The following is a 126,778-nucleotide window of genomic DNA, read 5'->3' on the forward strand; positions in this document are numbered from 1 at the left end:
TGCATAACTGGGAGTGGCGATCTCTACTCATGTTTGAGTTGTATGGTATTGTGTTGTGGTCAGTTACACAAGAACGCACAACTTTCTGCATTGGTTTCACTTCCTCCTACACTCAAACAACACTCACAGCCAACTGAATGGTCCAGTACCAGTAAAACATTTCCTACCAGTAGGTGGCAGACCAACCACCACCAAATGTACCCAAGCAGAATCCACTATAACACAGTCAGTATAATAATACAACAATCACTAATGTAACAAATATGACCTGACTTCAGTCCCCACACCCACAGTCCAAGCCTTTCTAACACCTCATCTTATCCACAAAACTCTACCCCAAACTCTGAAGCTTCTTGTTTTCCAAAAACACCTTAGTAATGTGAAACCAAGTTTTTATGTGGTCCTACAAAGTTACATAATCTCACACTTACCGTATACAGCACAGCAATACAGATCCGCACACTAAAACCAAGTTATGAAGAGCTGTTTCAACTCTGAACCACAACGCCCTCCCAGTGGTGGGTTGGAAGTTGTGGCCACATCACTGCCCATCTCTTCCTCCGAGCTTCCAGTTTTTCTCTTCCTTCTCGTTCAATAACCAGCAAGAGGTTCTTTCTGCTGATTCCCCCATCCTGCAAGCTGAGACCTTTGTTCTTTTACAGCCCCATCGATGGTTGTCAGCATCCTTCATATTGATTGGACAGGGGAAACCCCTTCAGCCAGCCATGATCAAGAACAGCCATGTCTATCTTCCATTCCCTCTACACTCAAGTAAGAGATCCTGGTATTTGGTGCATTTCCTTTCAAAAGCCTTGTCACACTCCATTTCCCACAGGACCATCAGTTCCATGAGGAAGATCTCCGTTGCCTCTTCAGACCACAGCACCATGTCTGGTCTCAGGGTTGTTTGGACAACCTGGGGAACTGCAGTTTTCCCTCAAGATCTACCTTCATTTCCCATGATGAGACTTTTTGTAGCAGGCTGGGTTTTTTTGTTGCTGAGGTCTGCGGCTTTTCTTTCTCCTTTAGAAATTTGATCGGTGGTGGTGTAGCATGAAGTTGGTGTTTCTTGGACTTCTCCCGTTTCAAAGTTTCAGCTAGTGTTCTGTGTACTTTGTCATGGCACCACGGATATCTCTCTTGGATGAGTGCTGTGTGCTTACACCCAGAAAGGATGTGTGCCATGGTACCCATTTCACTGCAGAGCTGATACACCAGGTCCTCTTTCAAGCCCCACATGGGCAAATATGTTGGGGTTGGGAGAGTGTCATACTTTAGCAGATCCTCCTGGATCATGGTTCTTTTGTCCCTGCTTTTTGCTTTTCCACAATGTTGGAAATGGGAGGTTCCAAGACCTTGTCTTCCTATGCAGGATGTTCTTATTTTGTCATTTAGCTTCAGCATACTTCCAGCCTGTGCAATTGCTGTATCAGCTGTCTATTGGACTTGGGCCTGGGGTTGGGGCTCACTTACAAGTATCTGGTGCTTTTTAAACCTGCATAAACCTGGAAAACAATCAAACAAATGAATCATGACCATATATTCTTTTAACATCATTATTATGCACACAAAGAAGCTCAAAAAGCCTGTAATACCACTTTAAAACAACAGCCTTAAAACAACAACAATGGCTTAACATACTCAAAGAGTACATTTCTCAGGATGTTTAGCTCATGCACAGGTTAGCCCCCACAGCCACGAGTCTTCATGTAAACACAGCCTGCACTCATAAGAACCACGTCACTCACCAAATGGATAAGTACTGTTGAATGACACCCTGAACGGATTATAGGAACCAAACACCATTCACCACGCCGCTGTCATCACTGTTCGTCGTCGAGGGTTCTTAATAATTCACTTTTCACCACCATTAGCATCGATAGCCAAATGCTACATCATCAAAATCATGACTGGAGTCTGACTGGAGTCCAAGTCATGTGACTCAAGTCGACACTTCTGTCCACTGCATTACTCATTCATAAAAATACTAACACATAGTTATGTGTTTTGTTTTAAAGCGGACCTATTATGCTATTTTTCAGTCATGTCATATAGGTCACAGAAGCCCAAAACATAGTATATAATTTGTTTGCCCCAAATTCATCTTATGTTCGGAGTTTCAGCGGTCTAAAAATTGGCTCTGAGGAGCCCTCCTCCCAACAGCCTGATTTTCACAGCCTACTTTACGGGATGCACTTGAACGCATCAGGCCACCACCACTCTCTCTCACACAGTGGGGGCACAGTCAGAGGCAGGTCTCCTCGACCGTTTCAGCTTAAGTTTCAGTTTCATTTGCAAAAATGTGGTGTAGCGAGACAAGGAGGAAAAAGACAATTTTTAAAATTTGAACATCTTAATGAGGCTACGGCAACACATACTAATATAACCAGCTATCCGGGGGGCCCCCAAAGGCTGGATCCTCTTCTGGGGGGAGAGTGGTGTTTCTCTTGTTGACGTAGACAAAGTAAGATTTCAGAATCGTGTGTTTGAGTGTATATTTCCTTAAAAGTGGAGTGCACAATTGAGGGAGGTGACTGAATTTTTCACTTCTGGGGGATCATACAGAGGCTCTGGGAGGTAATATGACTGTAGAGTCACCTTTTAAAAGTGAATTTTGCATAATATGACTCCTTTAATGCTATTATTCCCATCACTGATCACTCCTAAACTCGAAGTTGGAGACTAACAGTGGTGTGGTTCAGCACTCTCAGTTGTGGATCCAAAATGGGCCATTTAATGTGGAGTTTGCATGTTCTCTCTGTCCCTGAGTTGGTTATTCAGTTTCATCCCACACTTCAAAAACATGGATTTTAAGTTAATTTATGAAGATAAAATACCCATACATGTGATTCTGATGAACCAGCAACCTGTCCAGGACGTCACTAACCTCTGGCCAAAGTCACGCCAGATGGGCTCCTGTAACCCCGTAACAGGATGAAGTGGAAAAGACACATGGAGGGAGTATTGAAGATGGATAAACTCATAGTTGCCCACATATTTATTGGCTCGTACAACAATTTTTGAGTTGGCTGAAATCAATGGAACTGTCCTTAAAACTTTAATAGATTGATTTCTATGTGCTCTTAAAGCGATACTTCAACATTTTGGCAAATTGGCCCATCTAGGGCAATTCGGTAGTCATTTAGAACAGCATACTTACTTTTTTTGTGAAATATTAATGCAAAATTACGAGATTGAGCGTTTTTTTGCGAAGATTGCTAAAACGGAACTACTTACTAAACATGGCGTCTGGGCGTAGTGATCTCAAAAGAAAAAGTAGTTCCCAATATTTGCTTCAATGTCGTAATGCTACAATATTATTTGTTGGTGTTTCACAGCGTAGTGAATGTGCGGATTATAACGTGTCCACCAAAGTGTGTTTTGGGGTTGTTGGATTGTGTATTTGATGAGTTTGACGAGGGAAGCAACTGTACCGTCCACTTCCATTATGTCCGCCGTGAAGCTCTCCTCAGACGCACCGCTGAATAAACAACAGCTCGCCCTCACAAAAAAAGTAAGTATGCTGTTCTAAATGACTACAGAATTGCCCTAGATGGGCCAATTTGCCAAAATGTTGAAGTATCGCTTTAACCCACAGGCTGATGATGTACCAGACATGGCACATCATCAGCATCATCAGCATGTTGTTTCATCATTAACCTGCTGAAATAACTGTCACATTCATTCTACGACTAAGAAATTTGCCAGGATTGCAGTTTGTCAGAAATCATACAGAAAACTCAATTGTATGACTCAGAGACAGACTTTTTAGTTTATTCTTGTCGAGGGATGACCAAGTTTAGTTGGACAAAGGGTAGTCAATAAAACAGAAGTGCACATAGAGTAACACAGATGAGACAGAGGGGCCGTCACAGCAGCTTTCATCATGGATCTGGTTTGTGTCAGATGTCCTCCTTTCTGGGACTGGATTGGAAGCCAGAACAGCCACACTCAAAATCAAGATTTGACATAAATCTATCCTCTCAAATCAGAAACAATCACATGAATGTTACATGAAAAGTCTTTTGATTCCATGCGTTCATTTGTGTTTCATGCCTTGCAGCTCTGATTCTGATGAATCAGCAACATCTGCAATCTGCATGTCTCCACTCAGAAGTGTCTCATGCAGTCAATCATTCAACATCTACACATCTGGTTCTTTTCAAATTTCTGTGCGAAACTGGAGAGTGGGATCCTTCATTTTTGTCTTGTAGTCTTCATCAAACTCTTCATTCTGAGCCACAGTGAAGTGATTCTTCCAGTCGCCCACTTTTCCTGCAGAACCACAGAGACTCAGTCAGGTCTTTGTGTCTTGGCAAATTTCATTGCATTTGGTTTTAATCGATCATACCTTTTCTCATGAAGGGAGAAACTTTGAAATCAAAATCAGAGATTGTTGAGTAGTTAGCCATCTCATCGTTCTTCATTTTGTCAAAGTGAACTTCTCCTACGATTCTCGTCTTTTCCTCGACTGAAGGAGTCAAACCAAGAAAGGAGCAGAGTTTGTCTATTTCTCGCCCGGTGTCCTGAAAGCACATGGTTCAATATTGTCATTGCTTCACAACAAGGTACATGTTGGATGTAGGGAACCAGCCAAAACAAGGATAGAAAAACAAACAGCTGAGTTACCTCAACCATGTCTTCAAAGAACATGTAGTGCAGATTTGAATAAGTCTGTTTCTTCTTCCACCAGTTGCTCACATGATCGTACCAGGATCCAAACACCACTGACACCACAGAATAATACACTGAAGTCGTGCATAAGCAGTATGTAATATAGATGTGGTGCTTTTTGACATTAGCCTTATATTCATATTCGATACATACTCTTTCCTTGCTTGAATCTCTGAAGGTAGCTGCTCCAATCTCCAGGTTCTGGATGAGCCTTGTTCATGCGATCAAAGTGGAAATAAGACACAACATTGTCTTTTGCGTTGCGGGCAATGTAGACAATCTAGATTTAGAAAGAAAAGAAAAATACAATCAACAATGAACAAACATTCACAATGAGTGTGAAAAAACAGAAAATATCTAAAAGCAGAACAAAACTTCAACCAGATGTGGGTTGTCATACACACCACAGGATGTTCACAGAAATCAGCGTTAGTAAGTAAAAGGGATTTCAGAATGACTTGGGTCATACAATCTGGTTAATACTCTCATCTCATAATGAGGAGTTCCCCAGTTCGAGGCCTAATATGATTCTTTCTGTGAGGAGGGCCAACAAATTCAGCTGGGCGCAGTGATAATTTCGTGTGGGAGACGTGCGGCGGCTGGGGACCGGATGGTATGGTAATAATTTGTCTGAGGAAACCTTACAGGCAGGTTTCCAGCTTGTCAGTGCCATTAAAGATACAGAAAGTCACTAATGAAGCACATAATTTTGGTAACACTTTACTTGAAGCACCCGGTATAACACATTATAAGTAGTTATAAACACTCATAAATGATCACAGTGCTTTATAACCCACTATACAGCACAGGATTAGGGTTAGGGTTTGGGTTAGGGTTAGGTCCTTATGTTATAAAGCATTGTGATCATTTATGAGTGTTTATAACTATAGTTATACAGTGCTATAATGTACTTATAATGTGTTATACATGGGTGCTTCAAGTAAAGTATTACCATCATTTTTTATTTAAATGATCTTTTGTAATAATTATGGAGGATCTCTGTGTTTTTAATCCTGTCCAATTCGCCATATTAGTCCAGTCTGAATCTGAACCTCAGTGATTGGGGGTGTTTTGTAGGATTTTTTTTCCCAGTTAATTAATTACTCCCTTTTTCCCAGTTGAATTGATGGCCACACACTGTACACACTGTACTATTAACAAACTGAGTGCATGTGAAGCAGGGCAGACCGGAGGACATGGAGCAGGCAGCAGGGTGGGGGGTGAGGGGTCGGGGAGCAGCTCAACTAAAGATAGCGCCATCATTCTCTCATAATTGTTTATCTTTTTTTCTGGGACGGCTGGATTTTGATGTGTTTGCGAGGAATTATTTCAGAGGATATTGATCTGGATGAGAACCAACGGCGGTTCAGTCACTCACCCCCAGCTCTGTTGTGCAGCTGTACTCAGTGATGGACGCACAGACAGAGGTGACCAGCTGGGTTGTCTAAAAAGCTATTTCTCGTTGAAAAATAATTAAATGAATAAATAAATAAACAACAATAACCTGTATTTGAGCACTGATGTCGCATCAAGCGCAGCCATTCTCAACCTTGCATCCCGACCCAGGTGGGGCGTGAGATGATTTCTTGGATTCGCCAAATCATTTAGGAAAAACACAGATGCACATAAATAATTTTGAAATATTGTTTCTGACAGGGATTTTTTTCTTTTTTATTTGTGTGTGTGTGTGTGTGTGTGTGTGTGTGTGTGTGTGTGTGTGTGTTTCTGATCCGGTCTTTATCTGGCGACATGAACCGTGCAGCAGCAACTCAGTGACTGACTCCTAGGGACCGAGCGCGTCGTGGTTACTGGACTGAGCAGCAGGTTGCACCGTGGACGGAGAATCTGCTGCACTGCGCGCTGACAGCTTGCGCTCCACTGTGGAGATCATCCTTACATACTGTCTCTGTATGAGGGTGTACCCAAAAGTTCCCGGAATTTGACTGTAACTTTTTATTTCTGACATTTCAAAATAAAATATTTCCATCGCCTTCAAAATAATCTCCATCCGCATTAATGCAACGCTCCAGCCATGTCTCCCACTTCACGAATGTGTCGTGACACCCGCGCGTAATTGTGCCATTCTGGGCCGGCTGCGATTTTTCTGTCACCTCGTCCACATCTGCAAGCCGCTGTCCCTTCAGCTCTTTCTTCAACTTGGGGAACAAGAAAAAGTCACTCAAGGCTACATCTGGCGAATAAGGCGGATGAGAGAGGAGATTCATCTCATTCTTTGCCAGAAACTGCGTGACGCGCAGCGCCGTGTCCGCTGGCGCACTGTGGTGGTGGATCAACCGGGCTCCAGTCCGCCACTACGCGGGCCGCTTCCTCCTCACATCCTCACGGAGCCATCTTAGGACTTCCATGTAGTAGTCCTGATTTATAGTTTGACCTGGAGGGACAAACTCACTGTGGACGATACCCTGGACAGCGAAAAAGCAGCTCAACATTGTTTCCCTGCTGAGCGGACCTGACGCGCAGACATCTGGCCCTTCTTAAACCGCCCGAACCACTCATGGACCTGATTCTTCCCCAGAGCATCATCCTTGTAGGCTTGCCGCAACAAGGTGAGTGTTTCTGCTGCTGTTTTTTCCCAGCAAAAAGCAGAATTTAATGTTTGTGCGCTGCTCTGACTTCCCAGTCAAGGTCGGCATTTTGGAAAAAATCGCAGAGCGCAGCTGCACTCTGTTACTATAAATAGCGCCTGACAGGCGTCAGTGTAGCTCTCGGAGCTCAGCTTTTCACAGATATGCACGAGGCTTACCTGTAGCACATCTGACGGCCAGAAGTCTAAACTCATTATTATTAGTATTTTATGACCTAATTCCGGTTTCTTTTGGGTACCCCCTCGTACGTGATTTGCCAGCTGCAGTGGCAAACAGGAACTGTGCTTCAGAGGGTCACCAGAATGGCTGAGAAGATCAGTGGGTGTCCCCTGTCAACACTGGAAGACCTTCATGGCACCAACTGCCTCAGGACAGATAACACCATCCTGAAAGAGTCCTACCACCCAGAACACTCCCTGGCTGAGCTTTTGCCATCTGACAAACAGTACAGAACCATCAAAACCAGGGCTAAGAGACTGAAAATCAGCTTTTACTCAACTGCTGTGAGAGCCTTCAATGAAACTTTGTATGAATATGTGCGACACCTCCAAAATGTGCAATATTTTTTTACATCCATTACATACATTTCGAAACTGTCTATTTTCTATTGTGTTTGTTTCCTGTTTATATATAAGTCAAACAGTCTTTCAAGCTGTGAGATTGGGTAGAAAGCCGATCCTGAAGCTCAGGGGGAACATGACTACTTGCTTGCCAAGGCTAAAGAACAAAGTACCAGAAAGATCTCTACTAGACGATGTAAACAAAGCACTCCTAAGTATCCCGACCCACAACATCACCAAGACCAAGCAGCTAATCTACACCATGGTATCAGTTGTCCTAGAGATGCTTGGCTTCAGGATGAACAGCATGAGTAGCCAGAAGTCAGAGCCTCCATGGTAATGAAGGCTAGAGGCAAAAATCAAGGCAACACGGAATGGAGTTAGTTTCTTGGCCGAACTGAACTGAGGTGTGAAGTGAACGAAGGAACTGCCCAAAGAAATACATCAAGCTGTCAACAGCTGAGGCACTGGACACAGCTAAGCAAAGACTCACAGCCCGAGCTACCCACCTAAAGAGATACACAAGAAAAGTCGAAGCCAGGTGAATAAACACATCATTCTCCAACAATCCTGCAAAGGTATACCCTCAATGGCAGGGCAGTGGGACCACAGCAGACCTACCCAGGGTGGAGACTTGACAATACTAGAAGAGTATCCGGGAGAAAGAGGCATCACACAACACTATTGCATAGTGACTGGAAGACCTGCAAGCAGAATATTGCAATCTCCCAGAACAAGAACCAGTGGTCATCAAAACAGCAAACATCCAGAAAATAGTCACAAAAATAAAGAACTGGACAGTTCTAGGTCCGGACAGGATTCCTACCTACTGGCTGAAGAAGCTAACTGCACTCCATGAACGCCTGGCAACTCAACTGACCCAGCTGCTAAAAGAAGGGAACCACCCCCAGTGGTTGACCCAGGGTCAAACAGTCCTCATCATGAAGGACCCCCAGAAGGGAACAATACCATCCAACTACTGGACTAAAACCTGTCTCAGCACTACATGGAAGCTCCTATATGGCATCACAGCAGCTAAGATGAAGAAGGACATGGAGCAATAGAGTATTTGCAGTCACGTGACTCGGGAGTTGGCAACCGGAGGACCGCCGCCATATTGGAGTGAAAACAACCAGTGATTTGCGGTTTCATTACATACAGTAGTGCGCGTTCGCACTCTTTAACGTTGAAAATGTCGACTGATAAGGAGAGTAGGGATGTTGTTGTGTTGTCAGATCAAGTGGACAATCTTGACGTAACACACAAAGACCGGTACCGGGAGAAACTACAGATTTCAGGCTGCAGCATGACCTGTACTTAATGCCAGCCGCCTGTTCCAGCCGTGCACAACTGAGACTCAAGAACCCCGCGACCTGGAGTATGCGGACATTTAGTGCGTAGATCTGCTAACTTACATGTCGGTGTTAAACTCCAGGCCAAAATGGACTTGTTCATGACGGAAGTCATTTAACCCGGACCCTGTACCGGATCCAACAGCCGTCTGCTCCACTTCAACGAGTGTAAAAAGTGACTAAAATGCTGTGATGATTTCTTTCAATTGTGTCTCAAACAAAAAGCCTTAATCTCACTAACTGAACGCTCCACCTGCACTTTGACGACCGAGTGTTTGTTTTATAACAACTTTAAAATCCAGCGACAATTCGACACGCCCCCCTCACTCGTACCTCCAGACACAAAACGCTACACAACGTAAGATCCGTTTGCTCCACCGCAACATATTGGATATCATATGAAACTAGAAAATCTACACTTTAAGATGACACCAAGCAGAATATTCTCTGAGCCGACCAGCTCCCGTCAGCGGCAAAACAAACCAAAAACCGATCATCACATCTCACAGCCAGCACCTCAGATCGCATGTTTCTCACACATTCTTTGCCAAATCTCAAAGCTAATCACACCAAACACAAAATATTTTATGTCCTTACCATTTTGTGGTCATTTTCCATCTATTCACGTTCTCCTCTGGCCAAAATTAGCCGCATAATCCTCTAGAATAGTGAAAGAGCGTCATACGCCTGAATGTTTGTTTTCACTCCAACATGGTGGTGACTACCCGACGTGCATTATGAGGCCGGGTGTGTGACGTCAGCTGCAAATACTCTATACATGAGCAGAGCCCAGAAAGGAATTGGCGTTAACGGCAGAGGAGTAAAGCACCAGTTAGGCAGAGGTGAGAATCAAATGAGGCATATACCAAGGAGAAGCTCTGGCCCCCCTGCTGAGATCTCAACATCTGAGATCTCTGTCCAGAAGAGTGCAGTGCCAGGAACAGCTACCATCCTGCAGAGAACCCTCAAGCTCCCAGGCCTCTGGTAGAGGGCAAGAGCTTGAAGGAGATACCGCCCAGGAAGGGAGAGAACGTAGTTTTTTGTTGTTGTTTTTTTGTATGTATGCACTGTGTGGCCTGAACATTTCTTTTTCATTGCAATTGTTGCTTCTGCTTCATTTTAAAAGTGTGGACCATCTGTAAACTTAGCATGTTGTGATTTCACTGAAATATAACAAACATCAAGCATGATATCATACCCTGGATTTTTGTTCCCAAAATGACTTTGGCACGAACTGGACAGGAAGATGAGTTTTGATGAGTCGAGGGGAGGTGGGCAGCTTGTCTGCCAAATCTACTCCTGAGCAAACAAATAAAAAACCATCAACAAAACCCATTTTCTGCTAAAACACTTACTTTGATTTACTGTGATGAAAAAGAAATGTGATTTCAGCAAATTTAAAGATTTTTTATAAACACAAGCCTTGTGTAAAGTTGGACAGGCAGGTCGTCTACCTGAATGAAAGTCTGGAATAAAAACCTCCATGAAAGCCACTCTTTTATGCAATGGGATGGGTTTCTCTCTCTGACCAAAGTGAAGTAAATCAAGGGTGTTGGAAACCCACGTAGTGCCTACAGAGAGAGACAGAGAGAGAGAGAGAGAGAGAGAGAGAGAGAGAGAGAGAGAGAGAGAGAGAGAGAGAGAGAGAGACCATTTCAGGTCAATCAATCAATCCAACTTTATTTGTAGAGCGCTTTTCATATTCATGAAAAACAACTCAAAGTCCTGATTTAAAAATAGTCATAAAAACAAAAAAGAGCATAAACTGTCAGGCCGTGAGAAAGATGCAACATTTTCTACAATCCAGTATTTACCGAAATGAAAAACATTTCCTATCACACAATCAACACAAGAAACACTCTCACTTAACAGCACAAAATCCCATGTTTGACACTCAGCAGATTCACACCTTTAGAAAGCAAGACAAGGAGAGAAGATCATCTTTTCAGCTAAACATCTTTTTGAACAATCCATTATTTAGATAAGACTAAACGTAACATTCAGTGGATTCTTCAATAAAATGATCCAGCATACCTTACAGCCCATTAATCATTCAAGACACACCTGCAGCGGTGTTTTTTGCTTTATCGTTTTGACATAGAGTAACCACACCTTATTTGTACCTTTAAAGGTGCATTAAGGAGTTTTTCAGCTTTACAAATACTTATTTTCCACTATAAATATGTTACAAATATTCAATGACGTGTAGAATGTGCCCTGACATATTCATTGCAAGTACCGCTAGCAGCGCTTATCGTCACTTGAAAGCTGCAGCGCCGGTCCGGCACCAGAATTTTTTTTGGGGAGAATTTGAGAGGATGTGACATAATGCGTGCTGCCGCTGGCCTGACTTCCTTAGCTTTCGTTTTGTCCGCCATTACTCCGCCAGATGCTTAGCGAGCAACAGCTGAGCAGTATTGAGGATGGATCTTCCAGAAGCTAAGAAAAGACCGGCTTCTAGCACTGCCACGACTCCAGCACAGACTCCATCAGGCAAAAGAAACTTAAATTTTACTCAAGGGCTACCAAAAGAGATAGGAAGGAGTTCCCCGCTTCCGTTCACGTACATGGACACAAGCCACAGGCACGAGCGTTTCACTAAGCTGCCCAAGGCCTGCAGGAGCCGTTGTTTCGCATAAAACGTGCAAACTCCTTAATGCACCTTTAATCATACTTGATAGTTTCAAACCAAGCCTGAACTCTTTTGAGAACTTTAAAAAAGAAAACATATTAACCCTTATAGCTTTTGCAAAAAGTGCCCCAAGGCAGTACAACAGATTTTCTTATTGATTCCACAAAGTTATATAATCCCACACTTGTTGTATGAGATGTCATGCAGTAACTCAGGTTTCAGGACTGACCTGCTTTAGGATATGTGGCGATGAGGATATCATCCGGTCTGGCCTGAAAGTTTTGAATATTCTCCCAGTTCTCTGTGAACATGTTGATCATTGAGACTCCATGGAAATCAAACATCTCTGGTCGGGGAATTGCATCCATCTTCTTCATAGGGAAATGTCAAAGTAGAATGAAACTCAGCTCAACTTTATTTCTGAAGCACTTTAAAAACAACAACCACTGAATCAAAATGCTTCACATTAATCCATCCAATTATTTTTGGTTGCAGGACTCTACATACAGAGAGTAGCTGTGGCAATAAAAAGAGTAATATTGGTTTTTTGTTTTTTTTTGTATAATATCCACTGTAATTGAAGTTAATGTCTTTGTTGCAATACTCCCCTAGTGTGGTTGAAAAAGTTATTTTGTGTGCATTATAGCGCCACCTACTGTGTCTCTTGGTGAATGTACTTTAGTTTACATCCTGATCACTGTATTCACTACAGAGATCTGTACCATGATAAATATTGGTGAAACTAATGAGTTTTTTGGACGATTAAAGCCGTTTTGGGAGCCGGTGCCACACATGCCCCATTGGCTAACAGTATACAGATGTCTGCAGCTCAATTTTGGATCTAAATTTCTCCCGAAGCACTGTTCGGATCAGAAAAGCCTTCTGGGTGAGTATATTGTTCTACTTCGTTTTATAAACAACGTGAAAACTGTTTAAACCGAACTTATCCTTTAAGATTATTACTAAAACTGGACAGTGGAGGCTTTTCTATGGTAGCTCAGTCCATAACTTCAGGGCAGCAACACAAAAAGCTCTGTCCCCTCTGAGCTTCTGTTTTGAACCTCAGTACCTCCAGGAGCAGCTGATCAGCTGACCTCAGGCACATAGAATGAGTGTGGGTTTGAAGCAGCTCAGAGAGGTGAGACAGGGCGAGATCCATAGACATCATATACGTGTTTGTATAGATCTATGGTGAGACCATTCAAAGAATAAACAAATAAAAGAATCTTAAAATGAATTTTAAAATGGATGGGCAGCCAGTGGAGGGAAGTCAGAATAGGAGTTATCTTTCCTCTGATGTGCTCCAGTTCATAGTAGCTCTGAACCAGCTGGAGACATGCGAGTGACGACTAACTGTCTCCAAGACAAAGTACACTGCACTAATCGAGCCATGATGTGATAAAAGCATAAATTACTGTTTCAAATGGCTGACACCTTGCCAACTTTCCAAATAAAGCAATATGAAAACATCTGAAATATACAAGGATTAAGCTTTTTTTGTCATGTGAAAAGAAGAAGAAATATTGAAATCAGTTGGTGATGTAACATGTCCTGCTGGATAGTTTCTGTGAGATTCTGTGGCAATAAAAAGCTCAAAGTGTGGTCAAACTGCACATCAATGATCTATATTGTTGACAATTAAAAGTAATTTACTCTGCTGTGCATTAGAAAAAAAAACCTTTGATAAAACATTCTCAACAGTTTGTGTGGCATCAACAATTAGAAACAAGTGGCAAATTAAAACCTGTTAAGTATTTCCTAGAAAAGCAAAGTGCTCTGAGTGGAGCAATATCAAACATACCTTCTCAGTGTTCAGTCACCTTTGGACTCCTATTGATTTCCCCTTGACAGTCCTCCAATCTACTTGGTTGTAACAAACCTTAAATGCATTTTGAGAGTGTATTTCAAACTGTAACTCCTCCCTTTCTTTCCTCACTTCCCCTCCCCCTCTCTCTCTCTCTGTCAGTCCAGTAGAGCATGTTATTACGTTTGATCTGATAACTCTGATAAGTCTAAAACTGTCAAAACACTGACTTGTCAATACAGAAAAGAAGGACAGAGATCTTTAGGCACTAGTGAAAGCTGTTGAGAACATGTTGTTCTTTCATGTCATCTGCCAGCCCCTCCAGGAAGTTGTGACGCTGAAATTGCAGGAACTAAGCTCAGTCTCGAAGAATTTGGTGCAACCCTGCAATCTTGTCGAATTGTGACGATTGGACAAAATTGTTAGGTCATGCAGAATTCAAGAACATTAGTTGAAATTAATAATTGTTGAAACTGCATCCCTCGCCTGCCACCCTGCTTGCCTGGCTGCTCTGGAGCTTAGTTTTCCCCGGACTCGTCTCCCGGACTGTTTCCCCGCCTGGCTGCTAGAGTCTCTGACCCGTCCACAGCTCCTGGTGTGCGGCACCTGTCTCCCGCCTGGCTGCAAGAATCTGTGACCCGGCCCTCAGGCCCAGATCTTGGACTTGTTTAACTCACCGTCTGTTCAATAAACCTCTTTAACGTTCAACCCGTGTCTGGCACCCATCTGCACCTGAGCCTCCATCTCAGGCACCGTAACATAAATAATATTAACTGTTATCATACCACACAGTGATATCAAGGTTGAGAGCATCATTGTTGCCATCAGATTTGTCTTCTTTTATTCAAGTTCTATCCGTGCAACAAATACTTTAATCTCTTCCCCTCTTGTTTTATAACAGAGTCACTTCCAGATGAAATCTAAAAGCTCTGCCACTCCTCTCGTCCTCTTCACATTTACAACCAGTCAGATTGATGACACTGCAATCCTTCACTTACTGGAAATACGGCATTCACAGAATACTTGATAACAGTAGTGTGGTTTAGCTCCCTCAGTTATGGATTCAAGCAGGCTGTTCAATGTGGAGTTTCTATTTTCTCTCTGTGTCTGAGTTGGTGAGTCAGTTTCATTCCACACTCCAAAAATATGCATTTTAAGTTAATTTGTGAAGATAAGATACCCATACATGTGAGTTTGATGGACCAGCAACCTGTCCAGGATGTAATGTACTGTTGGCCATCATCACCTAAGATTGGCTTCTGCACTCCCATAATAGGATAAGGTGGTGTAGACACGTAAAGATGATGGATGAACTCAACGTTGCCCGCATTTTTAATGAGTCTGAAAACAGTTTTTGAGTTGTCTGAAATCCATAGTCCCTAAAAATGTGATAGATTTTATCATGCTTTTCACCCACAGCTGCAGGGCTGAGGATATACCAGCTTTAACATGCTAAGACACTTGTCACGTTCATTTTGTCACTGAGAAATTTGCCCAGAATGTAGTTTGTCAGGAATCATACAGAAAACTCAATTGCATGACTCAGAGACAGACTTTCTTTGGCAGTTTATTGTCATCCAGGGGTGAGCAAGTTTTGTTAGACAAAATACAGTCAATAAAACAGAAGTGCACAGGGAGCAATACAAACATGAATACAAGGGTCGTCACAGCAGCTTTCATCATGGATTTGGCTGGTGTTTGTGTCAGATGTCCTCATTTCTGGGACTGGATTGGAGCTCAGATCCACCACACTCAAAATGAAGATGTGGCATAAATCTATCCTGTCAAATCAGAAAGATTTGCTATAATACATGAAAAGTTTTTTGATCTCATGTGTTCATTGTTTGTTTCATGCCTTGCAAATTTGATTTGGACAAATCTGCAATCTGCATGTCTCCACTCAGGAATGCCTCATGCATTCAATCATTCAGCTTTCATCATTCAAATTTCAGTCCGAAACTGGAGAGTGGGCTCATTCATCTTTGTCTTGTAGTCTTCATCAAACTCTTCATTCTGAGCCACAGTGAAGTGATTCTTCCAGTCACCGACTTTTCCTGCAGAACCACAGAGACTCAGTCAGGTCTTTGTGCTGCTGAATTCATGTATCTAATTGAAGTTAATCATACCTTTTCTCATGAAGGGAGAAACTTTGAAATCAAAGACAGGGATTTTTGAGTAGTTAGCCATCTCGTCGTTCTTCATTTTGTCAAAGTGAACTTCTCCTACGATTCTCGTCTTTTCCTCAACTGAAGGAGTCAAACCAAGAAAGGAGCAGAGTTTGTCTATTTCTCGTCCTGTGTCCTGAAAGCACATGGTTCAGTGTTGTCATTGGTTCACAACAAGGTACATGTTGGATGTAGGGAACCAGTCAAAACAAGGATAGAAAAACAAACAGCTGAGTTACCTCAACCATGTCTTCAAAGAACATGTAGTGCAGACTTGAATAAGTCTGTTTCTTCTTCCACCAGTTGTTCACATGATCGTACCAGGATCCAAACACCACTGACACCACAGAATAATACATTGAAGTCATGCGTAAGCAGGATGTAATATCAATGTGATACTTTGTTACATTAACTTCATGTTCATATTTAAGACATACTCTTTCCTTGCTTGAATCTCTGAAGGTAGCTGCTCCAATCTCCAGGCTCTGGATGACCCTTGTTCATGCGATCAAAGTGGAAATAAGACACAACATTGTCTTTTGCATTGCGGGCAATGTAGACTATCTAGATTGAAAAAGAAAAGAAAGAAAAATGCAGTCAACAATAAACAAACATTCACAATGAATGTGAAAAGTAGAGAATGTCTAAAAACAAAACAAAAGTTCAACAGAATACGGGTTGTCATACACACAATGGGATGTTCACAGAAATCAGCATTAGAAAATAAAGGGGATTTCAGAATGACTTGGGTCGTACAATCTGCTTAGTACTCTCACCTCATCATGAGGAGTTCCCTAGTTCGAGGCCCAATATGAGTCTTTCTGTGTGGAGTTTGCATGTTTCCCTCATGTGTTATTTTGTTTCATGTGGTAGCGGGGCGTGGTTGAAACTCGGATGCAGGGTGGAGAAAGGTTGTAGAGATGGCTGCAGGGAGAGGTGTGGGGAGAGATAATTGAAATCACCTGTAGATGATTGTTGACTGTCTCTACCCATCTCTCTCCGAGTGCAAGCAGAAGCTTTAAAGGAAAGTCACTCCAGGAGGAAGCAGCAGACAGATGAACATCGGGAGACATCAGGCAGTTTATTGCAGATGTTGGGCAGATGACAAGCCGATAAGGGATTGCAGGTTTTGTGCTGTCGGGCAGACTGCAGCATTTTTGGAGGGCATAGGCTGGGGGGACGCATGGGAACACTCCAGTGGTTTTCGTTTGTCGCCCACAAACTCCAATAAAAGAGACTAAAACCTAAACAGGGATGTACTCCATCCATGCTGCTGAATCCACAGAGAGGCAGAGAGCTCTCACTTCCTTCTGCTGTTGAACGATGTGGATTTTAGTTTTCTAAGTCGTGTGTATATATTCTCTTTGATTACTTTGTATTGACCAGTATTCTGCCTCCTCCCACAGCAGTGGTACTCAAAATGTGGGGAAGGCCTTGTCTGATGGGTGCAAAGAGCCATATGGAGCTGCAACGGCATCAGCAAAAACAATCTAGTAAAAGTAATGGATTGAACTGAAACATAATTCACTACAGATATTGTGAGAATGGAGGAGTGAAGGAGGCACATCCTAACACACTTTGAGGACCTCTGATTTTGGTGAAGAGTGTTGAATTTGCAAGTGACAACACAAGTAAAGAGACACACATACATTTTAAGGACAAAGGAGACCAAAATTGCCTTACAATTTCACTTTTTCCTGAAACTGTATCATCTGTGAACTTAGCTTGTTGTGATTGTACTAAGATATAACAAACATCACACAACATCATACCCTGGATTTTTGCTCCCAAAATGACTTTGGCACAAACTGGACAGGAAGATGAGTTTTAATGAGTCGAGGGGAGGTGGGCAGCTTGTCCAAAAAATCTGTCCCTGAGTGAACAAATAAAAAAGCATCAACAAAACCCATTTTCTGGTAAAACACTTATTTTAATTTACTGTGATGAAAAAAAGAAATGTCATTTCAGAAAAGGCAAAGTTATATATATATATATATATATATATATATATATATATATATATATATATATATATATATATATATATATATATATCAGTGGTGGGCCGTCAGGGCCTGCAAGGCCTTCTCTGCTGGCCTAAAAAGTATCTGAATTACAGACTGATGTAAATTATATTTTGTCCATAAATAATTAATAAATAATTCCAAACGGTATGTTCCAGTTCCTTTCATAGTTTTCCCGTGGTTGCGCTGCTTCCAGACATGTTTTTTTCATATTAAATCATTTAACCAATCAGATTTCAGGCATCATCTGTTGCTAGGGTCAAAGAAATCTGCCTGAGGCCTTCGCAGTCCGTTCCTGATGGCGCAGTGAAGTAAAGTGAAGCGTCAATCAGACAGTTGCTTCAACCAATCAGATTTCGAGTTGGCGACTCAGCGCCTTCTAGCTAGCGTACACTAACAACAGCATATCTTCTTTTTTTTTTTTTTTTTTTTTTTTTTTTTTTCCCTTGTCCTGTTCGGTAGCTGGGGCGTTCAATATTGTATGATTGTAGCCTTTTACTATCCGAACAGATTTTAATATTAGCAGCAGGATGAGACTGAGTCTCCTCCTGCTGCTGCCTTTATTTAAAGCTGGCATCCGGCATGGCTACCGGACAGGACCGGGACGGAAACGCTCAGAGAGCAGGGACAGAAAGAGAGAAAGATAAAGAGAGGGAGAACGGGGGGGGGGGGGGGGGGGGGGGGGGGGGGGGGGCACAACCTATGTACAAAGTCACAATACAAGACAGTGTTGTCGACGCACCACACGCAACCTAGAACAATCCCAAACCCCCAATCTAGACAACACCAAAACAGAGCCGACAACCAACACAGAAAATTACAGAACCATACATACATTTTTTTTTTTTTCCCCCCCATTTTTTTCCAAACCATATTAGTGAACAGACCAGGCCACAAAAATAAAAGGAGGTGTAGGGGAGGAGGGAAATGCAAGGACACCACAAACCGTATTTTTTTTTTTTTTTTTTTTGAATATAGCTAGTCGTAACTAGTAGTAAACTCGGGGCGTGCATCAAGAGAGGTCTGCTACAGATCACCATTAGTCTAACCACCACAAGAAGACAAGGTAACCCAGTGTGTAAAGAGTGATTAAAGATCAACGTGATCATGTGAATATGATGGTGACAGTGATGGTGATAGTGATCATGCATATATGACCTCTGACCTCTGAGAAGGCCAGAAGCAGGCCAGAGAGGCCCTCAGAGCCCAGACAGCCGGCGGACATCACAGAGCCCGGATCCAAGCCGCCCCCCCAGGCAGACGCCCACGCTCCAGTCCAGAAACGGGGCAGAGGAAAGCCCCGGCCGGGGACCCCGGCAGTCCCGGGGCCCGGGCCCCGCGGAGCCATGACCGGCAGGAGCCGGTCCACCCCGGGCGCCGGACGCCCGGGGCAGGCAGGGCCGAGAGCCAAGGCCCAAGAGCCCAGGAGCCAACCCCCCACCCAGGCGAAGGGCTATGACCCACCCGGGAGAACCAGCCCACACGGGCGGCGACCCACCCCGGGCCAGTACACCCCCCAGCGCTCCGGCCACGCACCCCGAGATCCAGGGCATCACCCCCCCCCCCCCACCCCACCCCACCCCCACCCCCCCCCACCCCCACCCCCCACACCCCACCCCACCCCCACCCCCCCCCCCCCCCACCCCCCCACCCCCCCCCCCCCCCCCCACCCCCCACCCCCCCCCACCCCACCCCACCCCCCACCCACCACCCCCACCCGGAACCCACCCCCCCGCCCGTCCCCCGCCCGCCCCCCCCCTCCCACCCCCTGTCCTCTCCCGCCTCACCCCCCCCCGCCCCAACCCAACACTCATACCCACTCACTCATACTGACACACACACACGCACACACACAACCACTCATCCCTAAACCAAACGCACACACACACACACTCACATTCCAACACACTCACACCCTCTCACGCACACGCTAACAAGCACGCGCACGCACACGCACATACACACACACACGCACACACACACACACACACACACACACACAGTCCATCCTACCCCAAACACACTCACATTCCCGCGTCATCCAACTGTCACATCCTGTGGGAGACACCCCGGAAGGCAAGGGAACACCGAACCCCACATCCAGAACCCCCCGCCACCCACAACTGCCGCCCCCACCCACCCACCCCCCGCCGCAGACAGGTATGCACCCCCCTGAGCCAGCAGCCCCCCAAACCACAGCCGCTCCAAACCCCCGGCCTGTGGGGAAAACAACAGCCCCCCCCGCCCCACCCCCCACCAGAAGGAATCTGGAAACGGGGGCGCAGAAGACCCCATTGCCCTCCCTCCCCCCCCTCCGTCTCTTGAGTGTTGATGGGAGTATATGTTGTTTGCGATTAAAATTTGAGGGTCAGTAACCACACCGTGCCGCGAGTGAGGCCAAACGAGCAGTCTCATCCACCTGAACAGCCCCACCCCCGACACAGCGCGCCAAGACCCCCCGATGTGTGTGTTTGTATGTATTTGGTCGTGTTAGATGACTAAGTGCAATTAAGACTGAGAGGCGAGCCACTGAAGGGTGCAGTGATTGGGGCCACTTAGATGGCCCCCTCCACCACACCCAACTTGATAAGCCCGCCTCCCAAAGCCCTACGTGTGTGTGCATGAGAGCGGGGGGGGAGAGGGGGGTCCGGGGAGCCGCAGCACCCCCGTCACCCAGGAGCCCCCCGATGAAGGACAGGGCCAGGAGCGCCACCCCCCCCCCCCCCCAGGACCAGGGCGGACAGCGACCATGGCCAGAGAACCACCGACCCAAGAAGCACACACCCATCATGCATCAGGAGGAGTGAAGGTGAGGACAGACAGGGGGCAGCAGAAGGACCCAGACCCAGGGCCCACCGACCCCAGGCCCACCGGGGCCACCCCCCACAGGACACCGCACTCTCTCATACATAGCTCCAGTCGCCCACACATATACACACACGTACAGACATACATACATACTTACAGATACACACCCTCACACACATACATACCCCGCTCACAGATACATACCCACACACACATACATACATAGTCATACACAAACATATCCAGATACACACCCACACACTCACATACACCTACATAAATACCCACACATACAACAACATATATACATACTCACACATACACACCCACACACATATACACATACACGTACACGCACCTTCCCCAACCCCCTAACCCCCACAGCCCACCACCCCCCTATCTACACCCCCATCCACCCCACCCTGTCCCCCACCACCCACCCACCTCCCCCGCCACCCCCCACCCATCCACCCCACCCCCCTGTCCCCTGCCACCACAACCACCCACCCCGATGCCCTGGATTCCGGGGCAGCAACCAGACACCAGGGCGTGCACCGACCCAGGCCGCGGCAGCACGCCCGAGCCGACCGGCCCCCCCAGCCAGGTCGACCCCCTCACCCTCACGGAAGGAGAGAGCCCCCAGGCACCAGGGCCCAGGGCCCCCAGCCACACCCGCCCCAGGACACCCCGGCCGCCCGGACATGAACCGGCACCCGCCGACCCCGGCCCCCCGGGGCCCCCGCCCCACCGCCGCCAGACAGCCCCAACAACCGGCGGCCCCCCCACCCCCAATCCAAACCAAACACGAAGACAGCCCCCAGCGAAGCTGCCCAGATCCCGACCCCAAGACAGTGCCAACCACCTGCAGCCATCAGGCCCCCCCACCAACAACCGACCCTCAAAGTGGAGAGGCCCTCATCTTCCCCTTACATTAAGTGATGGAGCTGATCACAGGGGACCAGAGGGAACCAGATTCAGCTGATTGATCCTCTGAACAGACAGACATCATCTCCAAGCTGATATGATCTAATAGAAGATTCTTAAACTGCCCGTTACTCAGATTATTTCTGGATTTCCAATTTACAAGGATAGTTTTCTTTGCGATGCACAAGATGGTGAGAACCATGTAGACAGAGTTTATCGACATGTTAATTTCACCCAGATCACCTAAAAGGCACAGTGTGGGAGTTGCAGGGATATTGCATGTGAACCATGTTGACAGGTCTTCACACACCTGAAGCCAGAACCTCTGCACTGGTGTGCAGGACCACAAGGCATGGAGGTAGTTGTCAGTCATGTTATCATTGCAATGTGAACAGATATCAGATTGTGATAGACCCATCTGGAACATCCTTCGTCCTGTGTAATGAATTCTATGCAGAATTTTGAATTGTATTAGTTGTATATTTGAATTCTTTGTCATTTTGAAAGTATTTAAACATATTTGTGACCACGCATTTTGGTCAAAGTTGTTAGATAAGTCAGCCTCCCATTTTAAGGTTGGAAGGAAGATTTCATCTTCTACCTTTGATAATATTTTATATATCTTTGATAGCAACTTTGGGGAACTGAGGTTTAAGAATTCTTCGACCCCGAGAGGTAGCTGTCCCTGCAATTGATTAAAGGTATACTTTTTGCCTATGATAGATTTAAGTTGATGATATTCTAAAAATGCTGTGCTGCTGATTCCATATTGTGAGATGAGAGTATTGAATGATAGAAAGTTGCCATTTTCAATGATATGTTCAAGCTGGCTGATTCCTTTATTTCTCCACTGAGTGAAGTTGATCATCTTTTTGTTTTGCACGATGTCCGGGTTGTTCCAGATGGGTGTGAGTTTACACGGGATCAGAGAAGATTTGGTTAGCTTTAGAAAGTCCCACCAAGCCATTAAAGAGGAGCTGATGTTGACACTTTTAAAACACCGATGGGATTTGATGGTGGGACTGATGAATGGCAGGTCAGAGATAACTAGATCCTCACATAATGCTTGCTCTACATCCAGCCATGGCTCATCTAAATTGTTCGGTTTAAGCCATTTGGAGATATATTGCAGCTTGCTGGCTATAAAGTAATTACTGAAGTTAGGCAAGTCTAGTCCACCTCTGTCTTTAGTCTGTTGTAGCGTCTTTAAACTGATACGTGATGGTTTATTTTTCCAGAGAAATTTAGATATGTATGAGTCCAGTGATTTGAACCAGCCAGACGATGGTTTGGTTGGTATCATTGAAAATAAATAGTTAACCTTAGGTAAAGTCATCATTTTAATGGTGGCAACCCTCCCCATAAGAGATATAGGTAAGCGTCTCCACCGTAAGAGGTCATCCTCTGTTGATTTCAGTAACGGAACGTAATTTAGTTTTAAAAGTTCTGATATCCTTGGAGAAATGTTTATGCCTAAATATCTAATGTTTCCAGACTGGATTGTAGCATTGGGTATACTTTGTAAATCACAGTTTATAGGCATGGCTGTAGTCTTAGACCAGTTGATAGAATAGTCAGATATTAGTGAAAATTTGTCAATAAGTGTGATTGTCTGGGAGATAGAAGATGGAGAGTTCTGCAGGAAAAGCAATACATCATCTGCATAAAGACTTATTTTATGTTCTATCTTATTGTTAGCCAGGATCCCTCTGATGTCTTTATTTTGTCTTATAGCAGCTGCCAGAGGTTCGATAAAGATGGCAAACAGTGAGGGAGAGAGTGGACAGCCCTGTCTGGTTCCTCGCTGCAGACAGAAGCTTGGAGAAGTCTGCTCGTTAGTCTTCACACATGCAGCTGGGTTGTTATATAAGATTTTAATCCAATCTATGAAAGACGTTCCAAACCCAAATTTGGTTAATATTCCAAATAGAAATTTCCAATTTACTCGATCAAAAGCTTTTTCAGCATCTAAAGAGATAATTATGGATTCCAGATTGTGTATTGTAGCGTAATCTATTATATTAATTAATCTGCGCATGTTATTGGATGAGTGTCTACCTTTAATGAACCCTGTTTGGTCAGGATGTATTATGAGCGGGGTTACCTTTTCTATTCTTCTGGATAGGGCTTTGCTGATTATTTTGAGATCTACATTTATTAATGAAATAGGACGATAACTGGACGGAAGTGTGGGGTCTTTCCCTGGTTTAAGTATTAAAGTTATTTTGGCTAAGTTCATATTTGAGGGTACTGTTCGTTTATTTTTTATTTCCATCACCATTTTATGAAAAGTGGGAGCCAACATGGTCCAGAATTCTTTATAGAATTCTGCTGGATAGCCATCTGGACCTGGAGCTTTATTGTTGGGCATATCCTGCAGAGATTTATGGAGTTCATCCAGTGAAAGAGGAGAATCCAACACTATTCTATTTTCATCTTTCAATTTTGGAAGGTTAATATCATTAAAAAAAGTATTAATTTCCTCATCTGTTGTGTCTATTTGTGATCGGTATAATCCTTGATAGAAATCTCTAAAGATATTATTGATCTTGTCCGGGTCATGGCTGGTGTTTCCTTCTGAGTCTTTAACAGCTGAAATCGTGTTTTTCTCCTTGTTTGTTTTTAACTGATTCGCCAGGAATCTTCCAGATTTATTACTATGCTCAAAGTTCTCTAAACGGAGTCGTTGGATCAGGAATTGAGTTTTTTTATCTAGAATTTCATTCAGTTCAAGTTTAGCTTTCCTCAACAGCATATCTTCTGATTTACATTCACCAAGAGATACAGTAGGTGGCGGTATGCACCTAAGTTGTTGGTCGCCTACTGCAATTATTCCAAGGAAGAAGAAGAAGACCTGAAGAGAAATAAAACTTACGCCAGAAATACCACAGGACAAGCTCGACTTTCAGCCCTGGCTTTATGGAACTGAGTATAATCTATATGATAGAACAATTGAACTCTTTTTAAGTAAGGAAATGAGGATGGATTTTGTTTACAAATAATCTGGATTTTGGTGAGTAAAATGGTCCTCTTCTCCTAAATCATATTGCTGTTTTATTAAATTGTTAATGCTTGTATGTGCACAGATGTAGTAGGAGAATTGTGCACTTCAGCAGAGGCATTTATTCTGGCTGCACAAGTATCTATCTGCTGTGCAACAACTCTTTATATGCATATCTGCAAAATAAGATTTTTTTTTTTTATAGACATAATATAGTTACTGAGAGGTGCATTGGTTCAGGCGGATCTGTTCTGAAGGCCTTAGTGTGAAATGCACGGTCCGCCTCATATATATATATATATATATATATATATATATATGAACACAAGACTTGTGTAAAGTTGGATAGCCAGGTCGTCTACCTGAATCAAAGCCTGCAAGAGAAATCTCCATGAAAGGTACTCTCTCATAAATTGGGATGGCTTTCTCTCTCTGACCAAAGTACAGTAAATCAAGGATGTTGGAAACCCATGTAGTGCCTAGAGAGAGAGAGAGAGAGAGAGAGAGAGATCATTTCAGGTCAGGCTGTTGAAAAGATCCAGTATTTACCAAAATGAAATAATTTCCTGTCACACATTCAATTCAAGAAACAACAGTAGTATTGGACCTAACACTCTCACTTAATAATACAAAGTCCCATGTTTGACACCCAACAGATTCACATGTGAACAGAAGATCATCTCTTCAGCTCAACACATTTTTTGAACAATCTATAATTTTGATAGGCTGAATTTAAAGGTATAATACAGGATTTTGATTTCCGGGTGGATCACCTAAATAATTGGTGGGTCCGTTTGTCAATCATTCTGACGAGCTGGTTTTGTAAGGCGGTTCCACGTGCTCGCTCCCAATAAGCTTCTCCCTTTTGCGCATGCGCATTCAGAGTGTTTATGTAGCCGGTGAGCTTCTGAGGTCGTACTTACCAATGGCGAGTCTGACATAATGAAACTGAAACTGTTTCGGAAAACAAACTTTATGTATGAGCGAGGCCGATCGCAGAAACTGTAAACAGAGCCGTGCACGTCCGGGGAAGAGGAGATCGCGCTCGTACACTTCCGCGTTTCCTGGGAGAAGCAGGAGAGCCGGGCGGATGGTCTGGCGCATACGTGTTGTTCAAAAAGTGAGTAACAGACGTTTGGCTTCGTCTTTTCGAGAAAATCCTGTATTAGACCTTTAACATTCAGTCGGCTTTCCATAAAAATGATCGAGCATACCTTACAGCTTATTAATCATCCAATACATACCTGCAGTGGTGTGTTTTACTTCATCATTGAAACATAGAGGAACAACACCTTATTCTCACCTTTCACTATACCTGATAACTCACAAACCAATCCGAAACTCTACAGAGAACTATAAAAAAAGAAAATGTAATATTCTCATAGCTTTTGTAAAAAGTGTCCCAATACAGTACAACAGATTTTTTTTTTTATTATTGATCCCACAAAGTTACATAATCCCATACTTGTTGTATGAGATGTCATGCAGTGACTCAGGTTTCAGGACTGACCTGCTTTAGGATATGTGGCGATGAGGATGTCATCCGGTCTGGCCTGAAAGTTTTGAATGTTCTCCCAGTTCGCTGTGAACACTTTGATCATTGAGATTCCGTTGAAATCAAACAGCTCTGGTCGAGGAATTGCATCCATCTTCTTCAAAGAGAAATGTAAAACAAAGTGGAATGAATCTCAGCTCAACCTTTTTTCTGAAACACTTAAACAACGACCACTGAACCAAAGCGCGGCAGCTGCCTCCTCCTCTGTCGATAAGCCGGCACATCGATTGCCTGGGAAAGGGAGCCCAGTGCGGCCTACACCAGGAGCAGCTGCAGCTAACAGCAATCATACTGCTGAATGGCTGGGAGCGATACCAGTGTGCTCGTGGGAAGACCAACCGTGGTCTTCCCAAGCAACAGCTAAGCTAACACTATACCTTATTGTAACAACCAGTAAGCCAGGAGGAGAGTGCACTAACGCTGTCTCCACCAGCACCCTTAACCTTAAAGGAAGGTGGGAGTAACCAGCCAGGCTACCAGTGATGAAGTATAAACCATGTTGGCTGGTTCTGCAATCTTCAATGGCATGCAAATGCATGAGTAGAAAAGAGGAAGTGAGCCTGTGGTGACATCTGAACATATTACCTTTCTAGAGTCACCCAGGAGTCACAAGGGACATTGTTGGTATGCATACTCGAAATGCACATGCGCAAAGGGAACATTTCGTGCTTTCAGCACCGCCTTCTGGCTGTCAGCAGGGATGAAATAAAACCATCCCTCTATCCATCCATTTTTTAACCTGTTTGTCCTTTTCAGGGTCACCTGAATCTAATAATATGAGGTGTCATGAGTAAAAAAAAAACCCTGTAAAATACAATTTAAAAAAAAACAGCAATAAAACAACATGATATAGCGACAACAACAAATAATACAAGAGCATATAGTCTCAAGCTGAGCTAAAAGCCATGGATTAAAACAATGTGTCTCAAGGTTAGTTTCACAAGTGGACAATAGAGGCTCTTGTCTGACATGCTATGGTAGCTCATTTCATAAATTCAGAGCAGCAACAGAAAAGTTCTGTCCCCTCTGAGCTTCTGTTTGGACCTCGGTGCCTCCAGGAGCAGCTGATCAGCTGACCTCAGGCACCGAGCACGAGCGTAGGAGTGAAGTAGCTCAAAGAGGTGAGACGGGGCGAGACCATTCAAAGACTTAACAACAAATTAAAGAAATATAAAACGAATTGTGAAAGGAGAGGAGATTTGTCCCCTTTTATGTTTTCCAGTTACTAGTTAAGCTGCAGCGTTCTGAACCAGAGAGACTGACGGTCTCCAAGACAAAGTACAAACAAGTGCAACCAAGCACTAATCGAGCCAAGATGTGATAAGAGCATAAATCACTGTTTCAAAGGCCTGATGAGAAGAAAACGGCCTTGACCTTTGCCAACTTTCTGCGTAAAGCAATATGAAATCATCTGAAATATACAAGTACTGAAGTGATGAACTTCAGTTTTTTCATTGTGTAAAAAGAAGAGTAAATATTGAAATCAGTTAGTGATGTAAAATGTCCTGCTGGACAGTTTCTGAGTTTCTGCAGCAGCAAAAAGCTCAAAGTGTGGTCAAAATGTACATCAATGATCTATAATGTTTACAGTTACTTTGCTCTGCTGTGCATTACAAAAACCTTTGATAAAAACATTCTCAACAGTTTGTGTGGCATCAACAATTAGAAACAATTGACAGGAATTAAAACCTGTTAAGCGTTTCACAGAACAGCAAAGTGCTCTGAGTGGAGGAATATCAAACATACCTTTTTAGTGTTCAGTCACCTTTGGACTCCGATTGATTTCTCTCTGGCTTTGTGGGCTGCAGGTTTACACTGACCAAAAATATTTCCCTTTGACAGCCCTCTTCTGTTGTGACAAACAATAAAGGCATTTTGAGAGTGTGTTTCAAACTGTAACTCCTCCCTTTCTTTCCTGACCTCTCTCTCTCTAATCAAGGGAATGTAAAACCAAGTTTTTATGTGGTCCTACAATGTTGCATAATCTGACACTTATATAGCACAGCAATCTAGATCTCTACACTGTCAAACCAAGTTATGAAGAGCTTATCTCAAGTCAAGTTTTATCTTAAAGCACTTTTCAAACACAATCATAGCAACGTGCTTTACAAGTTAAAACACAAGTCAAAAACAGAAAAATGCAGAAATAAAACGATACACAAGACCTCCACCACCACCCGACTCCATGCCACCCACACACAAACCCCACACACCGAGTTCACCCACCTGCCCACTACCGACCTCCATTGCCCACATTCATCAACAGATGGAAGACAGTCCTAAAGATGGCCGGGCACTAATGAACTGGGAGGGAAAGCACCATCATCAGGGGCCAGTCATATCGAGTGGCCAAAGCCCACGTTCACTGTGGGCTCGCCACAGAGACGCCACACCAAGTCGTTACGGGTGAGTGTCAGGATAATGCATTAGACAGTTTAATTAAGTGATTATTAAATGTCTGTGATTGTTGAACTTGAAAATGTAAAGATTGTTCTACTACTCATAGTTGATTTGACCGTTACTTTCCGATGCTGAACACGCGTTAACGCAGCTAGCTTCTGCACCGTCCTCCTCTCTCCTCCGGCCTGCAGAGACGAGCCTGTGTGAGAAGAGTTCTGTGTCGGGCTGAATGGGGTTTTTGCTTTTTCTCTGTCTTTGACTAATCCTGGGGGTTTTTTTTAAAAGAGGCATGTAAACTGAAGCACGCATCCCAGCGTACGGGTCCACCCGCATGCGCACACACTCGGACCACACCATCACTTTAAGAAAAGGCAGGGAAGCTTCCCGCGGAGAGAGCCAACCCCCCTGTTTAACTTAATACTTTACCTCCTCCTCGTGTTCCTCCTCAGTTTCCTCCTTCTCTTCATCTGCTCTTTGACCCATTGAGCAGCGCAAAGGAGAGGAGCCAGTCTGACTGCTCACCCCACCTTCTCCAGGAGGACACACACATGCACACAAACACACACATACTGTGCCAAATGCTCATTAATTGAACTGGGCGATTCACGGTGATTTTTGGTGTGTTTGTCACAAGTTTATGGTTGAAGCAGCTTGTGCCATTCTCCCGCTTCCATGCCAATTTAAATAAAGCTCTTTATTCTGAAGATTAACAATAAGTTCAAATAATGTGTTCCCTCTTTTGAAACTGGACTCTGCTAATTAGCCTTGTCTTCAAGGTGGTGCCCAAAATCCAAAAATGATGAATCAGAATTTCTTTGATTCATAATTGTAATATTTTACAACTGATTTTCTGTAACGTGTCCAGTTTTCAGTGAATTAGTCATTTGTGCCATTATTGATTGATCAATAAGCCCAATAAATCAGTTAAAGATTGAATTTCTCTGTGATTTACTCATTCCAGAATAACTGATTACCTGACATTAATGAACACATAATAATTTATTCCAATGAATACTTGATTTTGGACAAATTACTTTTGCGTTTCACCTTAAACAATGTATCACCCTGTAATTGATCGTGATTAGTATCTCACAATTATCTCTAATTATTAATTAGTAAATGAGAATTTACTCCAATAAATAATTTAGTTAATTTACTCAACATGATCAATTACCTTCCATAATCCATCCTTTGGTATTTTAGCATTGATTACCAAACAAACCTCAACACAGGCTCACTCCCTATGACCTTCATGATGAACGGGTGCCTTCTGAACGGCGTCAGATCAACACGGCGAAAACCAAGAAAATGGTGGTGGATTTTAGCAGGACCAGACACACTTCACCCTCACCAGTGAACATTCAGAGCATGAACATTAAGCTTGTGGACCTTTATAAGCACTTGGGTGTTCACTTGACCAATACCAACGCACTGCATAAGAAAGATCAGAACAGAATTCATCTGTTCTGGAAACTGACGTCCTTTGCAATTAAAAAAAAAAAAGTGTTATCTTTATTTAGTCTATTATAACCACACATAGACCAATAATGGTGATGAAGTCACATAATCTACTTTAATAGTGAAGTTACTGAAAATTGCAAATGGTCCAACGTACTTTCTGAAAAATGTTTTCTCTCAATTGCAGTTTTAATTTTTTTTTTTTTTTACTTTTTGGTCACACATCGGTAGCTTATCCATTTGTTTTAAATACTGTTTTATCCAGTTCAGAGTCACAAGACACTGCTCCCAACTGATTAAAAGCAGAGTGGAGCCAATTCAGAGCAGGTTTTATTCAGGCAGACATCTCAGAAGGGAGGGTATTCCAAGCTGGAGTCAAAGTTGGAAAAAGAGTCCAAAATCTAGATGAGCCCAGAAGGAGCTGACACTCCAATCATACAAACAGATAAACAACATGTCAGACACAGATCAGGGCCTCAGATGACCCGACACAGACGGGAGAAACAGGACTAAATATATTAGGAAGGGGGAGGAGACAAGACATGATGGGTCAATTGAACAACTGAAAGAGTGACATGAGACAAACAAGCGAAACAGGGACGGACACAGACATTAATACCCCTTTCCCAAGCCGATTGTTGGCGGGTTGAACCGTGTTTCTGACCCGCTAACAATTGGCTTCTAGACTCCTTTCCCATGGCCTGCAGACCCGGGTCTAACTGCCTGCTGGCGAGCCGCGTCGCTGCGTTTTCCCGCGCTGATGGTGTCCCACGTTGATGACATCATCAGCGCGGCAGAGCAAAACGAAAGAAAACAATGCAGCGGAACACAGTCCCCGTTACGTGTGGACGAATTTCCTCTTCCCCACGGATCAAGAGAAGCTCTCTGATCTCGCTATCTTGCCAATGCTGGGTCATCTTGACAAAGGATATCTCACGCTGTGTCCAGAAACAACAACTAGCGCGCGAACTAGCCACGCTGTGTCGACGTCATCATGTAAGTTCCCGGATGTATCCCTCCCACTCAAAGCCGTTAGAAAGGCGACCCGGTAAAATCCCGGGTCGACTACAGGGTTGAAAGACCCGGGTCTAAATTCCGGTTAAATCTTTTCACACTGCCATGAGGAGCCAATTATTAGCGGGTTTAAACGGGTTTTTTGGCCAGTGGGAAAGGGGTTTAAGAATGGGAGAAATAGACAGAAAGCAGGTCAAGACGGACAACAGTCGAGGCTGGCAGACAGCGTCCTGACACACATTCACATGCACAAAAACCAGTACTTTCAAAAGGTTATTCATAAACCAGAAAAACTTTTTTTTTTTTTTTTCAGTTATAAGTTCAAACTGGAGTGCTTGGAGAAAATCAGTGTCTGAAATATGTTCCCGACTTAGGGCTGCTATTTCATTGATGGTCCCTGTGGTGTTTTATAGTGATCTCCTCTCTTTTGTGAAAGTATACTGAAATCAAAAACAGAAAGAAAATCCAATACAATAGTATATCTGAACATTGTCAGCATTTTTGCAATGATATCAAGACAAAATTGGATTCACCACAGCTAAACTCGAAGTTGGAGGCTAACAGTGGTGTGGTTTAGCTCTCTCAGTTGTGAATCCAAACAGGTCGTTTAATGTGGAGTTTCCATGTTCTCTCTATGCCTAAATTAGTGATTCAATTTCATCCCACACTCTAAAAACATACATTTTAAGTTAATTTGTGACGATAAAATACCCATATGTGAGTCTGATGGACCAGCAGCCTGTCCAGGATGTAATCTACCTTTGACCATCATCACCTAAGATTGGTTTCTGCGCCCCCGTAATTGGATAAGGTGGTGTAGACACGTAAAGATGGATGATGGATTAAGTCAACTTTGCCCATATATTTAATGACTGTTAAAACAATTTTTGAGTTGTCTGAAATCCATAGGAGTGTCCCTAAAAATGTAATAGATTCTGATGTGCTCTTCACCCACAGCTGCAAGGCTGATGGTGTACCAGCTTCAACATGCTGACACACTTGTTATGTTCATTTTATCACTGAGAAAATTACCAAGAGTGTCAGGAATCATACAGAAAACTCAATTGTGTGACTCAGAGAAAACCTTTCTTTGGCAGTTTATTCTTGTCCAAGGGTGACCAAGTTTCATGAGACAAAATGCAGGCCATAAAGCTTCACATTTATGTAATACATGAAAAGTCCTTTGATTCCATGTATTCATTTGTGTTTCATGCCTTGCAGCTCTGATTCGGACAAATAAGCAACATCTGCAATCTGCATCTCTCCAGTCAGGAGTGCCTCATGCAGTCAATCATTCAGCTTTCATCATTCAAATTTCAGTCCGAAACTGGAGAGTGGGATCCTTCATCTTTGTCTGATAGTCTTCATCAAACTCTTCATTCTGAGCCACAGTGAAGTGATTCTTCCAGTCACCGACTTTTCCTGCAGAACCACAGAGACTCAGTCAGGTCTTTGTGCTGCTGAATTTCATGTACCTTATTGTAATCAATCATACCTTTTCTCATGAAGGGAGAAACTTTGAAATCAAACACAGAGATTGTTGAGTAGTTAAGCATCTCATCATTCTTCATTTTGTCAAAATGAACTTCTCCTGTGATTCTCATCTTTTCCTCGACCGAAGGAGTCAAACCAAGAAAGGAGCAGAGTTTGTCTATTTCTCGTCCAGTGTCCTGAAAGCACATGGTTCAATGTTGTCATTGATTCATGACAAGGAACATGTTGGATGTAGGGAACCAGTCAAAACAAGGATAGAAAAACAAACAGCTGAGTTACCTCAACCATGTCTTCAAAGAACATGTAGTGGAGATTTGAATAAGTCTGTTTCTTCTTCCACCAGTTGTTCACGTGATCGTACCAGGATCCAAACACCACTGACACCACAGAATAATACATTGAAGTTGTGCGTAAGCAGTATGTAAAATTGATTTGGTGCTTTTTGATATTAGCCTTATATTCATATTCAATACATACTCTTTCCTTGCTTGAATCTCTGAAGGTAGCTGCTCCAATCTCCAGGTTCTGGATGACCCTTGTTCATGCGATCAAAGTGGAAATAAGACACAACATTGTCTTTTGCATTACGGGCAACGTAGACAATCTAGATTTAGAAAGAAAAGAAAGAAAATGCAGTCAACAACTTACAAACATTCACAATGCAGATAAAAAGTACAGAAGAAGATCTGAAAGCAGATGGTCTAAAAGGATGGTGTTGGACACCCACTGATCTTCTCAGCTGTTTTGGTGACCCTCTGGAGCTTGTTCCTGTTTGCCTCTCTGCAGCTGGCAAATGAAGTACAGAGGCAGTATGTGAGGAAGATCTCCACAGTGGAGTGGTATAAGGACTAAAACAATCTCTGACTGATGTTATTCTTCTTGAGGATTCTTATACCCCTTTCACACTGGCCAAAAAACCCATTTAAACCCGCTAATTACCCGGGTCCTCGTGGCAGTGTGAAAGTGTTCACTCGGCATTAGACCCGGGTTTTTCAACCCTGCAATCGACCTGGGTTTTTCGCTACTATCGCCTTTTAGTGGGAGGGGCGAAAGGGAGTGTGAAAGGCAGACGCGAGCCGACGCAGTAACTTACGTGATGACGTCGACGCAGCATGGCTACGTTAGCGCGCTAGTTGTTGTTTCTGGACACAGCATGAGATTTCCTTCGTCAAGATGACCCAGTATTGGCAAGATAGCGAGACCAGAGAGCTCCTCTGGATCCGTGGGGAAGAGGAGATTCATCTACAGGTAACGGGAACTGTGTTCCGCTGCATTGTTTACTTTCGCTTTGCTCCGTCGCGCTGATGATGTCATCAACGCGGGACACTATCAGCGCGGGAAGACGCAGCTACCCGGCTCGCCAGCAGGCGGTTTAGACGCGGGTCTGCATGCAGTGTGAAAGGACACAAAAGGCAATTAGCGGGTTGAAAACACGGGTCGAAAACACGGGTCGACCCGCTAGTTGCAGTGTGAAAGGGTATTAGTTAGTGGAGTCTTTTTGTGCCCTTTTTACCAGCTGTGTAGAGTTGTAATTTCAGGTCAACTTCTCCTCGTTGTGGACTCCAAGGAAGTGGAAGTCACCTTCCCTTTCTGTATGTGGTTTACCAGCTGCACAGTGGCAAACAGGAACGAGCAGAGGGTCACCAAAATGGCTGGGAAGATCAGTGAGTGTCCCCTACCAACACTGGAAGACCTTCATGGCACCGACTGCCTCAGGAGAGCTAACACCATCCTGAAGGAGTCCTACCACCCGGGACAATTCCTGGCTGAGCTTATGCCATCTGGCGAACAGTACAGAGCCATCAAAACCAGGGCTAAGAGACTGAAAAACATCTTTTATCCAACTGCTGTGAGAGCCTTGAATTAAAGTTTGTATTAATATGTGTGACGCCTCCAAATGTGCAATATTTTTTACATGCATACATGCATGCTTACATTACATACATTTCGAAACTGTCTATTTTCTATTGTGTTTGTTTCCTGTTTATATGTAAGTCAAACAGTCTTTCAAACAGTGAGATTGGGTAACAAGCCCCAATAGGAGAACTACTCAAAGGGAGAGTCACTGACCTGAAAGAGACGATCCTGAAGTCCTGGGAGAACATGACTACATGCCTGCCAAGGCTAAAGAACAAGGTACCAGAAAGATCTCTACTAGACAATGTAAACAAAGCACTCCTAAGTATCCCGACCCACAACATCACCAAGACCAAGCAGCTGATCTACACCATGGTATTAGTCGTCCTAGCGATGCTTGGCTTCAGGATGAACAGCATGAGTAGCCAGAAGTCAGAGCCTCCATGATAAAGAAGGCTAGAGGCTAAAATCAAGGCAACACAGAAAGAAGCTAGCCTCCTGGCAGAACTGAAATGAGGTGTGAAGCTAAAGAAGGAGCTACCTAAGAAATACATCAAGCTGTCAACAGCTGATTCACTGGACACTGCTAAGCAAAGACTCACAGCCCTAGCTACCCGCATGAAGAGGTATACAAGCAGGGCCGGCCCGGGCTTCAGAGGCGCCCTAGGCGAGCCCGAGACGAGCGCCCCTTGGGAGCGTGTTTTTCGAGCGGTCCCGACATTTGTTGAGCGGGGGGGGTGCGATGCCGAACAATACCGATCAGTGCCGGGCAGTGCCGAGGACGAGGAGCGCAATGCGTCGGACCGCTGCACAATGGGGCACACGGAACACAGAGCGTCGTGGCGCCCCTTGTACGACCGCGGCGCCCCCCTCGGGACGTGGCGCCCTAGGCAGCCGCCTAGTTCGCCTATGCCTAGAGCCGGCCCTGTATACAAGAGAAGTGGAAGCCAAGAGAATAAACACAACATTCTCCAGTCTTCCTGCAAAGGTATACCCTCAATGGCAGGGCAGTGGGACCACAGCAGACCTACCTGGGGTGGAGACTTAGCAATATTGAAAGAGTATCCAGGAGAAAAAGGCATCACACAACACTAATGCATAGTGACTGGAAGACCTGCAAGCAGAATCACAGCAGATATCCAGAAAATAGGAACAAAAATGAAGAACTGGACAGCTCCAGTTCCTGACAAGATTCACACTTACTGGCTGAAGAAGCTAACTGCACTCCATGAACATCTGGCAGCTTAATTGACCCAGCTGCTAAAAGAAAGAAGCTACCCACAGTGGTTGACCCAGGGTCAAACAGTCCTCATCATGAAGGACCCCCAGAAGGGAACAATACCATCCATCTACTGGCCTATAACCTGCCTCAGCACTACATGGAAGCTCCTAAATGGCATCACAGCAGCTAAGATGAACAGGCACATGGAGCAATAGCCCAGAAAGGAATTGGCAATAATGACTGAGGAGCCAAGCACCAGTCACTGGTCAACAGGGCGATTGCACAAGAGTGTGAGACCAGAGACGCCAACCTATGCACTGCCTGCATTGATTGCAAGAAAGCCCATGATTCAATGCCACACACATGGAAACTGGAATGCCTGAAACTGTACAACATCAACAGGGAACTGACAACCTTCCTGGGAAACTCAATGAGGCTATGGAAGACGGCTCTGGAAGCTAACTCAAAGCCAGTGGCGGAGGTGAGAATCAAATGAGGCATATACCAAGGAGAGGTTCTGCCCCCCTGCTGAGATCTCAACATCTGAGATCTCTGTCCAGAAGAGTGCAGTGTGAGGAACAACTGCGCAGAACCCTCAAGCTCCCAGGCCTCTGATACAGGACCAGAGCTTGAAGGAGATAACGCCCAGGAAGGGAGAGAACGTAGTTTTTTGTTGTTGTTTTTTTGTATGTATGCACTGTGTGGCCTGAACATTTCTTTTTCATTGCAATTGTTGCTTCTGCTTCATTTTAAAAGTGTGGACCATCTGTAAACTTAGCATGTTGTGATTTCACTGAAATATAACAAACATCAAGCATGATATCATACCCTGGATTTTTGTTCCCAAAATGACTTTGGCACGAACTGGACAGGAAGATGAGTTTTGATGAGTCGAGGGGAGGTGGGCAGCTTGTTCGCCAAATCTACTCCTGAGTGAACAAATAAAAAAACTATGAACAAAACCCATTTTCTGGTTAAACACTTAGGGCCAATCCCAATTCTACCTCTTACCCCTACCCCTTACCCCTACCCCTATGATATGCGCGTTCACGAGGCTTAAGGGCTATCCCAATTCTCCTTTTTGAATAGGGGTAGGGGTAAGGGGAAGGGCTATTTCACCCCTTTCAGTGAAGTCTGCATCGATGCTCCCTATTCTCTATAGGGGTAGGCGGAGTTTCACATTGGCCAGAAAAAAACAACATGGCGCCCACCACGGAGTCGCACAAATGTAAGATTGCTTTCTGTATACTATTTAAAAAGCTATAAAAAGTGTATTTGCTTCACTGAATTTATAGATAAACTAGCGTGACAGTGTCCCAGTCATGGATTAACGTTTTAGCGCTGCGCAGCACCGTTTCCAATCGTGAATTTGTAACTTATGAAGAGCACTAATCACTGAGTTAACGTCATCCTTTATCATGTTTTTAACGTAATATGTTAGACACAGGGACCCCCGATGAAACCCGACTGCTGATTCAGTTTAGAGCCGGGTTCCTCAATTAGCGGACCGCGGTCCACGACCGGACCGCGGCACACCTCGCTGCTGCCCCAGGGCAAATGTATGGAAAAAAAATAAGAAAAAAAATCTTTCTTTAAACGCTCCATGTTCCGTGTGAGCACCGTTCTGCACCGCGCCGCTCTGCGCGTGTCCAGCGCACTCCGTCGCACCGCACTGCTCGGCAGTCCTCGGTATGCCCCCGCCCCCCCCCCCCCCCCCCCCCTCCCATAGGGCGCTGAAGTCCGGACCCATGCTTGTATATAAAAAGCAAATGTGGACCTTCAAGATTTGTATTTGAGGACCCCTGGTTTAGAGGTTAAAAAGGAAGAAAAGTTTTTGAAATCAAAATACAGTGCCGAAACACATTGGGAGTAAATTATATTATTCGTCTAAGCTATAATATGTCAGTAATAAAACGTGTTTATACAAATATATCTGTATTACTTTAGGAAATTCATAAAAGAAAATGGCTTGGAAGGGGAAGTTACAGCCCAGCAAGCTTCAAAAAAGTGGGAGAACCTCAAAAAGAAATATAAGGTAAATAATAATACCATTTTTAAAAAAATAAAAGTAATTTCTAATGTAATTTCTATCATTTCTAATATCCATAATTTTTTGTTGTTATAGGAGTGCGGCGGGGCTTAAAGGGCCAAGGGGTATCCCAATTCATAGTGCTGCAAAGATAGCCCTAGCCCTCAGCCCTATTCTAAAAGGGGTAGGAGAGTGATAGGGGTAGGGCTAAGGGCTAAGGGGTAGGGGTAAGGGGTAGAATTGGGATTGGCCCTTACTGTGATGAAAAAGAAATATGATTTCAGAAAATTTAAAGATTTTTGGTATAAACACAAGCCTTGTGTAAAGTTGGACAGGCAGGTCATCTACCTGAATCAAAGTCTGTAAAAAAAGTCTCCAGGAAAGGCACTCTGTCATGCAATGGGATGGGTTTCTCTCTCTGACCAAAGTGAAGTAAATCAAGGATGTTGGAAACCCACGTGGTGCCTACAGAGAGACAGAGAGAGATAATTTCGGGTCAGGCCGTTAGAAAGATGCGAGATTTTGTACAATCTAGTATTTACCAAAATGAAAAACATTTCCTATCGCACAATCAATACAAGAAACAGCTGTAGTATTGGAGCTAACGCTCTCACTTAAAGGATAAGTTCGGTTTCAACTGTTTTCACGTTGTTTAAAGAACGAAGTAGAACAATATACTGACCCCGAATGCTTTTCTGATCCGAACAGTGCTTTGGGAGAAATTTAGATCCAAAGTCGAGCTGCAGACATCCGTATACTGTTAGCCAATGGGGCATGTGTGGCGCCGGCTCCCAAAACGGCTTTAATCATCCAAAAACTCATTAGTTTCACCAATATTTCTTCATGGTCTGCTCACGCCACTCCTCCACGACAGCCCAGTGTCGCAAAATACATGCTGTTGCGGTTTTAGAGATCTTTGAAGTGAATACGGTGATCAGGATGTAAACTGAAGTACATTCACCAAGAGACACAGTAGGTGGCGCTGTGCACCTAAGTTGTTGCTCACCACCCGCTCCAAAGAAGAAGAAGAAGATGTTTGCAGTTCAGAGATCTCCTTCTTCGCCACACATGCCCCATTGGCTAACAGTATACAGATGTCTGCAGCTCGACTTTGGATCTAAATTTCTCCCGAACCACTTATCGGATCAGAAAACCCTTCTGGGTGAGTATGTTGTTCTACTTCATTCTGTAAACAACGTGAAAACTGTTTAAACTGAACTTATCCTTTAACAGCACAAAGTCCCTTGTTTGGCACTCAATACATTCACACATGCAGAAAGCAAGACAAGGAGAGAAGATCATATCTTCAGCTAAAAATCTTTTTGAACCATCTATTATTTAGATAGATTGAATGTAACAAGCAGTGGACTCTTCATTAAAAGGATCCAGCATATCTCACAGCCCATTGATCCTCCAAGACACACCTGCAGTGGTGTGTTTTGCTTAATCATTGTGACATAGAGTAACCACACCTTATTCTCACCTTTCACCATAAAACCAAGTATGAACTCTTTGAGAACTTTAAAAAAGAAAACATATTAACTCTCATAGCTTTTGCAAAAAGTGTCTGAATACAGTACAACACATTTTCTTATTGATTCCACAAAGTTACATAATCCCACACTTGTTGTATGAGAAGTCATGCAGTGACTCAGGTTTCAGGACTGACCTGCTTTAGGATATGTGGCGATGAGGATATCATCCGGTCTGGCCTGAAAGTTTTGAATGTTCTCCCAGTTCTCTGTGAACATGTTGATCATTGAGACTCCATGGAAATCAAACAGCTCTGGTCGAGGAATTGTATCCATCTTCTTCAAAGAGAAATGTCAAACAAAGTGGAATGAAACTCAACTTTATTTATGAAGCACTTTAAAATAATGACCACTGAATCAAAGTGCTATGCATAAATCCATCCATCATGCACTAATCGAGCCACGATGTGATAAAAGCATAAATTACTGTTTCAAATGACTGACATGGAAACACGGCCTTCACCTTTGGCACCTTTCTGAATAAAGCAATATGAAAACATCTGAAATATACAAGGATTAACTTCAGCATTTTTGTCATGTGAAAACAGGAGGAAATATTGAAATCAGCCAGTGACATAAAATATCCTCCTGGATAGTTTCTGCAAGCTTCTGCAGCAACAAAAAGCTAAAAGTGTGATCAAAATGTCAAATGCTTTACTCTGCTCTGCATTACAAAAAGCTTCGATAAAACATTCTCAACAGTTTGTGTGGCGTTATCAATCAGAGACAAGTGACAGGATTTATATGCTGTTGAGTCTTTCATAGAAAAGCAAAGAGTTCTGAGTTGAGGAATATTAAACATACCTTTTCAGTGTTCAGTCTTTTTCAGACTCCTGGTGATTTCTCTCTGGCTTTTTGAGCTGCGAATTTACACAGAGCAAAAAATATTTCCCTTTGACAGTCCTCCAGTCTCTACTGTTGTGAGACACCATATGTACCTCATGAGAGTTTATTTCACTCTGTAACTCCTCCCCTTCTTTCCTCTCCTCTCTCGCTCCCTCTCAGTCAGTCAGTCTCTCGCTCTATCAGTCTGTCAGTGCAGTACAACTTTTTCATCACTGTGAAGTCTCATAATTTAGTGTCCCCTTCTCGTCCACAAAATTCTACCCAGAACTCTAAACCTTCTTGCTTTTCAATAACATTACCACAGTAATGTAAAGCCACACTCTTTACCTGGATATTAATAGTGATACATTTTTTTTGTTGTCATGACATATTCTTTCGTGTTTGTTAAAAATGTTATCTCATTACTGAACAAACTTAGTGTACTATATTGTTAATTTTTTTCAATGTAATGATCTTGTTAAGTAGAGAAAAATTAGGTTATTATGTTGCTATGAAGAGGCGGGGTCCATTCGAAAGAGTCCTGCAGGAACTGCTGCAGCCACATGTCCCTGTGTCCCTATGTGTGAGTGAGAGAAGATGAAGAACAAGACTGGATGTTGACGTCCACCGCATGTCAGGTTTTCCTGAACGGCTGGGAAAACTGCACCAAATTAGTGGCAGGTTAGATAAGTTTTCCACCCATTTTCATTTGTTATGTGACACCATCGTGATGTTATTTCAGTAAGAGTATTATTTTTATTTGTTTATATGTTCACTTAAGCTGGTGTGCTGCTGTGTGCAAAGCTCCTGTGTTTCTTCCTCGGCATTTGACCTGCAAGTGTTGCTCTAGCAAGTTTTTATATGGTCCTCAAAAGTTACATGTTCTCACACTTATACAGCAATACAGATCTCCACACACTAACACTAAAACCAAGTTATGAAGAGCTTATCTCAAGTCAAATTTTATTTTAAAGCATGTTTCAAACACAATTTTGGCACAGTGCTTTACAAGTTAAACACAAAACAAAAACAGAAATATCTAGGAATAAAATGACACACAGCCAATGTGGCCAATGAAGCAATATTAAGATTGGTGTAATGTGCTCCTTTCTGGTCCTCGTCAGTTCTCGTACTGCTGAATTCTGGAGAAGCTGAAGGCTGCTGATACTCTACTGAGGGAGACCAGAAAGTGGTGCATTACAATGATAAAAACAACTGGAAATAAAAGCATGCACCAGCACGTCCGTGCACCTCTCACCTTTGTACACATTCTTACATACCATCATGCAGCAACTGGTTTCATGACTGACCTGACCTGCTTTAGGATATGTAGCAATCAGGATATCATCTGGTCTGGCCTGAAAGTTTAGAACATTCTCCCAGTGGTCTGTGAAGTAATTGGTCATTGAGAATCCGTGGAAATCAAACCACTAATCCAGTACATGAGTCCAACTTGTGAAAAGAAAAATAGATTCAAAACATACAGAATATATGAGCGACCATTATAAGTAGGAAACAGACGGGACTGGACTAAACATTATGATCAGCTGTCAACAGAGACATCAGATTGTTTTACTGGACAGTTTCCACACCTTGATATGGAGAAAGAAACAATCCAGTTGAGAGCACATTGATCTTTTGTATCATTTGCTCACTTCACACTTTCACTCTGCATTTTAGGATAAACAAAAGACAGACAGTAAAACAGATTTCTAAAAAAAAAAAAAAAAAAAAAAAAAAAGGATATTATCTGTTATTCATATCAAATTTCAAACCATCATTGTTGGCATCAGTTCTATTTCATCCCTACTGACCACCAGAAGGTGGTGCTGAAAGCATGGAATTCTCTCTCATGGTAAATGTACAATTTATCCCTTTGACAGTTATTCCAGTCAATCCCAGCTTCTTGTAGTTGAGTTCCACCCTGGAGGTCCTCAGTGCATCACATAGGGACAGACAACCAAACACATCCTACAGGCAATTTACTTGACATACAAGTTTTTAGACCGAGGGAGAAAGCTGGAGTACCAGGAGGGAACCCATGTACACACAGGGACAGCATGCATACAACACACAGAAAGACCTCAGGCCGTATTTGAACCCAGAACCTCCTTGCTGTGAGGCAAGCAAGAGCATCAATCATTGCACCGATGCAGTCATAGGATGCGGACATGCAAGCATGAGCAATCATCTGGCAGCAGGGAGACAGACAGGAGCCTGCAGGGAGGGGGAGGAGACTACACAATAAGTTAACAGGAAGATGGAAAGTGTGAGGCAAGAGCGCTTTATTTGTACCCCCAATGTATTGTGTTGTGGAAAAAATGGAGGAAAACCCTGCAAAAAACCAATAAAGAAAATTTCTTTATATTAATACAGTATCTTCTACTGTATTTTTAAAGGGTTTTTGTTTGTTTTTTTGTTTTTTTGTTAATGAGTAATTACAAACTTTAAATAGGCAACTGACATTGTTTTGGGAGTAGCCTGTCATACGTGACTTTATTAGGTGAAATAGTTATAAGGGAAACTGCACAAAGTCACTCTTATCAAAGTTCATTGTTTAATGAGCAATAATAATAAGTATTATTATGTTCACATACTTCTATATGAAGGGCAGTCCATGATCCCAGGTACAACACAGGTATTGATGCAGCACATTTTTATCAAATCAGTATTGTCTTTATTCTAGCTTTCTGTCTCTAATATAAATCTGCCAAAACTATCCCATTGTTCACTGATTGATTACACCAGTTTGATTGTACAATCTCCCTAACATCTTCTCACATGTTGTCTTCCACATATTCAGCCTGGGGATTTGGGGATCTCTTCAACACTTCAGAATTGTCCTTCGCACAGGTTTGCCAGTTTTTAATATTCTAAAGATATGTTTGTTGAAATGAGGTACCACCGTTTTGTCCCCAAGGAGACAATCTTGGTGATCTGGGACGTTCACAGTTCAGCCATTTACCAAAACAATGTAAAACAGTTTCCCTTTTTCCCTGAATGTAAGACTGTCTCCCTGACGAACGTCACGTGACTCTATTAGACACATCGGCCTCATTGGTGCGGAGTCAATACCTTACTTTCTGACGTCTGACACTGTTACTGTCAGTTAGGAGTTTTCATCTGGTGGTTTAATTTGTTTGATGACCCAGAGTTAAAAGATGTGTTTTTCTGACACACATTATATTGTGGTTTACCTTGAATGCCATCCCTAGAGAAGAGCTTCAAAATACTGCTACATGTCCTTTGATGGTAAATAGACTGCATTTATATAGCGCTTTTCCTCTGCATTAACAGACCTCAAAGCGCTTTACACTGCAAGATCACATTCACAAACCAGTGGAGGAGGCTGGGCACTCAGTCCATCCACTGGGGGCAATTTAGGGTTCAGTGTCTTGCCCAAGGATACTTTGACATGCAGGCAGGGGGAGACAGGAATCAAACTAACAACTTCCCATTTGTAAGACGACTGCTCTCCCCACTGAACCACAGCCGCCCCACAGCAGTCAATGTGGTTGTCACGGGTGCGAGGTGGAAGGACCCAGGCACAGGCAGCAGGCAGAGTACAAAAAAGGGTCTTTTATTTCCAAAAGGAACTCAGGAGGGCTGGAAACCAGGAACTCGGGAAACTCAAAAAACACAGCAGGTTCAGGCCAGGACACACAGACACACCCACAAGGAGCCGACAAGACACACCAGGACATCAGGGCTTAATAAAGGGGGCAGGACAGGTGCAGCACATTCAGTAATTAACGAGACAGAAACCAAACAGGACAACAAGAGAAGCAGGCAGGTGACCAGGCAGGAGAACATGAGGGAAGACAAACAAAACAGGACCCAAGCGCCCCCACATGGGTGCAGGGGCACAGGGCGTGACACTGGTGTTTCAAATTAACTGGTTTCCTTGTTAACCAGTGACTGACTTCCTTTAGCATTTCCTGCTGCTGCTGCTAGTAGCAGTCAATGTTGAAATTAGACTCATAAAAGGTCTGACACAACTTTTTGTCTGGTTTTTAAAATCTACCAGCAACAAGGGATGTGAAAGAAACCCAGTCGCCAAGTAATAGGGAAACCAGTTATTCCAAAACACTGGCTCTACTCCAGTTTCCAGATACTTCTCCGCAAGTTGGCTGCTGTGTTCAGGTGACTTCAGCATGCTGTGGAAAACTGAAACCCTGAGATGTCGTCAGTCGTTCACATGAAGACAGCGGTGACAGCTCAGACTCATAATTCACACAGATGACACGTGAAGGGAGCGTGGATAATTTCCACATAAGAACGGCTCTCAGACAGCAGTGAACCAGCTCTCGTCAGTCACTTAAAAGAGTTGCTCAAATGAACGACTCATTCATTGAACGTCAGAGCGCTACCAGCTATTGCGTCCCTCATTGCGTTCCCAGAGGAGAGCCTTCAGTTGGCTGTGAGGTGCCTTCGATCCCAGTGTCGAATAACCGCTGGCCTCCTCACGAGAGCCTATGATGGCGGTGCAGGAGCGCGGTGTTTTGGGAAGTTCCTCTCTGCTTCCCTGCAAGAGGGCAGCGTCGACACGTCCGGCATAAGCTTCAGTGCTTTGCAGGCTTTTGCTCTGGAATCAAGAGAGCTTGGGCAGACAATGGCCTTGCTGGTCCAGGCATGGCGCCAGGTGTGGCTTGTGCAGTCCCCCCTGACGGACGCGTCTAGGAGGGCCCTCCGAAGTGTGGTGGAGGAACCAGAACAGCTTTTTGGTTGCTGTAGAAGTGTTGGAAAGAACGGCCCACAAGACCAGGCATCAGCTCTCAAGCCTTAACAGAAGCTGGGCCCCTCAGAATACATTTGGGGCTCCTCTGTTGTTCCATTTCATCGTTCACCATCTCGGCTTCACTCCCCTGAGGGCTGTGGTCCCCAGTGGCCTCCACAAGGACCAGCCAGGGACTTTCCCACCTCTGTCCGCCTACCATCTAGGGAACCCCGGGCTGCGGGCTCTGTCAACTGTCTCTCCAGGAAACCTAGGGGCCAGCCGTCAGGCGATTTATTTGGTTTGCCTACAGGGGGTGCCACTTCCGAGTGCTAACCTTTGGGCTCTCCCTCACACCAAGGGTTTCTACCCAAGTCGTGAAGGCTGCTCTTTCCCCCCTGCATTTACAAGGCATAAAAGTGCTGCCATACCTGGACGACTGGCTAATCTATTCGCTGCCACAGGCTCAGGGTGGTCCAAGACACTTCAGGCTTCTTGCCCATGTGGCCCAGTTAGGCCTCAGAGTCAATCTGCAGAAGTCTTGTCTGAACCCTTCTCAGAGGGTGATCTTCATTACAATGACTTTGGACGCAATGGTCATGAGGGCCCGGCTGTCCCGTCGCAGGGTAGCTGATGTCCTTCACCTCCTCATTCTCTTCTGAAGGAACAGGTCATTCCAGTAAGTCACTTTCCTCCAATTTCTCAGGGCAAGCTGAAGTCCATGACAGCTGTGGTCCCACTTGGTCTACTGTCACTGCACTTCCTGTAAAGGTGGTTGAACAGCTTCCACTTGGAGGCCAAGTAACACCATTGCCGCAAGCTAATAATCAATTAAAAATGTATTAAAATTCCCCAAGTAATAAATTACCTTTGGAAACCCAAACACAGGTAAACTGAAGAGCAGATGGGAACCAATTCAGAGCAGATTTTATTAATTCAGACAAATCAGAAGGGAGGGTAATCCAAGCCAGAGTCAAAGTTGAAAACTGAGTCCAAAATCGAGATTAGCAGACAGGCCCAGAAGGAGCTGATGCTCCAATCATTCAGATAGATAAACAACATGTCAGACACAGATCAGGGCATCAGAACAAAGATACTGGGAAGGGGGAGGAGACAAGACACGATAGATCAATTGAATAATTAAAAGTGTGACATGAGGGAAATGAGGGAAACAGGGCATTCTGTCTATGGGAGAAATAAACAAAATGCAGGGCAAGACACAGACAACAGGTGGGGCAGACAAGGAACGGACGCTCAGCCACATGCACAACAACCAGTTATTTCAAGTTATTAATTAACCTGAAAAACTTTGGCAACTTCTTTGGCAGTTTATTCTCGTCCAGAGGTGACCAAGTTTTGGTACACAAAAGCCATTTCACAAAACAGGAGTGCACATCGAGTAATACAAACAAGATAGAGGGATCGTCACAGCAGCTTGCATCATGGATCTGGCTGGTGTTTGTGCCAGATGTCCTCCTTTCTAGGATTGGATTGGAACCCTGGTCCACCACACTCAAAATCAAGATGGGACATAAATCTATCATGTCAAATCAGAAACATTCTCTCTAATGCATGATAAGTCTTTTGATTTCATGTGTTCATTTGTGTTTCATGCCTTGCAGCTCTGATTCGGACAAATCAGCAACATCTGCAATCTGCATCTCTCCACTCAGGAGTGTCTCATGCTGTCAGTCATTCAACATCTACACATCTGGTCCTTTTCATATTTCTGTGCGAAACTGGAGAGTGGGATCCTTCATCTTTGTCTTGTAGTCTTCACCAAACTCTTCATTCTGAGCCACAGTGAAGTGGTTCTTCCAGTCACCCACTTTTCCTGCAGAACCACAAAGACTCAGTCAGAGCTTTGTTGCTGCTGAATTTCATTGCATCTGGTTGTAATTATTCATACCTTTTCTCATGAAGGGAGAAATTTTGAAATCCATGACAGGGACGGTTGAGTAGTTAGTCATCTCATCCTTCTTCATTTTGTCAAAATGAACTTCTCCTGTGATTCTCGTCTTTTCCTCGACTGAAGGAGTCAAACCAAGAAAGGAGCAGAGTTTGTCTATTTCTCGTCCGGTGTCCTGAAAGCACATGGTTCAATGTTGTCATTACTTCACGACAAGGAACATGTTGGATGTAGGGAACCAGTCAAAACAAGAATAGAAAAACAAACAGCTGAGTTACCTCAACCATGTCTTCAAAGAACATGTAGTGCAGATTTGAATAAGTCTGTTTCTTCTTCCACCAGTTGCTCACATGATCGTACCAGGATCCATACAATACTAAGACCACAGAATAATACATTACAGTAGTCCATAAGCAGGATATAATATCAATGTGATGCTTTATGACATTAACTTCATGTTCATATTACATACTCTTTCCTTGCTTGAATCTCTGAAGGTAGCTGCTCCAATCTCCAGGTTCTGGCTGACTCTTGTTCATACGATCAAAGTGGAAGAAAGACACAACATTGTCTTTTGCATTGCGGGCAATGTAGACTATCTAGATTTAGAAAAAAGAAAAATACAACCAACAATAAACAATCATCATGGTGAGAGTGAAAAATAGAGAAGAAGATCTAAAGGCAGAACAAAACTTCAACCAGGTGTGTCTTACACACCTCAGGATGTTCACAGAAATTAGCATTAAAGGGATTTGAGAATGACTTTGGTCGTATAGTCTGGTTAGCAGTCTCACCTCATCAGGCGTTCCCTGGTTTAACTTCTCATAGGAGCCTTTCTGTGAGGAGTTTGCATGTTTCATGTGTGTGCAAATTTTCTACATTTTCTTTCTTCTGTTCAAAGACACACATTTTAGTCAACCAGTGTTTATGAGGTGTGTGTGACTATTTATATCACTGAGTTTCCTTTGTGATGGAGGGGAGGACAGTAGCTCAGATGGTAGAGCAGGTTGTCTCATAACTAGAAGGTTGACGGTGCGATTCCCGCTCCCGCAGGCGTAAAACTGTCAAGCTGCTTATTTAAATCATTAAATATCTTAAATCATTATTTTTGTCCACAGATTGGATTTACACCAGAATAAAAACACGTTTAGCTGTGATTAGGAAAAGTTTCATCATACGTCCGCTCTGTCCGCTCTGAAGGCACAGACTCCTCGAATTTTTATTACCGGTATTTAAATTTTTATTAAATTTTTATCAAATATTTCATTATATTTCACTGATGTTTACATCAACTAGGTTGGTGCAAATGGAAATCTGCCCTCTCGCAGCGGCAAAAAACAAACAACAAAAAACCTACATCCGAGTGCATCATCAAAAAACTGTGCAAAATTTGCACAGTTTTTTGCGGTTCATCGTGATTAAAAAAAAAAAAAAAAAGAGGCTTTTGGCCGAGTTGGTAAGCAGCTTACAGTCAAGTCGGCACCGACCAACTCGGCCACTTGAGAGCACCCCCGCGAGGCCGACTTGGCTTTGATGCCGACTTGACTGTATCCCGATGGCGGTGCCGAGTTGGCCAGGGCTGACTTGGATTGGTGCCGACCTGACTGTATCCCGTTGTGTCCTTGGGCAAGACACTTCACCCACCTTGCGTAAGTATGAAAGTAGTGGGAGAGTGAATGGTTGGTGGTGGTCGGAGGGGCCGATGGCGCAGATTGGCAGCCTCGCTTCCGTCAGCCTGCCCCAGGGCAGCTGTGGCTACAGTAGTAGCTTACCACCACCCAGTATGATGTGAATGGGTGAATGGTAGTGTAAAGTGTAAAGCACTTTGGTCTCTGCTAATGCGGATGAAAAAGTGCTGTTCTGTGAGGTATGTTTTTTTTCATGAAGAAAAGAGACAGGTTGACACATGCACTGTACGGCACTGATAAGAGTTGAGTCCACTGAGCATCGCCTGTGCATACTAACTTCCACACCAAGTGCTCAAGCTGTAAAGACTGACAGGTTACATCTCGAGGTGGATGGGCAAATCCACACCTTTACTTGAAAAGTTTACCAACTTTTGGGCAAACCATGTCAGCTCATGTCAATCCAGAGTTTATTTTTCTTTTTATATAAGCGCCATTTACCATTTACCATTTATGATGACCGTTATTCTGCCTCCTCCCATAGCAGTGGTTCCCAAAATGAAGGACAGGCCTTGTCTGATGGGTGCAAAGAGCTACGTGGGGGTGCAGCAGTAGCAGCAAAAGCAATCTGTGGATCAAGGTCACGGAGGGTTTCATCTATTTTTTATTATATTGAGACACTCATTCATTTCTCTGCATTTTTTATAACTGTAAAGGAGACTCATTAATACCCTTTCATGCAGTTGTAGATTATATCAGAAGATCTACCAGATTTCAGATGAAATGCATTTGACCAGGCCAGGAAGAGTTTTTCATATTGCCTCTGAGTCTGAAATATTCTCGTAATTATACTTTATAAAATGAATATGATCCAGAAATCCAGCACCAAACCATAAATTACTTCATGCAGCATGAGAGTGGGGGAGTGAAGGACTTAGTTCCAATGAAGCTGTGTGAAAGAGGCACATCCTAACACACTCTGAGAACCTATGGTTTAGTATGTATGAGTGTAGTGCAAGTGACAACACAAGGAAAGAGACACTGAGACATTGGAAAGAAAAAGAAGAACAAAATCACCTTGCAATTTTACTTTATCTTTAAAAAATCTGCGTCTTCTGTGAACTCAGCATGTTGTGATTGTACCAAGATATAACAAACATCACACACAACACAACATCATACCCTGCATTTTTGTTCCAAAAATGACTGTGGCACGAGCTGGACAGGAAGATGAGTTTTAATGAGTCGAGGGGAGGTGGGCAGCTTGTCCGCCCAATCTGTTCCTGAGTGAACAAACAAACAAAAATCATCAGCAAAACCCATTTTGTGGTAAAACACTTACTTTGATTTACTGTGATAAAAAAGAAATGTGATTTCCGAAAAGGTAAAGATTTTTTTTAGATATAAGCACAAGCCTTGTGTAAGGTTAGATAGGCTTTACTGTTTGAATAAAAACTGTTTATTATGTTCGTCAACCTGAACCAATGCCTGGAGAAAACACCTCCAGGAAAGGCACTCTCTCATATATAGGGATGGCTTTCTCTCTCTGACCGAAGTACAGTAAATCAAGGATGTTGGAAACCCATGTAGTGCCTACAGAGAGAGAGAGAGAGAGAGAGAGAGAGAGAGAGAGAGAGAGAGAGAGAGAGAGAGAGAGAGAGAGAGAGAGAGAGAGAGAGAGAGAGAGAGAGAGAGACCCAACAGATTCACAAATGCAGAGAGTAAGACAAGGAGAGAAGATCATCTCTTCAGCTTGACGCACATGTTTTTTTGTTCTAATTTAGACAGGTTGAATGTAACATTTAGTGGACTTGTCATTGAAATGATCTAGCATATCTGACAGCCTATTAATCATCCAACACCCACCTGCGGTGGTGGGTTTTACTTAATTGCAGAAACATAGAGGAACCACATCTTATTTTCAACTTTCACCATACTTGATAACTCAAAAACCAAGTCTGAACTCTTCAGAGAACCTTATAAAAAGAAAGTGTAATACTCTCATAGCTTTCCCAAAAAGTGTCCCAATACAGACTTTGTATTGATCCCAAACTTGTATGAGATGTCAAGAAGTAACTCAGGTTTGAGGACTGACCTGCTTTAGGATATGTGGCGATGAGGATATCATCCGGTCTGGCCTGAAAGTTTTGAATGTTCTCCCAGTTCGCTGTGAGCATTTTGATCATTGAGACTCCATGGAAATCAAACAGCTCTGGTCGAGGAATTTCATCCATCTTCTTCAAAGAGAAATGTCAAACAAAGTGGAATGAAACTCAGCTCAACTTTTTTTCTGAAGCACTTTAAAAACAACAACCACTGAATCAAAATGCTCTCCATGAAGATACACAAAAATCTAAAAACATGAGATGTAATCAGTTTACAAAAAAGTGAAATACAATTTTAAAAAACAACAACAATAAAACATAATGAAATGGCAACAACAACAACAACAAAACCGGAGCAGATCTGAGTCTCAAGCTGCAGAGTGTCAGAGTGAAGATGAGGCGGGACCATTCAAAGGCTTAACAGTAAATGTAAAAATCTTAAAAAGAATTGTAAACATGCACAGGCAGCCAGGGAAGGGAAGCCAGAACAGAATGTTCCCTCTTTCATGCTCCAGTTCGTCGTTAAGCTGCAGCGTTCTGAACCAACTAGAGACCTGTGAGAGACAACTGACTGTCTCTAATATAAAGTGCACTGCACTAATCGAGCCAAGATATGATAAAAGCATGAGTTACTATTTCAAAGGGCTGCCGTGAAAGAATGCCCTTCTCCTTTGCCAACTTTCTGGATAAAGTAATATGAAAACATTTTAAATATGCAAAGATTCACTTCAGCATTTACGTCATGTAAAAAGAAGAGTGAACACTGCCATCGGCCAGTGTTATAAAATGTCCTGCTAGACCATATTTCTAAGTTTTTACAGCAACGTACAACTCTAATTGTGGTCAAAATGCACATCAGTGGTCCATTATGTTACAATCAAAAGTGCTTTACTCTGGTACAACAACCTTTGATAAGACATTCTTAAAAGTTTGTGTAGCATCAACAATTACACATACCTTTTCAATGTTTGTCGTGGAAATTCTATTAAATGAATGCACCAGCGACGCGTTCCTTGATTCTTTTATGCCAGCTGCAGCAAGAAGAGAAGTCTTCATTGTCACCAGTTCAGTGTGAGTTCTGAAGGTCTCCAACGCAGACCAACATTTTATAACATCCATTGTGTGAACAACCCAACCCACTTCAACCCCCTGTGGCCGGGGAGGCGTCTTAGAATGCGCATAAGTGTAGAAGAATAGCACAGGAACCACAGACACTTATTAGAGATCACACCCGGTCAGGGGGAAGCACATCTGTTTAACATATAAAATGAGAAACAGAAGAGACCCCCCCCCCCCCCCCCCCCCCCCCAAACGGATTACCATCACAAATCACACACCACACAAAAATTTTCATCACATGTTCATGTTACCTTCAGACTCCTCTCTGGCTTTGTGAGCTGCAGATTGACGCTGACCAAAAAATATTTCCTCCAATCCTAAATTATCCTCCAGTGTCCTCTGTTGTATCACAGTGAGTTTGTTTCAAAATGTAACTCCACCCTCACTCTCACCCTCACCCTACCCCCATCAGACTACATTCAACTCCATTATGTACTGTTTGAATATTTTGTGAGCTAAACTTGAATTGAGGTAATATATAAATTCTAATTTTCATTTACAGATTTTGATTGAATTGTATGAAGGAGTGTCATCACAGCAGGATTTGGAAATCATGGCCCAGTATTATTGAGCTGTAGATTTTGTGAGAACATTCTGACATGTCGCCTGTTCCACTTCTGGGTGCGTTTTTCTTTTCCTCAGTATTTGTGTTGTGATCTATTTTAACAAAGTGCACACTGTTAAAAACAGCTACATGTTGATTTAATGAGAACCCTGACAATCCACCCCCATCTTCATTCACGCATTTTGTTCATCTCAGGAGCACATTTCAGCTGATGCTGTCAAACATTCACAAGAGTCACCAGTTTACCTGAAAAACATGGTTCTCAACTTTGGAAAGATTTACTGAAAAAAAAAAAACCCATACACATGCGCTAAAAACATGTATTGGTGGAATTATTCACCCTGCAAGGTAAGAGCGCCAACTGTTACACCAGACACCAGATGGTTTTATGGCTCTCATTCAGTGTAAGCATGACCATCAACCTTTGCCCATGAAGGCTCACTTGGATAACATGTTTACTATCAAAACAAGAGGGAGCACTCACATTCAAATTATACTGTTTTATGTTTTTTTTTAATTGCTCAATACAGATATTCCTTTTCTTTCAGGCTATGCTGTTAATGTTTTTGCTCGAAAGGAACCTCTGATGCTGATGGAGGAGAAAACAATCTTCAATGACACTTGACCAAAAACAGAAGGCTTAAAGGTGCTGTAGGCAGGATTTTGCTAGTCAATGCTAATTTTTCTGTGTTTTCTTTGGATTAAATGTTAGAGTATCCATTGATAATCCTTTAGGAGTGTAGCATAATTGCACTACCGCGAGGGTGCGGCGTTTCCATCTGTCTCTGTTCTGAGCTGAAAAGGAATCTCGACAGCTCCAGGTATCTTTGACCAATCAGAAGAGCCCATGAGGCTCTAACCGTGATTGGTCGAGGGGCGTTCGTTGCACGTTCTTGTGGGAGGGGCTTAACTTGCGTAAGGGCGTGATGTCAGAGAAAACACGACAGGATTGGCTGTGCTGGGTTTCAAATCGCCTTTCTCGATGGGTCAAATCGCCATCTTGCTTAGGTAACCCTAAGCAAGATGGCGGAGATGTGGAATCCTGCCTACAGCACCTTTAACAAAATGAAATTAAAAAAATAAGCTGCAGATATTTATATATAAATATAAATAAGCACATGAACAGCTGAGTACACTCAAGAATGATCGGGGTGAGGAAGCACAGACGAGGAAACACAGGCAGAGCAACAAAATATGGCAGGAATGGAGAGTTGGTCCACAAGACAGCAGTGTCAAACATACGTATGACAGGCCAGAAACAAGCCCAAAAGAGGGTTTATTATGGCCCATAGGTTTAATGTGTTTAACGCTTTAATGTGTTAAATGTCATACCCCGTACCTCTGCGGCCACATGGGGGCACTCGGGGCCTGTTTTGTGTTTGCCTGCTCCTCATGTTCTCCTGTCTAGTCACCTGCCTTGTTACCACCCTAATTTGTGACACCTTGTTGTCACGGTGCGAGGATGGAAGGACCCATGCGCAGGCAGCCAGGCAAAGTTGAGCTCATTTATTAGCAGGAACGCAGGGACTCAGGAACACAGGGCAAGCTGAGCTGAGCTGAGCTGAGGAGCAGGCAGGGACACAGAAACACGCGGACAACGCACCGACAAAGACAAGTGAGGAATGCAGGCTTTAGATAAGGTAGACACAGGTGAGGCACATTAGGGCACTAACGAGGGAGGAGACCAGGCAGGAGAACACGAGGAACAGACAAGCAGGTGAGACAGGACATGCAAAAAAAAGGAAAACAGAACCAAAACCGGCCCAGAGGACCCCCACATGGCTGTAGAGGCACAGGGCATGGCAGTGCGCCCCTCCCAATGTGCGCCTCCTCGTGCACCACGGGGCAACCATCCCGGGCGGAGGGGGAGGGGGGCACAGGCTCAGGAGCAGACGGGGAACACCGGACTCAGAACTCAGGAGCAGATGGAACAGGAACAGGGTGTGCTGCACTCCTGGCAGCCAGCACGGAACAGGAACAGGTGCTGCACTGTTAGCAGCTGGGACAGGTAGGAAACAGGCAGGATGGGTCAGGGACAGGCAGGACAGGAAACAAAAGTCTCTCAGCGGGGGTGCAAAAACTCAAAAGGGTCCTCAACTGAAAGGGCTGGACCTCCTCCCTCCCCAAGGCCATCCGGGAGAGGAGGAGCAGGGACTGGGTCACCAGGAGCTGGAGATCCGGAGGCGAGCTGCAGACAGAAGCTGCAGAGAGAAGCTCCAGGGCACGCTGAAGAGAAAGCTGCAGACGGCAAGCTCCGGGACACACTGCAGAAAACACTGCAGACTTCCAACCTGCACCGTGACATTAAAGCTTCAGATAAACCCAAACTTCAATTTTCAAACAAACACAGTTCACGGGTTCCTCATTGTTCACTGTGGATCGCATCTTTCAAAACAAGGATAATAACGTTGCACAAGTTTGAAGATCAAACGAAGAGATCAGTGATCGTCCCCTAAGTGGTGTTTTTGTCAAAGCCATGCTGTGAGTGAACACATTTCGAGCCAGAAATGGAGGACAAGTATATTTGACCGTTTTGCAAACCAACATATTGTTGAAATTGCACCTATTCTTATTTGAAATGTTCAACTTGTTCATTTGTGTAAATATATTTTTTTTTACTATTATTATTTGATTATGCAATCTAATCTATTTGTAGAAAATCAAATCAAATCAAAGCTAATTTTAAAGTTAGTCCTATACATGTTGTTAACGCCTGCCTGTTAATCAGAGTAATCATTCTCTGGTGCGGAGCTCTGGGTGGTGCTTGACTCTGAGGTACACCGATGCAGGTAACCCAATCTCACAGCAATTCCTGATATGAGTCCCATCAATTAATCTGTTGAATTGTGTCCAGGAGCACGTTTTTGTCTCAAGCGATGTCTTTTAAAACTAATACATTACAAAGGCAATCATCTGGCAGATGTTCTTGTGAATTCTCCTCATTAAATATAAAATCCATGTCGGTCATGTCAAGTGAAACATTAAATACACTTCTGTGGTTACACTGACATATGAAACAGTTTCTGCATATTTTTTTATTCAATTGATGTGGGTATGAACATTTCTTCATATGTTTAAGTGTGGGGGTGTTTAGCACTTTTTTAAGGATGTACTTTTCAGGAATTATAAACTTCACTATTATATTATCAGCGCACCTCTTTTGAGTACTGAAATTAGTCCTATGTGCATAAGTCTCAGCAGACGACAAGTCGACTTGTAAACAGCATGAGGTGTGATTGTCAAGCTGTAATTGATGCTCAAGAAGAACACATGACAGGTATTTGAGACGTTGACATTTTTTGATGTAGTATACTGTGGCAGCAGAGCGTGGCTGAGCTCAGATGCAGGGCGGAAAGAGGGGGTTTGAGCAGCCGAAGGAGAGGAGTGTATGGGGGGGATAATTGACTTCACCAGCGGATGATAATTGATCGTCTCTTCTTCCTCCTCCCCTCCCAGGAGTTAAAAGAGGGAGGAGACCCACAGAGTCAGAGTTTCATGCACGGGCAACATATACATATCATCCATCATTGTTGGTTTTTGTTTCACCATATTGTTTGAGATGAGAAAATCACCGTGGCATGATTCTATTTAAAAGCCCTGCTTTCATCCCTGTGGCATGGACTTTTCACATTTTACCAAAATTTTACCTGAAAGCCAAATATCTCTAATGTTTTTGAGTAGTGCATATGGCCTACCCATCTACTGCTCAAAAACATAAATGAAACACGAAAATAATAGACCCTGGGTCTCAATGAATGAAATATTCCCGTTGAAAATCTTCAATATATAGTGGAATATGTTGAGAACAAAAAACATCAAAATCATCCAGGTAAATCAAAAGTCCACATCATCAAAGTCTTCATCAGGCAGGAACTGCTGACACACAGGAGGCCTGGCCAGACTGGACACTGTCTTGCATCAGAAGGAACCCAGGGCCCGCTGCAGCACGACTGGCCTCACCATGGTCTGAAGATCTCATCCCGGTACCTCTGCTAGCACACCGAGGCTGTGCGGCTCTCCAGAGAAATGTCTCCCCGCACCATTACTGACCCTCCACCAAACCAGTCAAACTTGGAGGATGTCACAGGAAGAAAGTCCTCCATGCCGTCTCCAGACTCTGCCACATCTATCACGTGTTCAGTGTGAATCTGCTCTTATCTGTGAAGAGCACTGGGTGCCAACAGCAGATCTGCCAAATGCCTATTGGTCTACACCGTGCCGACAGACACTGCAACCCTTTTTTGCCAACTCTCATATTGGTCTGTGTGTTCCATTTATTTTTTTAGCAGTGTGTTAACAATTTATTGATCTAATTTGGTACCAAGTTGACACCAAAAATAGATTCATGTATACAACAATGAACATTAACATCATCATTATTAACATGTAAATTAGTGGAATAGTGTTAAAAAAAAGTAATAAATGTCATGAGGGGTCTCACAGGGGTGAAATGGACACTTGACACTGTATCACTGAAACACATAGCTCTAATCCGGTCAAGGCTAGATTATGGGAGTGTGTCATGTGGGTCAGCAGCAAAGTCTGTGCTGACAAGTTTGGATGGAGTTCAAGTGCAGGCCTTGAAGGCTTGCTTAGGAGCAGTTTAAGCATTACCAATGTGCACTGTCCAAGTTAAGACAGGTGAGATGCCACTTTACTTGCAGAGGAAGTAGGTGAGAGTAAACTATTGTGTATATCTGAGAAGATGTGGGGAGCTACAGCCAACAAAAGGAGGGATAAAGAACAGCTGGGAGAGAATGAGAATGACGAAACTCAGTTTTGGCTGGACAGGGGAGGCATCAGCAAAGGAGTTGAGAGTGAAAGAACTTGAGTTTTTCTCACTGGTGATTTGGCCAGTAGTTGCTGTGTGGATGATGGAGAGTAGAGTGGAGCTGTCAGCGGGCCTGTAGTTGGGCATAACTCAACAATAAATGACAAGGGGGCTTAGCAAAAAATTACAGTGTAAGTTCTTCAATGACTCTAACAGATATCAGCTGCTGATCCAGATCACGGAAGTATTCCAGATACCCGGATCCAGAATAGACAAAAATAGGGGGATTCCGGAGTGTCACTGTGAGGCAACACACTGAGATATGAACATGCAACAAACAGCTTTATCCCATACATTGTTTGTGTTGGGGAGAAATAAAATGTTTTTTATTATATATGGTGTTCTTATTGTTGTTGGTGACTGATCTGAGCTGTGGCAGAGGTCTGCGCTCTCTGAGTGCCAAATTCTAGTTAAGTATACTTTACAAAGTAATGTTGGAGTACACAGAGGTTAAGGGACAAGGGATGGAAATCATGTGTATGTGAGTTCCTGCACATGTGGATGTTTGAGGGAATGAAAGGGCTGATAATTTGGCAAAAAAAGTTTTGAGCAAAGGAAATATTGATGCTGTCACCAGATTAACAATATCACAGTCAAAATCTATAGTATGGATGGAAATAAAAAGTGGCAGCTGAAATGGGATAAAGAGACAAGAGAAAGACTTGTTTTGTCAAATCTTTACAGTATTCAGAATGAGGTAGGAAGTATGAGGAGTGGAGTTGGGAGAGAAGAAGAAACAATTTTCACAAGATTAAGAATTGGGCATAAGCACGCAAACAGAACAAGACACTCAGTGAAAGAGAAGAGAAAGAGAAAGAAACATCAAACAGGACTTTGTGATTTGTGCCGACAACCTGAAACAGTAGAACAGGTGTTGGTGAACTGCAGGGAATTTGGGAGCGATAGAAGAAATGTGATTGCAGGATAAAGGAGAGAAGGAATAGAAGGAGGAGGAGTGAATGAAAGATAGAACTGGGCAGAGAGGACATTTGACTAGCTTTCTAAAAGCAATGACCTTGATAGGGAAATATAAAATGATGGAGAAGAATATAAGTAGTAGAGAAAGCTGCAGCGGGGGCATCAGCAGCGTTGTATTTCTAATTGTTTTCTTTTATCTTTGTGTTTTATGTATGTTTATTGAAATATACATTTCAAAAATGTAATGTAGTTAACATGTGATGTTTTGCTGAATTGAAAATAAAAGATTTAAAAAAAAGAGCATCAGCAGCGGAAGAATAAGAGGAAGTGACGTAACAGGAAATGACAAATATACACAACAAAGATGGCGGCCCCCAGCGAGGCAACAGTGAATGATGTGCACGTGGGGAAAAAAAAGAAGGTAAATGAGAATAAATAAATATTTTTCACCCGGTAAATCAAGCAATCAATATCGCAAGTTAGAACGAGACCTGAAGTATGTCCAGACAAAATGACGATAAGTCACGTACATGTATCTGTTGTTAACACTGGAAGCTAACTTTAGCAGCGCTGATGTGAGCGAGCTGGGTTCGCTTCCACTGGTTAAACAAAAATTTCAGGTGAAAATATTTTAATATGGATCTCTTCATGCACTGTTGCTTCTCTATCCCAGCCCCCAGCTCGATACTGGCAGGAGCCACAGGCGGATGATGGAAGCAAAGACGGCGACAAGAAACACGATGAGCGTACTGAACAAACTCTGGAACAAAAAACAAAAGCTGTCAAGAGAAAGCGAAGAGGACGTGAAAAAAGAGGAAAAAAATTCATATCTGGGGTGAGATTTTGTTGGTTTGACTCAATCATTCGTTGTGTTTTGCATTCATTTGTCAATGAACTGCACTGAAACCAATTATAGTACACAATCATATTTAAGCTGTTTTCTGTGTATTTATATTGGTGTTGCACAGCAGTTTGCATTTTCTTCCTGTGCATGTGTATGTGGTTTTCTTGTCCCACGCTTTAAATTGTGTGTGTTGTTATCAAGTATTAGCTCGTGGTCTACTCACCTTCAGTGTGTGTGATGCTTCCAGCCCTCCTCTGTCATTTCATAAGTTTGAACGGAAGTTCTTGATTGTGCAGTTGTTTGAGTTGTAACTCTTAACATTAAATTGTTGTCAAACCATGTTGGATTAGATTGGTTGAAGATGAACTTACTATCCTAAAGTATTACATTTGTTCTTAAATACCTAGCATTGGTCAATATTTCAGAATTCAGTTTGTCATCACAGAGAACTGAACTTGTTTACTAATATCTACATAACTAATATCGGTCCAAGTAAAGTAGCATGTTTCAAGCAAATTCTGTTTTCTTAATTGTCGCAATTCTATTGCAGTACTTTATTACTCATCCACATGCTCATGTTCATGTCAGGGGGAGTTAGCTTCACCGGTGGTCCCCAACCTTTTGTCTCTCTCTCAAAGTAAAAAATACTGAAATAGGTAACATATGTCAAACAGTATACAGAATAAGTGAATATTGTTTAAACACTGTACTGCCATTATCTTTTTACCGTAAACTTGAAGCTCTAATTCTTTTTAAAACAAATACGTTCTCACAGAAAGCCAGTATTCTGATGGTCGAAAGGCAGCAACAACATCAAGTTACACATGACTTATATTCTAGATGAAAGTTCCAGCCTAAAATTATACCTGTGTACCATATGTAGCTAAGGGGGCTTTCATAGTGTCTGGCCTGCATCATCTTGTTAAATCGTTCTAATTAATCTTTCTCCTCTCATAGAAAACTGACCCTTTCCCTGGCCCAGCTCCTGTTCCAGTGGACAGAGTACAGAAGTTCAAGAGAAAAGATAAAATTGAAAAGGTAGGAAATGACACTCTCCTATTGAGCTGCCATCACTGGTAACTCTTCATTATTTACGTCTTTGCTCTCCCTGTTTCAGCCTCACTTCAAACAGTACAAGCTGAACGACCTCATAGTTCATTCAGAGGAAGCTTCTGAGCTCGCCCAGAAACAAGCGGCCCGGTTTGACCTTCTGCTCCCTGAGGATGCTGGGTAATTGCTTTTGGGCTGCTCTGTGTCTCAGTTGTGTGTTGAGCAGTAATATAGTATTGAAAGATGTCCCGTTAAGCCCTGTTTCTCTCCTCATCCCAGGTTTCTAGAAGGAGATGAAGGCGAGGACACATGCACAGTCTCACAGCAGGACATTGCAGAGGCTGTGGATATAACATCTGCTACAAAGGTACAGAAAAGAAACCAAAGTTTTATAATTTAATACTATCAGTTGATGAAGTACTGAAAAACCAAACAAGAAAAAGATAAAGCTTGCTATTTAATATATTGTGAATGAACTTGCTGCAGTCGTTATCAGTTCATCACCAAACTGGAAATCTGACTGATTATTGAAGACCACGGGCATAGAAAACCTCATTTCTTCAGTACAACAATAGAAGGCAAAGGAGTGCAAGGTGCCAACCCTTAGGTGCCAAATTGAACGACATAGAGGCAATGATGTGTTAAAATATTGCTCGTTTACTTTCTACTGGTTGCCTGAAGCTCTGAACAATAAACATTAACAGTCTTCAGACAGACTTGCATGAGCAGAATATGAATTTAGCCCTCTAACGAACAACTGGTAGCTGTGTTTATCATTTGATACTGAAAAGGGTAGTTTAAATGAAAAATAGTTTAAAAAAACAGGAGCAGTGTGTGACTGGGTGTTTGTTGTTCTTGAGGGGTTTTCCTTTGCAAAAGAAATGTTTTTGGTATTTTTTGTTCCAATACTTAAAACAAAATCAAAGTACAATGTGGTGTGATGTGTTAAATATGACAATATGATATTTATTATTTTTCCCCCCCCCCAGTATTTCAATCTGAAACTACCCCAGTTTGGACCATATCGAGTGGATTACAGTAAAAATGGACGGTCAGTACTCAAGTCTGTGAAACAGTAAAATATGTGTGTGACAGAATTTTCACGCCAGAGATCTTCTTCCCTCTTCTGTGACTGTGGGAATCACTAGTATGATGGGTTTTTTTTTTTTTTTATCGGACACAACTCGTTCTTTGTTTCAGGCATCTGCTCCTCGGTGGGCGGAGGGGCCACGTGGCCTGCATAGACTGGCAGTCCAAGCAGCTGATGTGCGAAATAAACGTGATGGAGTCTGTCAATGATGTGAAGTACGTTGTGTGTCTGTGCTGCACCACACCGTTCTCATTGCTGTTCATGTTTTGCCGTCATTCAAAGACTGAAGCAACATTCTGCCTCTGTGTAGGTGGCTTCATAGCGAGGCAATGTACGCAGTGGCTCAGAAGAAATGGCTGTACATCTACGACTCCAACGGAATTGAGCTTCACTGCATCCGTAAATTCAACGACGTCCTTCGTATGCAGTTCCTGCCCTACCACTTCTTGTTAGCTACAGCCGTGAGTTTTCATGTTTTTTGTTGTTTTGTTTGTTTTTAATGCCGTATCACATCGGGGCCTTTTGTATTTTCATCAGTGTTTCTTCTGCAACGTTTCATTAGATTAGCTCAGGGTCGCAGGGAAGCCATGGTTCCCCCCACACAGCTTAGCAGTCCATCACAGGGCAAACACACACACAGAAATACAACCACACACATTTACATTCACGCCCATGGAGAATGTGGAGATCCCAGTTATCCTTAAATGCAGGTTTTTTGGAAGTAATCTAAAAACTACTTGGAAGAAAAAAACAACTCCTGGTTGCACAGGGAGAATGTGCAAATTCCACACAGAAAGGCCTCCAAGCCGAGGCTTGGACTGGGGAAATAGTAGCGTGAGACTAGAGTGCTAACTTCTGCGCCACAGTGCTTCCCAAATTCACATGAATGGACTAAATACAAACTTTAGAGAACCAAATAAGAAAAAGAAAGAATTTGATATCAAGGTGATATCAGGATCAAAGCAGTTTAGAGGGAATGTTTTTGCATTGGTGGTGTTAAAAAGTTGTGACGGCTGCCTTTATACTGCAGAGCAGTTGTACATTTTTTTATTTGAACCAAATACGACGAGTGTGAACAGGCTGACCATTTCGAATATGTTTTTGCACACAGGGTAAAACCTGAAGACTGAAGGAAAACGGATTTAAAACAATACAGCAGAAGTTATATTCAGCGCTTTTAAAACTGTCTCCAGCTTTATTAACCGTATCGTTTTCTTGACGTTGTTCTCAGAGCGCCACGGGTTTTCTGCAGTACCTGGACGTGTCTGTGGGTAAGGAGGTGACGGCAATCTGCACAAAGACTGGCCGCCTTGACGTGATGTGCCAGAACCCCCACAATGCCATCATCCACCTGGGCCACCCCAACGGCACCGTGACCCTCTGGTCTCCCAACCAGAAAGAGGCGCTCGTCAAGATGCTCTGCCACCAAGGCGGCGTGCGCTCAGTCGCCGTGGACAAGACGGGCACGTGAGTCACTTCATGTCTGTGTCGAGTTTGGGGGATTTTTTTTTTTTTATTACAACCAGTAAATTGACGCTGCTGGGCGAGCCGCTCTTCCCGACTCATCGCATGACGTAGAGTCCTGGTCAATCAGTGGCCGCTGTCTGCCGACGTCACGTTTTCGGTTCGACTCGGCTCTCCTGGAAATGCAGCAGAGTGGGTTCTAAAAAAGTCCCTCAAGTGTTCCTAAAGTCTGGAATGCTCTGGCACATATAAATCATCACATCAAGCCCTCAAGCCTTTCTGAGGGCAAGTGCATGAGAGACATGCTTTATTATGAACAAAAAAAAAAAAAGTATATATTTCAATGAAATCACTGAGTGGTCCAGTGCATTACAGCTGGATTGTTGACAGGAATGTGTAAATAATCTAAGAGGCCAAAAATGTATGTTAGGTCTTTGTTTCTCACTCAGTTTTTTTTTTTTTTCAAGCTTTATGAGGACATCACCATCAGATTGGGGTGTGCTGCTGAAGCAGATACATTTCCAACACTGCTGCTCTATAGTGTCTGCACCACCATGAGGCCGCTGCGAGAAATTTCAATGCTGAACCCTCAACTCCGCCCTCTGTAAAACCAGCAGATGGCAGTAACGTCCTGTTTTCACACAAACACGTGCAAATGATTTCACCAGAGCTGAGGTCCAACTCTACCCTCAGAGGGGGGAGTATAGAAACCAAAGAACATCACTAAAGTTCAACTTTTGTTTTGGTTCTCATTACTGCAGGAAGCTTTTTCGATTCTTCCAGGCAGTCCCTCACTGTTCCTGTACAACTTTCATCACATGAGGCCACCTCACCAACCATCAAATATTCAACTTAAAGACAAACTATTTGACTTGAGTTTGTTGAAATATTAACTACCTTCTAAATGGTAAAAGTTGTGTCACTCTTTCATTTGTAACATGAAAAGAATAGGAATAAAGTCTGTCTGGTTTCACTGCAAAAAATCAGCCAGTGTTTACATCAGCGAGTGTGAGATGTACTGAAATTCATAACAGCCGCAGTCATGAATGCCGCGCAGCTCATTTATTGGCTGCATGCCATGGAAAACAGCAGCAGATGTTGAGCTGAGGGAAAAGGCCCTGCGATGTTTTCCAGATGTTTGAACAGAGGCTGTTTGTCAGTGGTACGAAGCGTGTTAGAAAAGTGTGCAGCTTTATCTCCTCCTGCCTCCTGGCACTTTTCACCCTGAAAACCTTTGAACGCATGTTCATGCTATCAGTGACTTGACTGAAACACTTGAGTAATCCAGCAAGCAGCAATCGCAGGAGGGGCTTCAGAGGGTAAAAAGTGGATTAATGTAAGAGGAAGATAAGTATATGTACTTTATTTTATGGTGTTACTGTTTACTGTTCAATTTGTGAAATGAGTGTGGGCAGTCCTGATCCTGGACAGTCCCACATGTTTCACATGTTTTCCTCTCTAAACATACTTGAATGTGCCGTCAGGAACCCTGACTGAGACATTCGTCTCGTGCTGGACTCCATACATAAAGTCCCTCTGTCGGTAATGATTGAAATGTTTCCTACAGCTCCCAATGAAATCTCCGTGGGTGTTATCGACATGTCTGACTGACTAAAAACACGGGCATGCAATTATTATGGGCATTCCAAAAATACTAAAAGCATTTCAAACATATACTCTGCATCAGTGATAAAGTGTGAAATGTTTTCTTATCTAACACTAATGGTGTCTCTTAAAGCTGTGGCTTAAAACACACAGGTCTGTATATTCTCACTATTTCTGGGATATTCACACATTTCTGAGTAAGCACTCTTCGAAGTCCAGGGGATTTTTTTTCTTTACAGTTTTAATAGCAACTTGAGAATATTAATAAACCACAAGACAGAATTTGAGGTCGCGTTATTGATTTTAATTGAGTGCCGTAATGCTGCATCATAATCCGCAAAACAATGTGGTCTTGAACTTAAAAACACACATCAAACGTGTGTGTGTGTGCGTGTGCGCGTGTGCGTGCGTGCGTGCGTGCGTGTCACTGCATAAACAGGTTCACTGATCCTCATTTCCTCTAACCCACATCAACTTCTGCTGAGAAGGCAATATGAAGATTGTGTCAAGATGATGTTTAGTTCTTTGTTTTGTTATGACTAATTTTATCAAACGTTTTATTCAGTTTTCCAACTGCAGTGGAAATTAAAACTACACATTTAAAACTTGGATGGTGGGATATTAACTCATATCAAGAAAATCTGACATATTTTGAGCTTAAATGCCATGACTGATTTCTTATTTCTTATTACAGCCACATCAATCTTTTTAATGTTTCTGGTGTCATCAGAATTACAATGCTGTCTTAGACCACTGTCACTTGTTACATGATAGTTTCTCATACATTGTAAAAAGATTTATACATTTACAATCATACGCAGCTTTGCAAAGACAAATTGTGTGATGAATTATTTCTGGGTGTTTTATTGATTTTATCCGAAATTTATTCCTCACACTTAAACTGGCTGACTTCAAAGCAGATTCATTTGGTGTAACTGTGTGACAGCAACCCAAAATTAACCTCAGTGTCTGCAGACCCAAAAGAGGGGGGGAAAAAATGTTTTCAAACCCAGAAGCATGACAACTCCACGCCACAGCACTTATTAACAGGCACCTGATGAGTCCAGGGATATTATGGGAGAGGCGTTGCAGGCATATATGCTTGTGTTCAGGTGTGTACAGGCGATGCATATGTGCATTTCCTTGGAGTTGATTGTTACCCCCTGGTTAATGTTTGACTCTGTTCTTTGTGAGTGCATAGAAGTCGTGTAATGAGTAACATACGGTTGTTTCAGCTGCCGCCTGGTAAACTTCTGTCATCTGTGGACAGGTATTTCTCTGACTGCAATTTTCTTTACAACCTGGAATATTTATCACAGGAGCTGAAAAGTCTAGAATTCAGCCTTCCTGTGAATTAATAAACTACTGTTTACTTTTATAACCAGTGTTTGTTTGATAACCATATTACATGAAGTGGGTCAACCTCTGGCCCCTGTGAAAGGGTTTTCCAGCCAAGGCTGACAACAGCATTCCGCAGTTTCTCTGCATTTCCTGGTTTTGCCACAGAAAGGTTTTCTGGGAATTGAGCTTCCTCCTCCATAACTTTAATTTTGAGGGTCTGAACAGAGATGCTGCTCATGTTTGGGGCTGTTGTCTCGTTGAAACTTTCTTTGCGACGGCATGTCCTCTTTAGCATAAATTGTTCTGTGATCCCTGGTTTGCAATAAATAGGCCCGACACCATAGTTAGAGAAACATCCCTGGATTGTGATGCTTCCGCCACCATGCCTGACTGTGTACTGTTGAGCATGAATCTGAAGTGACTGAGCACCCACACCACTGCTTTAGCAGTCACCATAGAGATTAGAACACGCCCTTCCCTGTCAAATCTAATAAACAGATTGATTTCATCAGTGGCATCCACAGATCCATTCGCCCGTCTGTTGGACTGTCTGTTCTCTGTTACGATTCTCGTGCCGCTGCAGACTTCTGTCAGGCCTCGTTCACATGAAAACATTTCACGCATCGTTTTTGCAGTCTCGTTTCAGAAAAGCGTCGCATTGACACGGCAAAGGCAGAGACACTGAAAGCCGTGTAGTTAGCATGCCAGCCCATGAGGGAGCGTCGTTTTGGTGATGAAACCACAAACAAAAAGAACAATAGAGTACCCGACATTCGTATGGACAGATATCTTCTTAATGTTAATGTTGGCATACAGCAGGTACGGGGTTCTCTCCTCTCGAGTGGAGCAGCTCTGTGTGAAGGTGGAGGCCTTGGTGACGTGGTTGAAGTCACCTGCAAGAACAGTGAAGGTGCTGGGGTGCTGGGTCAGTAGCCGGGCCTTTGTCCAGGGGACTATGTCGCAGGCGGACGAGGGATTAGCAGAGGGGAGGAACATAAACTGTCAATAGAAAAAAAACCCTTTATTAATCCCAGAATTACATTCTTTAATTGTTGCTCAGATTATCAGGTGCTGACTCATCACTGTCAGACCGTCACTGATTAAATGTTCAAAAGGCTGGATCGTCACTGGAACCTGATAAGTTGATTGACAGGTTTTCATGTAATCCGCTGCACTCCATGTCACTCGGGACACATAAACTGTTTGAAGGTATGAGTCTATGATTTACTCACCCCCATGTGCCCTAATTCATCTTGAGCAGCACAAAATCACTGAAATTGGAGGGTAGAACGGTGTACCCACCTGGTGAAATAAAGGACAGTCATAAAGTTCCCCCCTTCCTCAGCAGCATGTCCTCCTGTGTGACGTAGCTCTGTGCCTGAAAACGTCTTTTGGAAAAACTCTTAACCGTAAACTTAAGTTATTCTTGTTAAATAAGTTTCAAGACACCATTCTCTATTTTTTACATGCTGTGAGAATTCCCCATGAGTCACCGCACACACCCTGAAAAACTGCTTTCCACTTTAATTGGGGCCTCTACGCACTCCACAGCAGCAGATCGTGTTGACTGATCGGCCCAGGCGTCCTCCCGTCGTTACCCAGCATCAATGTGACACCGTTAACTAGCAGAGTAGTTTGCACACACACTCTGACTGCACCAGCACTTGAAAAACACAAACGGAGATCCCATGTTGGGTTTATCAATGAAAGGCCGGCACAAAGACCAGGATGAAGCAATCAGTGTCTCCTTTATCATAAACCATTCATGGGCAGCTCATCATCATCATCATTACCAGCCAGAGACAAAAGCACAGGTTAACTTTGAACTTGTCCAAGTCTGGAATGAAGCTAATCATTTACCTATTCTTCTGGGAAATTCTTTTTACGGTTATTTATTTCCCCGTTGATCAGTGTCGACACTGAAACTTGGCACAGATAAAGCCGCTTGTCCCGCCAGCGCTCTGCTGTGCTTCAGAACACCAGAGTCACGGACACTGCGATCGCCTGGACGTCCCGGCATAAAACAGAGAAATAATGACCCCTGGTAGGATCGTTTTCCCTGACACGGACAAAAGCAGGCGGGGAAAGCTCAACGCCGTCGCCTCTGTAGAGATCCATCCACCACAGCAGCAGCCTCCTCCGCTCTTTTTTCTTTTTCGTTGCTGAAGCTCATTACAGTCTGTTCTGGAGCACAGTTTGGAAACTTGTCAAGGACAGTTAGGTCACACAGGTCATGAAAGTCAGTGACCAAAGATATGATTCATCTTCCTGTTCTCCAGTTTCTAAGTAGCTGGTGATTGTATTCAGGAACTAATTGAAAGACCTTCATTGCAGCCTCTTTACCTTCGGAGTACGGGTTTCCATCCTAAGCAGTAGGGGTGTTTAAAAAAATCGATTCGGTGATATATCGCGATATGACGTCACGGGATTCTCGCATCGATTCAAAATACGTCCATATCGATTTTTAATTATGTATTTACCCGGCAAATATCCATTGCGGTGTCTTTTTGTGTGCTGCACTTTTACTCCTGGCCACTAGTTGGCAGCACACCACACCAAGAGCTTTGCAGAGCCTCCAGTCCGCCAGAGGAAGAACGGCATCTCGCGAGAGCTCTCCCGGGTGGTTTCTTTACACTACCGTCTCGCGGTAACTGGATCACACGACAGTCTCCCGCGGCGGAGGAAGTGGGAGATGCTCCGAGGAATATTTATAAAGCCGGGATCTGGACGCACTTTGGCTTTTACAACCAGGACGGAGGGACAGATAAGAGCCACGCCATTTGTAAAATGTGCTTTGCAAAAGTCAAATACCGCGGAAATACCACCAACCCACATGCATTTGACCAGGATGTCCCCATGCAGGACACCCTGAGGGCTCTGGACAGCGGTGAGGGACAGACTGCGTCCCCCCAGGTGTGAGAAGGAGCGTTGCCTCCTCAGCAGGTCCTTCCTCCCTGCTGCCATCAGATTCTACAGCCAGCACTGCTCCAACCAGTCCAAACACACACCACACACTGTTCTAAATGACACTCCTGTGTATTTGTCTTTTCATGTCTCTCACATTTTTCTATAATATTGTACATATGTCTGTCCTATATGTATATTTAAATACTATGTAACTCATGTCTGTTATTAATATTATAGTTTACATATGTGTTCTGTCTTAAATGTATATTTAATTTATATTTGATTTATATTTGTTAGTGTATATCTTATTTCTTTATATCTGTCTGAAACTTATATTTAAATTATGTCATTTAGTTTGTATCTGTTATTTAATTATATTTATCCTAAATTTATAGTTAATTTTTCTATGTATGGTTGGACCTTGTAAATTCTCATATTTTGCATTTCTTTTCTGTTTCTTTCTTTTCTCTGTGCTGCTTAACAGTGCAATTTCCCCCTGTGGGACAAATAAAGGAATTTCAATTCAATTCAAGGTTTTACAATGATTGCACTTTATTTTCTCAAAACATGTTACATTATTGAAGGTGTATGTAGCTTTTATTTTCATTTACTGTTTAAATGAAAAAGTAGCCTGCAACTTGTTTGCTGTTAAATATAGTTGATGGGGAACTTCTGTTGCATTTGGGATAAATAAAATGTGTTTCATACAAGTTTTCTCATGAAGTACTACTAATTTACAAATTAATTGTTCCTAAAGTATCGCAATAATTGTCATGAACATTGGTATCGGGATATATCGGGATATATCGAATCGTGACCCATGAATCGTGATACGAATCGTATCGCCAGATACTAGGCGATACACACCACTACTAAGCAGGTAGCGAGAAGGCTTGCCGAGAGAACGCCCAGTTTGCATAAACTACAGCAACGCCGTGCGGTCTGAATCATATCTCTTCTTCGTACAACGAGGGATCTAACGACTTCCCCGAGGGAAGAGATCACAAAATCCTGAACACTTGCCACGATAAACACCTCATCCAAATGTTGCAAGAGACCCACTTAAAGTCACGCACCTAACTGCCCGAATTTCATAAAAGAATTATCTGTAAGGAAACATCAGAGCAAAATCTCTTGGCTCAGACTACAGCAGGGGCGGGTTTGAAAGAGGAGGCCTCCGTTCTTCTGCTGAGCTGATCATACACACGCATGCACGTACAGGCATGTGCGTGTATAAACTTAAATGACCTTTCAGATCAGCAAATGTACTTCAGTAAAGAATCATTTTTTGTCTTTTTTCCAGCTATTGGTTTTACTCTACTTACGCCTGTACTTCTAGTTAAGAATGTGCTTTTGTCACCTGTTTATTGGTCCATTGCCTTTTCAATAGAGGAAATGCACCAGAGGCATCTCAGCAGCAGTATGTGAGCCCATCAGTGTGCACACTGCACACACACACAACACCCTCGGGATCTCCCACACAGCTTGTTCCAGCAGGAACTTGGAGAATATGGCTGAGATTGTCAAACATTTTTCAGCTGGAAGAATTTTTTTTTTTAATTTCAGTTTATTTTGGTGATTAAAATGATAGGCAAATGGACTTAATCTACTCATACACAATCTAGTTTATCGCGCTTTCTTACTGCTGCATCTTTTCAAGAAGATGATTAAAAAAAAGGACAATAGCTATTGAACAGCTGTCCAAACAGGTTGAGCAATACGTTTAATCAAACCTTTCGGTAGTTTAGACACCATCTTCTCATTCTGGTGTTAAAGGAAGCTCTTTTTTTCAAAGTAAGAAGTGAAAGTAGGGTATATTTTTATAACAGTTTCTTAATGCGTCACAAGATGTCGTGACATTTCGAAGGCCCCGGGTTTCCTCCTGATGAAAACATTTCACTGTGTATTGTTTCTGCAGCAACTACTGGAGCGTAGTTTGTGACGATCTTCGTCTGTTTTGCAGATACATGGTGACATCGGGCATGGACAAAAAGATGAAGGTCTACGACGTGCGCTCCTTCAGACCCCTCAAGTCGTACTTTCTCCCCGCTGGAGCTTCCTGTTTGTCTTTGAGTCAGAGGGGGCTTCTGTCTGCTGCCACTGCAGACATTGTTCAGGTAAGAGTCACATTCAAACTGCAGCTGTCATGATTCATCAATCAAAAAGAATCGAGCACAGAGGAAGTGGTGATCTTGACAGTTAAGAGTTGTGGTTTTCTTTAAACGGAAGTGTCTGGGTTCAATTCTTTTCTTCAGTGGAAATTACAAGAAGTTCACACATAAAGAAAAAAAGAAGCAAAGAAATGTGACACTGACTCTCGTGAAGAGTTGCTCTGCAGGTCACCAGTGGCCTTGAACCCAGGCCGGGCCGCTCTGGGTGCAGTTTGCACGTTCTCAGCATGCACTTGTGGGTTTTTTCCTCCATGAAGTCCAATTTCCTCCCACAGTCCAGAGGCAGGCATGTGGAATTGATTGATGAATCTAAACTGCCCACTGCGGCTGTCTGTCTGCCTGTCTGTCTGTGTGTGTGTGATGGACTGGAGACTTGTCCTGGGTGTAAGCTAATTTTGCTCCTCGTCCCCAGAGATCGACCCTCATGCCCCTGAACAGGATTATGAAGTACCGGACCGGTACAGAAGACGATGTAGCCAGTCTGTTCATATCTAAAGGCTCAGCTTGACACTGAATACATGAGCGACCTGTTTTGGTTTCACGGTTACATATTTTCAGATCCCTGTCACTTTTATCTAGTGCTGGGCAACGATTAAATTTCTTAATCGTGATTAATTGCATAGTTTTTCTGCGATTAATCGCGATAAGCGCATTATGCACATAAAACAATAATGAATTCCAAAGTACTCTGTAATGATCATCCTGCCCCCAGTCAGGGACAGGGACCTTGTTTTTTTGCAAGAATTTTGCAAATAGCATAATTTAACAATAATAATTTTACAATTCATCCAATATGATTTATAGTAACTTAAAACATAAAATACCAAGTCTTTACCAAGATTGCTACCCCCAACGCACGCACGCACACACACACACACACACACACACACACACACACACACACACACACACACACCAGCAAGAGCAGAGCAGGGGAAAAACGAAGTTTGTTATGAGCACACGCTTCCTCAAACTTCATTCTATTTCTGAGCTTCAGAAAGAGAAGGCAGGATAAATTCAGTCAAGCCAAATTGTGCCTTGTTAAGACAGACGGTGTGTTGAAGGGAAATTTACTTTATTTTGCGTGTTTTCAGCGCCTGAAGACTGCCCAGCGGGCCGAAACGATCAGCCGGCAAAAGACGCGATTTAAGTTTCACTTTCGTTTTTGTGATATTTAATAATAATAATGCATTGGTTTTATATAGCGCTTTTCAGGACACTCAAAGACGCTTCACATTGCATTATTCATTCACACCATACTGGGTGGTGGTAAGCTGCTACTGTAGCCACAGCTGCCCTGGGGCAGACTGATGGAAGCGAGGCTGCCAATCTGGCGCCATCGGCTCCTCTGACCACCACCAACCATTCACTCTCACAACTTTCATACTAGGCAACGTGGGTGAAGTGTCTTGCCCAAGGACACAACGACAGTTTTACGCCTGCGGGAGCGGGGATCGAACCACCAACCTTCCGGTTATAAGACGACCTGCTCTACCAACTGAGCTACTGCCGTCCCAGCCCTCATTTGCGCTCCTCATTTCAGTTTGTGCCTTATACCTGCCTTTTCCTCATGATTTTTCTGATAATTCGGCTGAGTTCATTGTGGCAGTTAATGAGGAATGGACTGCAGATGTGTGTGCGTTTTTGACGCCCAGCTGGAGCACAATGTGTGTGTGTTGAGAGGGGGGGGCGTGAGGGGCGTTAACGCCTGATGAAAATATTTGTCGGCGTTAAAGAAGCAGTGCGTTAACGCATTAATAACGCGTTAACGTGCCCAGCCCTACTTTTGTCATTTAATCACTTCTCGTTAACGGAAAACAGTGAATTTCGTTCATTAAAAGTCTGAAGTTTTGACTTCTTTGATTCCTGACTTCACTTTAATGCAGGTGTGGGGAGCTGGCAGCCTGCAGCACACATGTGGCCCGCTCTCCATGGGCTAACGTGTTGAAATTAATTAACTCTTAAACAAGTAAGGGTCCTTTTCAAACCAGATATCAACTTGAAATGCTGCAGATGAGTTTGTCATGGGGTTAAACATCAGTTTTCTTCATGTGTGAAATTAGAAGTTGAGCATAACACTGTTACGTCTGCTAATCCTTCTAAAGGTCAGGGTTGTAGCTTTAAACTTCATGTGTCATGTCTCCTGTCATGTTTGCTTCATGCTGATAACATGCCCACAGGAGATAAGATTCAATGATTCACATGACACATGTTATATTTATTGCAGCACATTGCTGTGGCAGGTTATGTCTTATCTGTAGGAGGCACTGAGACTTTTTCTGTGCAGCACACTGCCTTGGAGATCCCGGCGTTGGCTCGACTACAACTTATTACCGTCAGCTGCTTGTTATCTGAGCCTGCAGTGCAGCGCCTCTGAAGCGCTGGAGTTCAGCACTACAGATCTCAGTACAATGCCTCGCCAGCGCAGCTCTTTGTCAGTTTACTGTACTCGTAGAACTTATGTGACAGCTTACAACTTAACTTTGCGGATGTTTAAGCAATATGTCGACTCACTACGTGGTTGCAGCTGTGACTGCAGCTCCAATCTTGGCATCCTCTGCTGGGCTTTTTTTTCTTCTTCTTCTTCTTCCCCTGACTGCAATAGCACAGACATGCCTGGTAGTGCAGCTGCATCCTGCAGTGCTTTACAGCATAATACAGTATCATATTACAGCACAGCCAGTCGTAACATCGTAACACGCTGAAGCCCCTGCAGTGTGTTATCCATTCATTTCAAGCCGAAAACACTTATTTACATGGTTCATTCCTGCTTCCCTGCATGTAAATGTGTATGTAAAACGCCGTCTCTGCAGGTGTACAGGGATGTGTGGAGCACTCCAGTGACCAAACCCTACATGGCTCACCGAGCTCAGGGCGCCGTTTGGGGGCTGCACTTCTGTCCCTTCGAGGATGTCCTTGGAGTTGGGCACGGACAAGGATTTAGCAGCATGCTCATACCAGGTCAGACTCAACTTCCCTTTCCATTTCAATGAGAAAGACCCAACTTACCAGTGCTGTATGTGTAATGTGTAAATCATGTGGTCATGAAATACAATGGCGGATCTGTGTAGGACTGCATTTTAATGGCATTTGGCTTTAAAGGAAGAACTGCACCAGTGTTTCTCTGAACGAGTTCAAAACGTTCTTCCTCCATTTCCATTCAACAGGCGCGGGTGAGCCCAACTTCGACGGCCTTGATGCAAATCCGTTCCGCAGCACCAAACAGAGGCAGGAGTGGGAGGTTAAAGCCTTGCTGGAAAAGGTCCAGCCAGAACTCATCAGCCTGGACCCCACAGAGCTGGGATACGTCGACCGCGCCACCCTCGAGCAGAGACATCAGGACAGGGTTCAAGCTCTGGTCAGAGTCCAAAAAGCACCGTCTCTTTAAGTTTTATTCAGGCTGCAAATCTACACAATTAGAATTCGCAGCAGGCTGACACCAAACTTAAAAACATAATTTATTCTCTTTCAGGGTTTTGACCCGCTTGCTAAAGAAAAGTTTGTTCCAAAGTTCAAGAAAAAAGGGCGCAGCACAGCTGGTGCTGTTGAGCGACGCAAGAAGAAAGTGGCTCATGAGGACCAGCGGGTGAGCAGTGCTTTAACGTTTGATGTAGTATTACTGTTTTTTTATTTTTTATTTTTTTTTTATCAGTTTTATCTGTAAATCTTTGACTGATCCGTCTCAAATTGCCGGTCTCTCAGGATGTCATCAGGAAGACGGTGGAGGAAAAGGTGAAGATGGAACAAGCGAAAAAGGCGATGGAGAAGAAAACGGCGGCTCGAGCTGACCAGAAATCTGCTCTGGACAGATTCAAGAAGTAGAAAAGTGGACGCCTTTGTGCAGCCGAAACCAGCGGCAGCCTGTGGGAGTGACCTTTGGCCTCCACATAAAGGTCCAGTGTGGGAAAAGAACAAAACCACTACAAATACTGGATGCAGTCAGAAAACGATATCCCACATTCTGGGGGACATCAGGTCATCTAATCAATATTGAATGCAGGACGCTGCCGGACTATTGAGCGTCTGCAGCCTGAAGCTCTTCCTGCCTTAATGCTGAACTAATGTGAGCTGCCACAGTGGACGGTACCGCCTGCAGAATTTCTACTTTCACTTTAGAAAGTGCTTGGCTTTTGGACAGAAGTTCAAACTGTGTCTGATGGTTTTTGTATAAATATGTTTCAAAAATAAACGTCATGATGCCGAGAGTCTTATTTCAGACTGTTATTCCTGTAATAAACACTTGATCTTGGAGTGATGTATCTGGTAGCTTCTGCAGGTTCTTGCTACTTTCAAATGAATTATTGTGACATTATTATACAATTAAACTAACTGGCTAAACACTGAGATGGCTGTTGCTGGTAAAGGGCTTTTTTGTCGTTTTTTTTTTTTTTTTTAGTTTCTCTGGTATTTTACCTGATTGATGTATTTGGCTTTAAAATACGAGTTGAGCATAACTTGCATAAAACTAAATCTATTCCAAGTTTTCAAACATACGCCGAATGTTTATAGTCATTTTAAAGATATTTTTCTCACAAATAATAGATTATATAGTAAGGATTTTGTTAAATAGCGCGTGGGTGGTTCTTTTCAGAGATTAAATTACTTTAATGGACCTTTTGATATTAAGTTACAAGTGATAAAATAATCTACTTTAGTTAGTATGATGTGTTTAAAACTTAATGTCTATAATTTATATGACCATTCGAATGGCATGCAAGTGTGTTGAACTTCAAGAATGAGATATCCTTGCAGGAGTCATTCAAGAAGTGCACAAAAGATGGGTAAAATGAAAACGGCTAATTATATCATGACGAATGGAAAAAGAAAAAATGCTTACACGGGAGTTGTCTCTAACAAATGTATCAGTAGGGTAATTTTGAAGATCTTTATTTAGTATCAAACATGACACATGAACCAGTTCTCCAGGATGGCTCAATCTGGATGAGCCTGCATGGTGTGAAATAAAAGGACAAGGCTGCTTTGTTTTAATAAGAAAAGCTGATGTAACAACACTGAACGTCAGAACTGAGCAGTAGATGGTTGCTGTGTTTGTATTGCATTTCCAAAAGATATGAAGAAGCATGAAAGCGCGGATGAGCTGGTGAAAACATTCTCAAACCGATTCTGTCAACAGGTTTTTACAAGAGCGCACTAATCTTTTGAAAGTTCAGGTTTTATTAGACTGAAAGTGTGAATATGTCCTTTCATTTTATGCACTTCCTTGGTCATTCATGTTATGATGCTGGCTTTTTTTTAAAGCTGGAATTAAGATCAAACTGAGCTTTACGTCGTCTCTAAACAGAAATATATTGCACTCTAAGTTTCCACAGTAAACAGTACAACAGAGAAAAAAGAACCCAGATTTGTTTTGTGCATTTATATTTTACTGTCCTGTGTCAACAGATTAAAAACAACAATGTGAATAATGCAAACCTCTTGGGGGGGGGGGGGGGGGGGGCAAAAAAACAAACATGAAGAGCAAGCTGCAGCTTACCTGCATATGTGCATTTCTGTCTATTGACAAAACACTCCCTATTGAGTTTACTCTTCCCATTGTGTTTGTTCTCATGTAGTTCATTTACTTTGTTCAATTAGTAAAAGACAAGAAAACTTATTATATTGTAAAACAAAGAAGACCTGCTGCTGTCACCAGACCCATTTATTATTATCATTTGATTCGTACATGTCCTGTATTTCTTGAGTGTGAACACACTGACCTTCGCTCTGCGGACTCTGGAGGAAGGAAACAGATCTCCTGAAGTGTGTGTCACCTCGTCCTGGTGTACCAGACACTCACCTCAGTGTGCGGCGGCGCAAAGCTGCCATTCACAGATGTCTAGTTTCACTATAAATATCACTATGCTCAACATTCCCGTTGTGTTTCGCATCAGTTTCAGGTTTGTTGATTACTTTTTGTGACACCGAAATGCAGCAAAACGTGTCTCCAAGGAGAGAGAGTAAACCTCTGCTGCTGTCTCTTTACAGCTGTGCACCATGTTTTCACTGTATTACAACTTGGAAAAAAAAACAACTAAACAAAACACTTGACTCAGAAATCCTCAGGCCTCATCACACCATCGGACTCACCAGCACCGCTCTAAACTGGGTCAGATTGTGCCTCACTGACAGACTGAGAGTATGTCTCCATCAGTGGCTCCAGATCTGCCTAGTAACTAGCATGAGCCCCGTCCTTTCCAATATGTACATGCTTCCCCTTGATCACATCATCAATGAACATCACCCCTCACACCTCTACTCGCTTGTTCTACTCCAACCGGCTCCACCTCCAGGCTTTCTGCTCCCCAACTCCTGGCCTGTGTAGTGGTTACCCTGCACACCGGAGAAGCTCTCCAAACCCTGCAGAGCTCCAAGAAATCACTAAAAACTTCCCTATTTTAGGCCTATGACCTTTGATCTCTTTTCCTCCTTGTAACGGTTTTGATCAACCTTGCAGATGCCTGCTTTAATACGATTTTATCTTTCATTTTGATTTTTATGTCTCTAAGCTTTGATTTTGTAATCCTCGTATGAGAATTTGAGGTTTTGTCCAAATGTAATGTGCTTTGCAATTAAAAATGCATTATTATTGTTAATATTATGACAGTGTGATGTTGTTTTATCGTGTTGAATTAAGTCTTCCAGAAAATTTTGAACTAAATTAGTTACGGATGATCAACAATTATTTCCTACTGGAGTATATAAAGCCTGTGAATTGATACCTACGGTAAATTCATTTTGGGACATGCATTTTAGACGAACTACAGCTGAGGTACTTTGTGATAAACTGTTAAATACATGAGAGTAGCAGCCTTAAAATGTTAGACATAACATGTCCAGTGTGCGTTATTCACAAGAGCAGCTGTCTGTCCTTGGTGTATATCAGCATGCTTGTTCTACGTCTACAGTTTGTGTCGGTGTCATAAAGTGGGATGCAATAACAGTCAGGCTCAAGATTACTCCTCTAGCGCTCATTCCCTTTTCTGCAAGAAAAAAAAAATCAATTAAATAGATAAAGATGTTTTTTAAAAAAGAAAGTGAAGCTCTAAAAAAATAAAGTGACATTTCCAGTGCACATAGTGTAGCTTCACAGCCTGAAGAGCACTTGTGCTGTTCACAGTACTGAAGCGAGGCGCAGGGTCAGTCCGTCCGCTTTCACGTCATCGTCCGGCCTTCATAGTCCTTGTTCCAGGCCCAGAGCCGAGCCCAGCATCGCCCTGACTTTGCACATCCCCAGAGAAGCTCGGACGCTCAGCCAGGAGCAAGGTGGCGATGAATGCACGTCGGCCCAGTAGTGCAGCATCTCCCTGGGTGGGATGTGATGGATGGACACCATGGCCTGATAGCAGCAGCGTCCGTACGGCACGCCCGGACCGCCGGAAAACAAGGGGCAGTGCGAGGGCAGCACTCCGGCCGTCCGGGCGCACAGACCGACGAACACGTCCTCGGGAGGCAGGGGTGTGGACAGAGGTGACGCTGACGCTGCCAGGGAAATTTTCAGGAGTGCAGAGCGGGACAGGATGTAGGCCGTGCCGCTACAGTAGTCTGGAAAGATGGAGTGGGGGTAGGCCCCGGAGGGGAGGTAGTGCTTGCTGTCTGGGTCTCGGTCCGGGGCCACTCGAAGGTGCACCCGGCCGAGGTACAGGTCTCCTTGTTCATAAGGGTTGCGGCTCTTGTTCAGGAAGTGCAGCAGGGCGCTGGGGTTGAACAGGACGTCGTCATCTACCTTCGCCATGAAGTGAGCCTGCGGGCAGAAGCGGCGGGCCCAGCCCAGCAGCGACAGGGTCTTCAGGGTCAGGTTGGAGTAGGTGTCCATGAATCGTCCCTGGATCAGGTCTCCTTTCTCTCTGGCCTCCTCTATCAGGAGCTTAGCCAATCCGGGGTCCGACGGCACCCCCACCATGAAGAGGGTCATGACCCGCAGCCCTCTCACCTCCACCTCCCCGCCCCAGGTGTCCCTGACGGCTTGGCGCGCCCTCTGATTGGCAGGGGCAGAGGTCACCAGGACGATGAGGTAAGGCTTGGCGCGCTGGCACACGAGTGGGCTGGGCATGAGCAAGAACTCCTCGGGTCTGGTGGGAGGGACGCTTTGCGGAGGGATGATGCCGGCGTGCTGCTCCACCACCGTGTTCATCCTCATGGAGGTCACCCACGACTCGATGAAGTCCACAAAGAGCAGAGCCAGCAGCGCGGCGCAGACCCCCGCCGCGCAGAAGAGGGGCAGCGTGCCCAGCCGGCCCCCTCGCTTTCCGAGCCGGGTCTTCCACATCCACAGCACCCGTCCGATCATGACCCGCAACCGCTGTCACAGCTTAGACGACCGCTGACCTCCCCCCGGATGTCCCCTCTTTTGTCTCCTGTCTTCTACGAACACCCCGCTGTCATTGCGTCTTTCTGCGCGTGGTCTCACCTCTCCGCCCGCTCGTGCCGCGTCGCTCGGGGGGGGGGTGGGGAGCCAGTGGTCCGCTGCAGCAGCCGGAGGAGAGAGGATCCTCCGTGAGGATCCGGTAGTCCAGTGTTGATGCAGCTGCAGGACCGCTCGCTTTTATAAAAGTGGGAAATGCAGCTGCGCAATTGGATGGGTCGATTCCTCAGCAGCAGCCCGGAGCTGAGGCAGCGTGGAGGTCGGTCTGTCAGAGTGGGTCAGACTTTGAGACACTCCACCCCCCTGTTAGGAAGACCTGTCCACATATCTGTCTTTAAAAGACATTTTTTTTTTCGATTAAAATCCGATAGAAGTTCCGACACCTTGAAGCAAACACACTTCTCACCGAGGCTTCCTCTGCTGTGAGCATTCGCTTCGTAAATGATGTAAATTCAAATACACCCATCTACATGAAGGAACACGATCTATTTCTGAAATGCGGACCAAAAATAGCCAGTCGACTCTTATTTTTTTTCAAGAGCAAGCACTTACGTGGCGATTAAAGCTGACAAATAGGCCAATAATGGCGAAGCATCTCTCGCCTGCAAGGTTTAAAAAGGCTCATCTTGTAATCTTTGCATCGAAATCCACGTAAGATTTTGAGTCAAGTTAGAAAAAAAAGAAAGAAAGACAGAACTTAAGCTTTCAACGAAAAGAAGCAAGACATATCTGAAGAATTATCTGTTCATCGTGCATATTCTGAATACGAGGCTCTGCTTTGCGCCCATTGTCTTTCTGCACAGAGGAGCCCATCACACCTGGTGGAGCAGGGCGACCCCTGCTGGCCACTCTGTGGTAACGCTTATTTCATTTCACTGAAGAGGGGTGTAGAAGCTCTGCATGTCTTTTGATCAGTTCATAAATTGTTTCGTTTTTTTAGGTTTTCCCGTTATTTAAGGTGCAACTCTAGAGCATAACACTGTAAAAAGTGAGGTGTCCTCTTTAGAAGAAGCTGAGTGGCATTGCTGTGGACAGCATGTCTACTTGGCAGGACAGAGGTCAACTGCACATTCGGGCATGACGTGATTCTTCTCCTTTTCCACAGAGAAAGAACTGAAACGTCTCAAAATGTCATTCACAGTTGTGCTTGCTCAAGAAGAACGTTGCTCAACACGCACTTTGTGCAAATATTTCAATCTGTATACTTAAAAGTGGCCCCACAGAATAAAAACTACTGGCTTGAGGAGGATGGTGACTCAAAAATAGACATGGACGTATACAAATACACAAAGATATTTTAAGAGAATAAAGAAGACATGAGATTAAATCATTTGATGTAAATGCCCATAGTTTCAAGCATATTTTAAGCACTGAAGTGTGTGCAGTCACCTGACACACACACACACACACACACACACACACACACACACACACACACACACACACACACACACACACACACACACACCATATACTCGAGGCAAGAGGAGAAAGTTCATTCGTCGTCATTTGCACCATTAGTAATTACAATTGTTTATCTGTCTGTTGAGTAGCTACATACTTTGTCATTGTTTTTACACTATGACAACGCAATACCAAGCCATTTTTCTTTCTTCTCACAAATGATTCTGACAAAAAAAATCATAAAGACAACATGTTGCATATGATTTCATTTAAATTACTCCCTCCAAGTAATTTATATATGTATATACATATATATGTATACACACACACACACACACACACACACACACACACACATATATAAGGTTATCATATGATAAGGTTATATATATATATATATATATATATATATATATATATATATATATATATATATATATATATATATATATGTGTGTGTGTGTGTGTGTGTGTGTGTGTGTGTGTGTGTGTGTGTGTGTGTGTGTGTATAGAAGGCTATCATATGTCTTGACTCTGTATGCCTTGGGAGATGAAAGTGTATTCTTAATTTATTTCAGACATGTATACACCTTGCTGTTTTTTCCCACCATTTCACCGCTTATGGAACTTAATCAAACAAACATAAAATGTCAATTAAATTAAGTTAAATTAAGTCCATAGTCGGTCAGACATGATGACGTCAGTGCTGTCTGGCTCGCGCCGTGGGTTAGGGAAGGGGGGGGGGGGGGGGGGGGGGGTGTCGGCGCGAGGGGGAAGCGAGAGGAGGAAGGAGGGGAAAAAAAGCTGAACCATCATCACCGCGCTGTCGGTGCGGGGTCACGAACTATGACCTTTAACAGAAGAAAACCAAAACAAATATTTTATAAAATAGCTCAGCGCCCCAGACCCGCGGCCGCCGCTCGCCGGAGGTAAGTGTCAGTCCCGGGGTGAAAACAGTAGAAAGCTCTCCGGGATACCGGAGCATAAAAACACCGCAGCTAATCTCCCGGCTAGCTCGTTAGCTCGCCGCTGCGGAGCTCCCTCCCTGCCCGTCTCCGGCTCCGGCTGCTCCAGATCCGGGCATGGAGCAGATGGAGCTCCGGAGGGCAGCCTCGCTGATGCGTTAAAGTAGCTTTTAATAGGTGACACTGCTGTGGACTCGTCGGGAAGTAATCCGTGCATGGTGAAGTGACAGAGCCGGTGGGAGACGGGGGTCCAGGCTCCCCCTGCAGCTGTTTGCCTTTACTCTGCTAGCTGTGGATGAACTCGACCCTTTTACCTTTGCCATCGCGATGACAGCACTGCAGTGACATTACTACTTAATTCATGGCAGCTGCATTTTTTTACTTTCACTGTCAACTCGCAGACAGTCACATACTTTGTGGTCTGTGGAGAAAATTGGTGAATAATATTTATGATAAGTGCTGGTCTGCAGTGTTTTTGGATGACAGCCAGATCTCCATTTTGTTCTGTGTTGTGATGTGTGGAGGGACGGAGGTAATGATGGACAATGAGTCAGACCAATCAGTAAACAACCTGCAGCTGCTCTCCCCTCCCTCTGATCTGATCGCAGCACAGACTGTGCTGCAGCCACATTCATCAGTTTGCAACCAGTTTAAAGTGTGACACTCTGTTTTAACCCTGAATGACCCCAAATCTCAGCCCTAGACAGCCACAGGATTAACGTTTTTCAACACAAAAGCTTGCAAATCTACCTTTCCCAATCCTTTTCATGCAGCATTTCTCAGTTTACACCAAGCTTTCGGTAAAGTTTGAGCCACTGTTTGCTTAACAGAAAGTGTGATGAAGCACACATTTGCTGGAAAATTTATTTTAACCGGATAACGGCACATTAACAAAGTGACAGTGTTTAATCAGATTTGCTCATATTGTTACATAAATTTGTTTTTTCATCATTTTTGTAGGGTAGATGTCTTGTTTGTTCGATTAATTTGTCTCGACAAAGTCAACAAATACTGAATATGCGTTCACAAATTACATTAGGTTTTGTGCTTTACTACAGTTTCCACACATTCTCTAAGTAATATCCAAACCACAGCAAACTATAAATGTAGAACTGCTGAAATTTAAAAATGGCAGTATGGAAGGAATCAGAATAATTTCTGCACAAGTGCATTTTTTGACATTGTATTTCTGAGAGTAACCTTTGTAAATTTTAATTTAAACAAATGAAAACCTTAGAAGTGCCTCTCTGCTTGGATTCTGATATTAACTGTGTTTATGTATTCATGCAACAAGTACTTGTTCCTCTAGAGATTTATTTTTTTCTTAATCCCGGTCCTTGAATACCCCCTGCCCTGCATGTTTCTGACGTCCCCGCTCTGGTACACTTGATCCAAATGAATGTGCTCGCCATCAAGCTCTGCAGAGGCCTGATAACGTTTCACTGTGGATGCACTCTTATTACAAAATAAGGAGCTGCTGCTGCAGCTGCTGGTGATGCGGTGGTATGGGAATTGTAAGATGATTGATGCTGCTTTCAGTCGTCAGGTTTTGGGATTTATAAAGGATGTATAATTAGATTCAGAAGGCGCCAATGCTGCGCCAAACTCAGCAAGCACATAGAGAAACACTGTGGGTTCATTTCAACGTGTCTGAAACCAGAAATAAAAGCAGTGAGTCTACGAAGAAGCTGTGGTATATGTATAAAAAGTAGTACTTTTTTTTTTGGAGGGAGTGTCTCACTTTTTGTTGCCTTCTTTTTCACTTTTTTTTTTTCCATTTAGCTAATACTTATATATATTTTTTAACCTTTAATTCAGAGTTTTGTCTTAGGAGCAATCACAGGACTGAGAGAAGCATAAAACAGACTGAAGTATTTTGTGTCAGCTGTGCTCAATTTACTCCTGTTCATAGAAGAGCAGCAATAACAATGACTGAAATCCTATTTCATGCTCTGATCAGCCACAATATGTCTAACATTGCTCCCCTGTGGCAGCCAGTCCAGTGTTTTGCGTCTTCTGACACATTTCTATCACAAGCAGTGTTAACCTCTTAAAAGCTTATCATTTGATTCGAACCACATGAGAGAGCCTTTACTCCAGGCTCCAGCCAGGATATGAATAAAGGTGTGTGCTGCTGGAAAGTTTTTGTATCTGATATGTATTTAAATGCATATTAACTGTTGTGACAATCAGATTGTTTCATGAAGTGTTGGTATGAATTTTGAACTTGATGTCTGCGCCTGCTGGAAGGCAGTTTTGAAACCCTTTTTATGAAAATAGTTGCAGTTGAGCAGATAAATGACCGATCGGACAAAGCGATCAAGATGATTTGAATATTTGTCTGTTTTATTTGATTAAAAAATCACTGCAAAAGATCTTCCCTCAGTAGTCCGAGGTCGTCTATGTCAGCTTTGTCTTTTCTGAGGTCGTCACTGCTGCAATATTGTATACTTGGCAACACTGTTTGTCCTTCCTGCTGCCACCGGGATCCAATCCCAACTACCCCCTCTCAAAATAGTGCACCACTCTTGAGCCTATGCCCACAGTAATTTATTTAAAATGTATTTAAAAAAAATGTTCTAATGATAGGAATTATTTGGTTCTTAAAATGTGTGCTTTGCAAGCGGTCGCGTTTTAATGTGTTTGTATGTCGGTGTAACAGAGCATCGTCCCTGATTGACCGGCATTGTGATCAGTATAAAAATGTCTCGTGTGTTTTCGCTGCTCCTCTGCGACAGTGTTGTGGTTGATTAATGTCTCTGGCCTGTTTCCCAACAGACCTCACTAATGACCTTACATCATCATGACCACCAACCTGACTCTGCTCTCTCAGCAGAAAGCAGACCCCGAGCTCGAGGCAGAGGTGAGCTTGCAGAGGACAGTGTCATAATGCACTGCCTGCATACTTCCATAAAAACATCTTTCAAAATTGAAAATTGCATGGCGCTGCTTTATTGGGCTGTGTGGTTGCCATAGAGACATACTTTCTGCTCCCACTTGCATTTACCTAGACGTAGGCATTAGACCCACTCAAATGAAATGTATTTGTGCCTCAGACTTCTTGATCAACATGATTTGATCTTGTTTAACTGGCTTAGGTGTCGTCCTCTCCGTCAGACTCAGTGATGAGTGAGTCTCCTCAGCGCTTTCAGGTCATCTCCTCAGATTCCAGCACCACACCACAGCGAATACAGGTAACAGCGTCGCTGATGCCACTCCTTGACGATACAACAAATGACTGAGGTCTTCCCCTCTCCCGTCTTTGTGTCTTACCTCCTGCATCTCTTCCCACCCTCAGATTGTAACGGACCAGCAGACAGGTCAGAAGATCCAGATAGTGACAGCGATGAACCCGTCCAGTGCTCCCAAGCAGCAGTTCATTCTGACGACGGCTGACAGCTCCGGGGCGGGCAAGGTCATCCTGGCCTCACCTGACAGTCACAACACTAAGCAGCTCATCTTCACTGCGGCAGACAGCCTGATGCCTGGAAGGATACAGGTACAAATCTCCTCTAATAGCCACCTGTAGGTCAGCGGCTCCCAGCAGAGGGTCCCGGACCCCGTCTGAGGGTTGCAGGAGATCACAGCCTGAGGCTTCTGCCTGATCTGAAAGCTGTCAGCATTAGATTTGTACACGTTGAGGAAAACCTGGGAAAGTGTCTGTTGCTTTTAGTTTCGGGATAACCTGACAGTGTTTAGCTCCGCAGGGGGTCCGCAGCCCCGCTCAGATCTGGAAGGATCAAAGGAAACGGTGCTGGGAACCGCTGCCATAAAACATTTACTGACCGTGCTTTAGTTGAAATGTTGTCTTGTAGTTTTCGAAATTGTGTTTTGCACCCGATGTTTGGCGCTCGATTGGGATAAAACACTAAATTGTTGCGTTGTTTGACTCAATGTTCCAGATTGTCACAGATCCAGTGTCGATGGAGCGGCTGTTAGGACAGTCCGGGGACCTGAACCGACCCCAGCCGGTGGAGTACTGCGTGGTGTGCGGAGACAAAGCTTCAGGTAGCACAGCTGACGCTTCAGCCTGATGTTTCTAACAGTATGTTCAGCCTCAGCGTGTCAGTCATCTCACACACACACACACACACACACACACACACACACACACACACACACACACACACACACACGCAGTGACTCAGCCGCTCCGTGTGTGTGTGCAGGGCGTCACTATGGAGCCGTCAGCTGTGAGGGATGCAAAGGTTTCTTCAAGCGGAGTGTGAGGAAGAATCTGACCTACAGCTGCCGCAGTAAACAGGACTGCGTCATCAACAAACACCATCGCAACCGCTGCCAGTTCTGCCGCCTGAGGAAATGCCTTAAGATGGGGATGAAGACCGAGTGTGAGTTTACGTCCAAACTCAACCTGAAAATACACAAACAGACACTGTGGAGAAAATTGAGGAGGTGGAGCAAAGAAACTGGGACATGTTAGTTCAGGTCATGTTTGTGGAAGAGCTTGGAGAATTAGAATGATATGAATAATCTTTGATTTCCCTGCCCTGTGTAAGCTTCCAGTGAGACTGCTGTGATATCAAATGATCCATTTCGAGGCTGTTAAGGGATTTTGTGGATTTGAAATCCTGGTGTTAACCAGCCCTCAGTGATGAATTATTAAACCGTGGCGTTAGTGCTTTGATTCCATTAGTAGTTTTTAATTTTTGGGGGAATTTATTATCACATTGTGGTCTCCCTCTCGCTCTCTGTGGCCAACCTGAGCTCCTTCACTTACAGAGAGTGTGTTTACAATGGAAACTGTAAAAAGTGACCTATTGCCTCAGTGCAATAGGAACATTGCAGTTTATCAATACAGATAAAATGCTAATAGTGACTCTGCTGTCCGTCCTCAGCCGTACAGAGTGAAAGAAAACCCATCGATATTGTGCCCAGAGAGAAACACACCAACTGTGCTGCCTCCACCCAAAAGATCTACATCCGCAAAGACCTGAACAGTCCGCTCATCGCCACTCCAACCTTCATATCCGACACTGAGACGGACGGCTCCAGGTCAGTGGCGATCAGACCCACAGAGTTCAAGTTGTTGTTTGTTAAACGAACTTCTTTGGTGACTTTCTCTTGATACTTAGATCCAGCCTGCTGGACCAGGGGATGCTGGTCAACATCCAGCAGCCGGTCATTCAGAGCGACGGGACGTTACTGCTGGCCACCGACTCAAAGGTGAAGCTGATCCTCACTGCAGCAACCTGTCATCTCGCTTTTCTTCTTCTAGAATACCTTTAGACTCCCTGGTCTCTGTGATTTTTCTTTCCCTCATTTTGCTTCATTTATTTTTCTGAGGGCGAACAGTCAGCATGTTTCTTGTTTGTGCTCAGGTGGATTCTGGGCAGGGAGACTTGGGGACGCTCGCCAACGTGGTCACGTCGCTGGCCCACCTGAGTGATTCGCTGAAAGAAAACCTGCACAACGGCGACACCTCGGACAGCCAGCACGAGGAGCAGTCCGCCAGCGAGATAACACGGTGACTGCTCATCGCTCACGCTAACCGGCTGAAGTCCCGCCCCCAGCCGGTCCACTCACCCGTCCAGGGACTGACCCTCTCTATATGGACCGTGTTTGTTTCTCTCAGTGCCTTCGACACCCTGGCCAAAGTCTTCAACCCGCCCGAGGTGGAGGTCAGGCAGGGCCTGCTGGATAAGTCGCAGTGTGTCGGCGGAACGACGATCCAGCTGATCGGTCGAGACCAGGAGACGCCCATCATCGAAGTGGAAGGACCTCTGCTCACAGACAGCCATGTTGGCTTCAAGGTGGGCCCTGGCCGCTCCGTTGTTTGCGGTAAATCATTTGAATTGTGTTCTCAATCGTGTCTGCTTGACTGATCCAGCTGACCATGCCCAGCCCCATGCCCGAGTATCTGAATGTACACTACATCTGTGAGTCGGCGTCCAGACTGCTGTTCCTCTCCATGCACTGGGCTCGCTCCATCCCTGCCTTCTCAGCTCTCGGGTGAGGAATTAATTACACAGCACGCTCCTGTTTAGCATTAATATGTATGACTTTGCTCTTATGTATAAAACATGATTTCATTTTAATTTTTTTTTTAATATTTCTCAGTCAGGAGGCGAACACCAGCCTGGTGCGAGCCTGCTGGAACGAGCTGTTCACTCTGGGCCTGGCTCAGTGCGCTCATGTGATGAACCTGTCCACCATCCTGGCTGCCATCATCAACCACCTTCAGAGCAGCATCCAGGATGGTACGGCCCGCAGACCGCGCCGTCTTCTCACAGTAGGACCAACACATTAACAGGAGTGCAGAAATGTGGTTAATTTTTCATTTAAGATGTTTAAAAAAACAAGTAATAAACAAACTTTTATTGTCATTTAAAAAATTTGAGTGATTATCAGATTTCGTTGTGGTGAAGCATCTGGGAGAAATTTTTGATTTTACCATACGCTGGATTCCCCTGCTGTTGTCCTTGTAGGTAAATGAAGCAGAAATCAGTGTTTGGTAGAGCTGACATGTTTTATCTGTTCCTTTATGCCACTAGGTGGCAGTGTGGAGCCGCTCTAGTGTGTCTCAGTCCTGGCTTTAGAGTTCTGACTCACTGGTGCCTCTTTTTAGTTTGCTCTAACAAGCTACTTTACGTTAATGAAAAGTACATTGAAATGCCTTTTTTTAATTCGGCTGTCATCCTGGGCAATTTCATTTGTTTCACGTGGTAAAACAAAGTGTTATCACATAGATCACAGCAGCCATAATCTTCAGCCATTCAGCTGGATTATTGTAGGATATACTTATTTACATCCAGTAAAAATGTCACTTCTTGCATCTTGAACACTGAAAATATGAGTCATGGATAATGACTCAACGATCTGTGGATTTTCCTCCGTCTCAGACAAGCTATCAGGGGAACGAGTGAAGCAGGTGATGGAGCACATCTGGAAGTTTCAGGAGTTCTGTAACAGCATGACGAGGCTGGAGACGGACAGCTATGAGTACGCCTACCTGAAGGCCATCGTGCTGTTCAGCCCCGGTGAGTCCGAGAGTTTCACCTCCCAACCAGACTGAACTGAGGTGAAGTAAGTGTTGAGAATCTCCATGATGGAGCACGTCTGCTGTGTGTTTGACTGGTCAGATCATCCCGGCGTGGACACCGGAGGGCAGATCGAGAAGTTTCAAGAGAAAGCTCTGATGGAGCTGCAGGACTACGTGCAAAAAACCTACCCAGAGGACACGTACAGGTATCCTCCCCCCTCGCCACTCAGCTTCTATCCCTGCCAGTAATGTTTATTGATGTCTGAAGCTGTTTAAGTTTTGCACGTCTGTGTCTGTCAGCATAAACCCGATCCAAGTTTGGGGACTTGACTCTGTTCCACTTGTCATTGTCTCGGGGACAGATTGCACAGACTCTCATTCATGCACACATTTGCACTTATGGGCAATTCAGAGTCTTTGTGAGAAAGGTGCTACAGACTGGAGAGCTCAGTGCTGCGGTGGCTGTAAAGGAAGCGGAGAGATCCTGTATCCCGCAGCTCCTTCAGACAAGAACAACCGCTTACATCTCAGTGTGCAACCTCTTGCTACCTGTTCTGACTTGCCTGCTTTTATGTTTTAATTACTCATTTAAATTACCCCTGAATCATTTGTTTTTATAACATCTGAGCTACTTATTTATTTTTTTATGATGTAGCTGAAGTCACTACAGCGATTATTACACTGTAAGCCGCTGGACACCTTGATCAGTAAATTATTTTCTGCTCTACTTATTCAGACTCTGCGATTCATGACATTACTGACATCTTTCATTGATCATGTCTTTTGGTTGATCAATAATTTCTGGATATATATGCAATTACAAGACTAAAGTCATAAAACGACTGTAGAATAGAAACTATTGTCATCAGTTTCTAACAAAATCTTTTAAAATGTACCTTCACAAGTTAAGTCTGACTGACACATTAGCTGTTGTTGCTTTGGGGAGGCTGAGAGAGGACGGCTGTGATTTGTGCTTGAGTGGGAAGCTATGCTGGTTTTAGTTCTTGGAAGAATTAGTTGTTTGGCCTCCGTGCTTTACCTGCCGTCATGACCGCCCCCCTCATCAGCGTCGCTCTCTGAGTATCATTTTCAAAAAAGACACATTTCAGCTCGGTTTCAGAGTGGGTGTGAAACCTGCCTGCAGTAAAACCTGCTGGTAGTTTGCTGGTGAGCTGCAGTATCTGCCGACTGTGAGTGAATCAGTGAGTAAATGAGCTCAAAGGAAACTTTCATCATCCCCCAGGGTCAGCTTGTGAATAACAAACCACATTCATATAACCGAGTGAGGAACGGCTTCCGTCTTTCAGAGTTTGAATTTATACAGATCTGTCTGGTTACCTGACATAAATCTTGCTCTGAAAAACACATGAAAATCACTTTTTTTAGGATCCCTCGCATGTCTTTTTTTTTTTTGTCTTCAGACTGACTCGCATCCTGACGCGACTCCCGGCCCTCCGGCTAATGAACTCCAGCATCACGGAGGAGCTCTTCTTCACCGGCCTAATAGGAAACGTCTCCATCGACAGCATCATTCCTTACATCCTCAAGATGGAGACGGCCGAGTACAACAGCCAGGACTGTGACTCCACAGAATGACAGCCCATCGCTCAGCCCTGTCGGTTTGAAGAGTCTCCCCTTCAGGTACGCTCTCTGCCTCGCGGGGGTCGTCGGAAACCCCGCAGCAGCTCTCGTTTTCTAACACTGCATGGTGCAAAGTCATTCAGGAACACTCGGTAGATTTAGCAAAAAAAAAAAAAAACAACCAGACATTGGAATTTCAGAATGACTGAGAATGTTTAGCGGAGCCGGCGCAGCCCGTCGAGGAAAAATCCTCTGGAGCTGCAACTTCTCTCGTCTCCTTTAATATTAGTGCGGCACTTCTGCCTACATCACATCACTTCTGACCTCAGCCTTTCATACTGATTTAGCCTTATCGCACACATGCTCCCAAGCTGACAACACCATCCTTGTTTCCTTCAATGCCATTAAATAAAATACGTGGCAGGATATGAAGACGTTCTCATTTTGGAAAAAGAAGAAATGAAAAGTTTAGTGTCATTTTTTAAAATTAATTTGTGTTGCGATGTATTAAATACATCAAAAATAAAAGTTGAAATGTTATTTTCAACTTCATTTTGTGTTTAAGATGTTGATAAATTCAGGCTTTGCGACATTTCTGATGGTCATTGAAAATGAAATTAAAAAGCCTTCATTTATTTTGCACAGCTAAGTTTGATGAAGCGTTTCTGTAAAAATGACATTAAGCAGGTGAAAGTGCTAAAATCATGAATCTCTCCAGCAGTGGTGTCAAACTCATTTCAGCTGATGGGCCCCTCTTCAATACCTTCAAAATGAACGATAAAGATGTACAAGTATAGAGTTAAATTCTTTGCATTTATGTATCATTTTACAAAACTGATCCCGAACGACCTGAGATTTGATTATTAGTCACTCGTCACATCTGTGGCCCACGATCTGCTGTGAAACCAGAGCGTCCAAATAGAATATAAACCACTGATGAATCTCTGGAAATGTCTCCTTTATAACTATAGAAGTTGATCAGGTAACACCCTGTCTGGACCGCTTTCTGCCCTCAGACCATGAGTTTCACACCCCTGCTCCGAAGTGTTCAGGTATATTGACGAGCACACAGAATTTCATGAACTCGTTACAACCAGTTCCGTTTCAGCTTGAGGTGTAGCTCTGGCTCTTTAACTCGCCATCAGAATTCCTCAAGCGACATCAGCCGTTTCAGCTGACTTCACTCTCAGACGCTGTTCCGTTGTTTTGTTTTTTTTCCTTTTTGTGTGTGTTGCACTCCCAGAGCAGAGGTGGGCCCTGACAGTCGAGCCTGTTCACATGCACACGGATCAGAATCCGTTCTCTGCAGTTATCTAATTATTCAGGGGATCATGTAAACAGGGTAATTTGATATGACTTATGAGATAGCAGCATTCATCTGATGGACACACACACATTCATCACCAATACTCTGATGTCTTTCAGTGGCTCCTTTGATCAATTTGTGATCTGAACTGTAAGTGAGAAGTGTAGTGGGAAAAAAAATTATGAAGAAGACACCACAGAAATGCTGTGCAGTGGCAGAAAATGAAGATAGGCTCATAGAGTGGAGAGGAGATAAGTTTCATCTGAAATAAAATATATATAGTTTTACTGAATTTTCCAATAAAGTAAGACCAGATTTTGAAACTAACAGGTTTTAGTCTTATGCACTTACATATGAATTCTACTGAAATGTCAAGCAGGATCATTCATGTGCGTTTCTGAAGCGGATGGAAACATGTCAGATCATCACAGTAACCCGATCACTCCCGTCTTCATATTCACTCATGTGAACGGGCTCGATGTCTTCAGGCCGACGCCTTCATGAAATAAAGACATGATGGAGGATTTGGCCTTTAAATGCGTGGCAGGGCAGCGTCCCTGCAGGACCAGGAAGAGTCCACCTCTGCTCCGGTTCATCATGACCACGTTGCTAATACGACCTGTGCAATCGCCTCATCACTTTATGACAATCAGCTCTGTGTTGTCCCATCTCTCCGTCATGACCGGGGTTTTCATTTTCTCTATTTATCAACGGAAGTTCATTCTTTTGTAAAGAACCGGATCTTTGCTTTACAAGCTATGCGCGTGTGTAGCCATGCTACGGTTTTTTTTTTTTTTTTCATTATTGTTGTTTTGCTTTTGTATTCTTGTGCACATCAATCAGCTGTTGTGGCGTTCGACTGCATCCTCGCTGACTAAAACTTTGTGTTTTGTACGTTTTCCGAAAACCTTTGTTTGTTATGAACAAGTTTGCTTGTTACATACTAAGTGTACTTAAAGTACTTTTGGGCAGGTTTCCCTGACTTAAAAAAAATAATAATAAAAAGAGTTACGACTTGTTGGGAAGCCAGTCTCAAGTGCATTGATGTCTCAAAGACTGTATGGAGATATGCATCGGCTCCCCCTCGTGTAGAAAGCTTCAGAAAAAAAAAGCCTCCACAGCATCGTGAATGAAAAACGGGGATGTAAATAAGTCAACAGTGAGTTTGTCTTGTGAAATAAATGTCAAGTGTAATATTTGGGTTGAAAACCCAAACAGACTGTTTGTAAAGGCACTGGTGTGAAACGACCTTTGTACATGTAATTTCATTAAAATGAGTGCATGTTGTTTCTAAGCAGGGTTTTATAATCTCGTCGCTGTCTGCCCCACAAAGGAGCGTTGTTCTAATTTTTATAGTGCATTGCAATGCATGAAGAAGTTGCTTAAGCGCATTTTATTAAATGCTGTATGGAAAAATGTCAATTTAAATGTTGTGGCTTTAAAAAATATTTACCATGAGCAGCTCCTGCGCCAGAGGAAATCATTGTTTTTTTTTTGTTTTTGTTTTTTTTTTTATTGGTGGACTGAGTACGTTATGGTTAGAATTTTATACTGTGTAAATGTACTTTTGTTTTTCTGCTCATGTAAAATGTATTTCTTCTAACATTGAGAAGTTCTGAACAGCATTCATGTTTTACTCAAGTGGGTCACAACCTTACATTTCTACCTCACACCGATGAAGATATAAAGCAAAATGTATTATCGACTGAGCTCCTGTATCAGCATTCCAGTCTCTGAGGCCGGCTTCTCTGGAGCCGCTCATTTTAAACAAAATAAACAGTTATTCATGAAACGGGACTCCACTCGAGTTGTTCGGGTTGAAAACAGAATACGCAAAGACAGTTACACAGAAATACTAAAGTACTAAAGTAATGGCTACAATTAATGTCAATAAATTGTAATTGGGACTTTATTTTCCATTACGTTTGAATTATGTGTAATTGTATTCACACTGGTGACTGGTGTGATTCCAAGGCAGTTTAATGGTCTACACACACACCGCCACATACATACATAAACAGTGTCACAATCATTCAAAATATATCATCTGCATTTGAAAAGCGAACATGTCTTTACTTTTAACAGGCACAATTCCTTCTTCATAACTCCACTGTTTAACTTTTTATTTGCCGTTCTGTATTTTATGCCTTCATGTAAGTGGTGCCATGTTTGTAGTTCTATTAAAACTACAACTACCGTCGCTCTTCAGTGTGTCAGCGTGACGCATGACGTCATCAACACGCGTCCGCTCGGCGTGCTTGTGCGACTGTATACAGTCAGACATCAGGTGGTAAAATTGTGAATAAAAAAGCCTTCAAGATGCCGATGAAAGGACGGTTTCCCATCAGGAGGACTCTGGAGTATCTCCAGAAAGGAGATATCATCTTCAAAAACAGAGTGAAGATCATGACGGTGAACTACAACACGCACGGAGAGCTGAGCGACGGAGCAAGGTCAGACCGAAGAACCCACCATTGAACAATCTGGGAGTACACTCGCTAGAGTTAAAGAACAACGCTTGCTTTGAGGGTTTATCATATCGATAGAGATCAACCGCTACACTGATCCCGTAATGTCATGCAGGAGTCTCCTGATCCTCCATAACACTGAGAACACTGACAGTGTTTTCAGGCTTAGGCGAGTGAAGAGCTTCATCCAGTCTGTGACAGAGTCTGTAAATCTTCCGTGAATGAGTTTCATAAACACAGCTAAAGAAATTCCATGCCGACCGACTGCGCTGCGCAGTTAATGGATCCAACACGTAACAAGTCGGCTATGTATAATTCAGAAAATGCATAAGATCGATAGATTGAGCAAGTATAAATGTATGTTATTAGCAAAATGCGCAGCGTGATAGATGGATTTTTGCGCAAATAGCAGATCCCTTATTTTCGCATCGCAGTCTGTAGATGCCACAGATTAGCCCAAAGGGCACTGAACGTGTAAAGATGATATATGAAAAAGATCACGAGGATGTCATCTGAGATCCAAGTTTAAAAACAAAACTTTTTTTTTTTTAATTCATAAACTGACATTTACTTATAATGATGGATTACTGAACATGAAAAACAAAAAATCCACCATTGTGTTCAGCGTTGGTCCAATCAGAAAATCACATAAGACAGAATAAATATAAATTAAATAGATTATTATTAATATATACAAGGCTTAACAGTGACTAATAAAAGCATGGAAGAATTAAATTCACACATGAAAACCCCATTCATAAAGAAAAGTTAGTCTTATTGCCACAGAAACGGAGGATGTCCTGTGGTGCTCTGGACTCCGGTGTTGAGTCTGTTCATGGAGAGGCTGAGAGGCATCATTCAGGATGGACTTCAGTTTGGACCGGATCCTCCACTAGAACTCCTGAAACAGAGCCCATCTTCAGCCCCACCACTTCCCCGGCCTTTCTGATCTATTTGCTGAGCCTTTTGGTGTCGGCTATAACACAACACAGTACAATACAATAAAGAAAACCTGAATACTTATGATTTACTCAAATTTAACATATAACTTCCTGAAGTTTAAAAATACGTCTTTTCTTAATTTACTTTTCTAGTTCTATCAGTAAATCCACATTGTTGTTCAGATTAGCACAATTGTGTGTCTATTGGCAGAACTTATTCAGAACCCTTTATAATATACGTATGTCAGTTTACTTTACGTTGGGGTCACGAATCACAATTGTGCAAACAATACTCTACCAGAGTCTGATAAGAAATGTCAGTATAGGAAGTGTTTTAAATGCATTTGAATATTATTCCATTGAGTTCTTTCTCTCTCTCTTTCTTGCAGAAAGTTTGTGTTCTTCAATATTCCTCAGATCCAGTATAAAAACCCCTGGGTCCAAATAATGATGTTCAAAAACATGACGCCGTCACCGTTCCTGAAGTTCTACCTGGGTGTGTAGCCTCACGACGTTTTGAAAATCCTGATTTTACATAGATTGCATCAAAGTGAGGAAGGTTTTTCTTTTTCTTTTCTTTTCTTTTCCAGATGACGGGGAGCAAGTGCTGGTGGACGTCGAAGGGAAAGACCACAAGCAGATTTCACAGCATGTTCGGAAGATTTTGGGAAAATCAGGGTAAGAATTTGCTGACACACGCGCCCACTCGCTTTAGGTCTTATTGCACATTTTTAATGTAATGGCTTCTAGAATCATCAGTCACAAAGACGGGGAAAAATGTTTACAGGAATATTTAGGTGCATTTCTGAACTGAGATGCCACAAGGTGTAAAATCATCTGCTGTGACTCCAGACTAGGATCAGGTGCTTCCTGTTTGCAGTAGTTCCAGTTAATGTGGGAAATTGAAGGGACTGGACGGAGTTCAGCGAAGCCTCCACCTGTGTGTGATAACTCAGGGTGCATGTCAGGACGGACGCCGAGCCGGTCACTGTATGTGGCGACTCAGCCAGCGCTCAGAGGACAGAAATGAAATCTTTAGTTTGACATGTTTTGAGGCGAGGAAGAGAATTAAACCACAGTAAATTCCTCGTTTCATTTGTGACTACTCTGTAATTACAAGACCTGCCTTTTCATTAGTTGCCTTGATTTCAGTGTATCTGTGTGGCGGACATGATTTTGTGCTGGACTGAGTTCAGCCTGCATGAATTTTACTCTTCCCATCCTTTTTTTTTTCTTCTTCTTTTTTTTTTTTGGACATTCACACATTTTGAATTTCCTCGTCGGAAAGGCCAAACTCCCGCTGAGACCAGACGATCTGTTTGTGTGTCCGTCTCCGCAGGGAAGTGCTGCAACGGGAGGCTCAAGCCAAGATGCAGGCGTCCAACCCCGCCAACTTCGGGCCAAAGAAGTACTGTCTGAGGGAGTGTATCTGCGAGGTGGACGGCCAGGTGCCGTGTCCTGGCACCACGCCGCTGCCCAAGGAGATGACGGGCAAATACCGAGCGCAGATGGCAGCGTCGCAGGAGTGAGAATCTGCGGAGCGCAACGGACTCCTGAAGATTTGCTCCAAACGTCTTCGCAGCGTTGTGACTTTTTGTTTGGTTTTTTTTTTTATACGACGGCATGAAAGCGGCGGCGCTCCCCGGGAGCTGAAACTCTGGACCGCGTTCAATAACCCGACTTCACTGCTCGTCTTTGAGCAGAACGTGTTTAACAGAGGAACTCCCCCACCGATGGTTCAGCAGAAAACCGGAGCAGGACACTGTCATGTTAAGAATATCCAAATAAAAGCCAGATTCGCCCCGGCGGCTTTACTTTGTTTGCCACTCCAAATTATAGTAAAACCTCATTTCTTTTAACATGTTACTTCAGCTTGCAAGATGTGAACTCATTTTGAATATGACTTTCACCTCATCTCTACGGATGTGTAGCATTCTGTCTTATAATGCAGTCTGTGATCTTTGAGGAATTCACTATTTTCGAAGAGGAAAGCGTCACATTTTAGTCAAATTCATCATTTTCGGTCTGGACTGAAGGCAAAAAAACAGTTTAAACTTTTTAGATTCATCTGAAGACAGAACAGTTTCCCAGTTAAATTTTAATGAGTTTTGGCTCAGAACGCTCCGGGACTCTGCTCACTCTTCTTTGATCGCACAGTGAACGGTGCTCGGTGCTCCTCGGCCCATGCAGTGGTTCCAGAACAGAGGAACACACTTCCTGTATCGGTACGGTGGAGGTTTCCAGGTCAATTTTACATTAGAAACATATATTTCTGCTATTCTAGTCCAACCCACTGTAATCTATGAGATTTGATCCAGAAGAACAAGAAGCAACCACAATTTACTGTAGACGAGTTATTTTTTTTTTATTGGTGCTGAGATGGAATCTTCTAGAGTTTGAACGTTTTCATTTGCCGTCATGAACAGAGACAAGTGGCTGAACTGAATTCACGCACCACCAAGCATCTTAACGTTGCAGATTTGGCATTAAAAAGCTCCGGCGGGTGTCTGGAGTAGGCAGCGCGAGATCGGCAGACGAAAACCAAACAGTTTGATTCATGTTAGTGGTAATACTTGCTGGCGTTCATGTAGTGTTAGTATACCTGACAAAACAACGTCTCAAATGTTTCTTTGACCTAAAGGCTGAATAAATCTGCACAAATATGGATTATTTCTGTACACAGGTGTTGTTAACAAGTCCCTTGGTACATAGTGTTTAGTACCAGAACAGTGAAGAGCAGATTTTTACAGATAACATGCTTCACCGACAGTCCGTGGCTGATGGTAGTGACTGCAGATCAGAACATACAAATTCATATATATATAAAAGAAAAAAAAAGAAAAGAAGGTGCGGGAAGACGAGCCAGGCCACATGATCAGGATCAACCAGTGAAAGATGGGCTGCATTAAAATAAGCCATGATTCATTCTCACCTGATTAAGTTTGAATTCGGTTCGACAGGAAAATGGTTGAACTGAAGAAACGCTCCTGGAAAGAGTCACAAACTTCACTAGTGTAAGCGCTGATGTGCGTAATGTACCTTTACTTCCACTGTCCGGTGACACAAAGCTGCTAAAATATACAAGTTCTATTTAATTTCCTTCTTGCTCATTTAATTAAAATCTAAATTGGGCTCAGCCTTTATGGGTTCTGAAGATTTTGTTCTGTTCTGATAATTAACTGTAAGAATGTAATTACTGCAGATGTACAATCCTATCGTTACAGAACATGTTTTTTTTTTTTTTTTTTTATGAGGACGGTAAAAGGCTCTGGAAAAAGAAATCTGCGTGAGGTCGACCTGTTTAACTCAAACTGAGATGAACACTGGACTTTGTTCGTCAAACAGCTGCGAGACCCACGGCCTCCATAAACACGACTGCACTGGTCACGGCTCTGTTTACATCTTCATCTACACTTCTGTACAAATGAGCTTCACGTTCAGTGCTTACAAAATTGTGCATGCTGGCACAGGATCCAGCTCTCGGCGTCCCTCGACAGGATGAGTGGCTTAAAAAAAAAAAAAAAGGAGACTACGACTGCGCTCTAGTTTGTGTTTGGGTCTGAGGTGCGGCAGACCTCGCCCAGTCTGACCTCGCCGGGGTCATGGGTCGCGTAGAGTGAGCGCGCCTCTCGGGACTTGGTAAGTAGCAGGTGATCTATGGTGGGGGGGGGCCTTGTCAGTGCTCCTTCTTCTTCTTCTGCTCTTGGAGGGTGCGCTGCAGCTCCCGGAGGTTCTCCGACAGCAGCTCCACCTCGTCCAGCCGGCCGCTGAGCTTGGCGTCGAAGATGTAGGCCCTGATGTTGTCGATCTGCTGCAGCAGCAGCTCCTCCTCGATCACGTCCACGTCGGGCAGCGCCTCGTCGTCCTCGTCTCCGTCGAACGGGTTGGTGGAGGCTTCCGGGGACGTCCCGGAGGCCTCGGTGAACGGGTTACCCGTGTCGCTGTCCTCGTCTTCGAAGGGGTTGCCGGGCGCCGTCTGGGCCGGCGTGTCCTCCTCTTCGTCTTCGTCGAAGGGGTTGTACTCCTTCTTCCCGTCGGGCTCCTCCTGGTTCTCCCGCTTGATGTCCTCAAAGAAAGGATTTGATGGGTCCTCCTCGATGGGGGTGGAGTCCTCGTCTTCAAAGGGGTTCAGAGAGGTGCTGTTCTGCCCTTCGCCACCGGGGGGCGTCACATGCCCTCCTAAGCTCCTCAGCCTGGGAGGAGACTCCTCCTGGCCTTTGGGAACGGGGAAGGCCCTGACAGGCGACGGGCTCCTCCCAGCTTTGGGGGTCAGCTCCTCCTCGGCGGCGTCCTCCTCGGCCTGGACGCCTCCCGCTGAGCCGATGTCCAGAGAGCGCTCCCAGGTGACGGCGGGTTGGCCGGGGCCCCACTCCTCCCTGTCCTCCCTCTCCTCGCGCTCCCGGGCCTCCAGGCGGTCGATCTCGCCCTGCTGCAGGCTCTCCTCCCGGGCCAGCTTCTGGGAGAGCGCGATGGCCAGGCTGGTCTGCTGCTGGTCGTACTCGTCCTGCAGCTGCCGCAGGTTTTCCTCCAGCATGGCCACCTCGTCCGCCCTCCTGGCTTCCCGCGCCTGGCGGAGGAACGACTGGATGTTCTCGATCTGCTGCAGGAGGGGGTCCTCCAGCTCGCTGCGGGCGTCCGCGGAGGGCAGCCACCCGCCGGCTTTGGTCATGCGCGGCGCCCTCGGGGCCTGGGGCAGCTCCCCGTTGGTGCTGGCAGGCGGACGGTTTCTCTCCGACTCCTGCCGCCGCTTCAGAGCCTCCTGAGCCGCCTGCGGACCGGAAAACACACGGTGACAGGCTGCATGTGGGATCTGTACAGCTTTAAAGTCACTTCCTGCTTCGTCAGGACTTGTATTTCATAAACAGATCTCACCAGTCTCTCTTGTTGGAGCCTCTTCTCTTGTTCCTGCTTCCTCTTTTCCTTCAGCTCTTCATATTTGTCCTTGGTGGGTAAAGACATCAGACCGAGCAGCTTCTCCTGAAACGTCAAAGAAAAGGTGAAAATAAGAAGAAAACTGAATATGGAGAGAAAGGCATGACATTTTGCAACATCTGTGTCAGTTAGTAGGATACAGTAAACACGGCACAGCAGTTTAAACTCTCGCTCTTCTTCTGTCCGAACTCTCACCTGGACGAAGAGCGTGGCCGTGTAGCGGATCATCCTCTGCAGCTGGAGCACTTTAGGATGCGGCTGCGGATCGTCTTTCACCCCTAGCGTTAAAATCTTCTTACTGAGAACGACAACGCTCAATTTAGCCTTTCACGTTTTACTCAGGTTTCCTTTCGAAAGGCCGATTCGGGACTGAGTCGTACCTCAGAGCGTCGATTAGTTCGTAGTATTTCTGCACCTCCAGCCTCAATCCACCAGCAGTGTCAAGGTTATATGTAGTTTCTCCGGCACTGTGAAAGATGTAGAGCTTTAAACATCAAAAACGTACTGGTGGATTTGTGTTTTTTTTCCTTGAAGCTGGTCTTACTTTAGAGATTCGGCCATTCGGATGTACTCTGGAGCCTTTTCATCCACTTTCTCCATGCACATCCTGAGTCGCTGAAGAGGAAGGCAAATGAAGAGTGAGTTCACAACAGGAAGCACCAGCAGGAAGGAGGGGGTTACCAAAGCGTGGGCCGCGGCCCCCTGGTGGGCCCCAACAGTAGTGAACACCGGGCCCGAGACGTCATTTAAAGCAAATACATCAAAAGTTGGAGATGGGGGGGAAATTTGAAAACGCATCCTTCAAGAGTGCGATGGAGTTGCTCACCTCGTAGAGTTTCACAATATCCGGCACGTGATCCTTTTCTTCTAACTTCTGCTGCCTCTTCAGCAGCGTGTCCATGCAGTGGTGGCAGCAGCGGATCTTCTCGTCGTCCTTCTCCTCCAGCATGGAGGTCACGCTGCTCAGGCTGCTGATGCTGCCTCTCCTGGAGCCCATCCCTCCGCCGCCGCCGCCTGCCGGGGGAGACTGCGACTGTCCGGGACTTCCAGGCACACACAGGGCTTCTCGGGTGCCACAAATCAGCTTCTCTGTCGATACAAGTCAGAGAATTAACAACTCAAAGGTCTGAATAAACAACATGACAAGAATCGATTTGACGTTTCTGCTCGTTTTCTTCATGGCTGAGCTGTTTTTCATACATACGAGCCAAAGGTAAGGGGATGAACTCCATGCATTTCCGACACATGATGGAGCCACAGAGGCGGCAGTGGTGCCGTCTGTTCCGGATGTTGAACTTGTTTCCGCAGTCGGGGCAGAACGGCACGTCCGAGTCGTTCACCCAGGACACCACAGACTTCTCAATGGCTGCCAGGGAGGACACACACTCATGATTTACAATATTTAATCAGTCACACAAACAAGACTGGGATTCAGAGACACAAACCTCTGATTTTAGCAGCATCTGAGTTGGTTCTGTCAAACGACGTCAACTGAAAAGTAATATTTTGATTAATAACTTTGTGTTGACGGCGGATTTCGCTTTTCATTTCAGAAACAGCAGGCAGGAGGAAAATCAGGATTGCAATCAATTGCAATGGTCCGGCGCACACCTTCTCCAGTCTGATGATGAGCTTGTTGACCTCAATAACATAATGATCAATCCTGGCTGCTCTGTGCTTCTTGAAGAGGTCCAGGTGACTTCTGGTTGCTCCTGCAAAGACACAAAGAAAAAGACATTGATTCATTCATTTTAGAAAATAATCACTTTTTCTCAGTGCTGTGATTTGCTTTGTGCTTTTCCCCCCACTCACCAAGCTCCTGAGGCTCCCACATGTACGGGTCCACTCCACCATAGTAGAAGGACTCGTAGGTGCCTGTGTCGGGTCTGTCATCTCCGTCCCTCTTCAGGAGTTTATCTTTGGCTTTCTTTGCTTTCTGAACCAAACCTGAAGAGAAGCGACTCGGTGACTCAGCAGAGTTGTGGAAAATCACACCCCTAATCTGGTATATTCTGGATTTTTATGTAATAAGGAGACGCACTTCTGTTCAAATTGATTTCCACAAAACTAAACAGCTGACTCCAGCCTTCAAAATCACATTAGATCATTTATCGGTCACAGAAGCAGCAGTGTTTCCTCTTTAAGCGCCGCTTGTGCTTTCTGTAGTTTTGTCTTTATTTCGTGCAAATCTTACTTACTGAGGTATAACTGGCACTCCATTAGCAAGTATGAGCACAACTGTATCCAATGCACTTTTTTTTAATGATAAGACAGGCAAAAATGTTTCTTTATTTTAAAACCTAACAGTGGAAAAAGTGAATTAATACATACTTTTGAGCTGCCCCCTGACGTGCCGGTCATCCCCCGAGTGCTCCTCCTCGTAGTGATCCTGGAGCTGGTAAAACGACTGAAGGTCCTTCAGGCACAGCGGGCAGAGAAAGCCCTCCTTCACTTCGCCAGTGCCCTCAAACGGAGGGGGGTAGCTGGAGGCCATGACAGCAGGCGGCTGGGTCCCTGGAGAAGAAGTGCAAGGTGGCGGGGTCCGACTTTGGTCCGCATGTTACGGGGTGTGACGATGACGCCCCGGGAGCTCCATGGCACCCGGGAAGATCCCAGAACCCTGGGGATGGGGATGAAGCAGGATGAGACCAAACCTCTGTATTCTGTTACATTACTGGAGTCACTCTCTTCATATCACTCAGATGTGAAGCACCGCGTGACGCCAGCAGATAGCCTATATAATTGACCCATAATGGATTTTATATGACTAAAACATGGTGTGTGTGTGTGTGTGTGTGTGTGTGTGTGTGTGTGTGTGTGTGTGTGTGTGTGTGTGTGGGAGTGTCACTGCTATAAACAGGTTCACTGATCCTCATTTCCTCTAACCCACATCAACTTTTGCTGAGAAGGCAATATGAAGATTGTGTCAAGATGATGTTAAGTTCTTTGTTTTGTTATGGCTAATTTTATCAAAAGTTTTATTCAGTTTTCCAATTGCAGTGGAAATTAAAACTACACGTTTAAAACTTGGATGGTGGGATATTAACTCATATCAAGAAAATCTGACATATTTTGAGCTTAAATGCCATGACTGATATCTTATTACATCCACATCAATCTTTTTAATGTTTCTGGTGTCATCAGAATTACAATGCTGTCTTAGACCACTGTCACTTGTTACATGATAGTTTCTCATACATTGTAAAAAGATGTATACATTTACAATCATACGCAGCTTTGCAAAGACAAACTGTGTGATGAATTATTTCTGGGTGTTTTATTGATTTTATCCGAAATGTATTCCTCACACTGAAACTGGCTGACTTTATTGACATATTGAGAAAACACACAAAAGGTATTTTTTTTTACGGCTGACTATGTGTAAATACACTATTAGGGGAGTGATATTTCACTGAAAACAAGCCGCCCCGTCTTGTTGTTGTGTGATATTAAACTAACTTTATCCGCCCTCCGCTGCACTGAACACAGATTTTAACGTTAGCATCGGGATGCTAACAGATGCTCCCGCTTCCTTTGCGTTTCCTCCCTGTTCGGAACAAAACAACAACGAGCCCCCAGCGGTACAGAGGAAAGCGGCGCCGCATAAAACCACAAAGTCGATCATTCATACTCACAGATAATAACTGTGTTGTTGACAGTTTGGATTTCGGTTGACAGCTCGACGCCGCCTGCAGCTGCAGCGGCTCTGCCCAGTCATGTGACCAACCGCACGTCGGTACGGGAAGCGGCGAGGGACAAACCGCAGGAACCCGCACAGGGCAGGCAGAGAGAGACCGGCAACTATGTTCACTCACATTCACAACTGTGAGCAATTTAGAGAGAACAATTCATCCCACACGCATGTTTTTGGACTGTGGGAGGAAACAAAAGCACTCAGAGGGAGAACATGCAAACTCCAGGTTTATTTCAGTTCATCGCTGACATTATGTGTATAATTTTACAACACTTTAAACAGAACCTGTATGCTGTGTTTTCTCCTGATTCGTTGTCCCCTGGCGCTCACTGGCCCTGCTCTTTCTGATGTTCGACCTTTTGTTTACATGTACACTGCTGCACATGATCCGTGCTGTCAGACTTATGGAGGTCTTGTAAATCTATTTGGCAAATGAGATCAGAATTTCAGGTATATGTTGCAGTTTACTTTGTGTGAATTGACTTATTCTGAAATGATCAAACCTTGAGGTGGTTACAGAGAATATTATTTCAGGTTTGCACTTTCCATGAGTAACGCTCACTGAGGTTGACACATTCAGTGACAAGTGGCTGCATAATGCACAGAGAATATGGAATAGGAGCTGAATGGACATCCAAATAGTATTTGATTTCTCTGCCCCAGTTGCAGGTTATTAGTTAATTCATGCTCATGCCCTTGTCATGGGGTTTAATTGAACTTTGGGGATTCATATCATGATAAAGTAAATATGGATACCCTTTCTTAAAATATTTTGGCATGTGATAGATGATTTATGCTCCTTCTATTATCTAAAATCCCTCAAGTGAAAGAATATTGTCCTCACTGATGTCACAACTTGTGGCAAGGGTTTACTTTGCTTTATTTCATATGCACAGAAGCAAAAATTAAAATAAAATGTTTAATCCTGATGAGGAAAATAAAGTGTCTGTGAGAGTGTTTTTTCACTATCAGCTGGAAGTCTGAAAAGCCTCAGAAGTCACAAATGTTTCCTGAAGATTAACAGTTCGCAATTCCAACAGTCAGTCAGTCAGTCCATTGAATCTTGAGCTTATATGCTGGAGTTTAAAGTTGAGACAGTGTGTATGCATGCGTGTGTGCGTAAAATTCGGTGAATTACTACCAATAGGTCTCCATCTCTAACTTGTGCTGAGGAATAATTTGCATTTTGATCAAGTCTATGGACAGCTGCTCCAAAGGCTCTGATGGAATGAACCCAATTAAAAGAGAGGAGTAGATACCTACATACATTTCCTAGTGTGTGCGCGCACGTGCACGCTATCGAGCTGCATTAATCATGCTTGGAGAGGCTGAAGCACAATGACTGGGGCTTTTGTCGAACTCCACACTAATTAGACCTGGTTGGATTGAAACAACTGTTTAATAGTGCAGTGATAAAGCATGCATTTACTACAACTAAAGCAAGAAATACATTTTTACCAATGCTTTTTATTGTCCAACAAAAACATTGGTGGTTGACTTTAAGGCAAAGGCAGCTTTTCTTATTTACAACACTTGCTCAAATGAACTTAACCCGTGTATTAATGTAGAAAAATAATCGGTGACTGTATTTTTGTTGTGGTGTACATCATATTTTACAGAAGTAGAAAATAAAACACAAATCAACTAATTTTTTATGCATGACTACAAATGTTTAACCACTTTAATTTCATCCCAACTCAAACATGAACTGTACCTACAAGCGTGTGTTGCCTCACAGAGGGAACGTCGCTGAAGCGCAGTAAAACTATTTTTTTGATATCTGGACACCAAATGAGTGTCACGTAATCTAATCAATTTAACACACTAACCATGACTCATCAATATATGGCACAGTTCCCCCTGAAAACGTGATGTCCAGTAAAAGTCCAAGGTTTGGAGAATAATTACGCAGAAGCTCTTGAAAACAGTTAAAACAGTATGGTTGCTGTTAGTCAAAGGAAAAAAATACATTTGCGAAAAAGATGAAATTATGTAAATTCTTTTTTCTTTTTTTTGTTCAATAATTCATTATGGCAGGTGATTTATACATTTATTGGTTTACAACACAGAAGTAAACGCACAGCAGATCCGCTCGAGCTACTCTCCTTCCACTAAATCCTCCTCCGGCGCGAGCCTTTTACCCGGGTGTTGTCTCTTCTCCTCCGCGTGACTCTTGTTGATGTTGTCTAAAAAGTCGAGGAGCAGACTCGTCTTGCTGCCGCAACTCGCGGGGTCCAAAACATCGCACGGACTGTTTGTGCCCATGTCCGGGCTGGAGTTATCCCAAAAGCGTTTCCCGGGGTGCTGCCGCTTCTCCACGCCCGGCAGGTCCTCCTCTCCCTCCGCCTCCCAGTCCCAGTCGCCGTCCTCGTACTCGGGGTGACGCTTACCTGGGTGCTGGCGCTTGCTGTGCAGCATCAGGTAGCGCTTCCCCGGGTGCTGCCGTTTGGAGAATTCACTGAAGGGGTTGTCAGAGATGTGCTCCATGGTGAAGCGCTTCCCGGGGTGCTGTCTTTTCTGGAGCCCCAGCAGAGAGTGCATGTCGTCTTCGCGCTTACCCGGGTGCTGTCTCTTTTGCGCATCCAGGAACTGCTCGTCCTCGTCCTCCTCCCTCCTGCCGGGATGCTGCCGCTTCTCCAGGTCCTCGCTGTACCGCTTACCGGGGTGCTGTCGTTTTGTCACCCATTCGTTCTGAGAGGTATAGCCTTCTGGGAAAAAAAGGGGACAAAACAAAAGTTTTATAAAACCCTCGCTTCGCAGCGCTTCTACACTGCGTGCGTAAAATGCGCGTAAAACTCGGCGGCCATCAGCATTCCAGGCATCGTTTCTCATAGACAGAAATCGTTTCAAGTTGGATTTTAAATAGGTGAAATGTTGACTTTTTCTGAATTCTAGACCAAACTTTAAACGTTTGTTGTCTTGATTGTTCATAGTGAAATCACTTGGCAGCCCCAAAAGTACGCACGGAACTCTGGACTGCTGAGAACGTCCGAATCTCAGATCCAAAATACAGCTTGAACAAAAATGCCCTCATAATCAATATTTCTAATGCTGTTGTGAAGGTTGTGAGTTTACATTAGTATTAAGTGAATAAACAGTGGGATGGATCTAAGCCTCTATCCAGCCAGAAAACGCGCGGCGAGCCTTGGATTGATACAGAAACCAGTGTTTTACGCACCGTTTCTCCCGTCCTCATCCTGCAGCTTCTGGAGGATGGATCGTAGGAGAAGACCCTCTGCTCTCTGCAGTATCAGGTCGTCTACGCTCATTCGGTCCGTCTCATCCTCGGCAGAGATGCTCTGTCCTCCAGACACCGCCAAGTTGCAGATCGTGAGAGAAGCCAGGATGACCAGACATGTCGACTTCATTGTAAATTAGTTTGATGGTCTGTTGGAAAAAAAAAAAAGACAGCTTGATTAAAAAAAGTTCAGATCTGAAATTCACCTGAAAAGTTTGGGTTTTTTAAACAAAATGTGAAATATTTGACTTGAGCAACTTAACACTTGTTCAACTTTGTGAGGAGCGGATTCAGCCAGATTGGCTTTTTTATTGTTGCTGCTTTTTTGGTTCTTATAAAATGATTTTTTTTTAATAAGCTGGCGCATCATAAACGCAACAGCAGATTTAATGCCAGTTTTGAAAATCTTGCCAGCCATTTGGATTGCTGAGAACATTTGCAATACGCCAACATAAAGCAGGACCACTTCACAGAAAGGACATCACACTGAGGGTTTGTTCTAAAAAGCGTCAGCCTCACCTGGTAAGTGTCCAAAGCCTCTTCGTGCCCAGCAGCTTCCAGCTCCCCCCGGCAGTGGCGGTGGTTTTGCTCGCAGACTCTCGCAGGTTCTCTGTGACCCTTCAGAGGCCAAGTCTAAAGGTGGGCAGTGAGCGTGTAACTTTCCGTCTCAGCATTTATACCCATCGGACACTGTCGTCACGCCGACGCTGGAGTAACTTTTCAGGATCCCTCATCTCCACTGATGTCACCGAAGTCGTGCGCAACTGGATGCGGTGGGTTGTCTCTCGCCACTGGGGCCGCTGCCCTATTTGTCATTTATAAACCAGTAATGGGCAAAGATAGACGAATGGATGAGATGTTTTCATTACTGAACCATGCATTCACTTTCAGATTTAGTAAATTATTAAAACTGTCATATTTTCCTAATTTTAGACTTTAAATTACGTAACTGCCAAACATTGCTTCAATGATCCTGATTTACTCATTTATTTTCACATCCCAAACTCTGTAGATGTGTGTAAATGTTGATGGTCTATGGAGCGCAAAGATCCTACAAATGCTTCATATAGAGTCCAAGGTCATATTCCCATGGCTGTGTGTCATGTATGTAATGTGGTTTCCGGTCACGATGCAACACTGCTGGATGTATCAGAGGCAGATCTGATAAGTTTTACATAGTGAGTAGGAGCGAGTGATGGAGACTGGTTAAACAACCAGGACACATTTCAGGACATTTATATGCAATCCTGTAGATTTACACAAGATTTACATATAAAGCTACGTTTTAATGCGTTATTTGCTTTGAGTACATCTTCCAGGGAAACCACTGGTTACTTGTCTTTTAACAAAGAAGCCGAGAAGACAGTGGTCATATTTCATTACTGTTTATTCTTAATCATTCCCCGTCAGTGACTTCAATCTTCCATTTGGACAAACACAGAATTCAACAACAGGCCCAAACATTTTCTTTTGCACAAAGAAAAATATGAGCATGTATTCTGAATAATTTTTTTCTCTGATAGTTTCAGAAGGTGACCCTCAAAGGCCTCAAAATCCAAAACCAGTGCAATAATAGTAAATATCATTCCAGTATAACCTGACTTGTTTTGTGCGTGTTTTTGTGATTGAATCCAGAAAGTCCTCGTGGGATTTGAACGTATCAGCAGGTGTCAGTTTTGGAGCGAAGTTTCAAACTGTCAACGGCTTGGCATAATGCACGATTAACCAGGGCTGGATGTCAACACTCAGCTGAATGACAGGTCGGTCAGTAGCATGTTTACATGTTCTCCTGAATTTCATTTTTTGTTGAAGATTTGTGCGTCTTGTGCGTCTTATGCCTGTTGAGTGTTTTAGAATTTCTTAAACCTTGATCTGAACACCTTTGTGAAGATCAGCCTGCGTTGATCTGCTCTCTCCACCGTCTGAATGGAGTCCAGCATCACTCACTCCATCACTGCTTGAATGTCAGCATGAATTGAATTGACCGTGTAATGATATAATTACTTGCTTTCAGTGTGCTGTCACGTTCAATACTTCAAGTGGGTTTAGTCAAAAACGTCAATATCGTGCTTTAAAAATGTTCAATAGTGTGAGCGATTTTTTTTTTATATTAGCATTATACAGAAGTCCTATTGATTTTTGTCAATGATACATTTAGTGTTGCTCAGTAAGAAAAAGACCATGATCTCTTTCATTATTTCTGTTATTTAGAAATGCACTTTAATTGATTTTTTTTTTTTACAAAACACTGACAAGCTTGATAAGGTTTTTCACAAAGGACTATTTTGTTAAACTCAGTCTCTCGGTGGCTCTATTACTCTATTCAGGGGGGAGAATTAGTTTCTGTGAGCTCAAAGGCGAATCCCCGTGCGGTGGTGAGTTTTCACAGTGTGCTCACGTCGCCTCGGATGAACACAGAAGGTGACAGCGGTACAATTAAGACATGTCTGATCTGTATGGACGTCCTCCTCCTTACACGTGTCGTGCAGGTCCCATCTCTCCTATTAGGCCACAGTGTAACAACATGCCCAAAGGAGCCAATTAATAGCCCAAGAGAGTGTGTGTACGTGGATTTTAAACAGTCTAAAAGGCCAGCGTGTGCCTCGACGAGGGAAAGTCTCTGTGAATCAGCAGAATCTTCTCTGTGAATGTGGCATCTGGGCCGAGAGGACGAAGAAACAGTTAATATAGAGCGACTGCTGGGTTGAAAATGCAGCCTCCGTTCCTTTCATTTCTCCTCTAAAGATCTTGCTGTCTTTCAGAACTGGGAAATCATAACAATTAGTATTCTGGCCAGCATTATGTACCTCATGTACCGAGGAAATGGATAGGTTAAGTGTACACCCTGTGCGGTGGGAGAAAATAATAAGACTCATTAGCCTCCGGCCTCTGTTTCTCTGTTTACTGTAGCCGGTGTTGTGGTGGTGGGAAACTTCGGCAGTATGTCCAGAAAGTTCCTGCAAAGCGTCAATGTGTGTTTTAAAGTCACCAATACATGCATCAGGAGTTTATATTAATATGAACTGCAGTCTCTACTTCCATGCTGTTGGTGGTGCATTACTGCGCTGCTGCAGGTTATGTTTGAAGATTTTTTTAATTCTAGGCAGTAATCAGACTTTTAAATTGATATTTAGCGAAGACATTGTGAGTTTTTAAAAACTTGTCAGGCATTAGGGGCCTTTCTATGGAGCCTGCATGTTCTCGCCAAACAGGAAGTCCAAAACATGCATTTGAGGCTAATTCGAGACTCTAAATTGTTATGAATCTGAGAGTGTGTCAGTCTGCATTTGGCCTGTGCTGGACTCTCGACCTGTCCAGGGGCTACCCTGCCTTGATAATAAATTGCAGGTTCAAGCCCCCGTCTGCAGAAGTGTTCCTGAACTAAACACTGAAACCCAAACTGCTCCCAATAGATGTTCTGAGCACTTTGCATGGCAGCCGTCAATTAGTGTGTGTGTGTGTGTGTGTGTGTGTGTGTGTGTGTGTGTGTGTGTGTGTGTGTGTGTGTTCTCGTATTTCTATCCTTGTTGGGGCCAAATGTCCCCACAAGGATAGCAAAATGTGGAACGACGTGCCTTGTGGGGACCTTTTTCCGGTCCTAAGTAGGAGAAACAGTGTTTTCTTGACCATGTTGTTGTTACTGAAAAAAGTAAAAGTGCAAAAACATTTCTTTAGGGTTAGGCTTTGTTGTGGTGTGGGTTAGGGTTAGGGTAAGGGTCAGGGTTAGGGGCTAGACATGAATGGGAGTCAATGGACGGTCCCCACAAGGATAGAAATACAAGACTGAGCGTGTGTGTGTGTGTGAATGTGGTGAACATTGCAGCCCTGCTTGGATAAAACTGTACAGAAGATAGAGATTAAATATAAAAATGTAACTAAATTAAATTAACAAATGAACACAACTGAGAGATAAGAGGCATTCATTCTGCTTGAATGCTTGAGTTTACAGATGCCTTTGCCAGTTAGCTGGGCTCAGCTCCAGTGTCTTTCAGTATAGAATGGATGGACAGCATGTTCTCCATGTGGCTTCGTTTGTGTTCACATTCCAAGACAAAAATCACTTGTGAGAATAAAATGAAGGTTTTCATCAGAAAAATGCACACTTACAATATTCCAAACTTAAGAAAATTACAACCCCTAAATTGTAATGCAATTTGGATAAGAAGAACTACTAAAACTTGAAAAAAAAAATTGTGTTTTTGTACAATTTTATTGTTTTGAAGATTTTTTTATTGGAACTTAATTTGATCTTTTAGAGAGCATACTCTTCCATGACACAAACTTGGAGTATATCTTATATTTATTTATATTTTAGGTCCACATGCAGAATTTACTGTGTGTTACTACTTGACTGACAGACTGACTGAGTCACACTGTTCAGATTTTCTGCGGAGTCCTCCATCGGCGCCATCAGCTTTCCTAGAAATGAGTGATGTTACCCTCTCCTATAAATCTTTCTCTTCCTTTTTTGTCTCTGATTGTTGTTATGGAATCACCGGTCGGCATCTATTAGTGACTGCTATCACAGAAACAGTACTTAGCAACTCTTGCTAACTGTTGCCGTAGGTCCTTACTGCTGCATCCTGTTGACATATCAGTGTAGCAGCCATCTTGGATGAGTCCCCACTTTGCCACAAGTGCACTTCTCTTCTATTGAGTAATAAGGTTTTCACACAAATAAAATAATGGTGATTGAATGAAATTGAATTTTCAGCTTGCTTGTTTTGACACAGCAGGATTCCAGGGCAGACAGAAATCCTGTGGGCCGTACAGAAAAGTGATTCTTTTAGATCAGAAATGTTATCATACAAACAGAAAGCGACTCTGAGAATTTGTGTTTCCTTTTGCTCAGCTCCAGATCCTGTTCTCTGTTTCTTCCCTCTCCTCCTGCCACTTAGTGAGACAAATGAACGTGATTAGACACAGCCTCAGCTCAGTGTGCGGATGGATAGATCCACTTCTGTACAGCTCCGTTAAAAACCCTCTTAACACTAGGTTTACCAAGCAGGGGCCGGTTTGGCCCAACCCGTCCCAGAACCCATAGAGGGGCCACAGTGGCTCAGTGCTTTTGAATACACAAGTCGGTGTCCTCCAGCCAGCCACCTTTCATTTGTAAGTGCAGCCGCTACGCAATGCATCATGCAGGAATGAGGCCCAAACAGAGGGAGAAGTGTAGCACACACACCAATGTTCAGCTGATGCTTCTAAAACTCTCTTCATGTGATAGTTTATATCAGTTTGACACAAATGACCATTTTCAGAAGAGAAAACTTTGTTGTGGATGTAAAGTATCATTTTGCACGAGAATTGGGGGGTTTGCGCATTTTATTAGTGTGTGTATTTCATAGTTAAAAAAATAAGATATATTTCTTCCGGTGCATCTGTGGGTCCTGCGTATGAAAACTATATTTGTCATAACATAGTATGTACAGTGCCTTGAAAAAGTCTTCACCTCCTTTGAATTCTTTGCCCTTTTTCTTAAATTTCATACTTTAAACATTAAGTTATAAAATTGGCATTTTTTGTGAGGAACCAACATCAAGTGCAGTGAAATGAAATTTGTACAACATTTAAACTTTTTTTTTAGAAATAAAAACCTGAAAAGTGGGATGTGCAATATTATTCACCCTCTTTTCTCATTGTGGCTTCAGAAGTTGTCTGATTGTTTCCTCAATGATCAAATGTTGAGCTAATGACTAAACAGAGTCTGAGTGCAATCCAGTCTTAGAACAGATGTGACAAACGCAAAACTACACTCTTCTCTGTGCCACAAAAATCAGTCCTTCTGTTGAGGGGAGGTTTGAGGTGGCCTTTTCATAAGGCTACCTCCTGCACTAGGTGCCTTTCTCCCCCTCACACTCTGGCCCCCAAACCCCCACCACACAAAACAAATCCATTGTTTGGAGAAAGAATCTTCCTTCCTGGCTCTCCCCCCCAATAGGTATGCATGAGCCACCAACCTGGCAGGTATCGGCTGCGTTTACAAAAGAAAAGCAGGCCAGTGAGTGGCCGCTGAGCTGTGCACTGAAAACCAGGGGAAAAGGGGAAGAGTTTCATAGGTAGGAAAGAAGAACCTGGGATTACAAAAAATTCATTGAGTTTGGAAAGAATCTTCCTTCTTGGCCGATTTGCCAATTTTATATATTTATGTTTGCAGTATGAAATTTAACAAAAGGTCAAAAAATTCAAGGGGGAAATATACTTTTGCAAGGCGCTGAATGTGCTTGTAGAAAATAAAACACTGAATAAGCATCTAATGTAAAACTGAAGTAAGAGGTCGACGCAGTTTATGTTTTTAATTTCTTCCTGTGATTTATTGATGATGCACAGAATTCAGTCTGCCTGGCTGATCCGGGCACCTCCCGATGAATCTTATTCATTGTGCCAAGGATGGTGGTCTTCCGTCAGAGGAGTTGTTTGGCGAGTACCAGAGACATGAAGAAATTATCTGTTGTTACCGTTCTGCCTTTGTCCAGAAACGGCTCCATCAGCTTCATCACCACATCTTCTCCCACTCTCACTGCCTTGGCATGGCTGGGGTCTTTCCCAACATAGGGGACCGTGTTGCACACATATTTAGTCTTCAGGTCACATGCCACCCAGAACTTTATCCCCACCTTGTCTGGTTTTGTTGCAATGTATTGCAAGAAACAGCATTGAGACTTTGTTGGGAACAGCTGTTTGTCTGTGGTGATGTCCTGCCTGGACTGTAGGACCAAATGCAGTTTGCAACAAAGAAACTCCAAACATTGGAGATTGTGGGAAACCTGTCAGTCTCAACTGGGTCCCAGTCAAACACCTGGGAGTTACATCACAATTTGTGATGGGTAAAAAAGTTAATTGTGCTTGGAAAGAATCTTCTCTGCCAAACTCAGGAAGACATCTCAAAGTAGTCCCTGGCTGTTTTCAAGCCTCCTCCTCCCCCTCAGAGGTATGCATGAACCAACTAGCTGGAAGGTATCGGCTGCATTTACAAATGAATGGTGGCTGGCTGCAGGAGAACGACTTGTGTATTCAAAAGCACTGGACCACTTTGGCCTCTCTGGGTTTCCCAGGGAGGCCAGAAAATCCTGGTATTCCTAGTGTTAAATGTTCTCACCTGTCATCTTTTGAGGAACTAAAGCGATCAGTTATGGATCAAAGTGTACTTCTGATGGATGGCTTTCATCCAGCAGTGTTTCATCAAAGGTCAGGCTGATTTAATAGCGATCTTCTCAATTTCATTATGCATTTATATAAGATTCGCTTCAGTGTTTTGAAGCCATGAATCTGTGACATTTTCAAGGGGAAACGAACATTCATACTCTGACTGATCAAAAGCTGCACACAAACCACTGATTTACAATTCAATCACATTTAGTCAGCAAACATTTGCACACTGTCACATCAGTAGTACTATGGTCATTTCCTAGTCATCTTTTCCAACATCTGATTCATCCAAATGCAAACTTCCCCTCGCTGTAAACTCTGCTTTAATTTGACTGGATGCTATATGCTTGAGCTGTTATGCTGAGTATTTGTTAGTTTTGCTTTTATTAATTGGGATCTGAGGACTTTGTTTACTTAGCTTTATTAGCCGTTTCAGTCATTTTGAGATACGTAATACCTGGCTGCATTTGGCATTAAGAGACGTAATTCTACTGTGATGTAACAGTGAATGTAGGTTAAAAAGAAATACACCGTTAATCGTAAATAGTAAGAAGATGAAGGAATGTTGTTGTTGTTGCTTTTTTTTTTATCAGTACCTATTCACAGGTAAAAAGAAACGAGCCACAACACAAGAAGAGCTTTGATACAACTCAAACTGACTGTAAAAAGAGCTTAAATAGGATGAATGTTTTTACCAGGAAAAACAGAATTATGTTTGGGGCTGTGAAATACATGATTTATTTTCCTCAAAATGTTAATTTTATTGATGTTTTGGACTGTCATTGAAAACGAAACAGTCTCATTGTCTGGTATTTCAGCAAAGACGATTAACACTGATGATCTGTCTTTGTTATGCAGAGTTGACACTGACCCACAGTTTCCACACATATAAACAGTGTTCTCACTCTTCCCGGGCGGTATCTCTTTCGAGCTTAGGTCCTCCACCAGAGGCCTGGGAGCTGGAGGGCTCTGCGCAGCTTCTTAGTTGTTCCTAGCACTGTGCTCTTCTGGACAGAAATCTCAGACGTTGTTCCCGGTATTTCCTGGAGTCTTGCATCTAGTTTGGGGATTACTGCCCCTAGTTCCCCCGATCACTTCTGGCACCTCTGTTGCCTTCACAGCCCACATCTTCTCTGGCTGTTCTTTCAGCTCTTGGTATTTCTCCAGCTTTTTGTGTTCCTTCTTTCTGATGTTGCCGTCGCTGGGGATTGCTACATCGATCACTACTGCTCTCTTCTCATGTTTACCCACCACCACTATGTCAGGCTGATTGGCCATCACCAGTTCGTCGGCCATCTTGCACCTGGGATCTTGTCACGTGTGATCCACCCCGGCCTCTATCGATCTTGTGTTTAGGGTCTGTTCTTGTGCAACCATGAACAGTGCCTCTGTCCTGTCTGTCAGTCCTGCCTTTTCCAGCCACGGGTACGTTCTTTCTATGTCAGCCACTTCTTCAGTTTTTTGGTGGTACATGCCGTGCAGGGGTTTGTCTTTCCATGGTCCCACCATTGGCTCCTCTTTCTCATAGAGTTTCACTTGTCTGAGGCATTCACTTAGCAGGTTGTCAATGGGGGCGATCTCCTGGATGTATTCTTGGAGGGATGATGTTTCCTCCTGGATGGTGGTTTTGACACTCACCAGTCCTCGGCCTCCCTCACTTTGCTTTGTGTTCATCCTCAGGACGTTGGCTTTAGGGTGAAACCCTTTCTGTCAGGGGGATAACTTCTTTCCATGTTGCCTTGATTTTTGCCTCCAGCCTTCTTTTCCATGGAGGCTCTGACTTCTGGCTACTCATGCTGTTCATCTTGTAGCCAAACATCTCTCGGATGACTGCTGCCGTACCGTAGATCAGCTGGTTGGTCTCAGTGATGTTCTGGGTCGGGATACTTAGCAGTGCTTTGTTACATCATCTAGTAAAGATCCTTCTGGTACTATGTTCTTTATCCTTGGCAGGCAGGAAGTAGTCATGTTCCAACAGGACTTCATGATCTTCTCTTTCAGGTCAGCAGCTCTCCCTTTGAGCGGTTCTCCTATTGGGGCTCAGTACCCAATCTCACTGCTTGAGGGTGATGATGAAATCATGTGTTTGTAGTGTTTTCCAACTGTGTCTCTCGTTTCAGGCTCTGTGGTCCCTCTACTCATGGTTATTGCTGTCCCTCACCCTGATGTCGTTCACCTGTGCCTGATTGTGTGATGCCAGTCACCGGGTGCTCTGTGCAGTTAAGGGACTGTCTGTCTGTGTTCTGTTTGTCGGTTCGTCTTGTCTTCAGTCTTGTCTTCAGGTCTGTGTCTACCGCGTTTCAGGAGTTCTGTGTTCTTCTGTGCTTGTCAGATTAGGAGTTCTGATCCGGTGGGAGAGCTACGGCAGCACTCCTTCAGTACGATAGTAGCACTCGATCAACTCCACGTTTTCTAATGTCATCATTCTCTTTTTGTTCCAGTAGCCAATTTCTTATCAGGATGAGACAATACCTGACACAATTCTTGTTAACCTGAGTGACGTTTGAGCCGATATAACTCTGTCATCTGTATCACTCATTGTTGAGGTATAGGCATTCAGTTCCTTGCCCAAGGGCCCACCTGGTTTTCTTCCTCTCCCTGACCGGGGATTGAACCAGTCATGTATGTAAAAGTAATTGCAACATATAATCGGTAAGGTATGACAGTCTAACCCAGCTCGCGTTCCCTATTAGTGGCTGAACAATCCAGCGTCTGGTAAATTCTGCTTCACAATGATAGGAAGAGCTGTTGAGGATGCCGAGTTTCATCTCTCCACTACACAACCAAACCCTGGAACGCAATGAGATGACTTCCCAGCAGTCTAATCATCTTCAAGATGCTCTTTTTCCTGTATATATATATATGAAATATAAGATGAAATAACTCCAAAGAAGTTAATGTGTGCTATCTTTAGCATAAAGAAAAATATATACAAAGCACATAACCTCATACTGACTGTTTCATGCGTTGAATAAAGGTCAAAGCTTGTTAGCAGGTCAAGAGAAGCTCCATTAGGAAAAGAGGACAACAAAAAAGATTCATTTGGGCAGCAAACTGCAAAATTTCCATGTATTGGAGTTTAATATTACGCCTCTGAAATCAGCAGTTCTATTCAGCAGCATTTCTCTTTGTGTTCATGACGGATGTCTCAGTCGAACTTCAACGTATGATTTCATTAAATTAAAAAGTCCTCACCAAGTTCAGTGAAACTCATGGAGAGTACATCTGGCAAAAGGTGAAATTCAGCTTGTTTCTGCTCTGAGACCTCCCAGGGGGAAACGACCAGAGGTGGCGCGTTGAAAGAGGAGACATCCGACAGTGACAGCAGGGGCGTGTTAGGAGTGGAAGATGGACGGGATGAGGACAGACAGAAAACAAAGAGACACAAACAAATAAATAAACAAATGGAGGAGCGGGTGTGGGCGGATGGCGTGATAACAGCGGCCCCTCGAGAAGAGACACTGGCCCGACAGGGGTCACTGTGGCAGAGGATGAGTGACAGATGGTCACAGGTCAGGAAGACAGACTCAGCATTACCGACCTGCTTGCTGTTGTTGCCTTGCATGTCAATGTGGGGCAGGAGTTCAGAGGGAAGCTTTCCTGATTGTCTGTTATAATTTAGAAGTGTGATTTTCTTTACTGTTGTCATTTATGTGACTTCTCACATCCTGATTGTCTGCGTGATTAATCATTTGATTGAAACTCAAATTAATTATCGGTGTAGATTCTTATCAGATGCTGTCAGAAGACAGTGATCTCTCTATCTTTATCTTTAGGGGGCTGTGGCATCGAGTGAAACTACGTAACCCTGCCATGTGTGGCACCGTGTCAACAACATGAGGCCACTTTTAAATTAGAATTCTGCAGCGTTCTCACTCTGAGCCTTCTCAACACCATCAGTCTCTTCTCAAAAGTTTCACTTTTTACTTGCAAGTCTTAAATGCAAAAACTTTCAGGTATAATTGTCTCTAAATATCACTGTGAAGTATTTGGGATTTTTATGTTGCCTGCGTGTGACACTGAAAGCAGCACTCTCAGACTGGCTAATGTCTTATTTCCTCATTTGTCTTCTGCACACATGTGGACAGACAAACACACAAACACACACAGCCGGAGGAAAAACGAGGATGGATTTTGCATTATTTATTTCTAAATTTCATCTCTGTCTTTAGCTGTGTGTCTGTTGCCCTGAGAATCCCATTATCTCTCAATAACCTGCGAGACGCCTGTGTGTGTCTCCAGCCAGAGACCGTGATTAGTGCACTACTACCACATACTACAGCTCACTTATCATCGCCCTCCCTCTCGTCTCCTGCGTGTCTGTCCTCCCTCGTCTTCGCGCTCCTCCATCACAGTCAGGTAGTGTCTGGGACCGACTGTAATCGTGCTAGATTGAGCTGATCTTTCAGTCTCACGCTCGACTGGAACGTCAGACGTGAGCTTTTTAAACGTTTTATTCCTCAGAGGTGATAAAAAGGAAAATAATTCCGGGTTCCGAGTTCCACAAAGACCCTATAATCTCCACCTTATCAAGCTTTCTTGTCTGTAATTGAGTTGCTAAATCACAGTTTTTTACACTGAAGAGATAATGGATATATCAGTCTGCTGATAAAAGAAAAAATAAAAAAAATCAGACGTCGTTTCAAAAGTTTTGAAATCACTATAATCATCCATCCATTCAGGTATTGATCTTTTATGTGACTTTTGAGTGCAGAGATCTGAGCTGATCGTTGCAGAGGCAGCATGCGCCCTCCACAGGTTGCCGGTCCATTAGAGGACAAACGCTGAGAAACACCCAAATTCACAATTTCTGAAAATATAGAGCTACCAGTTGATTTTTTTGGACAAGCGGAAGACGACAGTGTCAGTCGAAAGAATTAACATACGCACAGAGAGAGCATGTAAACTTCATACAGATTCACCATCAGGCTTGGAATCAGATTGGAATTAGATTAGAGTGTTAGGCGTAACTAAATAAATTGAATTGTTTTCAGGATTGTGGATGAATTCAAAGATTTTTCATCTTTTGTGTACTAAAGCACTAAAACATGTTGAAAATCAAGCAAATACAATAAGACTTGTTAGGATAAAACACTCAAAAAAAAGGTTATGGTTAAAACACCTATTAAATTGACAGTGAACTGCTGGTGTTTTTTGGAAACTCAAAAAGACATTGCCCAAAATATCATATTTCCTGCAGTGTTGATGTTGGACTGAATTAACCAAACTGGATGCCTTCATTTAACCTCTTCTCTCTCACTGCTGTAATAATAGATATTTGGGACCCTGATCCTTTTAAAGAGAATTTTATTTTATCAATTTTATGTATACATTAGTACATTCTTTGAAGATTATTTCAATACTTTTGCTACTTTTGAAACGATGAGTCCCTACTGAGTAAGTTGCATCCCACTACACGAAATTATCAAACTTTTTTTGAATAAGTGTTTATGTTCACCATTAGAACTTTTATCCGATCAGATTGTTTTGTATTTTGCACTGGTTCTTGGGTTCCTGTAGAATCACTCAGTAGTGGTTGCGGTGCTCGGTGGCTGTGTGGGAATGTGAGAGGATAAAACAGAATCTCAGCGCGATGCTGGTGCGTCAGGATCCGCACACGCAGCGTGCAGCGAGCTGGAACTGCAGAGTGTTTCGCTGTCACATGCAAGCATCAATCTTCTGTGAGAGAGATAGCAGACACACAACAGAGCCTTCCCCCAGTATCCCAGCCCGCACATCCTTCAGCACAGTTAATCTAATTGGCGGGAAATCCTCAGCAGCCGCAAAGCATATTAAAAGTATACTTATCTCCAAATGTAAATGCCACAACATGCAAATGAGGTTATCTCCCTCACTATCATCTGCACAGCGAGGAGCACATGAGCAAAGGAAAACACTTCCAATTCTTTTTCAGAACAGGCTCATCACAAGTTGGTATGAATGCAAAAAGTAAGAGAAACATTTGACGGTGTCGCCTGTTCCTCTTTCATCAGTTGTCTTCCCTTCAGAAAAATAGATGGAATTTTCAATTTACAGTAAAATGCACAAAATATTGTGTGTCCTTGAATAGCAGGAAAACAAAATAGTCTTTTATATAAACAGATATTCAACAGTTCCATCTCAGAATGCTGTTTCAGGATATTTCACAACACAGCTCAAAGCTGCTGTGAGAGTGGGTAGTTTATAGCCCCTTATTTTACATACACTCACCAGCCTTTTTACTACTCGTAACGCAGCACAAATAGGTGATCAGTCAAACATCTGGCAGAAACTCCGTGTGTTTAGGCATGACGATCAGGATCATGCTAATTTGTCATTTTGACAGATGCAGCTATCAACACGTGATGATAGAATGAATTATGTCACGACTCATACAAGAAAATAAAGTAATCTATTACCAGAAAATATACAGTTCTCAGCAGCTCGGCAGAGGTCAGAAGAGAATGACCAGACTGGTTCTGTGTCATAGAAAGTCAACAGTGACAGAAAAAATGACCAGTCACTTTCATACGAGTAGGTCACACTAATACAAGACGTTACGTTAACAGTGATTACTTTATACCTTTAGTAATAACAGTACTACTCTCAATGGCAGATGCTACACTACTGTCTTTCTATTTATAATTTTCAGTACTTTTATATGGGACGTATAACTGCAATACAGTCCTCATTCACGTCATTGTAAAAATTTATGGTTAAGTTGAGAAACATCATGTTCATATGATTGCTTCAGGAGTTCCACACAGGAAATAATCCAACCCACTGAAGTCATTTTAACCAAAAGAAACAGAAATTATCTTGTAATATTCTTGTTTTATTAATTTTAATGTTCATTTCATAAGTACAGGTTAGGCCGGAGATTTCCCACAGGCTTGGCTCTGTACTTCTGCAAGGCAGCGCCTGTTATCTCAAGGCACATTTAAACTGAAATGTTGGAGAAACCCAATTTTCAAGAGTCTTCTCAGGTTTAGAGAGTGTTTTCTTCATAACACAAACCTTTGTGAAAGTTTGGCTCAGGACAACTCTGCGTGCGGTACTTGAGTCGGCCCTTGAGGGAGAAAGCCATCTTGGTTTGGAGCGAGTGTCAGCGGGAGTGTCTGTAATTCAAAACTGAAACGTGTGATGTATTGGTCGAAAGAAGTGTGGATATGTTCAGGGACACAACGACTTCAGACACGCTCAAACTTCAAGATTTTACGGGATGACAGAGGAGACAGAGTGACTGCAGGATAGATAGATAGATAGATAGATAGATAGATAGATAGATAGATAGATAGATGATAAAACATATCGTGTGTGTGTGTGTGTGTGTGTGCGCTCTCTAATGGATTTTCCACCTGTGCGGGTTGTAACCTGCTGTCACACAGTCAGCTGGTTTCTGCTCGAGCGCCCGGCGACCCTGAGCTGGTTATAAAAGCTTTCAGAAGACGGATGGATTGAAAATAATATTTGGCCATGAAACAAGACAAATATGAACCGAGACAGAAACAGTTTAATCATCTATTCCTCCCCGACATCCTGTTAGGTTTTCTTTGTTTTGTTTTTTTTATTGCTTCTTAACATGTAACCACAGATATTTGTCAGTTTCTGGTCTGTTTCCCCTTGTTCAGTTTTTATCTTCTCATGCACATTTCACTTCTTTTTTTCTCCTTTTTGAGCTCTTAATCAGAAGGCGGACCTCAGGGAGCCGTGTGGAGGAGAGCCTGATTGTTCCGTTGGAGTACCTGCAGCTATTTATGTCTGCCGCAGTGATCAATGAGAGCCTCGGTGCGATTAGAGGGCTTGATGAGTGGCACATGATCAGCAACAATCCTCTTCGTTCCCTCGCCCCGTCTGGAAAAGGCCAAATTTAGGTCTCACGCAGTGGACGGCGACGGCTCGGGCTGTGTGAGCTAAAGAATGACAGGACAATCAGAAACCCCCCCGGGGGGTCATGACCGGCCTCTGTGAAGCCAGAGCAGAACTTCAACTGGAATGAAGTATAATAAAGTTCTGCCATGCAATAGGTGCCTACTATTTTTACCATTAACATTTCAGAAGAGAGTAAAACTAATTTTCATACTTGTTTTTTTTTTTTTTAATAATGTGATTTAAATAGGGCTGCAAAGTGAGAGGTGAACTCACTTGTGTGGAGTCTGCATGTTGCTTTTTCTTCAGAAATCCTGGTTTCCTCATGCAGTCCAAGGACATGCAAATTAAATAATTAGTGTCTCTCATCTAAATTCAGTTTTGTCGGCGTGATTTTGAATGTAATTATCTCTTCGTTTTCCCTGTGAATGACTGGTAACCTGCCTGAACTTTAACCTTTAACTGAATAGGAGCTGGGATGAACTCCAGTCCCCTGCGGTCTATGAATGGATGGATGTATTTCTGTCATCAGGTAAAGATTAAGGATGGCAAGCATGAAGCACTGTCTGTAGATCCTGAAACCAGATAAGAAAATGATATTTCCTTTTTACTATGAAAAATATAAAACATGTCAGGAAGTCTGGCATTCAGCTGAAGAAAACGAATTATGGTGAGACAAGCTGCCTTTATTGTAGTTCCAGTAAATCAAACTGGTATTAACTTATTCAAGGGTCACCAATCTCTGTAATCAAATATGTCATTTTTGCCAACCTTTCCAACAAAGTGAGATTTTTTTCAAGCCACAAAAAAAAAAAAAATTTCAATCAAGGTGTGTCAGCGAAAAAAATCTGGACACATAAAAAACAAACAGACATGAACAATCAATCCAGAGTATAACCTGTCAAACAGATAAATATTAGCTTTTAACCATTTATCCCTCTTCTAATGACTGGTAAACCTGAAATATTTCCAGCTGTGATGGTAAACAGAGGAGGGTGTCAGTAACAACTTGTAGGAGACATTCCTGTGAAGTTTTGTAGAGTCACCTATGTTCTTGTGCCCCGAAGGGTGATACCATGCAGGCTGGACCCAGACAGACATGCAGGAGTTATTCCACCATTCCTGATGTCATGGGACCACGCCTCAGAGTGACTTCTGCTGGATGTGCAACATTTACCTGAATCCAATGAACTGGATATAGGGGTGTGTGCGCCTGTTGTGCTTTCCAGACACTCAAGTTGGAGCCAGCCACTGTATCCAGGGCTAGAAGAGAATTATGTCCTCATGACCCCAGTGTGGGGCAGTGACGTTCCAGCAGACCAGAAACTCTGGACAACAAGATGGAAGTTGACCTATTCTTTGCTGCCATGAATCGGTGTTGGTAAAAAACTTATTGAAGATTGAGACTCTGAATTACAGATTGGATATATATATATTTTTTAATCTGACTGTTGTGGCACTGTAAGAAATAAAAGATGAATCAGGCCACATAACAACAATGGAAATTTAAAGCTACATGGTATTAGATCACCTGACAACACCCCAAGGAGGTGTGTGTGTTATTATTGGAGAATCTTGTTACATCTTTATACCTGAGAACAACGCAGATGAGTGCATTATCACACAGTAAGTTCAAAATCTAATTCAAATTGGTGGAAATCCATGTAAAGATCATTTGGAAAACATTTGGCCTGGTAAAGATTTGAATTGATTGTTTTCAGGAAGTTGAAACTCAATGCTGCTGAAGATTTTATGTGACTGTGAGGATTTGACATTCATCAACGATAAACAGGAGGGAAATGTTAGAAGAAATACTTATGCCACTGAGTATGTGTGCTTTATCGTTGCACAAATGTCCCAGTTATGTACAATATGTCATCATGTTGAAAGAAAGTCCACAGGTTAGAAACACGTTTAACTGTACCATAACCTCATTACCTGTCTCAGCATATGACGTATAGGATGAAAGTTCATTGTTATCTGAAGACTGGCTCTGTATGTGTGTATGTGATGCCTTTGCAATAAACGGGAGTCGTCGGCAGACAGAGGGAGAGATCAGGCTGGAGGATACGTCTTTCAGTCGGGCTCTCCTTCTTGCAAGAAGTAAAACTCGATTGAGTCTTGTGTCTTTTTGTAATGTCTGTTGTCTGTTTTCTATCAGGTTTTGAACCTGACAGAGGGGACAAACCCTAACCCTAACCCTAAGATACAGAAGCCGATCCAAGTTGTTTCATTACAACTCTCTTCATGGGTCCTGACCAGGAGTTTTGATCATTTCTGATTTTTTTGCACCCCCGGTTTTAATATTACTGAGACACAGAACTCCGTTAACCCCAGACCTAGAGCCTCCTGTTGTTTTGCTCAGACTGTGTCCCATAAGGAAAGGCGCCTCCTGCAGCAGCAGGTGGTTGTTTTCCCCTCTGACCTCCTCCCCAGGGGCTGCAGGAGGAAAAGCCCTGCCAGCTCTCTCAGCTGTGGTGTAACTGAAACAATGCTCCCCGATCTTCATCTGCTGTCACGGCTGAAAGAGAAGCGCCCGTATCAGTACTAATAATGTTGTTTTCATTGCGTTATTGGCCATGGAAAGCACAGCCCAGGAGGTCTGGGCTGCTGCTCTCCGGTTCCATCGTTACTAACGAGGTTGCGGTCAGTTGAGGCTCGCAGCCGTCTCCCGCTGCGATTGTCCTTCCATGTGAATTTGGGCCGTATTGCATCACTTTGACGCGGGACTGGCCTCCTCTCAGCCATTGTTTACAGTGAAGAGCTGCAGTGGCAGGGCCGTTTGTTCCCGCAACCTAATTGTCCGCAGGTATGGATGAAGACGCACTCGCTCTTTGAGAGGTTGTGAAAGGTCAGACAAAAGAGTTGAGCAAGAAACAGCCACAATTGATTTGTTTTATTTGAACTTTTATCACGTTGGAAGCAGAGTTTTTACAGCAAAGTTTTTTTTGTTTGTTTTTTTTTTGTTTTTTTACAAGACAGATCATTTTCAAAACACTAACAACTCAAACTGAAGATCTAAAAATAATCTCTCACTAGGATCTGCTTCAAAAAATTAAATCCTGATCTTAATCATTAAAAGTTGTGTCAAGTGTGGAACACTGGAATGATCCTTAGCCGCTATAATCTATCTATCTACACCTGGAAATGTATTAGAATTATTAACTGCACTCTCATAATATCCCTAAGTAAAGTAAACTAAAGTTTATTTTGCTGTTAATGTTGTTTTTTATAGAGCTGCTAATGGTTATTTTGCACTCCCACCAGGACCTCCCAGGCTTTTTAATGATTAGTGCAGCCAGATAATTCTACAGGAAATTGCTGTACTTGACAAGAACTGTGAGAGCCTGGAGGGAGCCGCTCGATTAAAACAAAGAAAAACAAAAAAAGAAAAGAAAAAAAAATCACTGGCCTTCTTCAAATGGCCCATGTAATCATTCGCTATGCTTATAAACATTAAGCGGTAGACTTGGTTGGTCTTCTGTGTTTTCCTTTAAGCAGAGGAGAGCAATTCTCCATTCTATACACCAGGGATCAGCAACTTTTATGGTCGAAATGACAATTCCAGTTTCCTTCTTTGCATAGCAAAACTGTTAGCACAATAAAAGGCACAATCAATTAACTCGTAATTCATGATTGTGGTCAGTCACTTCCTGTATGAAAAGGCGCAGTTGGCATTCCTGCTTTTTGAAATTCACTGTAACAACAATCATCTTCACATTCAGGACTTCAGCGCCTAAAACATTGGCCGACTGCGTCCCAATCCGGAGTCTTTGTACAGCTGAATGAGGTGTATGCTGCGCTGACAAAAGTGGGACAGATGTGACTCCAGCAAGTGTGAGTCAACCGAATTACAGAATCACTTTTCTTTTGTTGCTGTTGAAACGCCATTGAGCTGCGCAGAAAGTAAACTGATTTCACTCAAAAGGCCTCCAGTGGACACATAATGCCACGGTGATTGTGCTGCTGGTGGCTTTCTCATTGTCAGTAACATATGTTTGTACTGTTTACCAGCGCACGCACCCGCACGTGCACGCACGCTCGCGGACAAACAATATTTCATGAGATTGATGCTGCGAACGAGGGACGGATTTTTCTCCTTATTTTTCCTCCTCAAAGCAGTTTCTAAATAACACCAGAATCAATTTGTTGATTCGAACCGATGCTCAAAATGAATTATGTCTGTGGTGTCTTGTTTATTTGTGGCTGACCTATTCTCCTGTCTGTGTGTGATGGAGTTATTCTCATGTGGTAAAAAGTTCAAATGTCAAGTTAAATATAAATACTGACTCTGTCAGAGAACAATCTTTTGTATTCCTCACATATCCTGCCTCCCTCGTCATTTTTGGGGGGTTTTATTTTTTTTTCCTGCTGCCTCCAACCTGAAGGGATTTCGCTGTGCTGATGTGAATATAAAAACTGAGCCGCGAAGTTATGAGAAATACAGGCCTGTTTAGCAGATTTACTGTAATTTGCTTAACTTTAATTAGTGTTCTCACGGCGTTCAGGTTCAGCGCTTCAGGATTTCCAGACTTTTACTGCAGCCGTACTGAAATTGATTCTCCATCTTCTGTTTAAACTCTGATAGAGTTTTGTTATGAGTCATTGGAGTGCAGAGTTGATGCGATTGCTTGGTGATACCTTCAGTAATAGAAAAATCAGTCAGACTGAAAATAAACCAGACACTTTCATCTGACGTAATCGGCTGAAGATTTTAGAAAGGGAAAAAACGGACCTTGACGTGTTACCCTGCATGTTTGCTGTTATCACAGAAAGCAATGGTGTGAGATTGGTGCTGCTGTGCGGTCAGTCCTGCGCCTCCCTGGCCTCCAGTGTCTGCTCTGTCAGACCCTCCTGTCGGCGTGCCAACGCCCCGCCATCCTGCCAACAGACGCCTGCCCGCTGCCACACTAATGGAGGGGAGAAGCAGCTCGGCTGACAGTCGGGGTGACTCACCGGCCCCGCGTGGGCTCTCCAAAGATACTTCTAACCACTGAAAGTGCAAAACATAGGAAAAACATCTTCAATGTGGCCAAAAAAAATTGAAAATACATGGTAAAGTGCGTTAGTGGTTTCATATCTCATACACCACTCAGCAGTTGTATTGTGCACACTCCACCATTTACTTTCAGGAAGATGTGCTGTGGTATCTGAAGCAAAAATGTTTGCAGCAGGTCTTTTAGGCATTGAAATAGGAGCACTAACCTTTGTGTCTTTCTAAGCACACACAGAGTTTAGAACAACTTGAATCTTTTGCTTTTGGTTCTATGAATTCATTATGTTTGTGCAGATGACTAAAATATGAATGTTTTCTGACTTTTTAAAGAAATATTACAGTCTCAGAAATGGACTTAAATAAACCGAAAAGCCAAAGAGTAATAAAGTGTGTGTGCAGGTTCTGGCTGTCAGGAGCATATTGAGTGTACTGGATCAAACATGCTCCGACAGGCTTGTGAAGCGATTTCACAGCAAGTGCAGGTGTGAGCACCTGAGCTGCATCCATCACACGTCCACCACGAGGAGGACAATAGAGGACAAAGGGGAAAAAAAAAACAGATCTCGTTTTTGTGCATCCCTCGTATAGCTGAAGTATAAACTACATGCTGATCACGTGTCGGCGGAAAAAACTATTCTTGTACTGTAGGTACATCAGATTAAATAAATAGATGTGCATATCTGTATTCCTGTGACATCCG

General features: G+C 43.5%; 10 protein-coding genes across 13 annotated transcripts; 3 read left to right on the forward strand and 7 right to left on the reverse strand.

The window, feature by feature from the left end:
* Positions 1-3,948: 3,948 nt before the first annotated feature.
* Positions 3,949-13,734, reverse strand: LOC115408526 (cytosolic sulfotransferase 3-like). 2 transcript variants are annotated; one of them, XM_030119340.1, is made up of 8 exons: positions 13,626-13,734; positions 12,054-12,195; positions 10,647-10,763; positions 10,391-10,491; positions 4,828-4,954; positions 4,630-4,727; positions 4,352-4,526; positions 3,949-4,275 (listed from the first exon to the last, which is right to left on the reverse strand). In XM_030119340.1, the coding sequence occupies exons 2-8, from the start codon at positions 12,190-12,192 to the stop codon at positions 4,163-4,165; spliced, it is 870 nt and encodes a 289-aa protein (XP_029975200.1). In that variant the 5' UTR covers positions 12,193-12,195; positions 13,626-13,734; the 3' UTR covers positions 3,949-4,162. The 2 variants fall into 2 exon arrangements, with proteins under 2 accessions (XP_029975200.1, XP_029975199.1); XM_030119339.1 differs by lacking the exon at positions 13,626-13,734 and having other exon boundaries at positions 12,054-12,201.
* Positions 13,735-15,569: 1,835 nt separating this feature from the next.
* Positions 15,570-26,202, reverse strand: LOC115408534 (cytosolic sulfotransferase 3-like). The gene is made up of 7 exons (XM_030119353.1): positions 26,061-26,202; positions 24,913-25,029; positions 17,566-17,666; positions 16,231-16,357; positions 16,033-16,130; positions 15,755-15,929; positions 15,570-15,682 (listed from the first exon to the last, which is right to left on the reverse strand). Exons 1-7 carry the CDS (start codon positions 26,197-26,199, stop codon positions 15,570-15,572), a joined length of 870 nt encoding a protein of 289 aa, XP_029975213.1. The 5' UTR covers positions 26,200-26,202.
* A 5,883-nt stretch (positions 26,203-32,085) lies between these two features.
* LOC115408531 (cytosolic sulfotransferase 3-like) lies at positions 32,086-40,020 on the reverse strand. 2 transcript variants are annotated; one of them, XM_030119348.1, is made up of 8 exons: positions 39,916-40,020; positions 39,249-39,390; positions 37,928-38,044; positions 36,379-36,479; positions 32,949-33,075; positions 32,751-32,848; positions 32,473-32,647; positions 32,086-32,399 (listed from the first exon to the last, which is right to left on the reverse strand). In XM_030119348.1, the coding sequence occupies exons 2-8, from the start codon at positions 39,385-39,387 to the stop codon at positions 32,287-32,289; spliced, it is 870 nt and encodes a 289-aa protein (XP_029975208.1). In that variant the 5' UTR covers positions 39,388-39,390; positions 39,916-40,020; the 3' UTR covers positions 32,086-32,286. The 2 variants fall into 2 exon arrangements, with proteins under 2 accessions (XP_029975208.1, XP_029975209.1); XM_030119349.1 differs by lacking the exon at positions 39,916-40,020 and having other exon boundaries at positions 39,249-39,414.
* A 6,136-nt stretch (positions 40,021-46,156) lies between these two features.
* LOC115408532 (cytosolic sulfotransferase 3-like) lies at positions 46,157-50,418 on the reverse strand. The gene is made up of 7 exons (XM_030119351.1): positions 50,280-50,418; positions 49,661-49,777; positions 49,367-49,467; positions 47,032-47,158; positions 46,838-46,935; positions 46,560-46,734; positions 46,157-46,484 (listed from the first exon to the last, which is right to left on the reverse strand). Exons 1-7 carry the CDS (start codon positions 50,416-50,418, stop codon positions 46,372-46,374), a joined length of 870 nt encoding a protein of 289 aa, XP_029975211.1. The 3' UTR covers positions 46,157-46,371.
* A 7,641-nt stretch (positions 50,419-58,059) lies between these two features.
* wdr46 (WD repeat domain 46) lies at positions 58,060-74,510 on the forward strand. Its single transcript, XM_030117870.1, has 14 exons — positions 58,060-58,143; positions 58,396-58,557; positions 59,524-59,604; positions 59,684-59,796; positions 59,896-59,983; positions 60,606-60,667; positions 60,817-60,921; positions 61,017-61,167; positions 61,938-62,173; positions 69,987-70,140; positions 73,008-73,155; positions 73,362-73,552; positions 73,667-73,780; positions 73,897-74,510. The coding sequence occupies exons 1-14, from the start codon at positions 58,087-58,089 to the stop codon at positions 74,014-74,016; spliced, it is 1,782 nt and encodes a 593-aa protein (XP_029973730.1). The 5' UTR covers positions 58,060-58,086; the 3' UTR covers positions 74,017-74,510.
* A 607-nt stretch (positions 74,511-75,117) lies between these two features.
* On the reverse strand, positions 75,118-78,877 carry b3galt4 (UDP-Gal:betaGlcNAc beta 1,3-galactosyltransferase, polypeptide 4). The gene has a single exon (XM_030117871.1). The coding sequence runs from the start codon at positions 78,479-78,481 to the stop codon at positions 77,366-77,368; it is 1,116 nt and encodes a 371-aa protein (XP_029973731.1). The 5' UTR covers positions 78,482-78,877; the 3' UTR covers positions 75,118-77,365.
* A 1,857-nt stretch (positions 78,878-80,734) lies between these two features.
* nr2c2 (nuclear receptor subfamily 2, group C, member 2) lies at positions 80,735-92,500 on the forward strand. Its single transcript, XM_030117869.1, has 15 exons — positions 80,735-80,889; positions 83,704-83,788; positions 84,024-84,119; positions 84,224-84,424; positions 84,828-84,933; positions 85,095-85,274; positions 85,782-85,938; positions 86,019-86,109; positions 86,265-86,410; positions 86,519-86,696; positions 86,774-86,895; positions 87,004-87,143; positions 87,786-87,923; positions 88,026-88,131; positions 89,347-92,500. The coding sequence occupies exons 2-15, from the start codon at positions 83,729-83,731 to the stop codon at positions 89,519-89,521; spliced, it is 1,896 nt and encodes a 631-aa protein (XP_029973729.1). The 5' UTR covers positions 80,735-80,889; positions 83,704-83,728; the 3' UTR covers positions 89,522-92,500.
* Positions 92,501-93,041: 541 nt separating this feature from the next.
* On the forward strand, positions 93,042-96,022 carry mrps25 (mitochondrial ribosomal protein S25). Its single transcript, XM_030117874.1, has 4 exons — positions 93,042-93,265; positions 94,611-94,717; positions 94,812-94,899; positions 95,561-96,022. The coding sequence occupies exons 1-4, from the start codon at positions 93,132-93,134 to the stop codon at positions 95,748-95,750; spliced, it is 519 nt and encodes a 172-aa protein (XP_029973734.1). The 5' UTR covers positions 93,042-93,131; the 3' UTR covers positions 95,751-96,022.
* A 1,381-nt stretch (positions 96,023-97,403) lies between these two features.
* On the reverse strand, positions 97,404-102,873 carry rbsn (rabenosyn, RAB effector). The gene is made up of 12 exons (XM_030117868.1): positions 102,789-102,873; positions 101,485-101,773; positions 100,966-101,100; positions 100,765-100,865; positions 100,599-100,644; positions 100,358-100,519; positions 99,980-100,242; positions 99,698-99,768; positions 99,534-99,620; positions 99,349-99,451; positions 99,094-99,198; positions 97,404-98,989 (listed from the first exon to the last, which is right to left on the reverse strand). Exons 2-12 carry the CDS (start codon positions 101,645-101,647, stop codon positions 97,898-97,900), a joined length of 2,328 nt encoding a protein of 775 aa, XP_029973728.1. The 5' UTR covers positions 101,648-101,773; positions 102,789-102,873; the 3' UTR covers positions 97,404-97,897.
* A 1,994-nt stretch (positions 102,874-104,867) lies between these two features.
* trh (thyrotropin-releasing hormone) lies at positions 104,868-106,747 on the reverse strand. Of its 2 annotated transcripts, none has more exons than XM_030117873.1 (3): positions 106,605-106,747; positions 106,026-106,234; positions 104,868-105,552 (listed from the first exon to the last, which is right to left on the reverse strand). In XM_030117873.1, exons 2-3 carry the CDS (start codon positions 106,213-106,215, stop codon positions 104,945-104,947), a joined length of 798 nt encoding a protein of 265 aa, XP_029973733.1. In that variant the 5' UTR covers positions 106,216-106,234; positions 106,605-106,747; the 3' UTR covers positions 104,868-104,944. The 2 variants fall into 2 exon arrangements, with proteins under 2 accessions (XP_029973733.1, XP_029973732.1); XM_030117872.1 differs by having other exon boundaries at positions 104,868-105,555.
* Between the last annotated feature and the right edge of the window lie 20,031 nt (positions 106,748-126,778).

This window comes from Salarias fasciatus, chromosome 20 (assembly GCF_902148845.1).
Source record: "Salarias fasciatus chromosome 20, fSalaFa1.1, whole genome shotgun sequence".
NCBI classification, from domain to species: domain Eukaryota; kingdom Metazoa; phylum Chordata; class Actinopteri; order Blenniiformes; family Blenniidae; genus Salarias; species Salarias fasciatus.

Coding starts and splice junctions, on each gene's coding strand:
- mrps25 (XM_030117874.1), top strand. CDS start 93,132: ATGCCGATGAAAGGACGGTTTCCCATCAGGAGGACTCTGGAGTATCTC. Junction 94,718..94,811: donor GTTCCTGAAGTTCTACCTGG/GTGTGTAGCCTC, acceptor TTTCTTTTCCAG/ATGACGGGGAGCAAGTGCTG. Junction 94,900..95,560: donor AAGATTTTGGGAAAATCAGG/GTAAGAATTTGC, acceptor CCGTCTCCGCAG/GGAAGTGCTGCAACGGGAGG.
- LOC115408532 (XM_030119351.1), bottom strand. CDS start 50,418: ATGGATGAAATTCCTCGACCAGAGCTGTTTGATTTCCATGGAGTCTCA. Junction 47,159..49,366: donor TTTTGGAACAAAAATGCAGG/GTATGATGTTGT, acceptor TTCTAAATCTAG/ATAGTCTACATTGCCCGCAA. Junction 46,485..46,559: donor TTCTCCCTTCATGAGAAAAG/GTATGAATAATT, acceptor GTGGTTCTGCAG/GAAAAGTGGGTGACTGGAAG.
- trh (XM_030117872.1), bottom strand. CDS start 106,215: ATGAAGTCGACATGTCTGGTCATCCTGGCTTCTCTCACGATCTGCAAC. Junction 105,556..106,025: donor GGATGAGGACGGGAGAAACG/GTGCGTAAAACA, acceptor TTTTTTTCCCAG/AAGGCTATACCTCTCAGAAC.
- rbsn (XM_030117868.1), bottom strand. CDS start 101,647: ATGGCCTCCAGCTACCCCCCTCCGTTTGAGGGCACTGGCGAAGTGAAG. Junction 100,866..100,965: donor GTGGGAGCCTCAGGAGCTTG/GTGAGTGGGGGG, acceptor GTGTCTTTGCAG/GAGCAACCAGAAGTCACCTG. Junction 99,452..99,533: donor GAACTAATCGACGCTCTGAG/GTACGACTCAGT, acceptor TGTCGTTCTCAG/TAAGAAGATTTTAACGCTAG.
- wdr46 (XM_030117870.1), top strand. CDS start 58,087: ATGGCGGCCCCCAGCGAGGCAACAGTGAATGATGTGCACGTGGGGAAA. Junction 59,605..59,683: donor GAAAAGATAAAATTGAAAAG/GTAGGAAATGAC, acceptor TCCCTGTTTCAG/CCTCACTTCAAACAGTACAA. Junction 60,668..60,816: donor GATTACAGTAAAAATGGACG/GTCAGTACTCAA, acceptor TCTTTGTTTCAG/GCATCTGCTCCTCGGTGGGC.
- LOC115408526 (XM_030119339.1), bottom strand. CDS start 12,201: ATGAAGAAGATGGATGCAATTCCCCGACCAGAGATGTTTGATTTCCAT. Junction 4,728..4,827: donor GAGATTCAAGCAAGGAAAGA/GTATGTATCGAA, acceptor CTGTGGTGTCAG/TGGTGTTTGGATCCTGGTAC. Junction 4,276..4,351: donor TTCTCCCTTCATGAGAAAAG/GTATGATCGATT, acceptor GTGGTTCTGCAG/GAAAAGTGGGCGACTGGAAG.
- LOC115408531 (XM_030119348.1), bottom strand. CDS start 39,387: ATGGATACAATTCCTCGACCAGAGCTGTTTGATTTCCATGGAGTCTCA. Junction 38,045..39,248: donor CGCCACATATCCTAAAGCAG/GTCAGTCCTGAA, acceptor GTCTCTCTGTAG/GCACCACGTGGGTTTCCAAC. Junction 32,400..32,472: donor TTCTCCCTTCATGAGAAAAG/GTATGATTGATT, acceptor GTGGTTCTGCAG/GAAAAGTCGGTGACTGGAAG.
- b3galt4 (XM_030117871.1), bottom strand. CDS start 78,481: ATGATCGGACGGGTGCTGTGGATGTGGAAGACCCGGCTCGGAAAGCGA.
- nr2c2 (XM_030117869.1), top strand. CDS start 83,729: ATGACCACCAACCTGACTCTGCTCTCTCAGCAGAAAGCAGACCCCGAG. Junction 87,144..87,785: donor TCAGAGCAGCATCCAGGATG/GTACGGCCCGCA, acceptor CCTCCGTCTCAG/ACAAGCTATCAGGGGAACGA. Junction 87,924..88,025: donor CATCGTGCTGTTCAGCCCCG/GTGAGTCCGAGA, acceptor TTGACTGGTCAG/ATCATCCCGGCGTGGACACC.
- LOC115408534 (XM_030119353.1), bottom strand. CDS start 26,199: ATGGATGCAATTCCTCGACCAGAGCTGTTTGATTTCAACGGAATCTCA. Junction 17,667..24,912: donor TCTTGCAGGCTTTGATTCAG/GTAGACGACCTG, acceptor TTGTTCACTCAG/GGACAGATTTTTTGGACAAG. Junction 16,358..17,565: donor TTTGGGAGCAAAAATCCAGG/GTATGATGTTGT, acceptor TTTTCAATCTAG/ATAGTCTACATTGCCCGCAA.